This window comes from Artemia franciscana, chromosome 11, assembly GCF_032884065.1.
Source record: "Artemia franciscana chromosome 11, ASM3288406v1, whole genome shotgun sequence".
Lineage (NCBI taxonomy): Eukaryota > Metazoa > Arthropoda > Branchiopoda > Anostraca > Artemiidae > Artemia > Artemia franciscana.
In genome coordinates, this window is record NC_088873.1 from 39646793 (window position 1) to 39768688 (window position 121896).

The 121896-nt window shown below is 35.3% G+C and overlaps 2 protein-coding genes across 3 annotated transcripts in view; both read left to right on the forward strand.

Moving 5' to 3' along the window:
• Positions 1 to 12687, forward strand: part of LOC136032620 (proto-oncogene serine/threonine-protein kinase mos-like) — a 99778-nt gene extending 87091 nt beyond the window's left edge. Inside the window, exon 5 of the mRNA XM_065712893.1 lies at positions 12535 to 12687. Within this exon, the coding sequence (XP_065568965.1) occupies positions 12535 to 12687 (153 nt within the window). The remainder of the gene's footprint in view (positions 1 to 12534) is intronic.
• Positions 12688 to 61600: 48913 nt separating this feature from the next.
• LOC136033215 (uncharacterized) lies at positions 61601 to 119689 on the forward strand. 2 transcript variants are annotated; one of them, XM_065713923.1, is made up of 12 exons: positions 61606 to 61706; positions 66582 to 66634; positions 77055 to 77238; positions 78631 to 78833; positions 81946 to 82039; positions 83727 to 83848; positions 90821 to 90938; positions 95447 to 95566; positions 99633 to 99742; positions 105402 to 105629; positions 109029 to 109151; positions 119455 to 119689. In XM_065713923.1, the coding sequence occupies exons 1-12, from the start codon at positions 61623 to 61625 to the stop codon at positions 119549 to 119551; spliced, it is 1536 nt and encodes a 511-aa protein (XP_065569995.1). In that variant the 5' UTR covers positions 61606 to 61622; the 3' UTR covers positions 119552 to 119689. The 2 variants fall into 2 exon arrangements, with proteins under 2 accessions (XP_065569996.1, XP_065569995.1); XM_065713924.1 differs by lacking the exon at positions 66582 to 66634 and having other exon boundaries at positions 61601 to 61706.
• Positions 119690 to 121896: the final 2207 nt, after the last annotated feature.

The window sequence follows — 121896 nt, forward strand, 5'->3', positions numbered from 1 at the left end:
CGACGGCTATCACTTTAATATTAAATTGATGAATCCAGCCACTAACAAAGAAATGAATAAGAAATGCAGTGCAATGCATTATTATTCCTATAGACTAATTAATCGGCAGGATGAAGAAAATTATATTTTAGAATACCGTCAATTGTTTCACGTCAGTTGATATGTATGCTAAAATTGAATCAGAACGTTTGCTATATATCCGCCTGAATCAGACCAAGCTCCGCTCTGAACAATACATTCATTTGCGAGATGCAGTTGTAAATAACGGTAATACCACAAACGTTGGAAGATTAACAATTTTACCTTCGTCATATGCTGGCAGTCCCGTCATATGCATGAATATGCTCAAGATGCTATTGCGTGTGTTCGTCTCTATGGTCGTCCAGATTTATTTATTACATTTACATGTAATAAATCTTTGGACGAGATACAGCAGCTTTTACTTCAAGGACAATCAGCGGTTCATAGACATGACATTACGGCCCGTGTCTTCCGGCAAAAGTTGAAATCACTGATAAACTACATAGTAAAACTTGAAGTGTTTGGGTCAGTGCGATGCTGGATGTACTCAGTGGAATGGCAAAAACGAGGTTTGCCACACGCACATATATTAATCTGGCTATATAAAAAAATTACTTCGAACGAAATTGATGATGTGATTTTCGATGAAATACCTGATGAAAATGTCGATAAGGGGTTACATGATATTATTGTAAAAAATATGATACATGGACCTTGCGGTGCACTAAACAAAAATTCACCATGCATGGCCAAAGGAAGGTGCACAAAGCAATATCCTTGACTTTTAGTATCCAACACAATTACTGGCAATGATGGTTACCCGCAATATAGAAGAAGATCTACTGAAGATGGCGGTAAAACAGCAATAATAAAGAAGCGTAACGGTACCACCATCAAAGTAGATAACCAGTGGGTTGTTCCATATTCCCCGTTATTATAAAAAACATTTAATGCACACATAAACGTTGAATACTGTAACTCCGTAAAGGCAATCAAATACATATGTAAATACGTCAACAAAGGCAGTGACATGGCAGTTTTTGGCTTGTAGCCCGAAATCAAAGATATCGACGAAATCGTACAATATCAGGCTGGAAGATACATAAGCAGTAATGAAGCTGTTTGGCGAATTCTTTCATTTCCGATCCATGAACGTAGTCCAGGTGTTGTTCACTTAGCGGTACATTTACAGAATGGTCATCGTGTTTATTTCTCGGAAACCAACGTGCAACAAAGAGCCCTGAATCCACCGGATACAAAGTTAACCGCTTTCTTTTCGCTTGGCAAAAATGATTCTTTTGCAAAAAACTGCTGCATACTGAAGTGCCTTCGTATTACACGTGGAATACTAAAAATAACGTATTTGAACGTCGAAAACAGGGTAAGTCAGTCGATGGCCAACCTACCATCTTCAAAGATACCACGATAGGAAGACTCTAGACCGTTCGCCCCAATCAACATGAATGCTTCTTTCTACGCCTGCTTTTGGTGAATGAACCCGGTCCGACATCCTTTGAGTATTTGAGAACTGTAAACGGTACTATACATGACACTTACCGTAGTGCATGGCAAGCTCGGAATTTATTCGAGAATGACCAAAACTGGGATAACTGCATCAATGACGCGTGCGAAACGTCAACTGCAAGTCAAATTCGTGCATTGTTTGGCATCATTTTAACAACTTGCTCTCCATCAGCTCCTACAGAGCTATGGGAAAAATATGAGTCAAAAATGTCCGAAGATATACTCCATCGAAAACAGTTAGAGACGTCAGATATGACTTTTGATTTTACATCAGAAATTTATAACTACACTTTAGTTATTATAGAATATTTTTGCGTACGTATGGCAAACAAACCTCTTCAGGATTTGGGAATGCCTTCACCTAACCGTATCGCTGCTGTTTCGACATGTGTAGAATTGGATCGTGAACAAAGTTACAGTACGAGTGATCCATTGTCGTATTTACAAAATAACATTTCCAAGTTAACGTCGGAACAAAATGACATTTATGATACGATAATGCATTGTGTCAATAACAAGGTTGGAGAAATTTTCTTTTTGGATGCACCAGGAGGTACTGGTAAAACGTTTGTGATAAAACTGATTCTGGCATCAATTCGATCAAAAAATGATATAGCGTTGGCAATTGCGTCGTCCGGAATAGCCACAACATTGCTGCCTGGTGGAAGAACTGCTCAGTCCGCTTTGAAATTGCCTCTGAATTTGCATTCTACAGAAACTCCCACGTGCAATATTTCCAAATCATCTGGGATGGGTAAAGTATTGCAGCAATGCAAACTTATTATTTGGGATGAGTGCACAATGCCACACAAAAAATCGCTCGAGGCTCTGGGTCAATGCTTGAAAGATTTGCGAGGGAAGTCGAAACCCTTTAGCAGCACATTAATATTGCTTGCCGGAGATTTCAGGCAAACATTACCTGTAATACCGAGATCAACCCCTGCAGACGAAACGAATGCTTACCTGAAAAATTCTAATTTATGGGTACATGTAAAAACATTAAAATTAACTACAAATATGCGTGTCCGATTGCAAAACGATGACTCTGGTCAAACATTTTCAGATCAATTGCTGGCAATCGGAAACGGAAAGCTCCCAGTAGACTCAATTTCAGGACGTATACAACTAACTGCTGATTTCTCTAATTTACTGAAGTCCAAAAATGAATTGATTGAAAAAGTATTTCCGAATATTCTAAACAATTATAAAAATAATAAATGGCTAAGTGAAAGAGCGATTCTTGCACCCAAAAATATAGACGTCCACGAAATCAACAATATTGTTTTGACCAAGATTCGAGACCAGGCAGCCCTTTACAAGTCATTCGACATAATTTTGGAACCAAATGAAGCGGTTAATTATCCATCTGAATTTTTAAATTCCGTGGATCTTTCAGGGTTTCCACCACACGTGCTACAACTAAAAATAGGCGTACCAATAAGACTTTAAATAAATATCAACCCACCAAAGCTTTGCAATGGCACGCGACTTGCCGTAAAAAAAAAACAATGGAAAACCTAATAGAGGCCACAATCTCGACAGGGCCTTTTGAGGGTGAGGCTGTTCTTATTCCTCGCATTCCTATGATTCCAACGGATCGGCCTTTTCAATTTAAAAGATTGCAATTCCCAATTCGATTAGCATTTGTAATCACCATTAACAAAGCTCAAGGTCAATCATTAGAAAAATGTGGTATAGATCTTAATACTGATTTTTTTTTTCCAATGGACAATTGTACGTTGCATGTTCGAGGGTCGGTAAACCTGACAATCTATTTATATGCAGCGACAATTTTGAGAGCGAAGAATGTTGTATATTCGCAGTTTTACGTAGTTAATTTGTATTGTATCTATCTATCTATCTATCTATATAGAAACGAGTATTGTGAATGCATGTTTGTTTGTTTGTAAAAAGAGCGTTTGTATATGACGTCATTATTAGTAAATAAGGCTTTGTATATGCACAGACAATGGGAAAGCCAAGAATGTTGTATATTCGCAAGTTTTACGTAGTTTGAAACACATATATAAATCTATCTATATTCACAGGTGGGATACAGGGACACAACTACAATGGCGCGTAGCTAATATGGCGCGTAACGACTTACGCGCACGGGGGGCTTGGAGGGGGCGCGAAGCGCCCCACCAACTAGGTGTTGGAGCACCCCAACAGCTAGTATATATATATATATACATATATAATGATCTAAATAGGTTAGAAGTCTAAGGAAATTCGTTAAGAGCCTTGTTTTGGTTTTTGCAATCAACTTTATGTACTATGTTAATACATCATATGAGCATTTTCTTGTATGATGTAATGCATAGCATAAGTAAGATTGTTAAGTTTCCAACACATAAGTTATTTATATAAGATAACTAGCTGTTGGGATGGCGCTTCGCGCCATCCCAACACCTAGTTGGTGGGGGCGCTTCGCGCCCCCTCCCCAAGTCCCGCCGCGCGTAAGTCGTTACGCGCCATATTAGTTAACCGCCATTGTAGCTGTGTCCCTGTGTCCCACCTGTGAATATAGATAGATATATATATATATCTGTTTTTAACTATGTAAACTTGCGAATATACATCATTCTTCGCTGTTTCATTGTCTGTGCATATAAATGGATTGTCAGGTTTACCGACTCTTGAACATGCAACATATAATTGTCCATGGGAATAACAATCTGTATTCAGATCTATACCTCATGATTCTAATGATTGCCCTTGAGCTTTGTTGATGGTGATTGCTAATCGAACATTTCCTGTATCGCCGTCGTCATTTATATATCCCCCTGTGCCTCCCAGCGTCCCCGTTGTAGTTGTGTCCCTGTGACCCAGCCATCATTTATATTCCCTGTGTCCCGGTCGTCATTTGTGTCCCAGTGTCCCAGTCTGCAATTTCTCTTTGAGTGTCCCGGTCGTCATTTATATTCCCTATATCCTGGTCGTCATTTGTGTCCCGGTCTGTATATACATTCGTTTTTGAATTGGTCTTTTTTTTAATTTTTAGTTTTATACCTTTTTTTAGTATTTTTTAGCTATACCTCTTGATTCTAATGATTGCCATTGAGCTTTGATGATGGTGATTACTAATCGAACATTCCCCGTGTCTCCGTCGTCTTTTATATATCCCCTTGTGCCCCCCGGCGTCCCCGTTTTAGTTGTGTCCTGGCCGTCATTTATATTCCCTAAATTTTTTTGTTTTTCCCTTTTTTTTTCTTTTTTTTTACCTTTTTTTTTAGTTTTTTCAGTTTTTTTTAGTTTTTTTTGTAGTTTTTTTTTAGTTTTTGTATTTTTTTTTAGTTTTGTTTTTCTCCTTTATTTTTCAGTTTTTTTCCTTTTTTTATTTTTTCTCGGCACGCTTTCTTTTCTTACTTTCTCTATCAGCCGCAAGTTTTTTTTGGCATAGACTCTTTGAGCAGCTTTCTTGGCTGTTGCCATTGTAGGGTCTTCAGTCATTTTACAATTAAACATTTTTCCGTCCACGATCTTCTTACAATTAAAAATTTGTCTTTTGAGCAGCTTCCTCGGCTGTTGCCATTGTAGGTTCTTCAGTCATTTTACAATTAAACATTTTTTGTCCACGATCTTCTTACAATTAAAAATTTGTCTTTGAATGATTTTCTTAGACATGACGTCACTCGACACACAGACAACTTATTTCTATATATATAATAGCTGTTGGGGTGGCGCTTCGCGCCACCCCAACACCTAGTTGGTGGGGTACTTCGCACCCCCCCAAGCCCCCCGCGCGCGTAAGTCGTTACGCGCAATATTAGTTACGCACCATTGTAGTTGTGTCCCTGTGTCCCACCTGTGAATATAGATAGATCTATATGTGTTTCAAACTACGTAAAAATTGCAAATATACAATATTCTTGGCTTTCCCATTGTCTCTTCATATACAAAGCCGTATGTACTAATAATGACGTCATATGCAAACGCTATTTTTACAAACAAACAAACATGCATACACACAACTCGTTTTTATATAGATAGAAAGATAGATAGATACAAAGAAATTAACTGCGTAAAACTTGCGAAACATTCTTCGCTGTCCAATTGTCATCATGGGGAATCATGGGAATTGGAATCATGGGAATGCGAGGCATAAGAACAGCCTCACCCTCAAAAAGCCCTGTCAAGATTGTGGCCTCTATTAGGTTTTCCATTGTTTTTTTTACGGTAAGTCGCGTGCCATTGCAAAGCTTTGGTGGGTTGATATTTCTTAAAAGTATTATTAGTACGCCTATTTTTTAAATGTAGCACGTGTGGTGGAAACCCTGAAAGATCCACGGAATTTAAAAATTCAGATGGATAATTAACCGCTTCGTTTGGTTCCAAAACTGTGTCGACTGACTTGTAAAGGACTGCCTGGTCTCGAATCTTGGTCAAAACAATATTGTTGATTTCGTGGACGTCTTTATTTTTGGGTGCAAGAATCGCTCTTTCACTTAGCCATTTATTATTTTTATAACTTTTTAGAATATTCGGAAATAATTTTTCAATCAATTCATTTCTGGACGTCACTAAATTACAGAAATCAGCAGGTAGTTGTACATGTCCTGAAATTGAATCTACTGGGAGCTTTCCGTTTCCAATTGCCAGCAATTGATCTGAAAATGTTTGACCAGAGTCACCGTTTTGCAATCAGACACGCATATTTGTAGTTAATTTTAAGTTTTACGTGTGCCCATAAATTAGAATTTTTCAGGCAAGCATTCATTTCGTCGGCAGGAGTTTATCTAAGTATTATAGGTAATGTTTGCCTGAAATCTCCCGCAAGCAATATTAATATGCTGCCAAAGAGTTTTAACATCCCTCGCAAATCTTTCAAGTATTGATCCAGAGCCTTGAGTGATTTTTGTGTGCCATTCTGCACTCATCCCAAATAATAAGTTTGCATTGCTGCAATACTTTACCCATCCCAGATGATTTGGAAATATTGCACGTGGGAGTTTCTGTAGAATGCAAATTCAGAGGCAATTTCAAAGCAGAATGAGCAGTTCTTTCACCAGGCAGCAATGTTTCGGCTATTCCGGAAATGAAAGAACTCGCCAAACAGCTTCATTACTGCTTATGTATCTTCCAGCCTGATATTGTGCGATTTCGTCGAAATCTTTGATTTCGGGCTGCAAGCCAAAAACTGCCATGTCACTGCCTTTGTTGACGTATTTACATATGTATTTGATTGCCTTTACGGAGTTACAGTATTCAACGTTTATGTGTGCATTAAATGTTTTTGATAATAATGGGGAATATGGAACAACCCACTGGTTATCTACTTCGATGGTGGTGCCGTTACGCTTCTTTATTATTGCTGTTTTACCGCCTTCTTCAGTAGATCTTCTTCTATATTAAGGGTAACGATCATTGCCAGTAATTGTGTTGGATACTAAAAGTCTAGGATATTGCTTTTTGCACCTTCCTTTGGCCATGCATGGTGAATTTTCGTTCAGTGCACCGCAAGGTCCATGTATCATATTTTTTACAATAACATCATGTAACCCCTTATCGAAATTTTCATCAGGTATTTCAGTGAAAATCACATCATCAATTTCGTTCGAAGTAATTTTTTTATGTAGCCGGATTAGTATATGTGCGTGTGGCAAACCTCGTTTTTGCCTTTCCACTGAGTACATCCAGCAACGCACTGACCCAAACATTTCAAGTTTTACTATGTAGTTTATCAGTGATTTCAACTTTTGCCGGAAGACACGGGCCGTAATGTCGTGTCTATGAACCGCTGATTGTCCTTGAAGTAAAAGCTGCAGTATCTCGTCCCAAGATTGATTACATGTAAATGTAATAAATAAATATGGACGGCCATAGAGACGAACATACGCCATAGCATCTTAAGCATATTCATGCATATGACGGGGACTGCCAGCATACGACGAAGGTAAAATTGTTAATCTTCCAACGTTTTTGGTATTACCGTCATTGATAACTGCATCTCGCAAGTGAATGTATTGTTCAGAGCGGAGCTTGGTCTGATTCAGGCGGATATATAGCAAACGTTCTGATTCAATTTTAGCATACATATCAACGACGAATTGGTGAAACAATTCACGGCATTTTAAAATAAAATTTTCTTTATTCTACCGTATCATTAGTCTATAGGAATAATAATGCATTGCACTGCATTTCTTATTCATTTCTTTTTTAGTGGCTGGATTCATCAATTTAATATTAAAGTGATAGCCGTCGGCTCCATCCCAAAAAATATAGGATATTGTAGGGCATCCTAGCATCGATGAGTTTCAGCAATTGTTAACAACTGAGCGTTTCGCTTATGAAGAATAATATCTCGAGATAAAAACTGATCACCGACCATAGCGATTGCCACTTCGTCGATAGTTGGAGCATTGTATCTACGCACATGTTGGCCAGGAGGCGTTTTGTCAGCGGAAATAACAATTTTATGCGTATCAGTAGGCATCAAATCGATGGCTGTTTTGAACAGAGGCACTAAATTATTATTTTCGTGGAAAAGATGTTGCAATTGGGAAACGATTGTCCTTTCAACGTTGGGAGAAATTTCGCAACGTACATTCAATTCAGAATTTCTATCACTGATTAAGTACAATTGTATAAATTTATGATTTTCGTCTGAGAATGGCAGAAGGGACCCTGCTCTATGATAAATTTGCCCTTTTACTTTGAAAGTAGACATAAATTGATTTGGATTTTCGATTTGGGCTCTGAACGACGTCATTTGGAAACATGAGTTGTATTTTCTGATTTGTGACAAAAAACGCTTAGATTCTGACGTAGTTCCAGTATGGAAAGTCTTCAATGGCTCTAGTGGTGCAGCCAGTAGAGGAAGTTATATGATTCCTGAGGCGCAACACATTCCCATTGTTTCACCATTGAATTTCAAGGCCTTGCAATAGGGACAAATTTTAGACATTGTCCCGATTTGAACACATCTACTCAAGCTATAATCATCGACTGGGCTGTACCTGAATGCCAGACGATAACTTTCAGGTTACTCTGATTCCTTGGCACGCTTTCTTTTCTTACTTTCTCTATCAGCAGCAAGCCTGATTTCTTGCTGTTCTTGTGATTCCTCGGCACGCCTTCTTTTTTCACTTTCTCTTTTAGCAGCAAGTCTGGTTTCATGTGCTCTGGTAGTTCCTCGGCACGCCTTCTTTTTTCACTTTCTCTTTTAGCAGCAAGTCTGCTTTCGCGTAGCTCTGGTAGTTCCTCGGCACGCTTTCTGTTCTTTCTTTCTCTATCAGCCTCAAGCCTGTTTCCTTGCTGTTCTTTTGATTCCTCGGCGCACTTTCTTTTCTGACTTTCTCTATCAGCAGCAAGTTTTTTGGCATAGACTCTTTGAGCATCTTCCTTGGCTGTTGCCATTGTAAGTTCATCAGTCATTTTAAAGTTAGACATTAATAGATTTCTACGTGAATGCATGTCTTAAATATCTTTAATGACGTTACCGTCATAACAAAAATGACGACAACTAACTTCATGACGTCATTCAACACAAAAACATGACGTCACCTGACAGACACATCCACAGACAACTTATTTATATATATATCTATCTTCTATATATATAAAAATAAGTTGTCTGTGTGTGGATCTGTGGATGGATCAGGTGTATCCATCCACATATATATATATATATATATATATATATATATATATATATATATATATATATATATATATATATATATATATATATATATATATATATATATATAGATAGATAGATAGATAGATAGATAGATATAAATAGATAGATAGATTTCCCGGTGTCCCGGTCGTCATTTGTGTTCCGATGTCCCGGTATGTAATTTCGTCAGTCGATAAACATTACGTCAGTCGACACGCAAACATGACGTCGCTCGACACACACACACACACAGGCAAATAATTTTATATATATAGACTAGCTGTTGGTGTGGCGCTTCACACCACCCCAACACCTAGTTGGTGGGGGCGCTTCGCGCTCCCCTAGCCCTCCCACGTGCGTAAGTCTGTACGCGCCATTGTAGTTGTGTCCCTGTGTCCCACCTGTAAATATATATATATATATATATATATATATATATATATATATATATATATATATATATATATATATATATATATATATATATATATATATATATATATATATATATATATATATATATATATATATATATATATATATATATATATATATATATATATATATATATATATATATATATATATATATATATATATATATATATATATATATATATATATATATATATATATATATATATATATATATATATATATATATATATATATATATATATATATATAGTCTGTCTGTCTGTGGATCTGTGGATCAGGTGACGTCATGTTTCTGTGTCGGCTGACGTCATGAAATTAGTTGTCAGGTGACGTCATGTTTCTGTGTCGGCTGACGCCATGAAATTAGTTGTCGTCATTTTTGCTTTGACGGTGACGTCATTCAAGTTATATAAGACATATGTTCACGTAGAAATCTATTAATGTTTAAGTTTACAATGACTGATGAAGATGCTCAAAGAGTCTATGCCAAAAAACTTGCTGCTGATAGTTCCTCGGCACGCTTTCTTTTCTGACTTTCTCTATCAGCAGCAAGTTTTTTGGCATAGACTCTTTGAGCATCTTCATCAGTCATTGTAAACTTAAACATTAATAGATTTCTACGTGAACATATGTCTTATATAACTTGAATGACGTCACCGTCAAAGCAAAAATGACGGCAACTAATTTCATGACTTAATTTCAGAACTTAATTTCTGTGTTGACTGACGTCATGAAATTAGTTGTCGTCATTTTTGTTATGACGATGCTTAGTATATTGTAAAACACATTAATTTGGTTAATAATATACCATTTAAAACACCACAATGAACATGCTGGAGTAGTCAATCGGTGAGAGAGGGTGTCAGAACGGAGAATGAAGGTCCCAGGTTCAAATCCTGGTTAGGCTAAAAAAGGTAAAAATCTAAAAACTAAAAAAAAACTGAAAAAACTAAAAAAGCCAAAAACTACAAAAAAACTAAAAACTAATAAAAAACAAATTAAGAATAAAAATAAAAAAAAATAAAAAAGATGAAAAATAAAAAAAAAGTAAAAATAAAAAACGAAAAAAAACTAAAAAAGCTAAAAAAAAAAGGTAAAAACCAATAAAAAACTGAAAAGAAAAAAAGGAATAAAACTAAAAAAATTTTCATCTAAAAAACTAAAAAAAAAACTAAAAAAGGTGAAAACTAAAATAACTAAAAAGAAAAAAAACTAAAAAAAGGAAAAAACCTGAAAAATAAAGGAGAAAAAGAAAACTAAAAAAATATAAATAAAAATAAAAAAACTAAAAAGATAAAAACTTCAAAAAAAAGCACCAATTCAAAAACGAATGTATACCGGGATGACGACCGGGACACAGGGAATATAAATGACACAACTACAACGGGGACGCCGGGGGGCACAGGGGGATATAAATGACGACCGGGACACCGGGACACAAGGAATATAAATGACGCCCGGGACACTCAAAGAGAAATCAGAGACTAGGACACCGGGACACAAATGACGACCGGGACACAGGGAATGTGGGACATAGGGACACAACTACAATGGCGCGTAACTAATACGGCGCGTAACGACTTACGCGCGCGGAGGGGCTTGGGGGGGGGGCGAAGTGCCCCCCCCCCAATAGATATATATATAAAAATAAGTTGTCTGTCTGTCTGTGGATCAGGTGACGTCATGTTTCTGTGTTGACTGACGTCATGAAATTAGTTGTCGTCATTTTTGCTTTGACGGTGACGTCATTAACGGTATTTAAGACATTTGTTCACGGAAAAATGTTTAATTGTAAAATGACTGAAGAACCTACAATGGCAACAGCCGAGGAAGCTGCTCAAAGAGTTTATGCCAAAAAACTTGCTGCTGATAGAGAAAGTAAGAAAAGAAAGCTTTCCGAGGAATCGCAAAAACAGCAAGAAAACAGGCTTGCGGCTAAAGAACGCAAAACCGCGCAGTTAGATGAAAATCCACCTGGACAGCAAGAGTCAAAACATATCAAAACTGAAAATAATAGCGATGATGATTGGGTTTGGGATTTTGACTTGGATAAGGTCATCAATGCCTACCAGATTTAAGTTAAAAAAAACAAAGGTTCGTCGATATGTACTTCATAGTGACGCTGAAAAATAAAGAAGAAAAAGAAAACTGAAAAAAGGTAAAAAACTAAAAAAAAACTAAAAAGAAAAAAACACTCAAAGAGAAATTACAGACCGGGACACAAATGACGACCGAGACAGAGGGAATATAAGTGACGACCGGGAACCTCAAAGAAAATTACAGACTGGGACACCCGGACACAAATCACGACCGGGACACAGGGAATATAAATGACGACCGGGACACAGGGACACAACTACAACGGGAACGCCGGGGGCACAGGCGGGATATATAAATGACGACCGGGACACAGGGATTGTTCGAATAGAAATTACAGACCGGGACACCGGGACACAAATGACGACCGGGACACCGGGACACAGGGAATATAAATGACGACCGGGACACTCAAAGAGAAATTACAAACTGGGACACCGGGACACAAATGACGACCGGGACACAGGGAATATAAATGACGACCGGGACACAGGGACACATCATTAGAATAATGAGGTATAGATCTGAATACGGATGTTTTTCCCATGGACAATTATGTGTTGCATGTTCAAGAGTCAGTAAACCTGACAATCTATTTATATGCACAGACAATGGGACAGCGAAGAATGTTGTATATTCGCATGTTTTACGTAGTTAAAAACATATATTTATATCTATCTCTATTCACAGGTGGGACACAGGGACACAACTACAATGGCGCGTAACTAATATGGCGCGTAACGACTTACGCGCGAGGGGGGGCTTGGGGGGTCGCGAAGTACCCCACCAACTAGGACACACAAATAACTTATTTTTATATATTATATATAGATGTCCTTTGGAAGCCCCAAGAAACGAAAATTTGCAGTTGCAGTTACTTTAAATGATGAATCTTTTGAACCAGCACCTGATCCATCAAACGTGATAAGATATGAAAGTCCAACCTGGACCATCAATCGCAAAAACACCAATACGGGTAGCTAAAGCAAAGTTCATTGCTAAAGTGTCTGAAGTAATCAAAATTCTATAACGTGTAAAAAAGGAACATGAAGAGCAAAGAAACGGGTGGTTAGAAGATATGCAAAAACAACAATTAGAGTGTGTCAAAAATTAAAATGAATAGCAAAGACACAAACGGTTAGGAGACATGTGGCACCAAGAAAGTGAGGCACTCAAAAATGAAAATGAAGAGCAAAGACACGTGGTTAGAAGACATGCGACACCGAGCAAGTATGCGAGTTAAAAAGTGAAAATGAAGAGCAGAGTCACACGCAGTTTGAAGAAAAGTGGCGGCATGTCAAAAATGAAAATGAAGAGGAAAGGCACACGTGGTTAGAAGACATGTGGCACCGAGTATGCGATTGAGTTCAAAACGAAAAGGAAGAGCAAATATACACTCGGTTAGAAGAACAGAGGCGATGTGTCAAAAATCAAAATGAAGAGCAATGACACATGCGGTTAGATGACATGCGACACCAAACATGTGTGCGAGTCAATGAAAATCAACCTGAACAGCGAGAATCAAAAAGTGTCGAAATTGAAAATGATGGGGATGATGATTAGGCTTGGGATTTTGACATAGATAAGGTTATCAATGCCTACCATACCTTTGTTAAAAAAAGACAAAGGTTCGGTGTTATGTATTTCATAATGACAAGAGACAAGCCGAGGTAAATCAAACGGAACAAATTGAAAACGATAGCGATTAATATTTGGTTTTGGATCTTGACATGGATAAGGTCATCACCTTACCTTTGAAAATCAAAAACCATAACTAGATAAATCGTTGGAAGAAAACTAAGTTTTGTCCCACCCCCTTAACAATTAAAAGAAACAAAGGTTTGGTGATATGTTTTTCATAATGACAAAAGACAAGTAAACGCAAAAGAAGAAGTTTTTATCCCACCACCTGAACAATTAAAAGAGACAGAGGTGGTCATCAATAGTGTTAGAATTTGTAAAATTAGTCACGGTAAAATTGATGTTTTACGCATTTTACCGTAGTTTTACCGACCCCAGTAAAATTTTTATTTTATGTAACGTACGTATTTTACCTATTTTACCGGTATTTTTATGGCACTTGGTATTAACCGAGTGACACGTAGCAATCGCAAATTCTGTCGGTCTGTCTATCTGTCGGTCCTGATTTTGCTACTTTAGGCACTTCCAGGTAAGCTAAGACAATGAAATTTGGCAGGCGTATCAGGGATCGGACCAGATTTAATTAGAAATAGTCGATTTTCCCGATTTGACCATCTGGGGGGGGGCTGGTTAATTCGGAACAAATAAAAGCATTTTTAACTTACGAACGGTTGATCAGATCTTAATGAAATTTGATATTTGGCAGGATATCAAGTCTCAGAACTTTTATTTTGAATCCCGACCGGATATGGTGACATTGGGGGGCTGGAGGGTTGGGAGGAGGAAACCTAAAATCTTGGAAAACACTTAGAGGTGAGGGATCGGGATGAAACTTGGTGGGAAAAATAAGACCAAGTCCTAGATGCATGATTCACATAATCGAAAAATTAGAAAAAATGACGTATTTTTAACTTACGAGGAGTGATCGGTTCTTCATGAAACTTCATATTTAGAAGGACCTCGTAACTCAGATCTCTTATTATAAATTTCAACCGGGTCCAGCGTCATTGGGGGGGGGCGGAAATCTTAGGAAATACTTAAAGCGGAGGGATCAGGATGAAACTGGATGGGAAGAATAAAAACAAGTCTAAGATACGTGACTGGCATAACCAGACCGGGTCCGCTCTCTTTGGTTGAGTTGGGGGGGGGGGGAGGTAATTCGGAAAATTGAGGTATTTGTAACTTACGAACGGGTGATCAGGTCTTAATGAAATTTGACATTTAGAAATATCTTGTGCTTTAAAACTCTTACTTTAAATTCCGACCTGATCCTATGACATTGGGGGGAGTTGGAGGGGAAAAAAAGAATTCTTGGAAAACGTGAAAATTGGGGTATTTTTATCTTACGAATAGGTGATCGGATCTTAAAGAAACTTGATATATAGAAGGATATTATGTCTCAGATGCTCGATTTTCGACTAGAATTGGATACGGGGACACAGAGGGCTGGAGGAGGGAAACACAAATCTTGGAAAACGCTTAGAGTGGAGATATCGGGATGAAACTTGATGGACAAATAAGCACAAGTTCTAGATACGTGATTGACATAATTGGAACGGATCCGTTCTCTTTGGAGGAGCTGGGGGGTGTTAATTTGGGAAAATTAGAAACATTGAGGTATTTTTAACTTAAGAATGGGTGACTGGATCATAATGAAATTTGACATTTAGAAGGAATTCATGTCTCAGAGCCTTATTTCAAAGCCCGATCAGATCTGTTGACATTGGTGGGAGCTGGAGGGGGAAATCAGAAATCTTGGAAAACGCTTAGAGTGGAGGAATCGGGATGAAGCTTGGTGGATAGAATAAGCAAATGTTGTAGATACGTCATTGACGTAACCGTTCTGGATTCGCTCTTTTGGGGGAGTTGGGGAGGGGTTCAGTGCTTTGGTGAGTTTGGTGCTTCTGGACGTGCTAGGATGATGAAAATTGATAGGCGTGTCAAGGAGCTGCACAAATTGACTTGATAAAGTCGTTTTTCCAGATTCGACCATTTTGGGGGCTAAAGAGAGAGGAAAAATTCGAAAAAATAAGAAATTTATACTTACGAGTGGGAGATCGAATCTCAACGAATTTTAATATTTAGAAGGACCTCGTGACCCAGAGCTCTTATTTTAAATCCCGACTGGCATACGCCTCTGATTTTCCCTTTAAATCAATCTATGGATTCTTAGAATTTTGTTTGAGCTCATACTATATGAGCTCTTGGCTCTTCTGGCCTCGTCACAAGTGCCATATGAGCTCTTAGCTCTTGTTTATTCTACTAACTACTAACAACTACTAACTTAGCTCTTGTTTATTCTTACGACGCCTTGAAATTTTCAAGCTTCAAAACGTGCTATACTGTGAATGATCTCTCTTCAAAGGTATCGTGGGGGGGAGGGGCAGGTACCCCCGACCAATAATGTAGCAAAAAAATTGTTATGTACCCATATCCCTGACTATCCCAGATATGGACCCCTCTTGCCCCCCCCCCTCATAAAAATGCTGGAGATCCGCCCCTGTCTCTCTTCAAAAGGTATACAAAAACAGGATTGGGTATGACCTATTGATTTTCTGTGTGTATAGCTGTATAACGTCAGCTGTATTAAAAGGTCGTCTGTGTGACTTCAGTCTCCTGTTGTCAAAACAACAAAGTGTATTATAGGCTATAGCACAGGTGAGAAGAATTTTGAAATGGCAGAATATTAGTTAAAATAAAATTATATTAGTTCTGTGAGTTGTTAAAAACATAAAGAGCTACAAGCAGCATTGAAATATGACAAACACAAAATCCTCAGGGCCATATCCAGGACTTTTTGGGGAGGGGGTTACGCAAAACCTTCGGAAACGTATTATAAATGTGTTTTAACCATAGGGATAAACTAGACTGTTAATTAAAGTGATGAGACTCTAGATGAAGGGGTTCTATCTTTTTTAAGCCCAGGAAAACCAGAATCATTAAAGAATTTCATTAAAAGCTGAAACTGATGCTTAAAAAGAAATGCTCAACTGGTATTGTAACTACAGGGCAACTCTAAAACACCGATTTTACCATATTTTACCAATTTTGTCTTATTTTACCAATTTTACTTACTCTTACTTACTCTAATTCAGCAACGAAATATGGAGATACAATACCGTGAGCTACTTGAAGTGTAGTCCACAGTCTTCCATAAGGAAAAAATAAGCCAAGTTGACCCCATAGTTCCCATAGTACAAGTCCCATAGATCTGTATAAAATAATAAACAATAAAGACAACATTTTTGATAATAGCATAAAAATAAGCATCATAATAAGCCAAAAAAAGACAATAAGCAAGACGTTTAATTGGTTATTGATTGGTACCATTAATAAGTTACTCTATTGGGCTGATCACACTACAAAAATAAAACAAGAAAATACTCCACAATGAAGAAGGTAACAATTATGATACTAAAAACATAAATGTTATGGCTTCCTTATGTTACCTTTCGTAAAAAGAAGCTCAAACCAATGCTATTTAAAAGCTACAATATTATTTGTTGAAATTACATGATCAGGCAGCATGTTCCATGATTTAATAGAACGATTTACAAAAGTACCCTGTCCAACTTCCTTAAAACTCTTGGCTGCTACAATTTGAATGAGTTCTGACATTTGAGCGAATTATGTCCAAACTGAAATAAATCGAAACAAGATACCTTTAATTATTTGAAAAGTGTTAACCAAATATAATCTGTCCCCTTTTGAATTTCAGAGATAAATAAATAAATAAATACTTTTTACATTAATAATTGTACCCAATTATCGTCACAGGACAAAAAAATATAATACACAATAAAACCAAGGGTGTAGCTCCAGCATTTTTACTGGAGGGCAAGAGGTGTCTTCCTCCGGAGAGTCAAGGGGCATGGGCTATTTAAAACTTTTTTTCTGCAAATTATAGGGAGGGGGCAACTATCCCCCGTCTCCTCTGGAAACGACACCACTAAATACAATGAAATATCAAAACTTTACCCAGCATTCTCAAGGATTACATAATTTTAGTGCTTCAAAAATTGGAAAATAAAGATTTGTCTGATACCGTTTGAGGCTTTTGGGGGTTGGGGACAAAGAAATTGGTATGATGACTGAATTCACTTGTTTTGGCCCACTGTGACTGATTTTAATTCTCACTATTTCTTTGTGGCTCTTGAAATTCTAGTAAAAGTTTGCAATGCGAATAAGAGTTAAGGCATAACCGGATTGTTAGATGGTGGCACCCTTCAAATAGCTTCTGAAGTAGTCCTTATAGGAAATGTGATTCGCCTCAAGCATTATTTGGCATGCCCACTTCTAAGAATTTTATAGTTTTCTGTTTTGGATAACAGTCAGACTTAGATGCCAAACAGGATAAGCATATTCGGTTTATTACTGAACATACATACAGTATAGATTATGCATATTAGAAATTTGGATGTTAAAGCGAGTGAGGTTTGCAAATGATTTCAGGTAAAAAGAATGTTTTCGGAGAATAGACTGTATATGTGAACCCCATTTCAGACTGCATTTAAGAGTCACTCATAGGCTTTTTATTTCGCCTTTAGTCGTAAATTTGACTTGACTTGATTTATTGATAGAATAAAACAATACATGCACATATTCCGCACTGCCAAAGTAGCAGAGGCTATAAACAGTCAATACGGGAATTCAAAAAAGAAATATATCACTTCATAAGATTATTACGTCAAACAGGAAACATACCTAATCCGTAGAAAACTAAACAAAGATCTAAAAACTAAACAACTTTTTACCCTCCTCAATAATTTTTTTTAGTTGTTTTTGGGAACGATCTCAGCGAAATTAATCCGCTTTTATAAACTTGGGGAACGTATTCAACACTTCTACACCAACATCTCATAATGACATTGTACCTCTGTGGATGTGACTCGTCTATAAAATGAATAAATTATTGAGGTTGTTCGGTTTGAATGGTACTCTGTAGCTATTCGAAATGTATCAAGCTGTCTTAGTCCAAAAGGTCCTAATCAGGGCTGTTCCTAGGGTTGGTGGTGCCTGGGACAAAATTAATCATGGTACCCCTCCCGACTCAAACATAAGTACAAAAATATCCAGCCATGCCGCCCTCCCCCCATTAACGGCGCACGGGGGACTGCCAAACTTTAGTTCCCTTTACGCGACTTAGCTGATGTTTGTTTATACAACATTTGTCAACTTTCAAAAATAATAGCAAGATCCCTGATAAAATCTACTATGAGATAGGCTACTAGTCTGCTACTGTGCTCAATAAATGATTCGCTAAATGACATTTTCCCTGGGTATCTGAATTAAACCAATTAACTGGTATATCTAACTATTCCTATAATAGAGCTACATCTACTGGGAAGAAGATCCACCTATAAAACTTTACAGCATATGCAAACATTTTATTCTGCTGTGCTGGAATACCTAGAGCAAATCATCAATGAATAGATACAATAACACTAATGCCAAACAAATTCCCTGGGGGACTCACCTTAGGTCTCTAAAATCTTCAGATACTGCCTTGTCATCCCTAATATGGTAATCTGTAATCCAAGCCAGAGTTCTGCTTCAAATTCTATAATTTTGGCATTTGTTTCGACAGCTGAGATGTTGAAACTTTTTCAAATGCCTTACAAAAATTATGTAAACACAATCAAACTTTGACCTTAGTCTGTCCCTAAGTGTCTTGTTAATTATCTTAAAATAGATAATTCAATATAAAACCTTATGGGTATGGGCAAAACCAAAAAAATGACCAGAGTAATGTCATCTAGGTTGCAGCATTTAATATCCTCCTCTAATAAACATATTAAATTCTATGAGCAAACCTAATCTTTGGTGCGTGTGCTTGCTATTTTTTGTGTCTGCGACAGTTACTTGTCGTTGAAGACCATTTCTGAAATGATCCCTGAATAATGTTTCATAAGATGGGTAACACGTCTATGTTTTAGAAGGGCTTTGGGCACCAAGATAGTTTTTTTTTGTACATTAGGTTCTTTTTGGCCCTAAGACTTATAGATATCAATTTTAAACTGATTAGAGACAATGAGTTTTTACATGTTTCTGTATACAGTTTGCAGTGTGCATCATTTAAGGTCCTTGCCCCAGGGGCTGTGAAGGTTGTCATATCCGGAGGCAACTTTATTAGATCTTTTTGTTATTAGGACTAAAAGACTATCTCAATTTTGGTAAGATGTCTGAGAGGGATAGGGGGTGACGAAAAAGGCGCGGATTTGGGGCTGGTTGTCCTCCAATCACCTTCAAATCTTAGCAAGGACACCAGATCTTAAAGACACAGTGCTAGATTTACTTGGGTAGTGCTACAGCGCCGCCTCTGTAAAAAAAAAACAACACCTGTCTTAACCTAATTTTTTTTTTTCTTGTGTTTCTCTTGTTTTTGTATGGTTATCTGGAATTCGTATTTTATAGGGTCGTCGTTTGGGGGAGGGTAAGTTGCCCACCCCACCCCCAATAATGAGGAGGAAAACATATTATATATCCCATGGCCCTTGACTATCTGGATATGGACCCCTCTTGATCCGCCCCCCTTATAAAACGCTGGAGATTTACCCCTGGTATTTCAAATGGTGCTGGTAGCGGGCCTAAATATCGCTATGGTCGATCCTTGTGAAACTTGTCTTTTTAACGTTGTGTTGACCTAATTAAAGTGAAGGTATACTGAAATTTTGGTATTTCACGGAAATTTAAGGACGCTTTCTTCTGGTCGGTTTTGAAAGTCCTCTTTCATTGCTTGTTGCAATCTTATTGTTTTTTTATGTCCAGTAGTATCGACCGTTCATTATCCTCCTTTCTTAAAACCTCTACATAATGATTGTATTGATCCAAGAAGTCTTATTTTGTAAGCTTCATCATTATTTGATCTTAAATAATTTTATGTTCTTTCAATTGTATATTTTACTTTTTTCTGAGGTTGAAAAAAATTTTCTATAGAATCATATACTTATACTGAGCCGAACCATAAAATCATACGCTGAGCCCAGTTTCAATTGATATAATCATCAATCATAAAATAATATACTGAACCTAGTTTTAACTGATATAAAATCAGTTGAAACTGGACTCTGGTAATGGCTACTATTTCTGACTGAGCACTAATCAAAAATATTTGTTACTACACAGCATATTCAAAATACATTTCTTTGGTACCATGAGCCTTGGTTCCCTCTTAGCAGGTTGTAGTTTGTATAAAAAGCAATTGGCCTTTTTTTATGCTATGGGCAATAAGACAAATGGCCACCACCATGCCTCACTGGTCAGAGCACCACAAAGAAACAACAAAGTAATAGTGTGAATAAGTGACATTTAATATCATCAAAAAGTGATATATGTATCTTCCTTCCTGTACAGGCCATGTGGTGTTTGTAGGTTTTAGTTTCATATACTTATGATAAGTTGCAATTCTTCATATATAAATCTCATATTATTATTTTAAACCCGATCCGCGCATCCTGCATACGTTTGTTTTTGCTGATTTTTTTTTTTTTTTGTATCTAAGTTTGTAATATTTTCAAGTATCTTATGTATATCCTGGCCCTTTTTACTTCTGCACACTTATCTTTCCGCGTATTATAGTACGTTTAGTACTTCAAATTTAACTTAATGCAATATAAACGATTAATAGAAGCGGCCCAAGATTCCTGTGTTGAAGATATAGCAGAAATATAACATAAAAAATTGTGTTCAAGTAATGACGGAGATTTTTTGTCATGTGTCATTGAGCATAGGGATATGGTGAAGAAAGGAAGGTGTCAAAATTTCCTTAACAAGATGGCCACGATACTTTTAAGTGACTTTCATTACATGAAACGATTTGCTGCAGCATGTGTAGATGATATAAACAAGTTGAAGTGTGGTCGATTGGATCCTAAAGAGGTATGTTTACAAAGGGTATAAACATTCAGATTCAATAATGGGTTCTACTTCTATGACTATCCTTTTGTTCAAAGATAAAATATAGGAAAAATATTGAAAAAATTGCAAGACTCTATTGTGACAGATTAGTCTACAAGGTTTAAATCTGATCATTTTGAGTTAACATATGAGATTTTTTTTACCTTAGCCTATATTGTATCCGCTAAAAAACGATGTTGCAACAATGTATTAAAAAAGGTAAAAAATACGGTATTGGACTTCACAGACCCTAACGACGGTACTGATCTCAGTTTCTTGGCTCTTTACCCAGAAAGTGCAATGAAGGGGGGGGAGCTGGGGGCAGCATCCTGTGCTTTTGCAACATTCTTCCTGTTTACCTTCCCTAGACTTCTCTAGCTAACTATTTAGTTTTTTCGACTCTGGCTGAGCTTACTTTGTCACACCACTGGCCCCTGTTCCACACTAAATAACCAGTGACATCAGGACTCGAACCCCTGTCCTTGCGAATAAGAAATTTCAAGTCTAACGTGCTAACCGCTTGGTTAGCAACGATGTGCAAACGATATAGCTTGCAAACTTTCACAATCACAATAAATTTAATTTTCTTAATTTAATCTGTAATTTTCAGATTGTTTAAATTAAAAACAACCCTTTGTTTTTGCTATTTTTTCTTTTAATTAATAAAAAGAGGAAGGCAGAATCACGGTAGGTAGTCCTTGAGCTAGAGGTACTGAACGATTTTCATCCAGTCATAGCTGGTCTTTCCCCACCTTATACTGAAAAATTACCCTCCATAATTACCTTAAATATATATGATTACCCTTTGTGATCACCCTCTATATGTAAGTGTGGCTATTGAAAAAAAAACAACTTCAGTTTACTTTTCAAACTTATTTTTTTTAACAAAAATCAGAGAGAGCACGATGCTGAACCCAGTTATGGCAGCTACTAAAGAGTTGGCTTTAGCCATTAGGCTTGAATAAGACCAGTTGTCAACAAACGTCTCCAGTACTCTTACAACCGCATGGAAAGGCTCCCAAATAATAATAACATCATCATGCCTTTCAACCCAAAAGCGGTGTATCGCAAAAGCGATGGAGCTTTTATTTTTATGTATACGGGAGAACTGATGGTAAAGCATTAGATGATGACTCATCTATATACAGCGTTCATCATCAGCAGTAGCATCATCAGCAGAGTTTTACTGCTGATCAAGAACACTATATGTGTTTGAAATATCCAGTTAAAAATGATTTCCATGACTTTCGTCATGGAAAGGCAGTGTGGTCTTGGAAGTTATCTATGTCGAGTATATTGGGATAATGTGACCAAGGAGGTGTCTAAATATATTAACACCCATAAGAGACACGCAAATGTTATTAATCAACAAGATTTTCTTCATCAATGTAAGAAGAAAAGGATTTTGCCACCTTCAATAAAATTCAATCTACATTTAGGCACATTTAAAGGAAAAAAGTTCGAACGAGGTCCATATTTCAAGACCTAAAATCATCTGATTAAAGATAAAAGGAGAAAAACAGCTTTATTAGTGAAAGGGAGTTTTACTGCTGATCATGAATACTATATGTGTTCGAAATATCCAGTTAAAATTTTTTTATCTGTTCACTCTCGATTAAAAGGTTTCATCCCTATTTTGAACTGTTATACTTTCGTCATGGAAAGGCAGTGTGGTCTTCGAAGTTATCTACTTCCAAATATCGATATAGGATTTGATTTAAGTCCACTCTGGAGGCCTTCTCCATGCCAATGTTCAAGCAATGCAAAGCACAATGCATGTAAACAACAGGGGAATACTGCTTTCGCATCTCTGCTTGAGCGCCATTGTACAAACCAGACATGTTGCTACATCCATCAAAGCCAATTCCAACTAACTCTTTCATGTCTAGTCACTGCTTTAAGCTAGGTCTAATAATCTGCTTCGCAGAAACCTGCACCAGTAAAGTCATTCGCAGAGTCGATGCACAAAAATATTTCTTCTATTTGATGATTGTCATAGAAACGGACGACAATCGTAAGCTGTTATGTTGAAGCGACATCACTTACCTCATCGGCCAATATAAAAAATATTTTGCATATTTTGCTCTAGAATTTTCAATTCAAAAATTCTGTCCCGAATGACGTTGCTTACATTATCAACCATGTCATTCTAGACAAAAGGAGACGTATATTTTGTGTTTTTAGTATATCATTCGAAATGCTCTCGCAATCTTGTGTTTCTCCAATCCAACATCAATCGCAAAAACACATGTGAATACATTTCCGTTTTCAGCACTTTTTGTGACGAGGTAACCTTTTTCAGGATGACGATGACCCCTCATGGCCAGTTCATGAAAACTACAAAACAAATATCCTGGACAAGTTGGCAATTGTGCTCAATATGTCCAGAAAGTCTCGTTGTGGACAATCCTTCCCCTGGAAACTTCAGTCTTGCTGAAAAATACTGCTTATCGGCAAATCCCCCCCTGGTAGAAACTTGTGCCCAGAAAAATTCTCCCTTCTCCCATTGAAACTTTCCCGCACATTTTCTTCTGCAGAAAACTTCCACTGACAATTAATCCGTGGGAAATATTTCCCAGTATCCAAAATTGCGATGGTATTTTTCAGTTTAAAAGATTAGGTTAATTTTTATCCGATTAGGTGTTAATAGATAATTAATATTCAGGAAATGTTTACTTTATACATTTAACTGGAAGGAAATTTCAGGTATTTTTGTTCAGGGGTCAGCACAAAAAGTACTGAAACAGCCTTGGGGGGGGGGCAATTTATATCTAAAAGCTTCGTATGAGTGTGCTCAACAACTTCTTAAAGATTGCTGGTAATTGGATTAACAGCAGAACAATGCGTGCAGGACAGACCCACATACATACATTCGATTGCAAATACATAGATATAATGTGGATCTCCGGATGGGTCTTTGTAATTTTTTGTTGTTGTCTTTTGTTATTGTACATTCCCATAAAGGCTTTTAATGTTGAAAAAAAAGCATTATCACCATCTACCCCAAACATGCTTGAATCAGAAATATAAGAAGGAAAAAAATTGAATCTTTCAAACATGAGAGCATTAAAATACTTTGACCTGTATCTTATTTTGATTATTTTAAATTGGATTATTTACAAGATTTTAAGCAAAAATATTGTTTTATTTTGCTAGAATCCCATCAGAAGACATCCCGGACATACACAATAATGCATAGCTGCCGTGATGTTTTTACTTGTCGCACTAAACTTTTTTTTAAACCTAATAATATTGTTTGTCAGACGTGTTTTTGTTTTGTTTAATGTTATTTTGTATAGTGTTTGTGTTTTTCATATCTTGAATTTATAATTATTTACACAAACAGTTCTTTGTTCTGTTTTTTTTTTTCACTTCAAAATTTACATTTTTTCCCCGTTTTCAATAGTCGTGTTTCATTTCAATTATAATGGTTAGTTAGTTTGAGCTAAGGACTTGTGTGAGCTTTGCTAGTCAAATGTTAGTAGTATTATTTGTAGCTTGAATTGATAAGCATCAATCGCTTTTTTTCTGAGGGGGGGACTAGCAAAGTATTCTTCTTAATTTTCTTCATAGTTGGTGCTTTGTTGATTAGGTTCTTATATAGTTAAATTTATTTCATGTAAAGCATTGCATTTTATAGAAGAAAGGTGTCCAGCAAGGGAGTACGATCGAGTGTCTTTCAAAGCATGTCAGGGAGCTATCATCTGAATGCCATTTGCAGACTCTACGAATTGCAGAAATGCAAGCAGACGACTACCACTTAGATCGAGCTGTTTATTTTGCTTGTAGAGATAATAGGGAAAATTTTTGTCAACAAATTTTCGCAGGTACTGATTTTTTACTGATTGTTTATCTCTTATTTTTTTTATCTCTGATTTTATCTCTTATTTTTGTCTCTTTTTTTTATCTCTTATCTCTGATTTTTGTCCCCTTGAAAATTAGTATTTTGAAAATTGAAAGTATAGAATTTAAAAAAGTTAAAATCTGAAAATGAATAAAAGTGTAAAATCAGGATCTAGAAAAACCCTTATAAGTTTGATTCTTTAATGACTGTCCTTTTCGAGCCGGAACTTTGTGAATGAGAAACCTTTTCTTGAAAATTTTTCCGCTTTTTATATATAAAAAAATAGTTTTGTTTGGAGGGGGGACGTACAAAAAAAGTTTTAGAGGATACCTGAAATACCGATATACTTTTATCTTAAATATTTTTCAGTATTCTCACTAGGGAGGGTTGTAGAATAGTGAGAATGAATTTGGACATATAATGACATCCCTGTGAGTGGGGTGGGGATTTTAGACAGTTCTTATGCGAATATGATCACTGTGCTATATTTCCGTCATGTGTGACCAAACTAAGTTTTAAGAAACGGAAAATTTTCCCTCCTAAGACAGTTAAATCTTATACTTTTGACGATTTCGGCTATATAAATAATAGCTATCCTCACTCAAAAAAAAATTGACTTCCAGTCAAAAGTCAAGTGAGGAAAAGACGACATTGACGAATTAAATAGCTCAGCTGTATAATCTCAGCCATAGCCTTAGCTCAACTATGTAGTCTAGTCTTAGGTTGCCTCAACTATGGACTCAGCTGGAGCCTTAGCTTGACTAGTCAGATGACAAATATTTATGTTTGTATTGAAGAATTATTAATATCATATTGCATTACAGCTTCGAATGTTTTTCTAATAAACTTGGCTTTCGTTATTTAAGGAGATGGACGCGTTTACAGGTGCTTAATGAATAATAAAATGGACCCTACAATGAGTCAAGAGTGTCGGGAGCAACTTACAAGACTTCAAAAATTGATTAGCCTGGATTTCAAGGCTAGTAAAGGTTTAGTGAAATTTTGCAGTGATGATATTAAGAAGTATGACTGTGATATGGGAAATAATAAACAGAAGGCCGTTCAGTTGTCAAGGATTCTTGCTTGTCTTGAGAATGCCATACATAAAGGTGAGAATACAAAATTTATATTTTTATTGCTGCCAGAGTTATGATGAACAAAGAGAAAAGAAGAATAAAAAGAAAGTAATTATGTGGCTCATGTTTGGAACTGAAAAAAAATGGTACTGAAAAGCCAAAACTCCAAAAGAATTTTGATCGCTCGTGGACATGTAAAAATGTATGAGAATATAAAAAAAAAACAATTAGTTCTATTAAGGGGATTCGATACCTTAAAACTATTTTACGAGTCTCAGCGACGACTGACCGTCTAAAATTGTAACATCACCTCAGGGAACTCCTAGAGTATTTTTGGTTAAGTTTGATAGTGGATCTTGATGTATCAACAATTTGAAAATCAATCAATCAATTTGTTTTTTTATTTAAATTAGACCGGGAAAAGAATTACAGAGCCATAGACCCCCTCACAAAGGCTGTTTGACCTTTTAGAGTGGGACATTAAACATTACATTGAATATTAGCAACAATAATAGATAATAGCACACTTATATTAATTACATTAAGTTACAGCATATAAAAAAGTACAGTACAAAAAGTACTGCAGCATCTATCAACTTTTCGTAGACTTTAAACAAGCTTTCGATCTCATATAAAGATAAAGGTCTATAGCACATCCTTCTTCACTTTGACATCCCATCAAACTTGATCTCTCTGATTAAAGACATGTATGAAAAGTTCAAAAGCCGTGGCATGACTGAGGAAGGACTTGTCGAAAGTAGTGCTGACCCTCTGCTTTTAAACAAATCGACACCCACTACTCCTTTCTTCCTCTGATAATTTAAGTTGAACAGTGATTCCCTCAAGAAACAGGTGTTATTAAACTTCTTCGAGACGCAGGTGTTTGTTATGTCATAGGGAATGTTTTCTAAGACATGCAGGTGCATGTTACATAATAGGGAGAGTTTACTTTGGTTGTTACGTAATAGGGCGTAGTTGTTACATCATAGTTTTTTTTATTGCTACGTATTAGAAAATGTTAGAGTCCACTACTCAAGCGGGGAGTTTTATTAAGAAATTTTCTTCAAGACATTTCAAGACATTTTTTCTTCAAGACATTTTTCAAGACGTTTCAAGACATATTAAGACGTTTTAAGGCATTTTTTCCAAGACGTTTTTTAAGATATATTTAGTTCTTACATAATGGAGAATGTCTACCAGTGTTAAGGACGACGTATTCTAAAGTGACTTGTTTCTTCAGGGCCCGTGGGGGATCCCCGCTTGTAACTGAGGAAGACACAAACTTGGGTGTTACGCAATGACGATATACACGCGGTATGTTGCGTAATACTTTAATAGATTTCTTTCTCTTTCAAGGCGTTTTTCTCAGGGGGCCTTTATTAACTAAAGATTTTACGTCCACATTAGGATTTGAAAGGGATTCCCTCTCAATGGGACAGTGCCCTAGACACCTGGACTATGAACGACTTTTTATTATTTTGATTCAGCTAATATGCCCTACAAAATAGTCTATTGCACGTAAGAAAAATTCCCTGTTCGCGCTTACTAGAATGATTAAATGGTTCGCATATTTCCAACATTTTCTACATGAGAGCAACGGCGTCCCAATCCTATTGATTTTGTTCCATTAGATGCAGCTGCCTTTTACGTTCTATTAATGTTCTAACACGACCTAGTCAGGTTAAGTTATATAGCAGATGTTACCAAGCATTGGTTTTAGATATTTCCTTACGTCAATAATTACGTATTACGTATTTTCGTTCTCGTCGCTTTTCATTCATCTGAGTGTGCAAAGCGCGTGTTCATGAACAAAAAGAAGCTCGCCCGATCAAAAGTATTTATGTCTGAGTATTTAACGCCAAATTGTAAGCAACTGCTGAATCTGGCACGCGACAAATTTGGAGCTCGGAATGTTTGGACTGATGGTGGCCGTGTGCTAGCCCAACCGGAAAACAGTTCAGTCATCTTGAAAATTAGGTCACTGAATGACCTGATCAGTGACCAGAACTGACATGTTGAATCCATCCTCAGTTCTTTCGTTTATTTGGGGTTGGCTGCTTTGTTTCGCTAATCTCGTGTCAAAAACTTTTTGTTTGTTTCGTCATTAAGATATCAAAGAGTTCGCACTATTGAGCATACTAGAGTATTATCATGAATAGTATGACCGACAGGCTTTTAGACTTAGAAAGCAATCGGCTGTCTGTTGACCAATTATTATCCACCCCTATTGCAAATGATAGTTTAAGTGAAGGAATTAATACTCAAGCAATGTAAGCTAGTAATCTTTTGGATAGTCAGTTGCTGAAGAAATGGTCGGTCAAAGAAGATACTATTTTTGCATTCTGGAATTGCCAAGGCCTTAGGACTGCGTACCTTACACTGTGTAACATATTAAGTGATATGCAAGAAACACCGTTTGTAATAGGACTATGTGAGACGTTTGTATCGAATAGGGATAATTTTTCAGTGTGGGATTTCCAGTTTCCAGGATATGTTAGTGAAAGAAGAGAACGACAGGTTATGGAGCGAGGAGGTCTGGCTTTGTTGATAAAGGAAGGAGATTCGTATTGGGTAAGGGAGGATCTCTCACTTTGGCTTGAAGGAAGACTTGAGACTCTTTTTATTGAAATAGAAGATAAATCTGATAAAAATGTAGGTGTTGATTTAGTTTATAAGACACTGTCATTTAATGAGGAAGTTTTTATTGAGGAAATGGAGCATTTAATGGAGAAATTTAGTAATGATCATAAATATAAAGTAGTAATGGGGGATTTCAATATTGACCTCCTTAAAAGTACAAGCCACCGAGATTTTCTTAACTCTATGAATTCATCATTCCAGTACCCCCTGGAAACTATTCCTACACGAGTAACTGATAAGTCTGCGACTCTTATCGATAATATAATTGTGGATGGAAAGCTGCTTGAAAGTTCGTATGCTGATGTTCTACTCACGGATGGATCCGACCATCTTTTTCTTCTTAGTAAAATAAAAAAATCTTACAGGATTATAAATAATAGTGGTCAAATAAATAAAACATATTTTCGTGATTTAAGAAAAGATAATTAAAAAAAATTCGAGAGAGAAATGGATGGTGCAGATTTTACTCCAGTTTTTGAAGAAGATAACCCGTCGGTTGCGTATGATATTTTCAGCGTAGTAAGAGGTAGTACGAAATTCCCAAAGAAACCATGGATTACACAAGGCATTCTAAATTCTGTAAGTCGGAAAAATGAATTGTATAAAATATACCTAGGTGAACCATCTGTCATTAATTTTCAGCAGTTTAAAAATTACCGGAATACTTTAAACGGATTAAAACGGAAAGCTGAAAAAATGTATTTACAAAATGAATTTATGAAGCATAAATGTGATATGAAAGAAGCATGGAAAACAGTAAATTCACTCCTGGGTCAAAAGGGTTAAATAGAAGTTATTAATAAATTACAAACAGAGAGGGGGAATTTGACTACCCCAAATGATGTTGCGAATTATTTATGTGATTATTTTTCTAGTGAGGGAGCGAAACTTTGGGACGATGCTCGGAAAAGAATTAAGTGGCCTCCCAAAATAGTTCAATTGGAAATTCCAGTAGAAAACCAGCTGGTTTTTAATGCTTGTAGCATAAGTGAAGTGAGTACAATTATCAGTAGAATCCAATCAAACTCAAGTGGCGTAGACGGGATATCTCTTAAGATTGCTAAATCAGTTAAATCAGTTATAACACCAGTTGTATGTAATTTGATTAGTAGGTTTATGGAAAAAGGAATTTTCCCGGAAGTTTTGAAGGTGGCTAAAATAATACCATTGCACGAAGGAGGTAATAGAGACGACCCTTCAAACAAGAGACCCATTTCTATCCTCCCTTTTTTTCTCAAAAATATATGAAAAGGTCATAGGATCCAGGCTAACTGACTACGTTGAAAATAATACAATTCTTATAAATACTCAATTTGGTTTTAGAAAAAAAATGACCACAGAAATGGCAACCATTAAACTTCTTGACTGGGTAAATACGTCGTTTGAAGCGGGTCTGGTTCCAGCTGCCTCATTCCTAGATTTGAAAAAGGCTTTTGACACGATTGACAATAAACAGTTATTACTTTAGCTGGAAAAAATCGGTGTTACCGGAAAGAGTTTGTCTTGGTTTGAATCTTATTTAAGTGACCGAAAGCAGTTTGTGGTGAATGGGTGTTTTACTTCTGAAGCTAGTACAATTACTTACAGAGTACCCCAGGGCTCTGTACTAGGTCCTCTTTTATTTTTGATATTTATAGATCGGATTAAGTATTATTTGTCAGAGGCTGTTATAGTCCTTTTTTCAGACGATACTCTTTTACTTGTAGCTGCTCCATCAGTTGATCTACTTTTTGATAAAATGATAAGGGCAATGACCAAGTTTATTGAATGGGCAGATTTCAATCTTTTGACATTAAATTATAATAAAACTAACTACGTTCTAGTTTCTCGGATATCTAGTATTGAAACTAATTTAGAATTAATAATAAACGGAAATCAAATAAAGAGAGTAAAGGTAACAAAGTATTTAGGTTTAATGATTGATGAAAATCTATCATGTAAAACACATTCAAATATTATAGCTTCAAAGTTGTCCAGATCTCTGGGTGTGCTTCGCCGATTTAAAAACCTAGTATCCTATAACATACTTCAGTTACTTTATTTTGCTATTTTTTACCCGTATATTTGCTATGGTTGCTCTTTATGGGCTAGTAATTTTGTATCATGTTATAAAACAATCCAAAAATTCCAAAATAAAGCCTTTAAACTTTTATCACCTAAAACTTTATTTACTCATAATATTAATGAACTTCATACTAAGAATCATCTTTTTGATATTTCAAAAACAAGAGACTGCCAAGTTAGTATTTTCACATATAAATTTATTAATAATACACTTCCCTCTTCTTTCGAAAATTTTTTCTACATTAATTGTGATCTTCATAACTACGATACACGAGGGGCATCAAATCTGGTACACCCATTTAGAAATACGGCTAGAGCTTCTTTCGTGATTAGAAATTTTGCCCCCTCTGTATGGGATATAATTCCAATAAAAATAAGAAATTCGAGTCATTTGGCTTCCTTCAAGGCTGTTGTTAAGAGATTGTTCCTTGCAAAAGAATAGTATGGTAATGATGCAAAAGTATAGTAATAATGCGTGAATGTCATAAGTAGAATCTTTGTTTGTAGTAATATGTAGAGTAGAGATGACTGCCACCTGCTGCCAACAAGCCCCTCGGGGCTTTCTCAGCAGGTGTAGCAAAATGTTTTGTATACATGTTTTTGAAATAAATTAATCTAATCTAATCATAAACGTTCCATCCTGGATCAATAAATCTAAAGGATAAAACTTTTCTACATACAAATTTCATTAATAAAACAAATTTATAAGCATTATTAAAACACAGATAAAAGCAGTTAAAAGACAACAAACGATAAACAAAACATGAAAAAAACTTATAAAGGATGAAATATAAGCAGAAAGAACAATGAATTACAGAAGGGTAGAGGTCCTAGCAACCAATTCCAGAGGGGAGGATTGGTATTAGAGGTAAATTTAAGCCCTATTAAGAGCTATATCTGAGAGCTTTTACTGAAAACATTGCGTTTCTTTGAGCCAAGACTATGCACCTCCTCCGGCTGAAAAGCGCACATTTGAATAACATTTTCTCGTCAAATTTCACACAATCTCGTTGGAGGTCAATTTGAGCCACATTAAGATATTTTTTAGGGGTTTTAATGGAAATTCCTCGTTTCTTTGACTGAGCGTTAAGTTTCATTCCCTCTTCAGTCGAAAAAATTTCTTTTAACACCTTTTAGCTTAACTTCAAGCTGTAGCGTATGCTAGTCCAAACAGTTCACACCCCTGTGACAATATGTGGGTAGCCCACCCTATCAATAAATTCCTGAAGGGGAGTATTGCTATTAGAGATAAACTTAAACCATATTAAGAGTTATTTCTGAGGGACGAATCCCTAATTTCTTTGACTTGGTGTTAGGTTAGGTTAGATTTGTTAGATTTCAGTCACCCCACCACCAAAAATTTGTTTAACATCTCCACCTTAACTTTAAGCCTTAGAACTTGATAGTCAATGTAATTCACGCTACTGTGGCAATATATGGCTACCCCATGGCGCCCCAATGATGCATGTTATCATTCATAAGACAGTTTCAAGATATTTTCATAATAAAAACATAATTTAATTCCATTGATCCATGTTTTCGTAAGCCAACCTTCCGTGATACACTGAGTCAATTTACGCCACCGTGTCACACTATGGCTGGCCCCTTGGCACCCTCTTGTTACTCCTAAGACATTTTTCAGATATTTTCCTGATAAAAATCACGCATTTAATCTATTAATTCATGTTCTTTTGCAAGCCAACGCTCCATGATATACCATTTCAATTCACGCCACCGTGTCACACTACGAGTGGCCCAATGGCAACCGCTCATCATCCCTAAGACATTTTCCAAATATTTTCATGATAAAGATATAATTTAAATCCAGTTGTTCATCAGCCAACCCTCCGTGATGCACCACTTCAATTTATACCACCCTGTCACACTATGACCGGCCCCTGGCACCTCCTCATCTTTCCTAAGACATTTTCCAGATTTTTTCATGTTAAAAATAAAATTTTAAATCCATTGATTCATGTTTTAGCAACCAAACCCTCCGTGACACACTGTCAATTCACACCACCGTATCACACTATGACTGGCCTCATGGCACCCCCTCACCATTTCTAAGACATTTTCAGTATATTTTCCTGTTAAAAATCATATATTAAATCCATTTGTTCGTGTTTTTTACAAACCAACCCACCGTGTTATACCATGTCATTTCACGCCACCATGCCACACCATGACTGCCTCTTTGGCACCCTCTGGTATCCCCTGATCATTCCTAAGACGTTTCTAGATACTTTTTTTCAATAAGGTGATCACCCATTCTGCTTCTGATCGTCGGCTACAACGGTTTCACCTCCGATTCTGCTGGCTTCCACCCCAGTCAAACCGACTCCAGCTCCCACTATACCTCTCTGATCCTAACTCCAAATCTGGCTCTGGTTGCGTCAGCTCTAGACTACATTTCTGCCCTCGATTCCACCAATTCCGCTCCAAGTTCCGCTAATTCCCAGATTTTGTATGCGGCTGCCTCTGTGGTAATTTATGGCTGGTAAATGGTACCCCTCTGGCACATATTATCACGCCTGAGAGTTTTTCAGCCTTTTTCCCACAAAAACAGCTTTATAAACTAAAAATACCATTGTTTTTCATTTGAACAGCGGAGACTTACCATTTTATTGTTAGATCGCAATGTTTCAAGATAATTCCCTGTCTGTTGCACTCAATGGCTAGCAAATGGCATCCTCTGGTGTGCGTTATCATACCTAAAGTATATTCAGCCATTTTCCTGCAAATATATCCGTTTACACTAGAATTGATCTTTTAAACTTAATGAAAAACCCTCAATAACGTCTCTTCTGATGACTCGCGCCAATTGAGGTCAGCTTTGGCACAACGTACCACCCCTGTGACACTCTGGTGCAAGTCCTAAAAGTCACGAATCCTTATTACAAAATACAGAATACTTAATACAAAAGAAAAAAGGTAATTCTTACTTACAAAACAAAAACTACATCCTAAAAGATCACTAATTCTTCTTATAAAATATAAAATACCTCTTACAAAGCGAAAAATTTTTCTTACAAAACAAAATACGTACTAAGAAATCATACATTCTTCTTACAAAATAGAAAATACTTTTTACAAAACAAAGTTTGGGACTGTTTAGGATGTATTTTTTTAAAAGAATTTTTGGTTTTGTAAGAAGTATTTTGTATGATGTAACAATAAATTGTGATATCTTTGGATTTATTCTTGTTTAAAGAATTATTTTTTGCTTTTGTAAAAAGTATCATGTATGTTGTAAGAAGAATTTTGTATTTTGTAGAACAACCTGTGATTTTGTTATGTATTTTTGTTTTGTATGAATTATTTTTTGTTTTATAAGAAGTAATTTGTAAGAAAATTTTTTGATTTCTTAAGATGAATTTTTGTATGTTTTGTAAGAATTATTTTTTATTTTGTAAGAATTATTTTTCGTTTTGTAATAAGTATTTCGTGTTTTGTAATAAGAGTTTGTGATTTTTTAGAATTTGCGTCCAAGGGTTCATAGGAGTGGTATATTGTGTCAACGCTAGCCTCAATTGGCAGTAGTCGTCAGAAGAGACGCTATTGATGGTTTTCATTATATTTAAACGATCGAATATAATTTAAACGGATATTTTTACAGGAAAATGGTTGAAAATGCTTTAGGTGTGATAATGCACACGAGAGGGTGCCACATTCTAGCCATTGAGTGCCACGGGCTGGGAATCGCCGTTGAACATTGCAATCTAATAACAAAGTGGCAAGTTTCCGCTGTTCAAATAAAAAAAGGCCAATGGTCATTTTTAGTTCATAAAGTTATTTGAAAAAAGGTTGAAAACCCTTAGCTTTATAATTTGTTCCATTAATCATAAAAATATGATTTAATGGAATTAAATCATATTTTTAACATTAAAATATCTGGAAAATGTCTTAGGAATAATAATATTATCATCGGGGTGCACTGAAAGAGCCAAATATTACCACGGTGGTGTGAATTGCTTAGACTAACATGTTTTAAGTTTAAAGTTAAGGTGATGGTGTTAAATGAATTTTTCAACGGTGGGGTGACTGAAATCTAATACCCAGACAAAAAATGTGGGATTTTCATTAAGGCCGTGATTAAGTGAACTTGAAAACATCAAGCTTCAAAATTGAAGTGAGGTTAGCCTTCTTTCTTTTGATTCTCTAGAGACCGTTGGTTGTCAAAACTTCAAATAGCACTAATTATCAAGTCTTGTCAAAGGTTGTGATTGACAGCTTCCTTTGGTGAGATGTTTAAGCCGAGAAATAGTTATATATTTGGCTAGGTCAAAATAAAATTTTATTAGTTAAAGTAAAATAAAAATTTTAAATTCTAAGATTTAAATTTATTTAAAAATTCTTTAATTTTTTTAATTTTTTACTTAAAATTTAAGTAAAAATTAATTTTATTAGTTAAAGATATACGCAACTTACAAATTAGCTTACGTAAAGAAACTTCTGTATTCTCATATTTTTATTGCATATATGAGGGGGTTCACCCCCTCGTCAGTACCTCACTCTTCACGCTAAAGCTTAAATTTTGTCCCAATTTCTTAAGAATGACCCCTGAATAACAAAAGCCGTAGAATAAATAGTTGAAATTTCTAAAAATACTTTAACGTAAAGAGCGAGGTATTAGGAGGTGAGCCCCTCATATGCGTAATAATTTCTGTTCCTTTTAACAGAAATTATTATGGAATATTAACAGGAATTAATATTTACAAGAAAATAATAACAGGGATATTCTGTTCCTTTCAGTTGAAAAACTTTGCCATATTTATTTTTTCATTGTTTTTTTAAATAATGCTAGAAAATCCTGCGCTCCCTTCATGGAAATTTTCTTCCCCAATGACAAATTCCTCCGTGAAAATTTCCCCCAACATATCCCCCTCTTCTCAACCCCTGCCCCCAACCAAATGAAAACGCCCCAGAAAACGCCTGTACACTTCCCAATAACCAGTACTATATGTAAGCACTGGTCAGTGTTAGTAACCTGTAGCCCCTCCCACGGGGACTGTGGGGGAGTAGGTCATCCCAAACGGCATAGTTGTAAGGATTGTCGACTACGCTGAATAAAATGGCTATCTCAGAATTTTGATCCGATAACTTTGGGAAAATAATTAGCGTGCGACGGGGGCCTAGGCGCCCTCCGATTTTTTCGGTCACTTAAAAAGGGCACTAGAACTTTTCATTTCCGTTAGAATGAACCCTATCGCAATATTCTAGGACCACTGGGTCGATACGATCACCCCTGGAAAAAAAAAAAAAAAACAAATAAACACAAATCCGTGATCTGCCTTCTGACAAAAAATACAAAATTCCACATTTTTAAACAGTTCGTGGTAACGAACTGTAGTAAGGAGCGACTAGGCTCAATAGTAACGAAATTCTAAAAAAATGGAATTTTGATACCAATATTTATATCAAAAGAATGGCATTTTAATGCTGATTTTAAATATATCAGTTTTATCAAGAATAGTCTTACCCATCAAAAGTTACGAGCCTGAAAATATTTGCCTCATTTTAGAAAATAGTTGGAAACACCCCCTAAAAGTTATACGATCTTAACGGCAATCACACCATCAGATTCAGCGTAACAGAGAACCTTGTTGTAGAAGTTTCAAGCCCCAATCTATAAAAATGTGGAATTTCGCATTTTGTGCCAGAGGACAAATCACGGATGCGTGTTTATTTGTTGTTTTTTTTTTCCAGGGGCGATGGGAAATTGGAGGGCACCTAGGCTCCCTCCCACGTCATTTTTCCCCAAAGTTGCCTGATCAAAATTCTGAGATAGCCATTTTATTCATCATAGCCGAAAAACCCAATAACTATGTCTTTGGGGACGACTTGCTCACCCGCAGTCCCCGTGGGAGGGGCTGCAAGTTACAATCTTTGACCTGTGTGTACATATAGTAATGGCTACTAACAAGTGTACATACGTTTTCAGGGGGATTTTTTTGGTTTGAGGGGGGGATATTTGAGGGGAGAGGGTTACCGGGGAGGATTTTTCCATGAGGAACTTCTCATGGGGGAAGAGACTTTCAATGGAGGGGGTGCAGGATTTTCTAGCATTATTTAAAAAAAAAAAACAATGAAAAAATAAACATGAAAAGTTTTTTTTTTCTACTGAAAGTGAGAAGCAGCATTAAAACTTAAAACAAACAGAAATTATTACGCATGTGAGGGGTCTACCTCCTCTTAATACCTCGCTCTTTACGCTAAAGCATTTTTAGTGATTTCAACTATTTATTCTACGGCCTTTGTAATTCAGGGGTCATTCTTAAGGAATTGGGACAAAATTTAAGCTTTATTATCAAGAGCAAGGCATCAACGAGGAGTGAGCCCCCTCATATACGCAATAAAAATATACGAATATTGAAGTTCGCTACGTAATTTAATTCGTAAGTTACGTATATTCTTTACTTACGAAGACGTTAGTAAAAATAATAAGTAAATGATGCCTTTTTAAGTAATCAAAAATAGGAGGGCAACTAGGCCTCCTCCCTCGCTCCTTTTTTCTCAAAATCTTCCGATGAAAACTGTGAAAACGCCATTTAGCCTCAAAAAATTAATATGCAAATTTCGTTTTGATTATTTATATGTGGAGAGCCAAGATCAAACCGTGCTTTAATTCAAAGACGTCCAAAAATTTAAAAAAAAGTTTGTTTAAATGAAAGTAAGGAGCGACATTAAAACTTAAAACGAACAGAAATTACTCTGTATATGAAAGGGGCTTTTCTTCCTCAACACCCCGCTCTTTACGCTAAAGCTTGACTCTTTCTCTTAACTCTACATTTTAAAACAGTAAAAAACTTTAGCGTAAAAAGCGGGGCGTTGAAGAGAAAATGCCCATTTCATATACGGAGTAATTTCTGATCGTTTTAAGTTTTAATGTCGCTCCTTACTTTCACTTAAAAAAACTTTTTTTTTTTGTTTAATTCTAGATAGGAGCTTGAAACTACAGTAGGATTCTCTGATACGCTGAATCTAGTGGTGTAAATTTCGTTAAGGTTCTATGATTTTTACGGGTTGTTTCCTCCTCACCTGTGCTTCCAAACTTAAGTCTCTAGATCGTGCACGAAAAATGCAGGATCAAAAATCCATCGGCAATCCTTCAATTCGTCGCAATCCAAGTTTCTACCACCAGTCACGATCCGGTAGGGCAACGGGGAAGAAGCTACGGGGTTCTGCTCCGCCTCAAGGTTTGTCGCTTGACCTAAATCTCTTGACTTGTGTAGTTCTTCAGCGTACCGCATTATTAGGTATTTTGGATATCCACATCTACCAAGCTCCAAATACTTTTTACAAAGGCGCTGTCTATGTGTGGTAACACTTTTAAGAAGTATACCTCGCTTTGATTTAATTTCCCCCATGATTTCAGCTTTGTGTGCACAGCTTTACTGAAGGCTCCTGACTATTTCTCATTTCTAGGTTTCTTCATTGCATTGAAATAATTTATGAAAATTTCACACTCTATTAACAAGCACCTGATTATACCAGCTTGTCATTTTGGTCTCTTGGGGGTATTATCGGCGATCTGAAACGATTCTTTCTGGCAACCGACTTGTAAAAATTTCAGGTAGCTGAAAATATTCTAGGGGACTGTTAGAAAACAGGAAAATAAATCGAAAAATGGTTCCAATCATCTTACAGGTTATTGTCTTCTGCTCATGATAGTACCGATTTTGTTCTAAAAGCAATATCCTTTATCGAGTACACTTGCGAAAAAGACCTAGGCATTTTCTAAGATTTCTAAGCAATTAGAGAAAATAGAGCAAAATCCTTTCAAACATTTTGTAGCATCTTCAAGAAGCTATGGCCTGATATTAAAAGCGGCATCTTCCGCCAATGAATACTTGAGTACTTTTTAAAAATAAATTTTCAATTTAACATGGGATTTTCGAGTTCCATCAGTTCACTTAATCACGGCCTTAAGACTCCCGAAAATAACTCATAGTAAGGTTTAAATGTATCTCTAATAGCAACCGTCCTCCTCTTGAATTGGTTGCTAGGGTGGGCTAGCCACATATTGTCACGGTGGCGTGAATTGTTTGAACTAACATGATCTACAGCTTAAAGTTAAGCTGAGAGGTGTTAAAAGAACTTTTTTAGAAAGAGGAGGGAGTGAAATTTAAGGCCCAGTCAAAGAAACGAGGTATTTTCATTAAAAGCAATCAAAAATGTCTTAATGTGGCTTAAATTTACCTCTAACGAGATAATGTGAAATTTGATGAGAAAATATTCAAATATGCGCTTGTCAACGGGAGGGAGGTGCATAGTCTTGGCTCAAGGAAACGAGGCATCTTCATTAAAAGTTCTTAGAAATAGCTCTTAATAGGGCTTAAATCTTCCTCTAATATCAATCCTCCCCTCTGGAATTGTTTGCTGGGACCCCTACCCTTCTTTAATACATGATTTTTCTTGCTTATATTTTATTCTTCATAAATTTTTTCATTTTTTGGTGTTTTCGTTTGTTGTGTTAACTTTTTTTCTGTGTTTTAATAATAGATATAAATTTGCATTTATTAATAGAATTTTTATCTAGAAAAGTTTGTAATCTTTAGATTTATTAATCCAAGATGATACCTCAATACGTAATCATTTACGTAATGAAATATCTAAAGCCAATGCTACTTAACATCAGCTTTGTTACTTAACCTGTCTAGGTTGCGTTAGAATATTAATAGAATGTAACAGGCAACTATAAAAATCTAATATAGCAAAAATCAATAGGATTGGGACGCTTTTGCTCTCAAGTGGAAATGGCTGGAAACATTTGAATCATTTAGTCATTTTATTATGCTTGAACAGGGGATTCTCCTTGCGTGCAATAGGTTATCATGTAGAATGTATTACTTGATTCAAAATATTAAAAAAGCGCTCATAGTCCTGGTGTCTAGGTTGCAGTTCTATTTTCGAATCCTAATGTGTACATAAAATCTTTAGTTAGTCAAGGTTTCCGTAGAAAAATGCATTGAAAGAATAACAAATCTCATAAAGTATTATTTGACATCCCGCGTTTCCATCATCATTAAGTAACACCAACTTGTGTGTCCTCCTCAGTTACAAGCGGGGATCCCCCACAGACCCTGAAGAAACTTTTCACGTTAGGATGCGTCATTCTTAACACTGGTAAACTTTCCCCATTACGTAAGAACTAAAAAAATCTTGAAAAATGTCTTGGAAAGAAACGTCTCTACATGTCTGGAAACACGTCTTGACGAAACGGATTGCAGAAAAATGTTCTAAAAACATCTTGAAGTGTCTTGAAAAATATCTTGAAGAAAACATGTTTTGAAATGTCATCAAACGTCTTGAAAAACACCTTGAAAAAAAACTGTCTTTGAAAACTCCCTCACTTGATTTATGAACTCTAAGATTCCCTAGTACGTAACAATAAAAAAACTATGATGTAGCAACGAAACCCTAGTACGTAACAACCGAAGTAAACTCTCCCTATTAGGCAATCAGCACCTGCATCTCTTAGAAAGCATTCCCTATGACGTAACAAAAACTTGCATCTCGAAGAAGTATAATAACACCTGTGTCTTGAGGGAATCGTCGGTCAGCTTAAATCATTCAATAAAGAAAGGAGTAGTAGGTATAGGTTCATTTAAAAGCAGAGGGCTGTCACTGCTGTCGAGAGCTTCAAAACATCTACTGGAGTGCTACAAGGTTGCTTACTATCATAGAAGCTGTTCAATCTCTTCCTACATGCAGCCCTCTCACTCACAGACAACCCGTCTGGCGCCCTTGTCGGAGGAGTATTGATAGACAAACTAGCATATGTCGATGACATAGACTTAATAGCCGAGTCCCTTCAAGACCTTAAATCTCGGGCTAACAGCGCTCACTCGTCTACCTTCTTCGAGATGGCCATCAACACCTCAAAAACGAAAGCTATACACTGCTCACGCAAGCCCGATTCACAGGTAAATCTCTGCCTTCAGCTTGGCGGAGATGTTATTGAGTGGGTAGAATGCTGCATCTACCTAGGGAGCTTACTTACTTCTGATAACAACCAACTCAAAGACATCAAGAGACGCCTGACACTTGCGAACTCCAGTTTTAATGCCCTGATGCCCATCTGGAGGAATAAGAGTTTATCAACAATCCTCAAAACGAGACTTTTCTACTCCCTCATTATTCTGATTGCCATCTATACCTATGAGTCCCGGAGGCATAAAACAAACGATCAGTGTCACCTAGCTGCCTTTGAACCAAGTCTCCAATTCCAAGCTTTTCCATAATCTGAAAGTCAAACTAACAATACTGGATAAAATAAAACTACAGCAACTCAAATGCTCACTACGGCAAGGATATGCTCAACGCCTGGGTAGCACTCGTCTTCCAAAGATAGCCATCGATGGGTGAGTACATGGTTCTCACCCCAGGGGTCGCTTACGAAGAGCTGGAAAGAAACTTTTTCACCTATAACCTGCCACAACTCCTCGCCTGGCCGACAACAAAAGCACCTACAGGAGGTATATCAATCAACTGGTTAATGAAGAGGTCTCAGAACGACCTTAGAGGACGGACAGGACTTAAGTCAAGTTAGTCAAGTCAGTCATTAAGCATTAAATTAAGCACTAACTACATTAAATAATAGCACAAAAAACCAACAAGTTGAAAAGGGAAGATATAGGAAAAAAGAGAAGGGAGGAGAGAAGGCGGACGAGAGGCTAGTTTAAGTTAAAGAACCTACATAATCTCTTAATATTGTTGACCATGGCGCTGCCTATTAAACAATACAGGATTAAAAATACAACAAATATATAAGATAAATAAATATAATAGATATACAACACAATTTTACAACATAAATAGTATGCATCCTATGTCGGCAAGACTTTCAATCAAGGCGGGTATCATAACAGGATTTTCTCCCGAAGATTTTGAATTACTGTGGAGGGGACAACCCATTTCATATACGGAATAATTTCTGTTTGTTTTAAGTTTTAATGTCGCTCCTTACTTTCAGTTAAAAAAATAAGTTTTTCTTATGCAATTTCTGAACGTTTTTGAATTAATGCATGTTTGATTTTGGCTCACTACACATAAAGTACTAAAATAAAATTTGCATATTAATTCCTTTTTTGGCTAAATGGCTTTCTCTTAGTTTTGATCAGACGATTTTAAGAAATAAGGGGTGGGGGAGGAGGCCTAGCTGCTCTGCAATTTTTCGGTTACATAAAAAGGCAACTATAAATTTTAATTTTTAACGAATGTTTTTATTAGTAAAAAATATACGTAACTTAAGAATTAACTTACGTAACAAACTTTAATATTCTTAAATTTTCAGTGTGCATATGAGGGGGTTTGTACTCTCGTTAATACCTCTCTCTTTACACTAAATCGTAAGTTTTGTCCCAATTCTTTAAGAATGACCCTGAATCAGAAAGGCCGTAGAATACATAGTTGAAATTACTAAAATACTACAGTATAATGAGCGAGGTATTTATATCCTCCTAAATACCTCGCTCTTAATGCTAAAGTATTTTTAGATCCCCTCATATGCGTAATAATCTCTGTTCGTTTTAAGTTTCAATACTACTCCTTACTTTCAATTGAAAAAAACTTTTCCATGTTAATTTTTTCATTGTTTTTTATAGTAATTTTAGAAAATCCTGCGCTCTTTTCATTGAATTTCTGTTCCAACATGACACATTTCTCCAAGGAAAGATCCTCCCACATAGCCCCCTCTCCTCAACCCCACCCCCCAAAACCAAAAAAAAATTGAAAACGTCTGTACACTTCCCAATAACCATTATTATATGTAAACACTGGTCGAAGCTTGTAACTTGCATCCCCTCCCCCAGGGACTGTGGGTGAGTAAGTCGATCCCCAAAGACATAGTTCTTTTGGTTTTCGACTATGCGAAACCAAATGGCTATCTCAAAATTTTGATTAGTTGACTTCGGGAAAAAATGAGCGTGAGAGGGGGCCTAGGTGCCCTCCAAATTTTGGGTCACTTAAAAAGGGCACTAGAACTTTTCAATTCCGTTAAAATGAGCCATCTTTCGACATTCTAGGACCACTTGGTCGATACGATGATCCCTGGAAAAAAAAAATAAATACGCGCCTGTGATCTGTCTTCTGGCAAAAAATATGAAATTCCACATTGTTGTAGATATGAGCTTGATTTTTTCTTTTTTTTTTGGATGTAAGGTTCTCTGTTGCGCTGAATGCGATAGTGTGATTTTGATTAAGATTCTGTGACTTTTAGGGGGGTTTTCCCCATATTTTCTAAAATAAGGCAAATTTTCTCAGGCTCGTAACTTTTGATGACAAGGACTAAATTTGATGAAACTTATATATTTAAAATCAGCAGTAAACGCCAATTCTTTTGATGTATCTTTTAGCATCAAAATTCCATTTTTTAGAGTTTCGTTTACTATTGAGCCAGGTTCGTTACCACGAACTGTTTGAAAAAAAAGACAAACCAAAACTTCCCAGGCTAAAGGTTGATTTTCATCATTTTTTTTAAGATAGGTGACTGCAAGAGGACAGTTAGGAATTTTGGCAATGATACATTCAGAAGTAAGTTTTTGTGTGGTAAGTGGTAAGGTTGGAATTTGCATAAATTGGTATTTTGGCTTTAATTTGCCAAAAAATTTTGATCCGTGGGCATAAAATGGGATAAAATCCGCATTTGTGTGGCACAATCTTCGTAATGACATAAAAAATAAACTATAAATTTTAATTTTAGTTCAAACAAACCCACTCCCGATATTCTACGAGCACTTTTCAAAATAACAGGCCACGGAAGGAAAAAAAGGCACATACAATTTACGTTATTTCGTAAGATAGAGACTCTACACCTCTCGTTAAGAGTTTTGATAATGGATATATCTTTTTATTTATATTTGGAATTAGAGGAGTTTCGTGATCTTTTTTAAAATTCTAAAAAAAAACTTTTATCTAAAATTTATTGTTCAGTTGTCGATTGCAAATTTTTGTTCACAAGACAGTTTCTTAGAAATTTTTCTGTGCTTCTTATTTCAGTTACTATGGGTCGTCATTAGCTTTAAACTGCGTTCATAAGACTACTGTGATTGTGATACACAAGAAATTGAAGACGATGGGGAAGTTAAAGTTCGTATCAAATTTGACGCTGATATTCACTTTCATTTGAAAACAATTAATTTAATGCAAAAGAGTATTGATGATAATAACCAAATGTCACATAAATCTGTGCTTTTATAGTAAAATTACATAGTAAAAATATATGTTATAATATGATTTAAGTTATAGTGAGAAAGCAACTTATTCTATCTCCCCTCTTGTATCCCCCGCTAAAAAAGTGGCTAAACAATGTGTCAAAAGTCTAGTGCATATCTAGAAAGCTATTTTGGCATTGGTCGGTAATTGTTTTTCGGAGGAGGCCAAAATTGAAAAAAAAAATACCAAACCATGAAAGCTATATACAAAATGTAACTATATATAAAACTAATAACTGTACTAATAATACTAATAAACTATACTAGTTATACTAATAAACTATACTAATAACTATACTAATAACTAATAACTAATAACTATATATAAAACTAATAGCAATAATCAAACTGGCCAAGGCCGGAAGATCAACGTAACTATCGGTAGAGGGTATAGAATCCAAGCGAGTTACAATTATTACATTTGGATCAAATAAAACTAAAGAGAATATTATTATAAAATACTACGACTCAAATTATTAAGAGTGAGCCAACAGATTATATAGAAAACAAATCAATTTACGAAAATGTTAAATTTTCAGTTTTTTGGAGGATACATCCCCCTCATTTATGAATCCAATTAATCTAATGAAAAAGTTTATTTTGGAGGTAAATTATTGTGAAGGTAGAGGGGAAAGAATCCGATCGAGTTACAATTATTCCAGTTGCATCCCATAAAACTAAAGAGACTACATTACAAAATAGTGTGAATCGACACATTTCTGTTTTTTTTTTTTTTTTTTTTTTTGGTGGTTCCAAGCAATTTTACCAAGCAGGGTGAATTTTGTTTGCAATTCTTTTCGCTTACTAATGGCTTAAAGTTTCACACGGGAAGGCCAATAAGGTTTTGAAAAGACCGCGTTAGTTGCAGTATCGTCGATGAAAGGTCTTACCTATTGGAATTTTGACAAAACAACATTATACCTTAATTTTCAGTTTCTTTTTCTCTGGTTTCGGTGCTAAAAATACCATTCCTGTTATTAGAGGAAAATTTAAGCCATACCAATGTTTTTTTCTAAATTTAAGAAATGTGTTTGCAGATCTCTGAAACCTCATAAATTGGGATATAGCAAAGTTGTGACGCTGAAAGTATATTTCTAGCACTTTATTTAAGCAAAAAATCTATTTTGCAAGGTTTTCCTTTTAAAAAAGAAACATTTTTGAAGGTCGTCAAAGATTAGTGCCTTTTAGAGGGAGAAGGAGTGGAGGTAGGTACTTCAAAAGACCTCCTCTGGACATACTCTAGTCTTTTGATCCATCCCTGAGATGGATAGTATATCAGGAAATGCTTTTATTAGATCAATTTGGATGTTAATGGGACAAACGTTAGTTTTTTCAGCTTGTGCATCTTTCTATTATTTGCTTTGTTGAAGTTTCCGGGGTTATATCTTTCGGAATTTCAGGGATTAGAAGGTTTTTATTTTAAAAAAGAAACAATTTTTGAAGGTCATCGAAGATTAGTGCCCTTTATAGGGAGAAGGAATGGAGGTAGGTACTTCAAAACACCTTACCTGGACACACTCTAGTCCTTTGATCCATCCCTGAGATTTTCATTTTCCTAGCCTAATCAAGATAGCAAAAAACAGCCTGTCTAGAATTTTACCATTCAGAATCTAGGAGAAAATTTGCCCCCCCCCAAGATGTATACCCGATGAATATTCCCGAAGAAATGCCAAATTAAAAGTCTGTGTAAAGTTTATTGCCAACAACTTATAATTTACCCGGGACGTACTTAAGGACGGGCACCAAGGTGCCCTCCTCCTGATTCCACGTTTACCCACTTCTGGTCTTATAAGATAGGGAGAGAGATAAATTTTTGGTATGTCCCCTTCCTATCGGTGTTTATAACTACCAGCCTGCTAAATGGATTAAAACGGTATATTACCAGAGCTCCACCATGTGAAAATCACTTCAAAAAACGTCAACGTCATCGCTGTTTATTCTATATGAACAGTTGCAAGCAAAAAATTTTGCGAGAAGTTCCACTAAAGAGCTCAGTGTTACTTTTCTTGACCCTTCAACCATGACTAAAATTAATATGCCAATTTATACCCACGATAAACCTAACAAGCGAAGGTTAACGTTGGTAGCGGGCAGGCCTGTACAAGGCAATAAAGAAAACTGAAGTTTTTTAATTCATAATTAGAAGGGGACATAATTCATGATTTATAATTAATTTTCACATACATAATTCATAATGGAAAGGGGAGATGCTGTAGGCAGAATCATATTATCTATTCTTATTTCTTGTAAAACCGCTTTTATCTCCCAATAGTAGTTCCTGTTCATTTTAAGTTTGGCTTTTTCAATTACTTTATTTCTGCTCACTTAAGATTTTAATATGGATCTTTATTTTCAAAGGCAACTCGTTGCCTGTAGTAAATAGCCTTAAGGCTTCTATATATTTCTAATCATTTTTCCCAGAGACGCTTCACAGGAAGGACATGACGGAGTGATCTTTCGACTGAAGATTTAAAGTTCTAGTCACCTTCTTCAGAATTAAAACAAATCAGAGGACAGCTAGCCCCACATTCACACCCGTTTTTTACTACCCTTCCCCCAAAGAAATCTGATCAAAATTATGAGATAGCTATTTTGTTCAAAATGGAAAAAAGGCCAATAGCTCTGCTTCCAGGGTTGACATAATCCCCCAAAGGCCTTAGAGCAAACGTTGTAAGTTATGCAAGTTACTCATTGTTTAGGTATAAGGTTGTTTTGTTGGGAAAAGGGAGCATGTTTACGTATAAGGTTGTTTTGTTGGGAAAAGGGGGCATGTTTAGTTTCGGGTCTCAAAAAAGGCTCATTTTGGTGATACTTTCAAAAAAATTTGAGAGGGATGTAGAACAAATCAAGCCATACTATGTGCCATGACATTTGTCAAAAGAATGTACCAACGATATGTAAGGAACGGCTGAGTTTGTTGTTTATATTTTGAGCGTGGTGTTGAAGAATGACCTGAAGACAACCAGTCCATCTTTCTCTTTTTAGATGACTCCTCCCTTCAACAATGATTAAAATTTTGAAAAAGTTATTTTGTTCAAAATAGCCCAAAGACTCAATAACTATAGCTCCTGGAAAACAATGCCCATCACAGCCCGCGGAGCAAGGACTGCAAATTCTGCAATTTACCCATGGTTCACATGTGGAATTTATTACTGGGAAATGGAGATTTCTGGTTCTGGGTGTGTCCAATAAGGCTTAGATTTATAAATTCGTAACTCTGGGCAATCTTGAGGGGTATGTTCAATTAAATCAGAATACACTATATGCATTTAGGCTATCGAAAAGGCGAAAGTGCTATATCTAGGACTAAGGGTACAAACTTCATACTTTCAGGGCTACTATTTCAACTTATACTACAACCACCACTGAGACTGGTGATGCGACTGCATATGACTGAGAGTACAATTACAAGCGACTGCGACCATTTGCAATTGTGACTACTTGAGAATTTGACTACAACTACTTGCGACTATGTGTAACTACTTTCAGGAACTTCTGAAGGGGATATCGACGATAATCAAAACACACTACGTGCATACTAGTTGTCAAATGGACACATCAGCAATATCTCAAGAATGGCTGGGTGTGTTAAGTTGAAACTTTCAGGGTATGCTGAGAAGGGTTTTAAAGGGTAATTGGGTAGTAAACAGCCCTATTTTCCTTTCTTTTACATCCTCTTGCCAACGCTGATCAAAATTCTGAAACGCCATTTTGTTCAAAATAGTCAAGAGGGTTAACAACTATGGTTCCGGAGAAGCCCTGTCTCCCACAACAACGTGGGCAGCGGTTGTAAATTATGCAATGTGCCCATTGTTAACATATATGATTTTATCATTGGCAAAAGGGAAGTATTTAAAACTGAGTTTTTCTAGAAAGGCTGAACATTCCCTGGAACTTCAAGGAATGTTGAAAGAACCCTAAAGTAGACTAAGAAATATTATGTGAGTCCAGACTATCAAAAGACGTACCTGCCATATCTTTGGAAAAACTACGGGTATAAATTCAAAAATTTCAGGGTCACTACTGTGCTATTACTGCGACTAGTTCCAACTTTGACTGCGACAATATTTGACTGTGAAAGTGACAGCTCGTGCCTACGACCATTTCTACTTACTGCTTCCAGGAAATATTGAGGGAGGTGTTGAATAGAATCAAAACCCGCTATGCTCATGAAATTTCTGAGAAACGACTTAGAGTATTCAGTTATAATTTCTAGCGCATGTTGAGTTGGGTGTTGGAAAGTATCTGGAGGAAAAAAAGCTCGCCCTTTTTAGACACCCGTCTGAGCACTGTCCCAAATTCTGAAATAGGCATTGTGTTCAGAATTTTAAAAATTCTAATTGCTCTCTCCAGGGCTTACCCCTCCATTGAAAAGTGTCCCAGACGGAAAAAGTCCTGTGGAAGGTTTCTCTCGTGTAGAATTCTCTCATCTACAATTTCCCTCTGACTTTTCGATCCTCACTGAAAATGGCCCGGACAATTTTCCCGGGAAAATGTCCTGCAAATAATTCCTCCTGGAAATTTTCAGATTGGCCAGCTTTTATTTAAAAAGAGACTTGTTTTATACTTGCTTTCTGATTATTTTCTAGTCATGCTGTATATTCCTCCCTCCAAGGAAAATTTTTCTCCCGCAAATCTCAGTAGTGTCCCCTTTAGGTCTTTGAACCGTGCCAAAGGAGTATACTATTGAAACTACTAGCCCCTCAAGACGCTATTACGCGCACCTGGGTCTTACGGAATACTATAATGCTCCTATAACGATATACTTCAACTGTACGTTACGTATAAGGGTTTACTTATGCGAATGATTTGAAACTGTATACTACATCTATACGCTGCGTAATAGGGCTTGTTAACTATGTGCGTTTATTGGAGATTTATTGGGGGTGGTGAAATCTTACTTGAATTGGTAAATTTATTGGGAATGACGTCATCTCGTGTGACTTGTAATAGGTCAAGGCCCCGAGGGGGATCGCCGCTTGTAACTAACCACAGCACATATGTGGGAGGCTATGTCATGACAGCGCAAACGTGAAATTTTACGTAATGACGGCACACATGTCAGTCTTACGTAATGGCGGTGCAAACGCGAGATGTTACGAAACTGCAGTGCACACAGGGGATGTAGTGTCATGGTAGTGCAGAAGTGGGTATTACGTTATGGTGCTACACATAAGGATATCACATAATACCTTAAGAGATTTTACTTTGGGATTTCATTTTTCTTTCAAGTATTTTTTTCTTTGAAAGGTATTTGTTTAGTTTTCATTTTCCTTCAAGAAGTTTTTTCAAGGAACCTTTAAAATCTAAGGATTTTTGTCCACATTAGGATTCAAAGAGACTCATTCACAACGGAAATGGAGTGCTAGACAGCTGAATTATGAAAGCCTCACTAATAATATTATTTTGGAAATACTTTCTGCGTAATAAACTATTCCAACGCACCCAGAACTCCTTCTCCCGCTCTCTAGAATGATTAAATGGCTCGAGTGTTTTCTCATGTCTGCAATAATTAACAAGCAGGGGAGAAAATCAATTACTAGAAATTTGTTACATTTGATGTGCACCTGCTTGTGAAGTAATGCTTTAGAGGGAATTATGAGATAATATTGGGGCTTGTTCTTAGCGCATTATTTAGCAATAGAGTTTTTTACACTATGGGAACTTGAATGTGCTATCAGAGCTAAAATAAAACCGAGAGTATTATTATGGCTACAATATGGTACAGTTTTATATATGATTAAAACTCTTTCTTTTCTTCTTCACTGCACATAATGTACACTTATTCTACATGCAATCTTGAAATGGCATACCGATGTACGTAGGCTACAAGTTGCTTAAATTACAATAATGAAACATAAGGAAGATTCATCATTGAACGAGAAATCTAAAGAATGAAGGCTCTTTTGCACATATGTCTTTTATTAATAAAAAAAACATTATACAATCATGAAATCACCGAAAAGGAAACTATAACTTAACAAGCAAAAACAAAACGTGAAAAAACCTAACATAGGATAAAATGTAAGCAAAAACAAGCATGAATTTCAAAAAGGTTGGGGCAATAGCAACCCATTCTAGGAAGAGAGGGAGGGTGGAGGTTTGATATTAGAGGTAGATTCACGCCGTATTGAAAGATATTCATGAGAGCTTTTAATGGGAATGCCCAAGGAGTAAATTATTAGAGATAAATTTAAGCTATATTAAGAGACATTTCTGAGAGTTTTTAATGAAATTACTTCGTTTCTTTGAGCCAAGACTATTCATTCCTGCTTGACAAGCGCACATTTGAATACCATTTTCTCTTCGTATTCCACAAAATTTCGTAGGAGGTAAATTTAAGCCATATTAAGAGATATTTTTGAATACCTTTATTGAAAATACCTTCTCTCTTTGACTGAGCGTTAGATTTCAGTCCCCCCCCCCTCCGTCAGAAAAATATTTCAAAATCTCTGGTTTTGAGGCCCCTTTGTTAGAGGCCCTGGCCTCTAACAAGTCACTCCAGACAATGTCATTCTCGAGAAATCTACCAAATCACGTAATATTACATCATTCCCAGTAAATCTATCAAGTCATGCAAGATTCCATCATCCCTCCACATAAGTGAACAATCCCTATTACGTAAAAAGCACCTGCAATCATTTGCATAAGTAAACACACCCCTATCACGAAACAACCAAAATTAAACAAACTTTTATTACGTAATCAAAAGTAAAAGTATTACCTTATTACTCAACCAAAAGTAACATTCCCTATTATATAACACATGAGGCAAACAAGCCATATTATGTAAGTTAAATAAAAAACAATTTTTTTAACTGAAAGTAAGGAGCGACACTAAAACTTAAAAGGGACAGAAATTATTCCGTATATGAAAGGGGTTTTCCCCTCCTCGACGCCTTGCTCTTTACGCTAAAGTTTGACTCTTTCTCTCAACTCTACTTTTTAAAACAGTAAAAAAAAATTGCGTAAAGAGTGGGGCGTTGAGGAGGGAACGGGGATACTACTAATTTCCGCCACAATGGAAGTTTTTCCCGCGAAAATTTCCTTCTCTCGCGGAAAAATCCCCCATGGAGAATATCTGCCGCAGAAAATTCCTCCCCAATAAAATTCCTACCCTGCAGAAAATTTGCCTCTGGCAATGCCCGTTTTATGTAGAAAATTCCCCACCGCCCCGAAGAACGTGTTTATTTATCTTAATAACAAATACTTTGTTTAAACAGTAGGTAAATTTCATAGCTTACAGCACTTTCCCTAGAGACTGTGGGGGTCATTTCGTCCCCAGAGGCATAGTTATTTGACCTTTCAACCATGCTGAACAAAATGGCATCCATGATATCTCTTCTGGCGAAAATACAAAATTCCACAACTTTGTAAATCAGAGCTTGAATCCCCTACCCTAAGATTCACTGATATGCTGAATCTGTTGGTACGACTTCCAGTGATATTGCGTAATTATTATGGGTGTTTCTCTTCTTTTTTGAAAATCATCTGTATTTTTCCAGACTCTTAGCTTTTCATTGGTCACATTGAATTTGATGGATTTTCTATAGGCTGCTTGAAATCAAATAGTTCGTGGTAACCAACTGTTTTATGTAAGTAAAGAGCGGCCAGACTCAATAATAATTGTAAATTATTTTAGAGCTTAAAACCTAAAAAATCTTGAGAACTTTTGCAGTAAGCGGCAAAATCATTCAACACAGCTATTGTAAAGGAAACTGCAAAAAATATTCTGCATCTATTTCATAAGCATTGTGATGGACAGGAGTCGGTCTGTCAATGGAAAATATGGTCATGTTCCTTAATCCTGTCGCTCTGGTGCGTTCACATAAGACGACGGCATAGTATACAAAAAATTTGAATTTAAATCTCATTAATGATAGATTTTTCATAACTAATTATGAATCATTGTTTTTAAGTTCTAAGGGTTAATTATCTATATTATTCTCTGGGTCTTGGTATGCTGAAGTAAGGCACAGGACATCTCGTGTATTCTATGACTCTTAGACTTATTCAATCATCTCGATTCTGTTCCGGATACTGATATTTTTGGGGAGCATTTGATTTAACACAGTCTTGGATTTTGTATGCATCTCAAATGAAAAAGTGTATCTAGGCACTGCCCCGAGGGAAAAAGTGATTTTATCCTCCATTTCTCCTACTCTGAATCTGAACAGTGTTTTACTTCACAAAAAGTCCTTTGGAGATGATCCTGGTTCGTCGATGATGGACTGGGATATCTAGCTTTAAAGAGAGTCAAAATCTTTAATTTTACTTTTGGAACAGAACTAACAATAGGAAACTAACAAGTCTTTATGACTTTTCGGAAGTAAATTAAATAAAAAAAACAAGTTTTTTCAACTGAAAGTAAGGAGCAACATTAAAACTTAAGACGAACAGAATTTATTACGTATATGAAGAGTATAGCCCCCTCCTTAACACCTTGCTCTTTACGCTGAAGTCTTCTATTACTTCTATTAAAGCTTCTTATTGTTTTATTCCAACGAACCTATTGTTCAGGAGTCGTTCTTAAGAAGCTGGTACAAAATTCTAACTTTAGTGTAAAGAGTGAGTGTTGAGGTGGGGTTGATCCCCTTCATATGTGTAATAATTTCTGTTCGTTTTAAGGTTTAATGTTTCCCCTAATTTTCAGTTGAAAAACTTGTTTTTATTTCTGATCGTTTCTTGAATAATGCCAGGAAATCTAGCCCCATTTCCACGGGGATATCCCCCTCCCAACGGAAATATCCTGTAGACAATTCGATACCTGTGAAAATTTACTCCAAACAATCAACTCCACGCGTAAAATTGAGACGGGAAAGAGAAAGCAAAATATTTAAAGGAATTTTGTGTCGGAATTTGGGCAAAGTCCCCTAGTGCATAAATTCCCCTGACAAGTTCATGTCCTGGAAACTTCCCTTCCCGTAGAAAATTCCCCCGTCGAAAAACCCCTAACAGCAAATTCGTCCCCATCCCACCCGAAAATGTATGCATACTTCTCAATAACAAATGCGTAAACAATGGTTAAATTTAATAACTTAAAAAGCTTTCCATGGGGTTGTTGGGGGTGGGGGTTATGAATCCAAAGGCATAGTTGTTGGGTCTTTAAACGAAGATGAACAAAATGGCTCTCTCAAAATTTTGGTCTGACGATTTTGGGGGAAAGGGCGGGGGAGGAAGCCTAGTTGCCCTCTAATATTTTTGATCACTTAGAAAGGGTGCTAGAACTTTGAGCCTGCTCACGACATTCTAGGACCACTAGATCAATTCCATCATACCAATCGATACAAAAAAAAACACAAATAAACACGCATCTGTGATCTTTCTTCTGGCAAGAAATACAAAGTTTCACATTTTTGCAGACAGGAGGTTTAAACCTCTACGAAAGGGTTTCCTGGTACGCTGAATCTGATGGTGTGATTTTCATTTAAAAATGTTGGCTTTTAGGGGAGGTTTCCCCCTCTTTTTCAAAATCAGGCTAATTTTATCAGGTTTGAAGCCTCTAATGATAAAACTTAACTTAATGAAACTATTGTATTTGAAAATAGGATAATAAGCCAATTCTTTTTATATATCTATTGGTATCAAAATTCCGTTTTTTAGAGTTTCGGTTACTATTGAGCCGGGTTGATCCTTACTTAAAGTTCATTACCACGAATTGTTTGATAGAGTTCTTTGATCTCTCTGGTTTTTTTGACGTTTTGGATTCTATATTGTTGTTGTTCTTCTAGAACTCTTTTCTATTATTAATTATTTTTTTTTTTTAGTTTTAACTCATTACGTGCATGTGATTCTTGTAGATTTTAAAATTTTTCACCTAAGGTGTTATTTTGCTGTTTTTTTTTCTGCTTGTGATTGTCCTCTATGAAAAAGTACTGTGTTATTAAATTATAAACTTATAATGGTGATTCTTGGAATGATATTGGCTATCAAAATTTATTACTTTAAGGTTTATTGTTCAACTTGCAAGTGAAAAACAAGGAGTGATTGTTAATAGCGACTTTTATAGAGATGTTATACAATATACAGAAGAAAACAAACTTCAAGATTGGCTTGTTACTATGACTTCAAGGCTTGTTACTATGACTTCATTCAAATAATATACCTAGTGAAGTTCTCAAAGAAAGTAGGAAACTAAAATATGAAGTCTATGCTGCTTTAACATAACTCCTAAAAACTTCGACATTACCAGCACCACAGAATATACGCTTCCTAATCAGCTTTTAAAAAAAGGAAAGTAGAATAAAAGTGCCTTTTGAAAAAGCACTCCAAGCAGCTGTGGTACATCTGTTTGAAGCTAAAGTATTTTATGATGCAAGGGATATCATATTGAATGGGATGATTGTGCTGGGATGATTTATAATTATAAATAACGCAAAAGGAATCAAAGAGTTCTACTCTAAAACCTTTTTCTTAAAGTAGCCTGATACGCAGGTTCTAGGTCTGAAGTACCATCATTCAGCTGCTTGTTATTCCTAATCAGGAGTCTATCCATTCTTGTTTGCAACCACTTTGTGTTTCAACAGATGACAAGATACTGGTCTTGGTAGACCCGCAAGGGACTTAATCAGCTGAAGATAGAAATACAATTAGCAAATAGTGATTTTAACGAGAGCTTGCGGCTACTAGAAAATCACTAAAAAGGAAAGTTTTGGAAATGAAGTCTGAAACTATGTATAGCGGGGAATCTTACTGCAAGGAAAATGTTGGAACTGAGTCGGAAGCGAGCTATAAAACTGTAGATTAAATTGTTTTTGAAGCCTTTGCATACACCTTGCATGGGTTACGTACCCAGTGGGGTACATGTACCCTTGGTTAGGAACCACTGCACTAGACCATTCCTGAGATACTACTGGTATGTTCTTTTGATAACCTGCTTATAGAGTGTGTTTTTGTTTAATTCAACATATCCCTGGACATTCTCCAGCAAATTTCAAATCCAGACTCTTAGCCTCAGTAGCATTAATTGTAGCAACAATAGTAATGGTAGCAGAATTAGCAGCGGCAGCAGTAATAGTAGTAGAATGCAATCAGTGCTCCCTGAAACTTCCCTTAATATCTATAGCCTCAGTAAAAGAAAATTAATCATATCAGGCATCATAGTAGCTATAGTTGCAACACAAGCATAGTGCCTTTGGTTAGTTCAACATCATTCCAACATACCTTTGGTCAATTCATCATTCACCCATCATTTCCTTAAAGTTCCAACTTAATACCCTGGGCCATTCTTGTGTTTCCTTCTTTTGAGGAGATGTGTACACATAACATGGTTTGATTTAGTTCAAAACTCCTCTCAACATTCTCTAAAAGCTTCACTATAGCTTTTAGAGAAGCTTAAAGCTGGACTTTCCCAAGAACAAATGCTAAAAATAAACAATGGGGAAAAAGTTAAACTTACAGCCCTTGCTCTGATGGCTGTGGGATGTACATGGGGATTTAATTTTGTTTCGTCTGATTCAGACAATACTTATTTAATTTTCATGTTTTTTTAGCAGCCCTTCCACCAAAAATTTCTGAGATTTTACTGTTACATCCTTTTGGCAGTCTACAAGCTCATAGTTCATTGTGATTTAGCTCATCCCCAAAACACTCCTTGACAGACTCACTTTAATATCCTTATCTTCACTATTAGCAATAGTACTTGAAATAGTATGCACATAGTACCATTAGTATTTTCACCGTGCCCCTCAACCCATACTGAAAGCTTCGACTTAATACCATAAACTGTTCCTTAAGCATTACTTATGTGTTTTCTTTACAACCTTGTGTTATGCAACACAAGCAAACTTGTGTTGTGTTGTCAACCTTGGGCTTCTTGCTATTTTGGAAAGTTGGCGTAATTTTGTATCTCTTAAAAATATCCTAGTATTCTTGTCATACTCTCTTGTTTTCCTGTTTCTGTTATACCAATAATCTCATTATAATCAAAATTTTCCACCTGCATGATTTTTTACAAAATACATTCTGGATTTACTCAGTACTAAATTATTTATAATAAGGTTAGGTTAGGTTAAAAAGTGCTTAAATCTGAATTTGCGGTAGAACCGATCATTATGTTCGTCAAGAGCATAAAAAAGGCGTCGAGTGTTACATTCACTTTATACAAAAGCTAGTTATATAGTTTGCTATAAATTTACCGTAGCATGCCCTTGCTGCAGGACACGGTGCCATATTGTATAAGCCCCATGCTTATGCATTAGGGAATGCCCGGGCTTTGGAGCACCATAGCTGGAAAAATTTAGGATTTGTAAATGGCAGGGTAGTATAACTTTAAATATATTGTTAGTAAGAGTAAACCTATGCACACAAACACAAGAGTCAATGTCAATTCTCACAAACATATACTACCAGGCTGTTCCAAACGAAAGACTGTCTCAAAATAGTTGTATGAAGTTGTTTTTAAAAGGAACATTCTGTTATGACTGTAACTGACTATAGCGACATTGGGTGCTACTGGAATAAGGTGAGGACAGGGGTATCCATAGGGGGGGGATTGTTACACCCCACCCACCCCAAGAAGGTCTGTTGGTAAAAAATCTGGTAAAATTTGATAAATTCACCGGAACTTGATAATTTCTTAGGAATCTACGAGATTATTTCTCAAGGAATCTACTGGAATTTCGCTTAGGTAAAGCCTCAACCAAGTTCGGCAAAACTTTGAAAAATTGCGGTAAAATCCTTAAAAATTCCATTAAAATTCTGAAGCTGCATCCCCCCCCCCCCAATCAGGAAGGTGTCAGGACACTCCTGGGTGGGGATGCTACTGAGTACTATTGCATAAGTAGCAGAGTTTGAGGCACATCAAAGTAAAGTACTCTAAACTATTGCATTATCAAGACATGCATGTTTTTCATAAAATTACTATTCAACTACGTAGGCTATAAAGTTTTCATTTGGTTTACAAGGGCATCTCAGAGTTCTTGTAATAGGCCAACTTTTAATTTTCTTGTTTAACCAGGCTTTTTGTAGTATAGCTTCTCACAGTGCTGTTATGTTGTTACTAACAGCTGATTAGCTAATTAAAGGTCCTTGCAAACACCTGAGTAGGTATTCTGGGTCTCATTTTACATTTAGCCCAGAACTGTATTGTTCAAAAAAGGATAATACCATGGATAATACTATAGATATACTCGAGGTAAATAATGACTGAAACTTTGAGTACCCCTAAGATTAATATTGGAAATAGACCATGAAGAAAATCTATTAAAATGGACCCCTGGATGGAGGGATCCCTCCTATACATCAGAACTGAATAGTTTTGTTTGGTGTAGGTTGGAAAAAGAAGAAGTTTGTTGAAAATGTGCATTAAATTTACATAGTGCTGCAGTAGTGGCTAGAGCTCTTCCCCACTCACCAAACCAAACAAATGATAAGAGCCATCATTCCTATAATGACAATCCGACCTGCTTCCTTAATTCCATAAACATACTTTTAATACCAGAAGCCCAAATTGAATGTCAGATTCTAAACCTGCCAACACAACCCCATTGATATTTATACTCACCATGATTCAGTATTTTTTATGTGCATTGTGCTCCCACAAGTTTTAGCAGCAAATCTTGCTGTTGACGTGTAAACCAGTTATTTGAATTTCGCTAGAAGTTAATGGTCCTTAAAAAAGGCTTAAAATAGCCAAAGTGTCGGATAATTTGTATAAGTGGGGCTTTGTTTTGCATTATTCCAATAGTTTAAATGTTGGAACTTAAACAGTGAACTGTGCAAGGTGTGCTCTAAGGAAAGTACTTCATTTCTGTTCTTCCATGATTTGTAGCTACTTAAAACTAATTTTTATGAAGAAGAAGGAAAAAAAATTCGATGTTCCAGAAATGTTTTTAGTAATGTGCATCACTGTAGTGATTTCAGAAATTCATTAACAACAACCCACAAATTTTAAACCCTTGCGTTAGTGACAAAAATATGTGACCTACAAAGTCAGAGCACAACGTTTCTTTTCATTACCAGTATACTACACTTTTGCAGGTATAAATGAGCGTGCTGTCAATATCGCTCAAAGAATTTGGAAATGAGCCTGGAAAACTGTTCAAGATTATCATTGGAAATACCAAAAAGTCAGTGGCATGGATCATTTTTGGCGAGCTTATTATGAAAGAAGATTCTGCTGTGAAACTTGTCGATTCAAAGAATTACTTTTGTAAAGTTTGTTTTCAGCAAGTAGACAAGGAGAAGGTTCTGAAGTGTCTTTACAAGGGACTAGCCAGATACAAGAGGGGAGTTAGCGTTGGAAATCTCTTAACCCACCTAAAGGCTGTCCACGAATCTGACGCAGAAGTTCAGAGATTGCTCAAGGTTGCAGACAAAGAAAGTGGTACAAACAAAGGGAAATCTGACATTTCCAAGTCATTTCGGGACACTCCCAGATCAAATGCAAGCATGAGCAAAGAAGCAAAATTTATCCTTGGACACGACATTGCACTTCTTTGTAGTGTTGACTGTTTACCATTTGGAGCTGTGAATGAGACAGGATTTGGAGATTTCTGTGTGAATCATGATATAGTAGCTAATGCAGGTGACCTACCCAGTGACAGAAACATTGCAACAAATTGTCTACAGGACGTTTACACTTCATGTTTCACGGTCATTAAGGAGCTGCTCGCTAAAGAATCTTAACTCGTGAAAGACACAGCTGCTGTTGCTCTTGATATTTGGACTGACTCATGCCGGCACCTTAGTAACCAGTGCCACCGCCTCATATATCTGAATGATGAGCTCGAAATGCGAAATATGACTCTTACTACCTCGTGCTTCATGACTGATCGCCATACCGTCGAAAATATCCGGAAAGACTACCGTGCTACTTTGAAGCTTTTTGACATCGCAAGAAAAAACTTGACAATGGTACATGACAGAGGATCAAATGTTGTGAAAGCTTTCCACCTGGACCGTTTAGACTCCAAGTCTCGAGACTGTATTGCTCATGGACTCCATAACCTCATCACAGTTGATGAAATATATCAGGTATATTAGGTTGGAGAGGTGGTAAAAAAGGCAAGATTGGTTGTCAAGGCTATCACATACAAAGGTGCAGATCTTACAAAGAAGATTGACTTTGATCGTTCAGAACACTTTTTTTTACTTGAAACATTTAGTGATTTGGATGAGGCTCTCTACGCTGATGCTCAGTTGCCCATTGTACAGGTCACTGATGAGCTGCCTCCCATGTTACCTAGTCATGAGCAGTACAAATCACTCAAACGGGTGATTGCCCACACGGTGGAACACCACTTTCAGCTTGATCCAGAGCATTCTTCAACACAAAGGTCCTTTGTCAAGTGTTCTGTGCAAAATAGGGAAACCAGAGCTTGTTCCAGACGACGACGAAGTGGAACTTATGACTGATCTTTGTTGTTTGTTGTCAAAATTCGCAATGACAATGGAGGCCATAGAAAGAGAGTCTCTTCCGACCTAAATGTTGCACTACTCTGCCGTGGGATGCCGAAAGCTCACCTGCAAGAGGAAACAGGAGACAGCACCTCCATTTTGATTTTGAAAGAAAAATGAGAAACCAGATCAATTTCCGTTTCCCAAGGGATGATCTTATGGTGACAGCAGGGCTTTTAGATTTCGAGATCTTCAAGATCACAGAGATTGACGACCATCTTCTACAGGAAAAAAATAACAAAAAGAGAGTTTTTGTTTAAAATGGTGAAAACCGCTCTGTCGGAGACGGACATCAGTTTCTTTATAATGAGTAGTGGTGGACGTGCTAGCGTTGCGCGGGTTCTTTCTGACGAAGAACCTGAGGAAGAAGAATTTTTGTACGCTCTTGAGTCAACCAATGCAGCCACTAAATCCCCAACCCCAATACTTCGTAATGAAAATTTGTCTAAAAAGAGAAAGCTTCTTGATCAGATCAGTCAAGAAGATGAAACGGAGCAGGACGAGAATGATGATGTGATTCGGCGTCGGGTAGAGTAAATTTCAATTTGTTGTTTTCAAAACGTTACTGCCTACTTGATTTCTGTGTTCAGATCAATACATCAAAGAGTATGCAGTAAAATGAACTGTAGGTCAGTAATACAGTAAGGAACATTGCAGGGAATCAAATAAAAATCGAACTTTTCAAAATCAATAATTCAATTACATATCTATTTTTAGGCTACAGACTTTGTTAAGGGTAAATTTTAGTATGTCCTTGTATTTTTTTTTTCATTGGTGGAGTTGAAAGAATTGTAAAAAAAAAGAATAATTAAGAAAATTAAGTGTGGAATAAAAGACGTTTCAGTCAAAGACAGATAGTTACTGCACAGAGGTGAAGATATGATTTATTATTGTGCAGCTCAACAAAGTTTTGACTCTTGGCCAAAACTTTTTCCGAAGCTTGCATGTGAGGAGGCGTTTGGTGTTGATTTTAAAATTTTCTTGCTTGTTAAAAAGGCATAAAAAAGGCCTTTTGTTAAAAAGGCATAAAAGAGTATGTTTCACAGTCCTTTAAAGGAACAAGAAAATCTTACTAAGTTTCGAGACGTCTAAAAGCTTGTTGAAAATTAAATGATATGAGAATTGTATTTTAGGTAGATTTGTACCTGAGCTTGGCAGCTGAAGCCAGAAGAGCCAAGAATCCTGACCTGGTGGAGACACTCAATCCGACAATATCGTTCTGGAAAAGGTATCGTGCTCAGCTACCATGGATTGCAGCTTTAGCCCGAAAAGTTTTATCGTTGCCGGCGACAAGTGCAGCAGCAGAAAGTTTTCAGTGGTGCAGGGTTTATAGTCACTGCCAAACTTTTGAATTTTGCTCCACATTGCGTGAACAAGCTCATTTTTATGCGTGATAATTACAAGGTAGTCAAAGCTTTCAAAGGAATATGAGTGCTTTTGCACTCAGCTACAATGGATCTTTTTTTCATTTCTTTGTTATTATTATATACATTCAGTATTAAAGGGTATTTGGTATTTGAACACGGATTCCAAACTCTCAATCTTATGAGTAGTCCTATACTAATATTTTCTAGTCTACCGCTTGCTGAGTTAAGCGTAAATCGCACGATCTAGAAACCTCCGCTAGTTTTTGCAAAGTCATGTCGTAGGGCGAATATTGTAGATCTAAGTAGCCTATGTATAAACACTATCTAAACACTCGGACAAGATATTATATAACTAGATAACGATGAATGAAAGAAAATTCAGGCCTTATAAGTATTTTGAAAAACGCTAAGAATTTCTTTAAACACAGTATTAAAAATTCCAAAGAAAATTAAAAAAGTTACTGAAAAATGCCTTAAAAATCGCAAAAACGCCGAAAAACCAGTATATTTATTATACTTAGGTATATTTCATTAGGATTCAGCATCAGAGAAACATATCAGATGAAAACTAAGTAGGGGCTATGTCATATAATTACCAAGGCTCCTTTAAAAAAATATTGGATTGTGTTGTGTAGAATTTGTAATTCTGACCAGACAGTCTTACTTTCCCGACAATTGCTAGGTTTTATAGCATAAATATTAGACATTTTAGGGATTTCAAGTTTCTCGTCTTCAGACTCGTCTTCAGAAAAGAAAGGAAGAACTAAAAAGCGGCATGGAACAACTTCGGAATTGTATGAACAATTTCTTAACGAAGCATCTATCTATAGAAGTGAAATCAGTTAATGCATATTGTGAGGTACTTTGAAATTTTTAGTGGTTTTTGAAAATAAGCTCCTTGCAGTATATTTCTCAACCCATGTATAAGCAAGGCTAAAGATAACATGTTGTAATTTGCCGAGTTTCTAAACTCGTATAAAATATGGCTAAGCTGCTGGCAAAATTTTACATGGAAGGTCTTTTGCTACCTTGGAGCTTAAACAATTTATGAGAATGAATAACTTATCAGGAATGAATACAGAACCAAAATTTTGCTGAGGTGTTTTCAACATTCTGTTTCTTGGCTACTTCTTTTCTCTTTCTGAGGCTCAGAGGATTGCATATGCATAGAAGGCTGCTTCTAGGTTTTATGGGGGAAAATGTGCTTTTTCTCCAATTTGCTTTGATTTTACCCTCAGCTGCCTTTCATTGACTGTAGGATTTAGAAACACAGATCCACTAATTTGAGTAGGATTTGAAGTTGTATGCCTTTAATTTTTCCATAGGCCTGTTTGATATGTTTTCCAAACTTCAAAGCATTTCAGTCAGGATTAAACAAGGTTATGAGATTTGAAACACAGTTTTTGTACCTCATTGACAGTCAATATGTCTAATGGCTATTGTTCAGAAAGGAACAGGTCAACAAATGAAATTAGTAGGCCTAGTCTAGGTAAATATTTTGCTAGGTAAATATTTGTGTATGTTAAGGAGTGTTTTTCCAGTAGAATTGTTGGTAAGAAATTTTCTGGGGGAATTTGCAGCAAGGATAGAATTGTCAAGGGTAAATTCATGGGGTGAGCAAAATTTTAAATAGAAGGAGAATGGATTTCCTGGGATTATTTTGTAAACCATGAGAAAATAAACAAACAAACATTCCTGAAACATAAGGAGCATTTAATTAGTATCATAACCTTTTTTTGAAAGTACTGAAAAAGTTCTCTTTAAAGTATTGAAGAAGGGGACACTTTCAGTTCATTTTAATGGTGCTTCTTACTTTCAGCAGAAAAAAATTATCTTTTTTATTTAATAACAAAGAAGATTGATACCATCACAAGATTAAAAAAAGATTAGAAGTTGCCTGAGGATGTCCAGGATCATGCTACTAAGATGGTTAGCAGCCTGAATAAATTTCCATACAAAGAAAGACTACATCATTTGAAGCTGTCAACACTGACATACCAAAGAAAAAGGGGTGACATTCTTTTTAACCAAAAAAAATCCTTTCTATAAACACCCTTCTAGTCTCTTTCCACAGCCCTTGCATTCTGGTACAAGAGAACATTCAATGAAGCTCCCCGTGCAGCATTCCATGGGTAGACATAGAAGTCATTTCTTCAGCCAAAGAGTCATTAGTCTGTGGAATCAATTGTCTGAGGAAACAGTTTCTGCAACTTCAACTAACACTTTCAAGGATATTTGGAAGGATATTGTGTCTCAGAGTTGTTATTTTAAATCTCAACTGGATGTGGTGAGTTGGGGGGAGTTGGGAGGGGGAAACCTAAAACTTGGGAAACACTTAGAGTGTAGGGATTGGGATGAAACTTGGTGAGAAAAATAAGCACTAGTCCTCAATACATGATTGACATAACCTGAACGGATCTGCTCTCTTTGGGGTAGTTGTGGGGGGGGGGGGGTGTTGTTAATTCTGAAAAATTCAAAAAAATTAGGTATTGCTGACTTACAAATGGGTGTTCAGATCTCAAAGAAATTTAATATATAGAGGGATATCGTGTCTCAGAGCTCTTATTTTAAATCCCAAACATATCTGGTGACGTTGGGGAGGGGGGGGGGGTGGGAGGGGGAAACCTAAGATATTGGAAAACACTTAGAGTGGAGGGATTGGGATGAAACTTGGTGGGGAAAATAAGCACAAGTCCTAGATACATGATTGACATAACCAGAACGGATCCAATCTCTTTGGAGTAGTTGGGGTGGAGGGTAATTCTGAAAAATAAGAAAAAATGAGGTATTTTTAACTTACAATTGGGTGATTGGATCTCAATTAAATTTGATATTTAGAAGGATGTTGTGTCTCAGAGCTCTTATTTTAAATCCCAAACAGATCTGGTGACATTGGGGGGGGGGGAAACCTAAAACTTGGAGAACACTTAGAGAGGAGGGATAAGGATGAAACTTGGTGGAAAAAATAAACAGAAGTCTTAGATACATGATTGACATAACCAGAACGGATCTGCTCTCTTTGGAGTAGTTGAGGGGGTTAATTATGAAAAATTTGAAAAAATGAGGTATTTTTAACTTACAAATTGGTGATTGGATCTAAAAGAAATTTGATATTTGTAAGGATATTGTGTTTCAGAGCTCTTATTCTAAATCCCAAACCGATCTGGTGACATGGGGGGGGGGTTAGGAGGGGGAAACCTTAAACTTGGAAAACACTTAGAGTGGAGGGATCAGGATGAAACTTGGTGGGGAAAATCAGCCCAAGTCCTAGATACATGATTGGCATAACTGGAACGGATCCGCTCTCTTTGGGATAGTTGGAGGGGGGGTTAATTTTGAAAAATTAGAAAAAATGAGGTATTTTTAACTTACGAATGGGTTCTCAGATTTAAATGAAATTTGATATTTAGAAGAATATTGTGTCTTAGAGCTCTAATTTCAAATACCGACTGGACCTGGTGACATGGGGGGAGTTGGGAGGGGGAAACCTAAAATTTGGAAAACACTTAAAATGGAGGGTTCAGGATAAGACTTGGTGGGAAAAATAAGCACAAGTCCTAGATACCTGATTGACATAACCGGAATGGATCCGCTCTCTTTTAGGTAGTTTGGGGGGGGGGGGGGTAATTCTAAAAAAATAGATAAAAAATAGGGTATTTTTAACTTAGGGTAGGTGATAGGATCTCAATGAAATTTGATATTTAGAAGGATATCGTGTCTCCAAGCTCTTGGTTTAAGTCCTGACTGGATCTGGTGACATTGGGGGGGGGAGTTTGGGGTGGAGGAACCTAATATCATGGAAAACAATTATATTGGGGGGATTGGGATGAAACTTGGTGGGGAAAATAAGCAGAAGTTTTAGGTACGTGATATACGTGATTGGAACGGATTTGCTATATTTGGGGGGGGGGCTAATTCTGAAAAATAGAAAAAATGATGTATTTTCAACTTAAGAAGGAGTGATTGGATCTTCATGAAACTTCATATTTAGAAGGACCTCGTGACTCAGATCTCTTATCTTAAATCTCAACCTGATCCTGCGTAATTGGGGGGGGGGGCAGTTTAGGGGAACCGGAAATCTTACAAAATACTTAAAGTGGTGAGATCAGGATGAAACTGGATGGGAAGAATAAAAACCTGTCTAAGACACGTGAATGACATAATTGGACCGGATCTTCTCTCTTTGTTGGAGTTGGGGGGGGGTAATTTTGAAAATTGAGGTATTTATCACTTACGAAAGGGTGACCAGATCTTAATGAAATTTGATATTTAGAAGGGTTTTGCACTTTAAAGCTTCAATTTTAAATTCTGACCAGAACATGTGACATTGGGGGAGTTGGAGGGGGAAACTGGAATTCTTGTAAAACATGAAAATCGGGGTATTTTTATTTTACGAATAGGTGATCAGATCTTATGGGAACTTGATTTTTTAGAAAGAATTCATGTCTCAGAGCTCTTATTTCAAATCCTGACCAGATCTTTTGACATTGAGGGGAGTTGGAGGGGGAAATCTTGGAAAACACTTTGAGTGGAGGAATTGGGATGAAGCTTGGTGGATAGACTAAGCAAATGTCCTTGATATGTGATTGACGGAATCGTACTGGATTCGCTCTCTTTGGGGAAGTTGGGGGGCGGGGTTCAGTGATTTGGCGAGTTTGGTGCTTCTGGACATGCTAGGACAATGAAAATTGGTAGGCGTGTCAGGGAGCTGCAAAAATTGACTTGATAAAGTTGTTTTCCCAGATTCAACTATCTGGGGGGCTAAAGGGTGAGAAAAAATTAGGTATTTATAACATACAAGTGGGTGATCGGATCTGAATGAATTTTGATATTTAGAAGGACATCATGACTCAGAGCTCTTATTTTAAATCCTGACCGGCGTTAAGCCTCTTATTTTTCTTTTAAATCAATCTATTGATTCATAGAATTTTGCTAGAGCTCATACCATATGATCTCTTGGCTCTTAGTTCATCTTGCCTCTTCGCAAGTGCCTCATGAGCTCTTAGCTCTTGTCTACTCTCTGTCTTAGTCTTGCATTAATTTCTCATATGAATATCCCATCTAAAATAAAATATTCTCTCTGTCTTTTTTTTAGTTTTAACACAATTCCTACCTTAAAAAGGAGGAAAAAAACCTACTCAGTCCTTCATTTCATATAGTTTTATATTTTATTAAAATTCAGTATTTTTTAGCAAACATTGTCTATTTTTTTGCATTTTAACAAGTAGTATGTAATATATTATTTTAAACCAAGTCTTGTGCTCTTCTGATTTTTTTTTTTTTTTGCAGAATGATAAGTCACAAGTATCAAATGAATAAAAAGAAGTGTCTCATTTTTTTTTCTAATTTACTAGCTTAGACGTAGCTTAAATTTTTACTTCTTTCCGTGTTCCATCCGTTCATTGACACACTGGTTAGCCATTTGCTCATTGGGTTTTCAGAAAACATTAATGTACTGCACCATTTTTTCTCTGTCCAATGGCAGTTTCAAAAGTTAATAATTTCTAGTCATAGATGGTAATCCATCAATTCAATGTAACTGCAGTTTTTCATTGAATCTAAAAAGCTTTGTGTTTAATCACATTTTTGATAGTTAAGGGTATGTCATTTACATATACACAAGATAAAACAATCTATCCTGATATAATTAATCCTGAGTAGGAGGGGTGTAATTTTGAAAAAAAAATTGTTTGACCAGTGTTAAATTTTGCTTTTCAATTGTCTTTATTTTTAGGCTATCTTAATAGATGTTACTGATACAGAAATTGTAGTTACATTTGAAGATCTGTAAGTATTGCTTTCAGTATTTAGTTTATTAGGTTATATTAGGAGATTTTTAGTTCACAAATATCTCCCTAGGAGATATTAGTTAGTTTTATCTAACTTTAGTTTAGATATTTTTAACTATATATCTCCTTAGGAGACATGTAGTTTTCTACGAGATATTTATGTTATATTTAGGTTATTACAGTAAATTAGGTTTGTTTGGAGATTGAATCAATATTATGGCACTTGGTATTTACCAAGTGACATATAGCAATTACAATTTCTGTTGGTCTGTCTGTCCTGGTTTTGCTAGTTTTGGCACTTCCAGATAAGCTAGGATGATGAAATTTAGCCAGCGTATCAGGGACCAGACCAGATCAAATTAGAAATAGTCCTTAATTTGGTAAAATTTGAAAACATAAGATATTTTTAACTTATAAACGGGTGATCAGATCTTAATGGAATTTAATATTTAGAAGGAGCTAGTCTTTTGGAGCTCCCGACTAGATCTGATGACATTGGGGGGGCTGGAGGGGGAAACAGCAAATCTTGGGAAAACGCTTAGAGTGTAGACATTGGAATGAAACTTGGTGGGAAGAATAAGAACATGTCCCAGATACATAATTGACATAACCAAACTGGATCCGCTCTTTTTGGGGGAGTTGGAGGGATTTGCTCGTTTGGGCACTTCCAGATAAGCTTGGACAATGAAAGCTGACAGGCATATCAGGGACCATACTAGATTAAATTAAAAATAGTTTCTTCACTGTTTCAACAATGGGGGAGGGGAGCAAGTGAACAAGATAGCTGAGAAGAATTTTATTTGCCAATAAAACAAATGATTGTTCTTCTTAAGTATGACTTGTGGTCTAGGGGTATGATTCTTGCTTAGGGTGTGAGAGGTTCCAGGTTCGAATCCTGGACCGTCGCAGTTTATACATGAAGAAGATCCGAAACTATATATATGACCAATATAGCAATGACTGAAAGTTGGTAGGCATATTAGGGACCTGACCAAATTAAATTAGAAATTGTTGCTTCCCCGATTTGACCATCTGGGGGGGGGGGGATTGGAAAGACAGTTAATTCAGAAAAAATAGAAAAAAATGAGGTATTTTTAACTTACAAATGGTTTATCAGATCTTAATGAAATTTGATATTTAGAAGGACCTCGTGTCTTGGAGCTCTTATTTTAAATCCCGACCATATCTGGTGACATTGGGGGGAGTTGGAGCAGGAAACCGTAAATCTTGGAAAAGAGTGGAAAGATTGTAATGAATAATTTTTTAGACCACACTGCTTTTCCATTTACAAAAAACTACACTTTAGCTAACAAAAATAAGAATACTCCGTATTTTTATTTTGTTAGCTAAAGTGTACTTTATATTTTATTTTGTTTACTGCTTTATCAAAATTAAACCCGTTTTTTCTTCAATTATTTTTTCGTAGATCGTAATGAACCTTGGAAGGAAGAAGCTTATGGCTCTTATGACCTCAGCAAGAGTGCTATATGACCTCTTGGCTCTTATTCTGATTAAATAAAAAACTAGTTTTTTTAACTGAAAGTAAGGAGCAACATTAAAACTAAAAACAAACAGAAATTACTCCGTATATAAATGGGGCTGTTCTCTTCTCAATGCCCCACTCTTCACGCTAAAGTTTGACTCTTTCTGTCAATTCTACTTTATTAAACAGTAAAAAAAAAAACTTTAGCGTAAAGAGCAGGGCGTTGAGAAGGGAACAGCTCCTTTCATATACAGAGTGATTTCTGTTTGTTTTAAGTTCTTATGTCGCTCCTTACTTTCAGTTAAAAAAAACTTGCTTTTTTTATTTAATTCCTGAAAGTTTTTGAATTAATGCATGTTTGATTCTGGCTCTCCACACATAAATTATTAAAATGAAATTTGAATATTAATTCTTTTTTGGCTAAGTGGCTTTCTCTTTGTATTGATCAGACGATATTGAGAAAAAAGGGGTGGGGGAGGAGGCCTAGTTGCCCTCCAATTTTTTGGTTACTTGAAAAAGCAACTAGAACTTTTAATTTTTAATGAACGTTTTTATTATTAAAAAAATATACATAACTTTAGAATTAACTTACATAACGAACTTCTATATTCGTATATTTTTATTATGCATATGAGGGAGTTTGTCCCCTCGTTAATATCTCGCTCTTTAGACTAAAGCTTACATTTTGTCCCAATGCTTTAAGAATGACCCCTAAATCAGAAAGGCCATAAAATAAATAGTTGAAATTACTAAAAATACTTTAGCGTAAAGAGCGAAGTATTATGCTACAATGCTACTCTGCAACTCTTCAACTATGCTAAAGTTGAAAAAACTTTTTCATATTTATTTTTTCATTGTTTTTTTTTTAAATAATAATAGAAAATCATGCACCCCCTTCATTGAATTTCTCTTCCCCCATTATTCCTCCAAGGAAAGATCCTCCCACATAGCCCCCTCCCTTCACCCTGACCCCCACCAAACTAAAAAAATTCCCCTGAAAACGTCTGTACACTTCCCAATAACCATTACTGTATGTAAATACTGGTCAAAGTTTGTAATTTTCAGCCCCTCCTCCGGGTACTGTGGGGGAGTAAATTATCCCCAAAGACATAGTTATTATGGTTTTCGACTATGCTGAATAAAATGGCTATCTCAAAATTTTGATCCGTTGACTTTGGTAAAAAAATGAGCATGGGAGGGGGCCTAGGTGCCATCCAATTTTTTGGGTGACGCAAAAAGGGCACTAGAACCTTTCATTTCCGTTAGAATGAGCCCTCTTTTGACATTCTAGGACCACTTGGTCAATACAATGACCCCTGAAAAATAAAATTAAACGCGCACTTGTGATTGGTGTTTTGGCATATATGCGAAGTTCCACATTTTTGTAGATAGGAGCTTAAAACTATTACAATAGGGTTCTCTGATACGCTGAATGTGATGGTGTCATTTTCGTTAAGATTCTATGACTAGTAGGAGTTTTTCTCCCTATTTTCCAAAATAAGGCAAAATTTCTTTGGCTCGTAACTTTTGATAAGTAAGACTAAATTTGATGAAACTTATATATTTAAAATCAGCATACAAATCCAATTCTTTTGATGTATCTCTTAGTATTTAAATTCCGTTTTTTAGAGTTTTGTTTACTATTGAGCTGTGTCGCTCCTTACTACAGTTTAATACCACAAACTGTTTGATTTTTGAATCATTTTCACTGTGAAATTCAGCATTTTGTATAAAATGTCAGCATTATGTTGTCTCTTTCATTCAAATAAATTTATTACTCGAACTTTCCACAGCTGAGTAGTCAATTATCCAGTATTACTTGATTTACTGCCTTCAAATGAAATGGGTCAGTTGAAAATACGTAAATGATTGCTTGATAGTGCTTACTTTTACCTTAAAGTAATTTGGCATTTGGGGAATCACCCTGTCTTGTCCATTATAAACTTGATTAGAATTGATTGGGTGGTTCTGACATAACTTGTATAGCTTAATTAAGAAATCCAAGTAAATGACAGAAAACCAACATCTATTTATCCAAAATCTTGGGTCTATTGGCTTATTATTTGGCTTACAACTATTTGGCTTATTATTAGTTAATGAGGGAGATACAAAGGGGAAGTGGATGCTTAGGCAAGTGGCTTCTTCAGCTTTGACCTATCCAATGTAAAAATCGTGTGTACATGCCTGGCTGTAGTTATTGATTTTGTATTTATATCAGAACAAATTCAAAGCGTGTTCAAAAAGTGTGCTTCAATCCGGCTTTCTAGGACTAATGAGAGGAGATTTGAGATTGCAGGGGCCCATTCTGCAGATGAACAATGACAGATTGCCTATAATTGTCCTTCTCAGCCAATCATCTAAGACTAAACAGAAAGCGAGTTGTCTGCAGTTGGGGTGGGAGGATGTCATACAGAAAGATTTTAGGGAATGGGCACGTTCTGGGAGGGTTTATAGAGGGAGTTTTTGAATAGGTTAGGATGGAGGAGTGTGCGTAGCTGTGTTGGCCTCAAGTGGCTCGGTTATGTGGTGAGTTGTTAGTAGTAGTATACAAATTGGCAAGACTTGGTTGATGCAAAATTTATTGTTTTTTGTCTTTTCTTCTAAAATGACTTACTAACAACTGAGGTGAGTTGTTAGTAGTAATAGTGGTAGTTTCTAATTAGCCATGAGCCACACATATTGCATGTGCAGGAAGTGCCTTTGATAAGTTGAGAAACATTTGAAGAGGTGTCACATTTTCTTTGAAGCTGAAATTGAGGCTCTTTAAGAATAATGTCCTTTCATTGCTATTGTATTGTTCTGAAAGCTGGGTGGTGACCGAACAGCTAGAGAAAAGAATCCAAAGCTCTGAAATTGTCTTCAACAGAATATCAAAATTGACTGGATGGACAAAATTACCAACTCATTCTTCAGAGAGAAAACTAAGCAACCACTCGTTATTGATAAAATCATCAGCAATCAGTGGTAATTTTGGGGAAACATGGTTAGAATGGGCAGTAATTGCCTGCCTGATGATGTTTGGTGTTGGACTCCTCCAGGAGTTTGATGGCGCAGATGAAAGGAGGCTGCACTTGGATGATGCCTAGAAAAAGAGGCAGTGCTCTCAAGAACTTATCATGATGATCTTTGGCCGAAGATGCTGAAGAGGTCATCATAGAGAGGCATTGTTGCCAACCGGTGTGGGAAGGCCTAAGTCTAATTGAATAAATAATTAGGCATAATGCATCATGTACATTGCTGTATACACATCTTAGACATTAGATTATTGGGTCTCAGAGAGTTATGAGTAATAACTTTATTTGGCCATAAAGAAAGGCATAGTTTACAAAATGCTGAATTACGCAGTGCAATCAATTCAGTAATAGGAAAATTTACTCCATTTTGGGTACAATCCTGATCCTTTGAAAACTACAATTTCCATGATTCCAATTCATCACTAGTTATAATATTTTAAATGCTTGAGTAGAATATGCTTTTGGGTCATTCTATATAAAATCAGCCATGGTATGATGCCGATAGTCTTAGATTTTGATGTGATAGTGTAGTTTTATACCTTTCCTGAACATATGCAACCATGAATGTTTTTTGCATAGCTTTTTGGTTTTATAGGAATTCAAAATTTTGACTTTTTATATCATGGAAGAGAAATACTACAGCTTGGTTTACTTATAAAATCTTTTCACAAAATATTCCTTGTTAACTCAAAAATTACTTTTCATATTGATAAATGAGGAATACAAAAAAAAAAAAAAAAAAAAATAATCACCCAAAGAAGTTGGAACAAATTGTACTAATTATGGAACTTGGTATTAACCAAGTGAAATATAGCAATCGCAAATTCTGTTGGTCTGTTGGTCCCAGTTTTGGTACTTTAGGCACTTCCAGGTAAGCTAGGAGGATGAAATTTGGCAGGCGTATCAGGGACCGGACCAGATTAAGTTAGAAGTATTCTTTTTCCCAATTTGACCATCTGGGGGGAGTGGGGGGCCCGTTAATTCGGAGGTAATAGAAAAAATTAAGTATTTTTAACTTACAAACGGTTGATTAGATCTCAATGAAATTTGATATTTGAAAGGATATCTTGTCTCAGAGCTGTTATTTCAAATCCCGACCGGATCTGGTGACATTGGGGTTGGAGTTGGGAAGGGGAAACCGAAAATTTTGGAAAACACTTAGAGATCGGGATGAAACTTGGTGGGAAAAATAAGCACAAGTTCTAGACACATGATTGACATATCCGGAACGGATCCGCTCACTTTGGGGTAGTTTTTAATTCTGAAAAGTTAGAAAAATGAGGTATTTTCAACTTAGGAAGAAGTGATCAAATCTCAATGAAATTTGATATCTAGAAGGATATCGTGTCTCAAAGCTCTTATTTTAAATCACGATCGGATCTGGTGACATTGGGGGGGGAACCTAAAATCATAGAAAACGCTTAGATTGGAGGGATTGGGATGAAACTTGGTGGGAAAAATAAGCAGAATTCTTAGATACGTTATTTGCATTATTGGAACGGATCCGCTCTATTGGGTGGGGGGGGGTTGTTTTAATTCTGAAAAATTAGAAAAAATGACGTATTTTTAACTTACGAAGGAGTGATCGATTCTTCATAAAACTTCATATTTAGAAGGACCTCGTAACTCACATCTCTTATTTTAAATCTAAACCGAATCCAGCGTCATTGGGGGGGGGGGGGATGAGAATAATAAAAACCTGTCCAAGATATGTGACTGACATAACCAGACCGGATCTGCTCTCTTTGGTGGAGTTAGGGGGGGTAATTTGGAAAAATGAGGTATTTGTAACTTACGAAAGGGTGACCAGATTTCAATCAAATTGATATTTAGAAGGATCTTGTTCTTTAAAGCTCTGATTTTAAATTCCGACCAGATCCTCTGACATTAGCGGAAGTTGGAGGGGGAAACCGGTATTCTTGGAAAACGTGAAAATTGGGGTATTTTTATCTTATGAACAGGTGATTGGTTCTTAATTAAATTTGATATTTAGAAGGAATTCATGTCTCAGACCTCTTACTTCAAATCCCGACCAGATCTTTTGACATCGGGGGGAGCTGGAGAGGGAAATCTTGGAAAACACTTGGTGTAGAGTAACCGGGATGAAGCTTGGTGTATAGAATAAGCAAATGTCCTTGATACGTGATTTGCTCTCTTTGGGGGTGTTGGGGGGAGGGGTCCAGTGATTTGGCGAGTTTGGTGCTTCTGGACTTACAAGGACGATGAAAACTAGTAGGTGTGTCAGGGAGCTGCACTAATTGACTTGATAAATTCGTTTTCCCATATTTGACAATCTGAGGGGCTAAAGGGAGAGGAAAAATTAGAAAAAATGAGATATTTATCACTTACGAGTGGGTGATCAGATCTTAATGAATTTTGATATTTAGAAGGTCATTGTGACTCAGAGCTCATGTTTTAAATCCTGACCGGCATTAAGCTTCTGATTTTCCTTTTAAATCAATCTATTGACTCTTAGAATTTTGTTAGAGCTCATACCATATGAGCTCTTGGCTCTTAGCTCTTCTTGTCTCGTCACAAGTGCCATATGAGCTCTTAGCTCTTGTTTTTTTATGTCAATGTTTGAGTTTTAGGCTCATATTCTTTGCTAGTCTGTTCTAGATTATGGAACAATAAACTAAGTGGGGGCCTTATCTAGGCTTATTTATGCTATATTTTTCCTTTATTGGGTCTTTCTGCTTGATTGGCTTGGTTCACAATTCAGACTTCAGCGTTTTTAAAAAACTTCCAGTATTGTTGTATGCTTCAAAATTTAAGCCTTATATAGAACAAAAGCAAGGGAAAAGAGTATGGGTAACTTAAAGAGTAAAAGCTGTTACTAGTGTCTATAAAACAAAATAAACTATCTAGGCCATCTAGCATTTGGCAACACTTAGTATTTTTTCAAGCTTTGTAATTATTCTTCTGTAAGGGGTTGAGATCAGATACTTGTTGCCACCCTAATTGTTTCCAATTACACTAGTTAAATTAATTATTCTCATTATTACACTAAAAAAAAAAAAAAAACAAGTGTAGCCCAACGCTAGATGATGCTGATAGTCTTTTTCTCATCACCTGTGCCAATTTTCACTCATATAAGTTACTCATTCTCTTTGAGCAAGGGGTAAAAGGGATCTCTAAAGTTTTTATATCGGAGGAATAAAGAGATAATCTTCTTGAGATGTAGAGATTTATTTTGATGTACAACCTTTCAGAATGGAGTATCACAAGGTGCATAAAACCTTAGGCCTATAGGTAATATCTAAGTTTTTTCATGAGAAAGTGAAGGAATCATTTGCCTCTTTACCACCACTCCAATTAAGCACTGTAAATCATGTAATACAAATAACATAATCATGATATAGATGATACAATATAAATATTTTCCAATTATGTTCTCAAGATTAATGTATTTTTGGAAAGCTTTATGTGACTAAATTATAAATTTTAAGATTTTCATGGCTGGCAGGCAGACAGGAAAAACCTTAAGTCAGGCGAATTATATTGAGCATAGCATATACTAAATTCAGACTGAGTTCAGGGACATGGTATATAAAATGTTTATTTAGTCATAAAAGTAAGTAATTTAATTGAAGGAAGTTGCAAGATTTGAATGATTGCATTTCACCAATTGTCTCTTATGCTTTATGAAAAATAATTTGCATATTTTCCACTTTGTAATTTTTACAAAACTCGTTCTACAAAATTTGACTAACTTTTCTGTAAAGCATTTTAATTGTAACATCCCCCAATGAGAGCCATCAACAACTAAGCTAGATCCTAGGTTAAAATAGTTTTTGGTGGTTCCTTGACAAGACCCATTTAGCAATGCCACAAAAGCTACTTCCCTTGTCATCATTGGTATATGTATTAGTGACTTGTACCTTTCAGGCTTGAGCCCCTGTGTAATTGCTTAAAGCTAAATAGTTTTTATTCAAATTATATGGTCCCAGCTATATTTACAATGAGGAAAATTGAGGCCATTGCCCAAGGACACTATAATTTAGGATGTCATATGCGGGCAAATCTTTTGCTAATTAGAATTTTCAGAAACAGTTGATCACTGCAATTCAGATTGATACACACTTTTTTCACTTTGAAGTGATCTTTTTTTTTTTTTTTTTAATGATTGATTAGTATTGAATAAATTTCTTATGTCATTTTAATGCTTAGAGTTGTTTTTATTAACTATAAACCTTTTGGTAAGAAATTATAAATTAGAGTGCAAAAAAAAATCCGACCTATGAGTGATACAAAGTCAAATCTGGCTCTTAATGTGATATTTATTAACTCTAAAGCTCCTAGTGACCATGGTTAGTGCACAAACTGAAAATATAAACAACAAAATTGGCGATTATTTTCAGATGAAAAAAAAGCAAAATTTTTTTTTTTTTCAATGTTCCTTTTCAATGTTCCTCAATGATCTCATTCAATGTTCCTTTTCTCAAGAAAAATGTCTTAACTTTAATTTAACATCAATCTGTTCCTTCTTTTCAAACCAATCTGGAAAACTTTTCTCCTGTCATTCAACTTCTTACAAAGTTCCAAAGTACAAAAAAATAAATTATTATTGCCTTCTCACATACAGCACAAAATAAAAATCTGATTTGACCAGCTTCTTCCCAAATATTTCATTATATATCTAACCGGTAAGTGTAGAATGGTAAGTGTTAAAAGCTTTGGTAAAGAATTTTAGTAAAAATATACACTGGTGCCACCTAGTTGCTCAGTGATGCGGCTATACCTATATATTGAACACACTATGTTTATTCACTACAATAACTTTAAGATTAGTTGCAATTGAGTGCTTGGTACTGAAACCAATTTATTGTCGTTAAGATACGTAGAGACGGTGTTGCTAAGTATTCTCTCTTAGACTTAGAGAGCTACTGTCATTATGCCACCATTGTGGATGGGAATAGTTTGTATATCTTGCCGATCGTGAGGTATTTTTAATGCTGCATTACTAATGCTTTATGGACTTCTTTCAGAGTCCTAAGCAAACATTGTCATGTCTTATTGCTTTGCTGGAATTCAATTTCGTAACCATGTCTCGTCTTCTTCAGAAAAACAGCAGTTGGAGTAAAAAAAAAAAAGAAGTCTATTTTCGGCTTCATAAAAAAGTCGCTGGTCTATTTGCATCAAATATTCTTATTCTTCTTTCCAATTATAGTTATAATTAACGGGACTGAAGGAGGTTTCAGGTTAAAGTCAATGATGCTAAACTATATCATTCCGCCTTAATAAACCAATAATCTACCGGAATAATATTGTTTCTTCATTTCCTGGTAGCTTGATGTTAAGTAGTTCACTTGTGTGAGGCTTTATTTTTACCCTTGCTAAAGTGTGGATGTTAAGTAGTTCACTTGTGTGAGGCTTTATTTTTACCCTTGCTAAAGTGTTTCTTGTTTTATTTGCTGACTTGGCAATACTGTTGCAGCTAAAGATAAAGTGTTGTGAATTCATAGGGTCTCAACATTGGGTTCAAATATCGTTTATTGGATAGCATTTGTCTTTGGTTGATGTATTCAGGCAAGTCGCGTAATATCTGTAGGAGCGAGTACCACAAGGGAGGGGAATCTAGTGCATCATCTCTTTTCAGATAATAATTTTTTCATTAATGAAGAGCTCAGCTATAATGCCTTACTTTTTTTTTTACATTAGCCCATTCCCTTTTTTCTACTCCATCTTAACAGGGAGGTATTTTAATTTTCATCTGGTTTTTATTTTGTCCATTATGTTTCCTTGAGGAATACCCTCTTCAATTTCATTAGTAATGAAGATAGATGATCTTGGTTAGTGCTTCCTTATAGCTGTGCTAAAACTTGGCTTATTCCTTATCTTCTGTTTTTACCTTGAACTGTAACTTTGATGGATTCATTGCTCTAGTATGTGTATTCTTAAATTTTTACTCTTCTCATCAGGTTGGCTGTAATGGGCGGGCAAAAGGATTTCGAAACAAAGAATTATCCATTCGCAGAGGCGCGCCTACCTCCTCTCGAAGGCCCCACTGTTAATGTGCCTTCATATGCTAAAGGACAGGAAATAGAAGTTAAATGTAGGAGTGATTACCCAGAGCCAATTGAATGGTGTCGTGCTACCATTGAGGTAAGTTGGTTAATATATAGATTATTTTTTTTTTTTTTTAATTTATCCCCTTCAATCCCCTTTGGGTGTGGTTGGCTAACCAAGTTACAAGGTGCCCCACTTGACTGGAAAGGAGTTGCATTAAATAATAAATATCCAAGCAATTTTTGATGTGTTTTTACTTAAATGTTAAGGTGCACTTATTTTTATTTTTAATTATTTATTTTTGACTTTAACTTAATGTTGACTTTTCTTTGCAATGAATTATGTCTGACGTGAAGGTCAAGTTCTTTCGATATGATATATATATATATATATATATATATATATATATATATATATATATATATATATATATATATATATATATATATATATATATATATATATATATATATATATATATATATATATATATATATATATATATATATATTTATAGATGTTTTTTTTTTATGCGTGAATATCCTAAGATAAAAATTTACCTGAATGTTTATGAATATATTGCCTGAATGCCTGAATATATTACCTGAATATATATATATATATATATATATATATATATATATATATATATATATATATATATATATATATATATATATATATATATATATATATATATTATATATATATATATATATGCTAGTACTTTTTTGACGTAAAATTCAAATTCGGCAACCCTGCTGTGATATAAATTTTTAAATAAAATTTGAGAATTTTGAGGGGTATCTTGAACTAAATCAAAAGACACTAGGTGCCTCCAGTTTGTAAAAAAATAGATGTTCAAAATTTTAAGAACAGCTGAGGGTATTAAGTTGAAAGTTTCAGGAGATGTTAAGGGGTATTTTTTTTAAAGTGGTTAGAAGGCTACAAGTTTCTCTTTCATGCCCTCTTTACCTGCCTTCTTTCCAAAGAATTTCGATTAGAATTTTGATTTAGCCATATTGTTAAAAATAGTCTAAAGGTCAAATAGTTTCATTATGCCTTCAAATAAGTACACCATTAGTTCTAAGGAAGGGAAGTTAGTTTTTTCTAGGAGCTCGTCAAAGCTGAAGCTATAAACGAAATTTACAGCGGAAAATCTGCTTTAGTGGAAACCAAGCCCTATTTGGACCCGCCCAAGTCTATGTAACACGTCTATAGGACATGCTGTCCAACCGTGTAGTTGGCTTACTTCTTTTTCTTAAAATTGGGAATGCATATTATTTTTTATATTTAAGCTTGTGCTTAAATCTTACGTCTTTTAATATTTGTAAAATAAAACTGTAGTTGGCTAACTTTGTATGTCATAGCAGAATTGGAAGTGCATATTATTGTTTATATTTAAGTTTATGCTAAAAACTTCTATCTTTTAATTTTTGCGGAATAGAATTACATATGTTTGTAAATATCTCCCTTTTTTATTTGCAGGAGATCATGATCAATGGTCAATACGTTTCTGTGAAACACTTAGATAAGTATGAAGCTATTGAACTGGAATCTGGCTTTGTAGCTATAAGTCATACCCAAATTGTACCTGTGAGTGAAATCCGTGTACCAAATCCCAACCCCTCTTTAACAAGGGAAGATTATTATAAGTTTCAAATTCCAGTCCCCGTGGACTCGAGAGATTTGTAAGTATTTTTTATTACTATCCTTATTTTTTCTCATAACAGTAGTAAATGATCAATATTCTGCAAGGTGGTGTAACCCAAAAAGGGCTTGGATGTCTATGCATTCTATAGCCTACCAACCATATTTGCACAAATTCTAATTATTATTGAAAGAGAAAGTGCCCTTCAAGAAGGAATAATAAATGATGAAAATTTTTCAAAATTTTAAATGTATTTTTCATGGCGAAATTTATGATGAAGACTGACAAAACGAAGAATTATACGTTAATTAAAATCAAACAAGCCTGATTTTCAAGAAGTGAAAAAAAAAAAACTGATTATCAGCCTAAAGCCATAAATATATCCAAAAATCATACGGGCTATGTATGGTGTTCAAAAAAAAAAGAAAAAGAAAACGAAGAAAAAATCAAAGTGGAAGAAAAAGACGAAGCAAGTATATATATAAAAGAAAAAAACTCTAATTTTTGAAGTAAAATGTAGTAAATGGAACAATACTTCAAAGGTTAATCTATCTTTTATATATAGTTTTTTTCATTCCCTTGTTTTTGACCAGTGAGGTAGTCTAAATTAAAGCCTTTCCTGAAATATCTACTTTTGTTTTTTTATTTTTCTTATTTGATTCTTTTTCTTTTTTTTCGAACATCAGGTATATCAAGTGTGGTCTCAGGATGTAGATATGGTGATGAGTTCTTAAAGATTATGAAATGTAATTATACAAACAAGAAATAATTCACTTTGTTTTTATTTTGACTGACAGGACTATTGAATTTATGTTCTAACCTCGTGATTCCCAACGTGGAGTGCTGGCCCTACCGGTGGGTCATGGTAATATTTTGGTGGGTCATAGACAGGACCTTCGCCCTTTGGCCTACAATACTTTAGTCTTAATTAAAAAAAGAAAAAAATGTCCTGTGTGGTGGCAAAAAATGTTTAAGTGCAATTAAAGAGCAAAAATGATATATGATAGTATTACAATACGTCATACATTGCATAAAAAATGTTATATTCAGAAAATATTTTTGATTAGATTCAAAATTAATGGCCTTCGTTCATTTGAATACAACTAAAATATATCATGAGGGGGGTATCTGGATTTTTGAAATCTCTAGGTGGAGCAAGGTCTAAAATCGGGTGGGAACCACTGCTCTAACCTTGCTGCCTTCTTTCAAAAACAGTGGACATATGGAAGAAAGTACAAATGTAGCATAGTTTATTTTAATGTATCTAAAAGTAAATCGTGGAATATCTTCTTCGAATCACAATATGATAAAAGTTTAATAGCTTTATGATGAACTGTCGTTGTGTAAAAAGTGATATAGAAAGTCTAATGACCTCACCATAAGTATGTTTATTGATATTGTGTCGAAATTATTTTGGTTTCTTAGTCAGTATCAGAAGCATAGAGGTTTTGTTCTATGTAACTGTACAAAATTCCCCTGGATACAAAAATCCTGCATATAAAATTGTTGCGGGAGCTACACTAAGTTATATGTCCACTCTTCTTAAGTCTATTTATCACTTTTAAGTATAAATACACGGATCTTAAATATTTTTACTAAGATTGTGTGAAAATTATTTTTGTTATTTCGAGATTATCAGAAGCAAAATCTTTTGTTCCATGTAACTGTGAAATTTCTCAAAAAGTTAAGCTTTCCATCATTTAATATTTAACCTTTTTAACGATCTAAGCTTAAATCAGTTTTATCTGACGTGTGATGGCAATAAACAGACTGAATTTCACTATTTGTGTTGTGTGAGCAACATAGTGTTGCAGCAATTGGATTTGCAAATAAAATCTTTGCAGGAGCAACAATTCGATCTGTTTTCTTTGCCATCAATTTTTTTAACTGTGTAGTTATCAACTCATCGTAATTTTTTAAGTGGTGTGTCCTTAGAAGAATTTATTTCTTCAAGAAAAATGATGACATGTTCCTAAAGACGGTCTTGAAATACCCTATTTTCGCTGAAAAAGTTTTATTTTCTGTTTTCGGACAGTCCATTAAAGTTTTACTCTTTCAAAGTTTTTTTTACTGTATACACTAGCCAATGATTTCTTGCTCTGTGTCTAAAGACTAAACTTAACATGTGAAACGATGGAAAAGATATAAGTTTTAAAAATACGAAAAAAGTATATTCTTTAGCCTAAACATTTTCCATGCTCAATATATACAAAGGAACCTCGATGTATCGGATCTCACGAGTGAAAAAAAAAAAAAATTTATATCGAGGATTTCGATATATATCAAGTTGTTTTTTCACAGACTTCAATAAATAGCGTCGATAAATCGTGAGAACTAAAATCTACTTTCTATGTTATTTTATACGTCCCAGGAGACGTAAAGAAACAAAGACACATCAAGCAATAAATATTTATGTTATAATTAAGACAATCATTTAAATCCTTTCAATAACTTTTAACAAAACATAAATATATCTCTTCTTTAATTAATCTTTTAATAATTCTTTAAACATTATTTTAAAAAAAGTTTTAAAATGGTTTTCTACCTGTTTATGTGACTTGATGCCATTATCTGATAGAGGTAGAATGAATTAGTAGGTCGTTGATAAATGGATTGTTCTGAAGAAATTTCTTCAATATGCAAAACTTTTTATTCATAAGTTTTATATCTAGAGGTGAATTGAAAGGTGTAAAACCATCAGATTTTGTCATAATAGGGTTTTGCCGCAATTACCTCAATATTTAGAGGTGAAAATAACATTGCAGTTAAGGCCACATCTAAAAGGGAGCGCGCTACCGAGTTCGAATCCCTCTTCCTCTCGTTTAAACCCATCTGACCTGTAAAAAAAATAAACAAAAATGGATACAAACAAATTTTGTAAGCTTTGTAAAGATCTTTTTTGTAAATTCCCCCACATAAATTAAATCCTGGATACGTCCTTGAGTGTAGAGATTTGGTAAATTAGAGGGGAAATGAAAAACCTTAATATATTGAGATATCTTTTTATGGAGGTTCCGTTGCACTATGAAATTTGTAGTAACTTTATGCTTATAAATGTTTCAAGCTCAATAATTTTGAAATCTAACTTAAAACTGTTGAAATTAAACGCCTGGCTATTAACTTCACTGTAGTCACTTCATTTATCTTTTCAGCTTAAGGAAAAATGGTGTACAAAAGGAATTTCAACGTTGTATCGCTGCTGCCATCTGTGCATTTGTTCCAGAAAGGGAATCTCTTGTTTGTATAGTAAGTTTTAAACAAATACATCGACCGCCAGAGACACACCCGTTTAGAAGTTAAACATTCTAAAAAAAAAAAAAATACAACATTTATGTTGCTGTCAACCAACAAAAAGATAGATGAAGGAATAAAAGAAAATAGTGTGGCTCAACCTCACCCAATGTGAGGTTTGAAAAAAAACCTAAAAAGTCTCACAATTATCTTATCTCATTTTTAATGAGGGGGGGGGCTTCATGGCGATGCTTCCGTGTCCATACTCAGCCATGAGGCCCAACCACCTCTAATTAAGCGTCGAATGAAGGAATTGAACCAAGTGAGAGAGATACCTTGAAAAAAATCTTGAATAATATTAACATCGTTATAAATAATCAAGACAACAAAGGTATAGAAAAACTAAGAGTTTATTAGCAAAGAAGAAAATTTCATTTAATTACTTTAAGTTATTTCATTATAATTGAAAACCAGCATTTATTATTCACAATTTCAGGAATAAAAGATCAAAGCTTGTTCTTGTAATGGCTACAAGTGAAATTTCATAATTATTAAAGAAAAGCAAGCGGCTTAACTAATATGGTAAGGCTGACACTTTATTTTCTTTAAAAGTACTTGTCATAAACACTGACGATATAATCAATCAATTGTGTAAGAATGACTATTTTTTTATTTTTTTTTTGTCTTCCTTTTTTTTTAAAATCGACTATGCCTAGCTTTAATGAAACGCGTTTTCATTAGCGTGAATAATTAATGTGCACCTGTTTTTTTTTTTTTTTTTTTTTTTTTTTTTTTTTTTTTTTTTTTTTTTTTTTTTTTTTTTTTTTTGCAATTCAGCAAAAGCTCTTTTCTTTATTCCTCGCTTATTTTTTGTATCTTTTTCTTGCTCATTCATATAATTGACTTTTTATTGCTTTTGGAGTGTTTATGTCTGAAAATAGGGGCTTTGTTTTCTTTAAAAGTACTTGTCATAAACACCTGACGATGTAATTAATCAGTAACTGTGTATGAATGACTATTTTTTTGGTGTCTTAGGTTTTTTTTTTAAATCAACTATGTCTAGCTTTAATGAAACAAACTATCATTAGAACGAACAATTAATCTGCATCTGCATCATTTTTTTCTTCTTTTTTTTATTTAGCAAAGGCTCTTGTCTGTATTCATGCCCTGCTTATTTTTTGCACATGTTTTACGGTCCTTTATGCAACTAATTTTTGTTGCTTTTTGGCGTATTTAATCCTAACATCAGATTATTTTTTCCTCTAATATATTTTGTCTTTATATATGCATTAATATATTTTATTCATTATATATGCTGACGATATGATTGATAAACTATTATATATACGTATAATATTGAGCGGCTTTATTTTTACGTACCTTAAATATTGAAGATGATTGTTGGTTTTGTTCAGTTACTTAGTCTTTATTGCATTCAATTACTCTTTTGATTTACTTTTTGCCCAGCACAGCTGCACACGCTCCTCCGTCGCCTTAATCTATTCTGATGAGTGTTTACTTAAATAAAAACAAAAAAGAATTTTTCTTTTTTCTCATACCTACTTCATCGTTTGCACATTGCTTCTCTCCATATTTATTTCTATGCAAAAGATATTTATAAATTTATTACAGATATAATACATGTAGACGAGATATATTTATATACAATATAAGATTGTTTAAGTGTTTGCTTATTTTTTAGTCGCGAGCCGTTTGGTCTAAGAAAATTGCTGACAAGTTGTCAAGTTACTATTTCAGAAGTATATCTCAAAAGGATTCAAGATTTAAGGAAACAGAAATGGAAAAAATTCGCTCAACAGCCTTGTAAGAACTTTATAATCCTTGTTTTATGTTCCTTTCTCTTTATGATTATTGGGGCATCGTAAGATTTTTATTTTATTTCCTACTTTTTTTTAGGCAGTCATTTTTTAAGTGGGTGGGTCCATAGAGGTTAGGAAAATGAAACTTTCAGGGATGAATCTCCAGACTAAAGTATGTCCCGGGAAGGTGTTTTGAACCAACTACCTTCACTCCTTCTCTTTCTTGAGGGCCCTGACCTTTGATGACCTTCAAAAATATGTGTGTTATAAAAGTGAAACCTTGCAAGATAGATCTTCTGCTTAATTGAAGTACAACAAAATTGTTTACAGCTTCATAATTTTGCTCAATTACATTTTATAAGGTTTTAAAGATATGCAAATACATTTCATAAATTTTGAAAAACTAAAGGCAGAGAAAAGGCAACTGGTAACTGAAAATTAAGGTAAAATGTTGTTTTGTCAAAATTTTAATAGTTATAGACCTGTCATTTAGGCAAATTTCAGGGCCCTATAGAGGAAGAAGGAGTGGAGGTGGGTTCTTTAAAATACCTTCTCGGGACATACTTTAACCTGTAGACCCATCCTTGAAAGTTTCATTTTCCTAACCTAAACCCTTTCCGAGACAACAAATCCTTTTATTTGAACCCTTTCTGCTACAATGCCTTATATAGCTTGGTTATATTGGAAAACTTCAACAATTTAAAAAAAAGATCAACAGAAGAAAAGGGCAAAAGTGCAATGCTATTGTAGTTTTCGTGTGGTTTAGTAATTTAGAAATAAGCTAAAGAGATGTGGATGCATTTTAGTTCATTTATTACGCTAAAGCAATTCCTTTGGTTTTCTAAATTTGCCCTTTTGTCCCACCACGTCTGCTTTTCGCGGACTAAATGCCATGTTCAAAATCAAATACACTTTTATTTAGTTTGATGCCTCATTTACAATTCATTAATTTTTATTATTATTTTGTGCCACCTAAATTGTCCCCCTCTCTTCCTGGTGTCTCTTCTTGTGCTAATAATATAGTGTGGACAATATTCTACAAGATTTTTGGATCAACTGCCAGGTCCTGGTTTTGCTACTCTAGGCAATGCCAGGTAAGCTAGGGCGATGAAATTTGGCAGGCGTATCAGGGACCGGACCTGATTAAATTGGAAATAGTCTTTTTCCCGATTTGACATCTGGGGGGGAGTGGGGGCCCGTTAATTCGGTTAAGATAGAAAAAATGAAGTATTTTTAACTTACGAACGGTTGATCAGATCTTAATGAAATTTGATGTTTGGAAGGATATCATGTCTCAAAGCTGTTGATTTAAATCCCGACTGGATCTGGTGACATTGGGGGGAGGAGGGGGAAACCCAAGATCTTGGAAAGCACTTAGAGTGGAGGGATCGGGATGAAACTTAGAGGGAAAAATAAGCCCAAGTCCTAGGGGAGACCGGGGCTATTCCGGACGTTTTTCAGATTTTCGGTTGTGTCATTTTCCGTACTGGACCGATCACTGTGTTTATACTTCCTTTAGGAAGGTAAACTATTTGGCAATCCACACCAACAACCTCATTATCCTATCTACAACCACATTTTCAGAAATGAGATTTTCCCAAGTTTGGTCATGCTGTCCGAAAATGCCCCGCCATGGGGCATTTTCGGACACCCCCGGGGCATGATCGGACATGCCCCACCTCTCAAAGAAAAGTACTGCACAAGTGTTAACAAACTTCGTATATTTGTGTAAAAGTAAGAAAAGTAATTAAAAGTACTGGTACTTAACCATCACTTTATATTAAAGGCTGAGAAATCACGTGAAAACACATGTCCAGCAATGGATCTTGCTGTCCCACCTGAGGAACTAGGATCTGGTAAGACTAGGACAGTATCCTTTTTGTCGACCGTTGCTTTGTCCTCAATCTCTGGGAATACGAACTTTGGGCCAATCTTTCTCAAAAACTTGACGTCAGCAACATCATTATCGATGGACTCGACTAGCCCAACGTAATACACACACGAGGACTTGCTTTTTCCTAATTCAAACTTGACGAGAACGAACTTTCCGATTTGGATGGGAGAAACTGGTCTGTCGCTCGCCACAACACACAACATCATCCTCTCCCAAATCAAGTGACATGTCCGACTCATCATCACAAATGTCATCTGGCAGTTCGGGTTCTGATGAACTGGTCTCCGAAACTGAAAGCCTGATGAAAGCTGATGGTTTTCGCTTATTTCCCACCTTGGTCTGTCGACGACCGACCATTTTCTTGGTTTTAGTGATTTTCTTTTGTGGCGTTTTTTTCTTGGCTTTCTTCGCTTCTCTGTTGTGCTTTTCTTTTTCCAGCTGTTCTTTTTCAGGGGTATCTGTCAGTATGCGGGTTTTTCCTATTTTTCTTCCATTCGAAGGATTTCTTTTTGTTGGGTCAATCCTTGGGTGCGGCCTTACAGACTCGGGGGTGATAGGAGCTGTCCCGGATGTACCAGGAGCGGGACCTTCAGGTTCAGAGTCCTGGATAACTTCACCGTGATCTGCTGCCTCTGTAGTAGAGTTAGTAGTTGCAGCTAGTGGAACGTCAGTAACGAGAGCAGGGAGAAAATCTGATTCGCCAAAAGTATGACGATTGAATGGGAAAATACCGGGCCTTTGAAACCCAGCAACAATGTTGCTGGGGCAGAACTTATCTAGGAACGGTTGTCGGGATAGCTCGGCTACTTCATGGATCGATATTCTGCCACCTGGATGTGCTATAAGCCATTCGTTGAAACTATTACGTAGCCCGTTTTTAAAAGGTCCATAAACACTGATATCAAGGGGTTGCAGTTTATGTGAACAGTGTGGGGGGAACGTCAGCACAACAATTCCGTTTTCTCTGCAAAAGTGAACAATTTCAACGGAGATATGGCTGCCGTGGTTATCCATCAAAAGCAAGTGAGGATCTTCCTTCGTCGATTTTGTTTCACTTTGAAAATGCTTGATAGAGAGGAGGAAATTGTCATCCGTCATCCAGCCGCTTTTGTTAGACAGACCTAAACTTCCAGGTGGGCCCAGGTTATACATCCGGCAATTCACATGAACTCTAGGGAAGACAAAACCAGGAGGGATAACCCGTCCGGCTGCATTGATGAAAGCTAGCATAGTCGTGTTCTCTCCCTGCTCTGCTGAAGCAATTTGTGAGACTTGCTTAGCCCCCTTCCTGGCTACAACCTTGGGGGGATCCAAAACAGTAGGGATACCTGTTTCATCACAGTTCCAGATTTTGCTAGGTGGAAACTTATGCCTGCTGTAAACTTCTGCTAGGTTGTCATAGAACTTGCTGACCACTGGAGCATTAAACCCGGAAGCACGTGCTTGACTAGTATTTTCTGGAGACCGGATTGATAGCTCATTTCCTCTCTTCATAAACGAAGAGAACCAGTCTAGGCCTGCCCTTCCCTTTTCCGTCCACGTTAAGGGCATCTTCACATTAAGCTTTACTGCAAACTCATAGGCAAGCTTACGAGTTGAAAGCCCTGTCAGCCCATGATTCATCAGCGATGCTGCTTTTAAATATTCGGTGAGTTGCTTTTCTTGCTCTCTAGTAAAAACTTGCCAAAATCCACGTCTCTCAGATGGCAGGACCTTAGCCGGAGATTTATCAGTTTCCAGAATATCGGGCTGGGCATCCAGTTCAGCACGGTATCGTCTAAGGGCATCATTAACTGTTGACTTTTTGAGTCCAAAGTTCTCCGCAGCTGCTCTGATAGAGCTACCATCTTTGAAGATCGAAGCGACTTCTCTTTGTAACGTTGCTAGATCAGGGGGTGGTTTGTCTCGTTTTCGCTGATACGTTCGTACCATTTTCTGAAAAGAAATAAAGTATTAGAACTGATAAGAATAATAGTGAAACTATCAAATTATCAAATATATTTTATTTTTTATGTTATTCCCCCCTCTCCCTCTATAAAGTCCTGCCAGTCGTTCTTCCAAGAATTATCTAACTGCATTGATGTTAGGATTTTGATGTTAGTCAGAATTTTAGCTTTAAGAACAACTGCACAGGGGCGATTAGATTAGAATGCAAAGTATTTTTAACGTTATCTCAAGAATAGAAGAGCTTTATTATGTGCATTAAATTTTTACTTCATTAAATACAGATAACTTGTGTTTAATTTAATATCAGAATAGCTTACAGTCTATCTTTTTCCACTATTAAATAATAGTGAAATTTCTTTTAGGTTTAAAAAATTACGAACTTTCAAATTTAGGTACACCTTAACATTTTAAAACAATTCTAAAAACAAATCCTAAATAGCACAATTCCACCTCCATGAATAGATGGATCTAAAACTAGCGAAATAGATGGATCTAATGGATACGTTCGTACCATTTTCTGAAAAGAAATAAAGTATTAGAACTGATAAGAATAATAGTGAAACTTGTGCAGGTCTGTGCAGCTTTATTTCAAACTCTGGCAAGAGTTTTAACACTTCACTTTGAACTTCACATGATGGGGGCATTTTCGGACAGGCAAGAAATAATGTCCGTACATGCCCCGTAATCTGTGTCCGGAAATTCCCCACAGTGACCTTTAATAAAAAGATGGCTGCCAAAAAAAAAATATGAAATTATATACATTACTTTATAATTAGAAAGTAGCCAATAGATCACTCTCTTACCTGCCGAAACTGCTTTCCCCTAAAGCTTGCAGAACGCCTGAAAATTGACAAGGAACATTCAGCTAGAAATTTAAATTTACCTCCAAATTTGCATCTGACCCTCTCAAAGGAACATTTATTACTGAATTCTAGTCAGAATTTGATCGAACGTGCGTTACATGCTCGCCATCTACTGACATTTTTGTCAAATTTTTGTATCGATATCTGAACGAGCAATATCGTTTGTCCGATCATGCCCCCGTCCGAAAAAGCCCCTGTCTCCCTTACATACATGTTTTACATAACCGGAACGGATCCGCTCTCTTTAGGGTAGTTGGGGGGGGGGGTTAATTCTGAAAAGTAGAAAAAATGAGGTATTTTTAACTTACGAGCGGTTGTTCGGATCTCAATGAAATTTGATATTTAGAAGGATTTTGTGCTTTAAAGCTCTAATTTTAAATTCTGGCCAGATGTTGTAACATTGGGGGGAGTTGGAGGGGAAAACCGGAGTTCTTGGAAAACGTGAAAATTTGGGTATTTTTATTTTACGAATGGGTGATCAGATCTTAATGAAAATTAGAAAAAAATGGGGTATTTATAACTTGCGAGTGGGTGATGGGATCTTAATGAATTTTGATATTTAGAAAGGTCATCGTGACTCAGCGCTCTTATTTTAAATCCTGACCGGCATTAAGCCTCTGATTTTCCTTTTAAATCAATATATTGATTCTTAGAATCTTGCTAGAGCTCATACCACATGAGCTCCTGGCTCTTTGCTCTTCTTGCCTTGTCACAAGTGCCATATGAGCTCCTAGCTCTTGTTGAAGATGAAAATTGATACTCTTTCTTCTTGAAAGTGAAATTTATTTACTTCATTCTCCAATAGGAGGGTTCTTTTTTCTTCTTTTTTGCATTCATTGTTTCTTGTGATCGCGCCATGAAGAATGTGAAACATTGGAGGTATCAAATTTGACTAGAAAGTAGTAAAATCAAAAATAGTTGTATTCCGAGTCGGAAAAACAATAAATATCGTTTGCTCTTTAAAGCCTCCAGTTCAGTTCTTAGACTTTTGTTATGGCTCCGAAAGATCTATAGTCCTTCAGATTATTAAGGAGGATAGGTGCACACATGGGGGAGATCCCATCCTCTCCGTGGAGTCACTTTGACAAGATCTCTAACCTTTTAGTAGATGATTAGAATCCCCGTCTACAGGAAAAATTCAGCATCCTACCCCCCAAATATATATATATATATATATATATATATATATATATATATATATATATATATATATATATATATATATATATATATATATATATATATATATATTACCCTCAAAAAGTATATAATGCAAATATTATGATTATTCAATATCTAATAATATCCCAAGATTTTAGGGGAGGCAAGGCACTGAGCCCCTACCTGATGTCAACTTCAAGCAGTAAAAAAAGGCTCGTTGGAAAGTTAAGCAATACTGCCATAAATCTTGCGATTTTAGATATCGAGAAACACATCCTTTTCTTAAGAGCAACTTATAAATCCAAGTCTGTCATAAATTGTTGTAAAGAAATTACTCTTCGTCAGTACAATATGCTCATAAGAAAAAACAAGACGGAAAAAATACTTGCAAATCGGAAGAGATGCCTCGAACAGTCAAGTTTTCTTGTAGAAACCCTGAAAGCAACAAAAAAGCAAGCAAAATCCTAGTTAAAGAAGCTCTGTGGTGCAACTAAGGTTACCAAAAATGGCAGACAATACATAGGATTGTGCAACTTTCTTACTCCATTTTGACCTGAACCGATCTCTCCCTATGTCAAAAGTACTTTTCTTCCTTATGGGATTGTTTTTCTTTTTAATTGTTTTCCATATGTAAGTGAATTGCGGTATCTGCTCTATCTGAATGGGTTGTTTTTCCAAAGTTTATTTTAAATAATATTTCGATTACAGATGTACTGAGGAATTTTATATTCGAGTAAAATCCAATGATAAAAAAATTTGGCGGCGATTAGTAAAGGCTGGGGAAATTCAAGGGATTACTTATGTACGTGGTAACGTGAGACGTTTTGATACATTTCACCAGATGAATATCATGATCTCCGGTGAGGTAAGTCTTTTTTTTTTTTTTTTTTCATTGTAGCCTACCTCCAAAAGTAAAATGAGTGAAGTAGTTTTGAAATTGTGCAAATTTCAAGATGCTCATGAAATCTGCTAGGTTGCAAATACTGTTCCACAAGGGTGTATCCAGTTTTTTTTTTGGGGGGGGGGCACAAATAAACTATAAAAGACGTATCAAGGATTTGTTTATGCGCATTTTTGTTACGTTTTTACGAGTTGGAAACTTTTTTTGCAGGAGATGGGATTCGAGACCGTTTTATACTTCTGTGAGTTATACTTCTGGAAGATCAAGCAAACCCACGAAGAGGCCGGCAGAGGAGACTAGTGAGCAAGTTGAGAAAAAATTGAAAGTGGTAAGTGAGGCATAATTTCAATAATCAGAACAGGAAAGTCTAAAAATCAAATGGCTAGACAGCATTAGTTAAGGGTGTATCTAGGACTAACTCTTAGTCAAGTATTTCATTTGCACAAAACTCAAAAAAAAAGTTTAGAACTAGTAATAATATAGAAGAGAAGCACGCGTAAGTGATTCCTATGTGCAACCTCCAACCTCTTATGTTCATCCAGGATTTTGTTGGGGGAGAGGTTTTTTTGAGTGGATGTTGTACGCAAAAAAACTTCAAAAAATGGATTATATTCATTTTTGCAACGATTTTACGAGTCGGACAACAATGTCGAGGGGCTTCGAACTCAGTATCCCCCCTGGATACGGTCTTGGCATTAGTGATCTGTTTTAAGAATTTTTAAGGTGTGCAAACGATGCCCTTTGTTTTGTTTGAAGAGATAAATCTTTTGCGCTTTCGTGGCGAATATTTCAAATTTAAAAGTAAGGATATTAGACATCAAATTTCATAGATAGATTTTGGTGGTAAATTTTTAAATTTTCATGCAAGTAAACCCTTGTTTAACTCAGCCCTCAAACCTCGTTCAACTCAACACCTATTCAAATCATTCCCATTCAGCTACTATAGCTTAAGTATGGTTAGGTTACATTTAAATTTATTCATGGCCAATTTGAATGAGTATTGTATCAAAATTGGAGAGAAATTAGACCCAGTTAATTTGAGTTTCATGGGGGTTGAGAAACCGCTACTACTACTATTAACAATTCACTGCAGCGCCAAGGCGCCTGAGGCTAACACAACTGCGCACGCTCCTCTTCTCTCAGATCTATTTAAAGCCTCCCTCTTCACACCCTCTCAGGAACTACCCATTGCCCTTAAATCTTTCCTTCTGACAACCTAATATCCCATTTAGGGACGACCTGCTTTTCGTTTGGCTCTAGACTGTTTGCTGACAAGGAAAATTTTTGGCAATCTGTCATCCTTCATCTGCAGAACGTGCCCTAGCCATCTTAACCTTTCTCTCATTATAGCACACAAATTTTTGGTGGTGAAGCAATGGTTATGGTGAAGTATTCGAGTACCCCTGGCTCTCTTCCAGAATAAAGGAGAATTGAGAATTTATTCCTTTGTTTGTCCAATTTGCATTTATGCAGATAAAGTCGTTATTGCACTATTTGACAGGTGCAGATGGATAAATAATGCGACTGGAGAAGGGGATAGTCTTCCTCTGAGACTATAAAAATGAAAATTTCTGTTTGGGGGGTGGGGGTACAAGAAAACTAAAAAACGCATAAAAATTTATTTTGATGTATTTTTGCTACGTTTTTTTTTATTCAGACAAACATTTTAGGTGGGACGGGGGTTCAACCCCTCCCCCCTCCTATATACGGCCTTGAAACCCTACCTTATTTTGTCTAAAGGCAGAGGAATTGAGCTGAGTTGTTTTTTTTTAAAGGGGAGTAATTTGGGGTGGGGCGAGATGACTTCGAAATTTTTGTTGGGAGGAGGGAAACTCCAGTCGCCATGAAGAATGTGGGGTACATTTTTTTTATTTATATTTCTTTTTTGCCCGTCTTCTAACTGGCTTCGTTGCTAGTTTAATGTAAGTGCAGTATAAAGTACGTAATAAAAACGTCTTTATAATCGTTTTTATTGCAGTTCTTTAATTCAAAATCCTTCTAAGGATCGAAATCTGTTCAATAAAACATATGCTTGACCTTTTGCAAAAAGTTCCTTACCCAGATAGATAACTGCTTGATTGACTTTGCATCCTTGCATTTTGTGCACTGAACATATCCAACAGAAGATTAATGGAGGTTGTCTTTTCTAAACGGTTCCATAGTTAAATTAAGTCATTAATGAGCTTTATATTTTTTCTTTTTTTAATGAAATGTTTTGTTTTTTATTTTTTAAATAACATTTTTATTAATGGCACTTGGTATTAACCAAGTGACATATAGCAATTGCAAATTCTGTTGGTCTGTTGGTCCCGGTTTTGCTACTTTAGGCACTTCCAGGTAAGCTAGGACGACGAAATTTGGCAGGCGTATAAGGGACCGAACCAGATTAAATTAGAAACAGTCTTTTTCCCGATTTGACCATCTGGGGGGGGGGAGGAGGGGGGGGTTCGTTAATTCGAAAAAAATTGAAGTATTTTAAGCTTACGAACGGTTGATCAGATCTTAATGAAACTTGATGTTTGGAAGAATATCGTGTCTCAGAGCTGTCATTTTAAATCCCTACTGGATCTGGTGACATTCAGGGGGGTATTAGGGGGAAACCTAAAATCTTGGAAAACACGTAGAGTGGAGGGATCGGGATGAAACTTAGTAGGGAAAATAAGCACAAGTCCTAGATACATAATTGACATAATCGGAACGGGTCTGCTCTCTTTGGGGTAGTTAAGGGGGGGGGTGTAATTCTGAAAAATTAGAATTAATGCGGTATTTATAACTTACGAACGGGTAATCGGATCTCAATGAAATTTGATATTTAGAAGGATATAGTTTCTCAGAATTCTTTCTTTAAATCCCTACCGGATCTGGTACATTGGGGAGGGGAAAACCTAAAACTTGGAAAACTCTTAGAGTGGAGGGCTCGGGATGAAACTTGGTGGGGAAAAGAAGCACAAGTTCTAGATACATGATTGAAATAACCGGAACGGATCCGCTCTCTTTGTGATAGTTGGGGGGGGGGATGATTCTGAAAAATCAGAAAAATTGAAGTATTTGTAACTTACGAACGGGTGATCGGATCTCAAAGAAATTTGATATTTAGAAGGATATCTTGTCTCAGAGCTATTATTTTAAATCCCGACCGGATCTGGTCACATATGGGGGAGTTGGGAAGGGGAAACCTAAAACTTCGAAAATACTTAGAGTGGAGGGATCGGAATGAAACTTGGTGGGAAAAATAAAAACCTGTCTAAGATATGTGACTGACATAACCGGACCGGATATGCTCTCTTTGGTGGAGTTGAGGAGGGGGGCAATTTTGAAAATTGGGGTATTTGTAACTTACGAAAGGGTGACCAGATCTTAATGAAATTTGATATTTAAAAGGATCTTGTGCTTTAAAAGCTCTAATTTTAAATTCCGACCGCAAGGAACTGATCTAATAAGGTGGGGTCAAAATATTGGTTTAAAACTTTTTCTGGTTGTTTACTTAAACTACCTCTTTTTTTATTATTGTACCTATAAGCTGCAGTAACTGTGGCCCAACTTTTCGATTATACTTGTTGCCCATCATTAATAAAAAATCAGCTCTCGGAGAATTAGTGGATCCTAAAACTTCTTCCAGACTTGTATCAATCTTAAACTTAAAATAAAAACTTTTTTGCGTACTGACCAATTGTGTACAAAGCGGAGATACAGATCTCCTGTTCCTCTGCCTTTGGCCAGGAGTGCAATATGTGGTAGTGGCAAATTATCCTACCCTCCGGTGGTTTTCCCCAGGTACCCCTTTATAGATGGGTTGACTCTGGCCGAGCTTACTGAGTCACACCGCTAACCCCCGTTCCAGACCAAATAACCAGCGGCACCAGGAATCAAACTCCTGTCCTCACTGACAAGGGATATCCAGTCTAGCGCACTAACCACTTGGCCAGGATGACTCATAGGTGCTACATGCCGACCTTTCTGCTAAAAAGCTGGTGCAGTAGGAACAGGAGGAGTCCTCCTTGCACAAATATGGTTCAAACAAACCACACCATACCTACTTTTGTGCTAAAAATCTGGCCATGAAAATGAGGACGCTAGAGTTACCATTGGTCCAGCTTGGCTTACCAATTACATTTTTTAAATTGCTTTCGTGCTTCTGGTTCAACCAAGGCTCAACAAGTCTATCTTCTATTTTAAAAATGGCAGTAAGCTGAGTAGGATGCCAGAGGGTGGCATTACCACTTTATTTCTCTAGTATTGCAGATGAAAAATAATTGCTAGTTTCCGATCTAAACTGGGTTTTATCAGGGTAAAATAATTTGCTAAAAAATTTTGTGTTTAGAGGGGGGGACTAAGTGCAGTTCTACCAAAGCCGTTTTAACACCAACTCAAGACTTTGTTCGATTTCGTACTGAATCAATTAGGGTATAATTTGTTTTTCATCGAGTCATGACTGGTTTGTTTTAGCACTGAGTCATTAAATAGCTGTGATATAGCTAATTTATGCTCTTACTCACGACTTCATTCAGCTCCGTCCGCGGCAAAAAATGTAGTGTGAACAAGTTGCTACATAGTTTGTTTTTGCACCGAGTCAGGTCATAGCTCCTTTTTTTTATGTGTCTCTGTGTGTGTTTTTTTTTTAGGCCTAGATATCAAGCTTCTGCACATTGTCCCATAATTTTCATTTGTTTTTGGTGGGGGTATTCCTCTATCTCTTTTTGTATTCATACATGGTGTGTTGGTTTTGGGTTTGTGTGTTGGTAGTTTTTTTGTTGTTGTTTTTTTTCATCTAAAAATATCTATGGAGAAAATATGTGGTACTTTATAAACAGTATTAACTGAACATTATTTTTTTAGGAACAACTCATGAAAACCATTTCAAATTTTGACAGATTTTTAAAAGAAACTTCAAAACTTGTAGAAAATTTTGATCCCGCTGATAAATCTATTGATGTTATTGAAGAAACTACTGAAAAGGTAAGAGCTGCAAAAATAGAGTGCTTTTGCTTCTTTTTATCACTTGTTGAGTTTACCTATTTAGCTGTTTCCAGTAACGAGGGTCTGTATACCAACGAATGCTGTTCTAAGAAGCTGACTTTTTTGTAAACATTGTCCATAAGGAAAAGTACATTGGGTTTTATTTCCGTCTTAAAGGTTTCTGTCTTAAAGCTTGAGCATTCGATAAGTCAAACTTTCATTGGACTCCTTGTGAAGGAGGTGCTGAAGCTTGAATTCAGGAGATATACTACTACTACTACTACTACTACTAACAACTTACCCCAGCACCAAGTCGCCTGAGGCCAACACAGCTACGCACGCTTCTCCTCTATCAAATTTCTATTCAAAGCCTCCGAGTTATATTCATAACTCGGCAGATTTGGTTAAAAAACTTAGCAACACAAGTATTTCAGAAAACACAATAGTTAGTAGTTTCGACATTGTTTCCATGTATACAAATATAGATGTAACTATTTCAGAGGAATTATTAAAAATAAAATAGAAGAAAATTACCACTTGATCGAGACTTCAGCGACAGGAATTGATTGTGAAGTTTTAATGACTCTTGTTAAAATTTGTAATAAGTTTTCTATGTATTTTCAATTTCGCGATTCTTTTTATCAGCAAAAAATGGGTTACCCATGGGGGCACCTTGAGAATTGGGTATTGAATTCTATTTTTCTAAAACATGTCTATTGGGGTCGTTATATGGATGACGTAATTTCACTTAGGAATTATGGGGAAGCTGAACTTCGGGGCTTGTTAGATCATCTTAACACTTATGACCGAAATTTGCAGTTCACCCTTGAAGTTGAAATTGAAAATAAACTACCGTTTTTAGATGTATTAATTATTCGTAATGCTGATGAACTGGATTTTACTATATATCGAAAGCCAACACAAAACAATAGATATCTTCACTTTAATTCAAATCACCCCCACAAGTTAAAAGAGCAGTTGTAACTTCCCTCATTGATCGTGCCCTAAATATTTGCTCCAATTCATATATAAATGCAGAAATAAATTTTATGAGAAATATTCTTTTTGGTAATGGATACCCCATTCCTTTTGTTAATAAAATAATTAGCCGTAGAATAAAAAAACATTCTTGTAAAATCGAAGAAGATACTTCACAATCTGAGGCTACTGATAAGCCCTCAAAAATTGTCTATATTCCGTATATCCCAAAGATTACAACAAAATTAAAAATTATTTGCAGAAAAAATAATCTGTACGTAGTTTTTACTAATAATTTTAAAATCATCAATTTCTTAAATTCGGGTAAAGATAAGACCCCAGTTACTCGCCAAAGAGAGGTCTATCAAATACCTGTGATTGCGGAAAATACTATGTCGGCAGGACCCATCAGAATCTAGACAAAAGGATACAACAGCATAAAAATGACATAGACAAGGTCTTAATTTCAATTATTTCTTAATTTCATTTCACTCATTAGTAATGCTTTGGAAATAAAACAGGTGGTTCGAGAATCAATTGAAATTAACCTCAAAATAAATAAAAATATTTCTTTGAACAGGGACGTGGGGGAATACTCACTAAATTCTTTATACTCATACTTAATTAAAAATGATCTAACAAAATATTTTACTAAACCAATTTATAATAGTACTGAACCAACTACGAAAAGGCCTTTGAGACAGGCTGCTAAACAAGCAAGATTAACTTTAAGAAATTGCATCTGATGAATTTATTCTCTTTAGTTTGAATGAGTTTATATTTCTTCATTTCATTCTTTTCGTCAGTCCTGGTTGAACTTTGCTGAAGTAAGGATTCTAGGGCTATTTTTTTTAAAATGTTTTAATAAGTGTTTTTAACTATTCAGTTTTAATTCTCACAATATGATGTTAGTTCTTATATATATATATATATATATATATATATATATATATATATATATATATATATATATATATATATATATATATATATATATACGTGCCCTAGCCTTCTCAATCTTTCATTCGTTGTCGCCCTAGAAAGTGAGATTGAACCATACTTTTCGCACAGCCTACTGTTTGAAACACTGTCAGTCTGGGTTCCCAGAACAATCAGTAGGCAATTTTCCGGAAAAATATCTTTCAAATTTTCGTCCGCTTTTCAGTGTCCATGATTCAGAACCATTTTTGACCACTGTCATCACTGTAGCTTCCAATGTTCTAATATTGGTTTGCAGACTTATCTTCCTATTCTTCCAAACTTTTTTTTAATTGTAAAGAAACGCCCTAACCCTTGGCTTTTCTTCTTTTAACATCTTCACTGCTCCCATCGTCTTTACTAATAATGCTACCAAGGTAAGTGAAGCTGTCCACCTGATCAATCTTTTAGTTACCCAACCTTTTCATTTTCACTTTTTCCTAGCCTTTCCGACTTAGTCTTCTTAACATTAATTTTCAAGCTAACCTAGCACCCTGAACTTGCAACACCCCTAAAAGTTCATTAATTTTGCTCACACGTTCGTCGAGGCTGCTTAAATCATCAGCATGTAAAGGGGATAGAACACAACTCTGCTTAACTCCTGATTTAATACGGAACCAACTGCTAGCCTCATTTTCTAAATTAATCGCAGCAGTGGTATTCTTATACAACGCACTAATCACTTTAATGTATTTGTCTGGTATACCATACCTTCGCTAAAGCTCTTCAATCAACAGAATTGAATCCTTGCTCATAATCTATAAAACTAAGGACCAAAGATGTTTGATAACTCAGGCACCTCGCAATTATTAACCAAGATTGAAAATTGGTCAATAAATCCTCTACCTTTTCTAAAGCTGCTCTGTTTTTCTCTTATAATTTTGTCTACAATATCTCTCAGTATAAAAGTATTTTATTTCTTAATAATCTGCTACCTACAGAGACCAGGCTAATGCCTCGATAATTACCACACTCATTCTTTTCACCTTCTTTATCCAGTGGTTAAATAAGGGTTTCCCTAAAATTGCTACATACTTCCCCTTTTTCAAAAATCATATTCATAATCTTATTTATAACCTCAGAGCCACCGTATTTGAGAAACTCATATACCATATTATCAGCACCTGGATCCTTATTATTTTTAAATCCTTTTAGTTCTGTCGCTAATTCTTCCTCACAAAACAAATCTTCCTTCACATCCAAGGTATAACAAACTTTTTGTTTTCTTCTGTATCTTTTCCTGCAACTGTGTCTTGGTTTAGCACATTCTCAAATGCTCTGCCCATTTCTCTTTAACTCTTTTCTTATCACTAATTGTGACCCCTATCCTATCTTTAACTGGGACAAATGTGGATTGACTGCTAATTCTCAATTTATTAACATGCCAGGATAATATTTTACTATTATAACGTCTAGCTGCATCTTCCACATCCTCGGCAATTTATCCATGGCTTCCAATTCACATCTCCTTAGTTCATATTTAAATGCTTTCTCCCCTTTCTTTGCATTCCTTTTGCTTTCATATGATCTATCACTCAGATAATTCTTGTACAAGGCCCTTTTCCTTTCTATTAAACAGAAAAGTTTTTCACCAATATTCCTAGCGGCGCTCCTAACTTTCTTCCTTAAAACACCATCGGCAACTTCACAAATTGTTTTCATACAATAATTCCACCTTTCTTATACATCCATAGTTTTTAAAATCTCTAGTTTAGTATTCAACTGTTCCTGGAAAGTTTCTCTCAAATTCTCATCCTGGAGTCTACCAACATCATAACTTCCTGAGAGGTAGTTACCCTTCTGACATTTCAGCCTTAAAATTAACCCTAGACACTATTAGATGGTGATTTTTATTTCTAGCATTAATAACAAGAGATATGGAATTTAGGATATGGATAAAATGGTTGAAGTTCTAGGAGATGTAGCTTAGAGGATATAACTGTAAGATACGACTACTTGACTGCCTAAACTAGTCCCAGATAAAAGTAGGAGTGGGCACATAAAGGAGTAAAGAGAGTTTTAAGGTAACTTTTTGAAAATTATATTGAAATTAAGTATACTGTGCAATGATGTAGAGTATGTACTAATTTAAACATTTCTTGTTTTATAGGGTACGACATTCCAGATTTCCCATGCAAATCGGTTACCTCAAGTGACCATTAATGAGGCTACATTACGTCATGTGACAATTGATGGGGCTAATGTAGGATATCGATATTCGTAAGTAGACTATTATTTCTATACGTATTTATATATATGATGTGTTAAAGGTAAGTATTCTTTTTGAAAAAAGACACTGTTTTCCTTCTTCGGTAATTAGGACAAATAAGCACTTGAGCAAGGGCTTGGAACCCACAATTTATTTTATGTTATGCATATTAAGGTATTTAATTCCTCTTGCACAAAACTAATAAATTCTGCTAGGAAGTGCTGATCAAACTTTTTAAAAGTTTCCAGTACTCATAGGTAGATTTTTCTAGCCTACTAAATGGCCAATGGATCTACTACTACTAGGTTAAAAAAAACAATCAATTAGAAAAAAAAATACGGGATCTTACTAATCCCATTTAAATCAATAGGTTTCGATTTCAGTTACAAAATTGTATTCCACGCGGCGTCAACAGAAATAGGTATAGCTTGGTGCTTAGATAGACTCTTCGGAGTGACATTTGATTACAACTTTGTTAATGATCAAAAGAATGTGTAAAATTATCATTTCTGTTGCGTAAAAATAGAAGTAAAAAGGACAACCTACATAGACTCAATAATCAAACTACCCAAATTATTGCTAGCATCTTATCTAAATTTTACTATAAATTGTTATAAATTGATAAATGTTTATAACATTTATCAATCAACTTTACCGCGAGAAAAATTTAAACCTTTATAGCACAACCGTAGAATCACCACACGTAATTTTTTTTTTCAAATGAATACACAAACATAAATTGGGAAGTGATTAATATCATTCTCATGTAACCGGGTTAAACAGAGTTTGGAGAATTAACTAGAGTTAGAGTAGCGTGCAGACATAAAACTCTGCTGGTTATAATTATATATGTATACTAAAATAAATAAATAAGAAGAATTCCCAGAAATAACCTGTACCTAATACTCGAGATACAATTAATACAACATCAGGGTTAAAAAAAAGAGCATATGTTTTATTTCTATAAGAATTATTGTTCTCTGGTTTTTATTTACCTCTAAACGAATTTCATAGAAATTTATATCTTGTGATAAGTACAATGTAAACGGTCACAAATTAAATACAAAAAGTTTTTTCAACTGAAAGTAAGGAACATCATTAAAACTTAAAAATAATAGAAACTATTACGTATATCAGGGGGGTTGCTACCTCCTTCATAATTTGCTTTTTAAGCCAAAGTAAGACTCCATGTCCCAATTCCGATCGACTTCTAACTCCCTAACCCCCTAACTCCCCCAAGGAGAGCGGATCCTGTCCGGTTACATCAATCATGTATGTACGACATTTGCTTATTCTATCCATCAAGTTTCATTCCGATCTCTCGACTCTAAGCGTTTTCCAATATTTCCAGTCCCCCCAACTCCTCCCAATGACACTGGATCCGGTCGTGATTCAAAATAAGGTGTCTGAGTTACGAGGTCCTTCTAAATATCAAATTTCATTAAGATCCTATCACTCATTCGTAAGTTAAAAATGCCTCATTTTTTCTAACTTTTCCAAATTAACCCCCCCCCCCCCAACTCCCCAAAGAGAGCGGATCCATTCCGGTTATGTCAATCACGCATCTAGGACTTACAATGTTTCTGTTCTTTAAAAATCTTTTGAGATACTGCTGGTAGATCCATCAGTCTAAAAACTTCTTCAAGTTGAAACTGGCCCATCCCAGATGAAATTGCTGCCCACACTGCTTTTGTGTTTAAATTTTCAGCTAGTTTTTTTTCTACCATTTTGGGAATGTACAATTTATCCCCTTTTTCATCACTTGTACACAGTTGCTGACTAATTTGAACCTTTACTTGTGGGGGTTCTGATTCATTTGTTAAAATAAATTTTTCCCTACACTATGTTCCAGTGCATTCATAGTGAATACGAAGAGTGAGGCCAACCCTTGTCGTTCTTTGAATTTTTGGTCGTCCAGGATATCCTTTTTCGCAGCTAAAAAAAAAATATAAGAAGACTAAACCTCTAGTACCGCTAAACCGCTCAAACTTTTTTTTTCTGTGGAGGGGATAATCTATGCAGGGTAATAGATCCTCAGAGGTGTCAAAATTAGACGCCATTGAATGTAAGATGAAACTTCAAATTACAGACTACAGAAAAATTAGTTAAATACAGGAAATATAACACTAAAATAGCAAGCGTGCAAGAATGGACACCCTGAGCTTCTGAGTGTAGTAGGAGAAGCAAAGAGAGGGGGGCTGTAACTGGAGACGTTTAAAGATCGGAGGGAGATGACAAAAAGGTGAAGCATCGTGACTTGTGTTGTGTCAGATATATCTTTTTCTAAGTGTACTAGTCTGTGTATGCATTACAAAACTACAAATGTGAGAGTTTGAAAGACAAATTTCGGAACAATTCAAAACGTATAGGCTATAGAAACCCCCTCCCTGACACACACACACACACACACACACACACACACACACACACACAAAATAAGGAGAAAACACTGGAAAATTTCTCATGTAAGGGTATTAGGTCAGAGATATTGACCAAAGCGAGTCGAGTGTAGATAGATAAAAAAAAAGGTTTCGAAGCCCCAGTTTGCCAACTAAGAATCTTTTATTCGTAAGTGGTAGAATATATATGTTACTAAAAACCACGAATTTCCAATATTTTTGTTTTGTCCCTCAGAGAAGGCTAACTGTCTAGGAACTTGGAAATAACTTACTAATGGTCATTTATCTTGAGGAGATTGGTAGCAAAATGAAAAACGTTGACTATGTAATTGTCATTAAGTAGTTGTTTAAATCCTTCATCTTCACTAAGTTTTCCTGGTCCTTCAATGACCTTTAAACCATGAAAAGATACTTCTTGTTGCACGGCTATAATCTGATCTAGTTTTTGCCGACCATCACTGTCTAGTTGACCATATAGTCCTCCTTTTACTGACATGTCAGTTTTGGGAATATTTTCCCTTTTATTATATCTGCAAAACAAAATAAAAATTGCCTAAAGAACTATCAAATTGATCTAAATTGATTTCAAAAATAATTTAGTAGGCCTGTCATTGGCACGCTCAGAGGTTTTTCGAATTAATCACGCACATGACCAATAGAGTAAGTATATCAGAATATGCTTTCGGGTGAAAAACATCTTTCTATGTACGACTTTTCTAACTCCTGAAGTAAGTAACCTTAATTTGGAACCAAGTCCCTGACATAAAAGATTTTCTTGTTCAAAATGTCCGAATGTACAAAAAAAAGTTATTATAATTTGCTATCGTTGCTAATTTAGTATCTAACTGTCCAACTAAGAAACTCAAATAAGTCGGCTTATGGGGCTTGTACCCATCCCCTACCGTCTTAGTGAAATCTTAAATTGAATACATATAATCCTCTACGGAGCAGAATTTCCGGCATGATTTGCAAACGAATTTTCTGATATGAATGTTATGTTACAGATAATTTACTAGGTGTAATTGTACGCAGGACGTTTTCAGGGGAAAATTTATGGGGAATTTACTTTAATAGGGGTTTTAATAGGGAGGGGGCTCAAAGGAAGCCCCCCCCCCTCGTAGAGAGAGGTTTCCAGAAAGAGGTGGCACATTTCTTAACATTATTTGGGAAAATGGTAAAATTCTAGTTAATTGACTTCTTGGTATCTCAGAAAGGGTTTAGGTTAGGAAAACGAAACTTTCAGGGATGATTCTACAGACTAAAGTATGTCCCGGGAAGGAATTTTAAAGTAACTACCTCCACTCCTTCTTCCTCTAGAGGGCCTTGACCTTTGATAACCTTTAAAAATATGTGCGGTATAAGAGTGAAACCTTGCAAAATTGATCGTCTGCGTAATTGTAGTACAATAAAATTGTTTTCAGCTTCATAACTTTGCTCATTTCTATTTTATAAGGTTTTGAAGATATACAAATACATTTCCTAAATTTAAAAAAAAAAAACATTGATATGGCTCAAAATTTTACTCAAATAACAGGAATTGTATTTTCAGAACTAAAGGCAGAGAAAAAGCAACTAGTAACAGAAAATTAAGGTAAAATGTTGTTTTGTCAAAATTTCAATAGGTATAGGACCTGTCCTGTAGGCAAATTTCAGGGCCCTCTAGAGGGAGAAGGAGTGGAGGTGGGTACTTTAAAATACCTTCCCAGGACATAATTTAGCCTGTAGACCCATTCCTGAAAGTTTCATTTTCCAAACCTAAACCCTTTCCGAGTTAGCAAGAAGTCAATTAACTAGAATTTTACCGGAAAAATGACAAGAGATTATTTTTTTTTAAAATTAGTTTTTAAACTGAAAATAAGGAGCAATATTAAAATTTAAGATGAACAAAAATTAGTCCTTAATATAATCCTTGTTTTAGGCTTGCTCCTCAAGTAAAGTTTAACTTTTTGTCTCAATTTTTGAAAACGTATCCTAAAACATAGGGGATGTTTATTCTAATAGGACGTTTTTTTTTTTACTAAAAATCATTAGCATGAACAGCAAGGAATTATTCTTATCGTTTTATGTCCTTCCCTTTCAGTGAAAAACCTTAATTCCTAAATCCTTTTTTATTTAATTCCTAATTGGATTGACCTTCAACAAGATAGACTAAATAATACAATTACTACGTTCATAACTGTAAAAAATATATAGAAGGAAATCAACTTACCTTCGGAACTGTCCCAGCTTTCTTCTTTTATTCAGTGCTGCTGCTTTCGTGTTACCCATTATCTTTTAAAAGCTCTTAACAATAGTGGACACGGCCGAAAAAGAAACACAAAAGTCATTCTGCATACACCCAATCGTATTTGTTCTCTCCCCAAAACCACCCTCTGCATTGAATCTCCTGACGATAAACTGGATTTCAGCACCTGTCTGCCCTCTGAGATAATTTGAATATTCTTGATTTTCTGTTTCTTATAGAACTTGAAACTGCTTTTTTAATGGCAAATTTAAGCAATATAACAATTTTAAGTTTTTAGCGTATGTCGATAAAAACATTCACGAACGGTCGGATAAGTTAGTATTTCAAACACTGATTGTGATACAATAAGAATTAATTGTGTGTTTCGAAAGCGCATCCTGCCAAGTGGCTGATCTCTTGGCTAATCTTTCTATCAGCTAATACGGTTCATGCACGGTTTACATATATACAGTAATGAAAACTCTTATCCATCCTTTGAATGGTGCCTATGTGGCAATACAAATATTTCCATTAAAATTCAATCGAACCTCTGCAATCAATACTCTATTCGATATTTCTGGTTCTGATCACTTTCCTCTATAGCCCTAATACTGCTGTGACTCATCTTCAAAACAAAATTGCTTGACTGTATACTATATCTTCGCTGTGGTTTTATATATCTGCTGGTGTTGGTTATTTCAAAACAGCTTTTTCTCCACGTTAATCAGAAATCCTGTAGAGTGTGAACTATGGTGACTTATTTATCTTTTAAATGTCAATAAAGAGGTCCGTCCTGCTGAAAATCACCGACACATCTTAAAAGTTAGTACTTCAGTTGAATGTTTAATTTTGCATTTTATACTGTCGTCTTCTTTTCTCTCATATTGCTAAAACAATAATTTTGAAATATAATTTTGCCAAAAAAAAAAAAAAAAAAAAACAAAAAACAGTGCATCCAATTATGAATACTATTTGGCCCAAAAAAATAGGAGTATTCTTTTTAAGTTTTTTCATTGCTTATTTAAGACCCATAAACTTATGTTCTAGGAGTTATATAAAACGGGACGGCTTTAACAGCAAGGGTGTTCAGTTGGTATATCAGCATTTCAAACGTCGCGGGCATGAAGTGAGTGTTGTCCTCGTCGAAACGTGGAGAAGACGACTCAAGGTGGATCCTTCAATGCAAAAGATTTCTGACGACGGTGCTTTTGTTTATACACCGGTTATACCGGAACCCGGAAACCGAAACCGAAAGCTGGTTTTGTATGATGATCTGTAAGTTTAATAATAAAAAAAAACGTGCCGAAGTTCAGGCTGATAATTTGGCTAATTTACGTCGCCTGGGCTAATGGTGATTTACTCTGGTCTATATCATCAGCTATATCAAACACATTTGAGATGGCGTTGTAGAGTCCCTTTATTACTTCCATAAAATTTGCTTGTTTTGCTACACTTCTGATATCGATTCATCGTAAAAGTTCACTTTGAGAATCGTACACAAATTGTGTATAAGTCTGTTTAAGTCTGCAGCCTAAGACTGCACTCTTCAGTACCTTGTTCAATAGATAAAAATCATAGACGGTAAATACTGCAGAAACTTTGTGTAATACTCTGAAATATTTATTTTTCTGAATAAAATAAGACTGTCATTCAGTTGAAGGGAAATAAATGCATATATATTAAAAAAAAAAAAAAAAAGGAAAAATAGTTAATATGCAATGCTGGCAATTACAAAGCCAAAATAGTATCACAATTAGCAACTAAAATAAAAATAAAAGCTGCAAAGAAAGAATAAAAATAAACTGAATGTGCTTCTTGTGTAGAGTATGCTTTTTCAAAAACAGCTTCTTTATAATTATAAATAACGCAAAAGGAAACAAAGACTTCTACTCTAAAACCGTTTTCTTAAATTAGTCCGATGGTCCTTATTTTAAATAAGTCTTCATTTTTCGGGTTCATATCTGAAGGTCTGTTGACGTCCCTAAAACTTCTTAAGACTGTACAAGTGCAAGATGGCCTCAAACAAATTGGACTGATATTATGTCTTTAGAATTCCCGTAGACCTAGTCGTCATAAAAGGTAGTAACCCTTTTGGTTTGTTGCTAAAGTTGATCCTGGGAATTAAAATCTGTTCCGGGTAGTTTAAGGTAGCGGAGTTGGAAATCCGTTGAAATCAATAGAGTTGTAATTTAACAAACCTGTGGTTTGAAGTATGTATTGGTAGGATATTAGCCCTGGTCAACCCTATTGCTCCCGCTCAGCTTCATGGCCTTTTACTCTCATAGTCTTTTTGTCCTTTTTTTCTTTTAATCGTATCTTATAAATTATTTTAGAGCTCAAAACTTCAAAATTGTCGAGAACTTTTGCATTTTTGCATCATAGTCTTTTTGTCCTTTTTTTCTTTTAATCGTATCTTATAAATTATTTTAGAGCTCAAAACTTCAAAATTGTCGAGAACTTTTGCATTGAGCGGCAAAATCATTCAACTCACTTATTCAACAGAGTTATTGTAAAAGAAGCTGCAAAAAATATTCTGCGTCTATTTTATTAGCATTGAGATACACAGGGGTCGATCTGTCAATGGAAAATATGGTCATGTTCCTTAAACTTGTCGCCCTGGTGTGTTCAAATAAGACGCTGGTCTAGTGCACAGAAAATGTGAAATCATACCTCATTAATACAATGAATCATTGCTTTTAAGTTCTAATGGTTAATTGTCTGTATTATATGATGTGGGTCTTGGTATGCTGAGGTAAGGAACAGGCCGTTTCATGTATTCTATTACCCTTGGACTTGTTTAACCGTCTCAGTTCTGGTCCGAATACTGGTATTTTTGAGGAGCATTTGAACTAACACAATCTGGGAGTTATTATGCATCTCAAATGATAAAGTGTATCTAGACACTGTCCCGAGGGAAAAAGTGATTTTTTCCTCCATTTCTCCTATTCTGAATGTGAAAAGTGTTTTCCTTCACAAAAAGCGCTTTGGAGTTAATCCCTTGTTCGTAGGCATTTCTAGGCTGCTGCCTATATGGTGATAGAGCACTTGTTGGATCCAGTCTTTTTCATATATAAATATTGCCCAAATAAGTCTGTGGTATGTGGGGGCACCTAGGCCGCTGTCTATACCGCAAAAGGGCCCTTGTTGGAGTTGACCTTAACCAGACATTGTGATAAGAGCAACTAAAACATCGTCAATTGAAATTTCGTAGGGAAATACTGCCATAGAAAATAAGCTAAGGGATATAACCCAGAGGCATGAATTGAAAATCTGACTGTCCCAACATGCTGGGTATATGTACATACAGGAAATTTAAAGATACAAATTGGGGATCTTTAAATCTAGCTTTGAGTAGAGTCAAAATCTGTAATTTTACTTATGGAACGGAACTAACAATAGAAAACTAACAAGTCTTAAGGTTTTTCCTGAAATAAATTAAATTAAAAACAAGTTTTTTTTCAACTGAAATTAAGAAGCAACATTAAAACTTAAAACGAACAGAATTCATTATGTATATGAAGGGTAACCCCCCCCCTCCTCCACACGTCGCTCTTTACGCTGAAGTTTTCTTTTACTTTTAGTAAAGCTTCTTGTTGTTCTAGTCAAACGAACCTTGCCTTTCAGAAGTCGTTCTCAAAAAGCTGGTACAAAATTTCAACTTTAGCGTAAAGAGCGAGTGTGGAGGTGGGGTTAATCCCCTTCATATATGTTATAATTTCTATTCGTTTTAGGTTTTGATGTTGCTTCTAACTTTCAGGTATAAAAACTTCATTTTTTTTTTTCTGATGTTGTTCTTTTTTATATATATAATGCCAGGTAATCTGGTCCAACCTATACAGGGAAATCCCCCTCCCTATGGAAATATCCTCTAGACAATTCAAACCGGTAAAAATTCACCCCGGACAATTAACCTTAACAACCCCACGCGTAAAATTAAGACGGAAAAGAGAAAGGAATTGAGACGGAAAAGGAAGGGAAGGAAACTTACCTTTCCAAGGGAAATTTTCCTGTTGAAAAACCCCCTGCAGAAAATTCGTCTTCATCCAACCCGAAAATGTGTACATATTTCCCAGTAACAAATAGTATGCGTAAACAATAGATAATTCTTTTAACTTAAAGACCTTTCTCTGTACCTGTGTGGGGGGGGGTCATGTATCCAAAGGCATAGTTATTGGGCTTTTAAACTAAGAGGAATAAAATAGTTGTCTCAATTTTCATCGGACGATTTTGGGAAAAAAGGACGGGGGGAGGGAGCCTACTTGCCCTCCAATCTGATTGGTCACTTAAAAGGGCACTAGAACTTTTAATTTCCGTTTTTTAGAGTTTCAGTTACTATTGAGCCGGGTTGCTCCTTCCTCAAAGTTCATTATCATGAATTGTTTGATATTTTTTTGATCTCTCTGGTTTTTTGACGCTTTGAATTCTGTATTGTTGTTTTTTAGAACTCATTTCTGTTATTGATTGTTTTTTTTTATTTGTTTCTTTTATTGTTACTGAGTTTTAACTCATTACGTGCTTGTGATTCTTGTGGCTTTTAAAAATTTTCACCTGAGCCATTGTTTTGTTTTTTCTGCTTGTGATTGACCTTTATGAAAAAGTACTGTCTTATTTAATTATAAACTTACAATGGTGATTCTTGGAAAGATATTGAATGTCAAAATTTATTACTTTAAGGTTTACTGTTCAACTTGCAAGTGAAAAACAAGGAGTCATTGTTTCTGGCGACTTTTATAGAGATATTAAACGAATTGTAAAAGAAAATAATAATCAAGATTGGCTTGTTACTCTCAATTCAAGGTAACTATTAAATCATTTGAATAATATACCTAGTGTAGTTCTCAAAGAAAGTAGAAAACTAAAATGTGAGGTCTGTATTGATTTAACATGGCTCCTAAAAAGTTCGAAATTACCAGCACCACAGAATATACGCTGGCTAATCAGCTTTAAAAAAAAGTAAAGTGGAATAAAAGTGCCTTTTGAAGAAGCACTTCAAGCAGCAGTGGTACATCTCTTTGGAGCTCAAGTATTTTATGATGTAAGGGATATCATGTTGAATGGGATGGTTGTGCTAGTACTACTATTAGTGCTCTTACTCCAAATACTAAAAGTTACTACTACCAATAATAAAATTGCGTCACATAAGATACGAGAAGTATTCAACGAAAAGTAAAGAACGCTTTCAAGCCATAAATCTCAATATTTTGTCATATTTGATGTTTTGCTCATCGCTACTAAGCTTCAGTAAAGAAAGTCCCATTTAATTATATTTATTATAAACAATAAGGTTATTTGTTCAAATATTTAATGTGTAGTTAATAAATAAACACTTATAATTAGTATCTGGCTGTGTTTTTGTATTCTAACTTGGCCTACGTGAGTGTGGATGTCCCCTTGATAAATTGGATAATTCATGTTCCTTTTGTTTTAAACTATGCTTTTTGCTGTAATTTTGAAAAAACCTTGTTTTTTTTTCGCTTTAAGATAAACGTTAACATTAAAGATAAAGGAAAATTAAAATATTGTGCACGTGTTTGTATTATGTCATACCACGTGAAATTACTATAGTTGATAGAATCAGTTTTTTCGGGAAATTCTTAAATTTCACGTGACGTCAAATACCACATTCTGAGGCAACGTTCTTGTCTTGTGCCTTCAATGTATCCTCTTTCCCTGGCCACATGGTATAGAAGGGGCAGTCATAGAGACCTATAAGGAGATTCGAATTGGAAACTAAGAGTTTTTTCTCGTTGAAAATAGTTGTAAGGCAATCCCCCCCTCATGACCCTTGTAACCCCCCGTAATGTCGAATCAAAATTCTGAGATACTGATTTTGTTCAGAATAGTTGATTGTTCAAATAAATGTATCTCTGGAGAGTACACAACCTCTTGACAAGTGGCCCCCATAGCTCCTGTAACAAGACCTTTAAGCTATACATTGCCCATTGTTTACAAATAAGTTTTATTGTGAAAAAGGAGGGGGAGGAGGAGGATATAAAGTCGGAAATTTTACTTTTTATGCATTACCTTTTCTCTTTTTCCTTGAATATAATTAATGCTTGATATTTTTTTAATGTATGTTATTCAGTTATTTTAAGCCTATTTTAAATCAATGCTTTTTTCGAATTTTGAAGTGTTTCTTTAGTGTCATTTATGTATTTTATATGCTCCTCAATTTTGAGGAAAACAAATAGATATTTGTTTGTGGGTGTCTGATTGGCTCTAAACTTTCAAAGATTGTTTTTTGGGTCAAGATCACCCCGCGCTTTGCTGGGAGGGGTGTTAGACCCCAGGGTACTTTCCATCTGATAAGGTTCAAACTAACAGTCGTAGGTTTTTGGGTCAATAAAAATCAAAAAAAAAGAAAGAATTTTAGTTGGAATTAGAGGTTCCTGTAAAAAGGGGCCAAATTTTTTTTCACTTGAAAATTATATCCGTAAGTACTTAGGCTAAGGGGAAGCTAATGCAGAAGGAAAAGTTAAAAAAAAATAACATTTCACCCGTAAACAGGATCTGACTAAGGTCCAAATTTTTTAAGCAGCTTGATGTTTTAAACAGTAGCTCCCTAGGCCAAAGTAGCCCAGATCAAACAATTCGTTTGGGGGTATGCCCATCCCCCCCCCCCCCAAAAAAAAAAATGTGAAGGTATTCTTTGGTCAGCTTAGAACCTATCACCTCAAGTCAATGGGTCATGAGGCTTTATTCGGCTCACTCAAATTTGTCTTCATAAAAAAATAAAAATAAAAAAGAATAATTAGTTGGGGTACGGGCTCTTGGAGTATGGAACTAAAAAATTATCCAAACACTTTTTTTGATTGGCTTATAACTTTAAAGAAGCTTTGTCTTGGCTAAGGGACTTAAGATTTTGTAAAGAGGGGGAAGGATGTTAGGGGGGCTTAAAATAAGTACAAAGACCTGTTACACGTGATGATTTTCAAACTTAAAGAACTAAGTCCCATACCCACCCACTCCTAATTTCAATAAAAAAAATTTCATAACTGTGCTAATGTGCGGCTTATCAAACATTTTGAATGAATATAACTCCCAAATTTAAATTATAATCCAACGTTTTACTTAAATGTTAATATCCTAGTTATTGCCCTTTTCTTATTTATTTTATTTAATAATTTTATTGGTTTATTCCCCTATATAGACACACTGAACATGCTTTACAAATATCCCTCCAATTACCTTGTATAAAACTGTGGTGATTGAAAAACAAACATAAATAAATTTAAATCAAACAAATACAACGTAGAAACAATAGGGAAAGTTTTTCAAGACAATGGAAATTATTTATGTAGATATTTCGGCCCTATGTCCAAGGGCCGTCTTCAGCACAATACAATACTATATATATATATAAAAGAACTTACATCAAATTGTGAGAATTAAAACTGAATATAAAAACACTTATTAAAACATTTTTTTTTATAAAATATAGCCCTAGCATCCTTACTTCAGCGAAGTTCAACCAGGACTGGCGAAAAGAATGAAATGAAGAAACATAAACTCATTCAAACTAAAGAGAAATAAAATGATTAGATGCAATTCCTTAAAGCTAATCTTGCTTGTTTAGCAGCCTGTCTCAAAGGAACCCCAGGAAATCGAAACACTAGAAAAAGGTCCAAAATTTTCTTTTCCACCGAAACAGGTTCCTGTGGCAGATATAGTTTCCTCTCTAGAGTCCGCTTTGCATAAACACTATCCTTCTGTCTCTAACCCGGATGAAGTTAGATCTGGTCTAATAAATATCCTCTATAATAGCCAAAAAAAGTTTAAGCCTCCTACCGATTCCACACCGGAAAATTTGCATGACATGAAAATACTATCTAATCTTCGAAAAGATCCTTCTATTATAATAACTAAAGCAGACAAAAGCAATTCACTTGTTGTCATGAATACAACAGACTATGACAACAAAATTTTTTCGCATTTAAATGACACAATTACATATCAAACAATAACTCATGATCCTACTGATCAGTTCACTAATAATATTATAAATGAATTAAAGCAGCTAAAACAAAATGGTAAAATCACCCCACAACTATACAATAAATTTTTTCCCCGTGGTAGTTTCTGTCCTAAACTGTACGGTTTACCAAAAATACATAAACAGGGCATTCCCTTAAGACCTATTGTAGCTTGTACTAAAGCCCCCGCTGCCAATATTGGAAAATGGCTTTGTACAGCTTTCAAACCTTTATTGTATTCTCAAAATTCCTATATTCATAACTCGGCAGATTTGATTAAAAAACTTAGCAACACAAGTATTTCAGAAAACACAATAGTTAGTAGTTTCGACATTGTTTCCATGTATACAAATATAGATGTAACTTTTTCAGAGGAATTATTAAAAAACAAAATAGAAGAAAATTACCACTTGATCGAGACTTCAGCGACAGGAATTGATTGTGAAGTTTTAATGACTCTTGTTAAAATTTGTAATAAGTTTTCTATGTATTTTCAATTTCGCGATTCTTTTTATCAGCAAAAAAATGGATTACCCATGGGGGCACCTTTATCCGGGCTACTAGCAAATATTTACGTCGAGAATCTTGAGAATTGGGCATTGAATTCTTATTTCCTAAAACATGTATATTGGGGTCGTTATATGGATGACGTAATTTCACTTTGGAATTATGGGGAAGCTGAACTTCGGGGCTTCTTAGATCATCTTAACACTTATGACCGAAATTTGCAGTTCACCCTTGAAGTTGAAATTGAAAATAAACTACCGTTTTTAGATGTATTAATTATTCGTAATGCTGATGACCTGGATTTTACTATATATCGAAAGCCAACACAAAACAATAGATATCTTCACTTTAATTCAAATCACCCCCCACAAGTTAAAACAGCAGTTGTAATTTCCCTCATTGATCGTGCCCTAAATATTTGCTCCCATTCATATATAAATGCAGAAATAAATTTTATCAGAGATATTCTTTTTGGTAATGGATACCCCATTCCTTTTGTAAATAAAATAATTAGCCGTAGAATAAAAAGACACTCTTGTAAAATCGAAGAAGATACTTCACAATGTGAGGCTATTGATAAGCCCTCAAATATTGTCTATCTTCCGTATATCCCAAAGATTACAACAAAATTAAAAAATATTTGCACAAAAAATAATCTGTACGTAGTTTTTACTAATAATTTTAAAATCATCAATTTCTTAAATTCGGGTAAAGATAAGACCCCAGTTAGTCGCCAAAGAGGAGTCTATCAAATACACTGTGATTGCGGAAAATACTATGTCGGCAGGACCCATCAGAATCTAGACAAAAGGTTACAACAGCGCAAAAATGACATAGACAAGGCCTTAATTTCAAATAGTTCCAACAACTCCTTTGATTCTGCTCTAGGTTGGCATATATTTAATAATCCGTCCCACATGATACTTTTTGAAAACTCTTCACTCATTAGTAATGATTTGGGAATAAAACAGGTGGTTCGAGAATCAATTGAAATTAATCTCAAAATAAATAAAAATATTTCTTTGAACAGGGACTTGGGGGAATACTCACTAAATTCTTTATACTCAAATTTAATTAAAAATGATCTAACAAAATATTTTACTAAACCAATTTATAATATTACTGAACCAACTACGAAAAGGCCTTTGAGACAGGCTGCTAAACAAGCAAGATTAGCTTTAAGGAATTGCATCTAATCATTTTATTTTTCTTTAGTTTGAATGAGTTTATGTTTCTTCATTTCATTCTTTTCGCCAGTCCTGGTTGAACTTCGCTGAAGTAAGGATGCTAGGGCTATATTTTATAAAAAAAAATGTTTTAATAAGTGTTTTTATATTCAGTTTTAATTCTCACAATTTGATGTAAGTTCTTTTATATATATATATAGTATTGTATTGTGCTGAAGACGGCCCTTGGACATAGGGCCGAAATATCTACATAAATAATTTCCATTGTCTTGAAAAACTTTCCCTATTGTTTCTACGTTGTATTTGTTTGTTATGGAAAGGCAGTGTGGTCTTCGTCGCTATTTTCATAAATTTAAATAAACAGGCTCCCAAAAGGATCTTCAAAAGAAGGCATAACCGAATAGAAATTGAATAGAACATCAAACAGTTCGTGGTAACAAACTGTAGTAAGAAGAGATCCGGCTCAATAGTAAACGAAACTCTAAAAAAACAGAATTTTGATACTAAAAGATACATCAAAAGAATTGGATTTTTATGCTGATTTTAAATATATACGTTTCATCAAATTTATTCATTGTCATCAAAAGTTACGAGCCCCTGCTCTTTACGCTAAAGTTTTTAAGTGTAAGTTTTAAATTTTAAAACTTTAAAGTTTTATAAAGTAGAATTGAGAGAAAGAGTCAAACTTTAGTGTAAAGAGTGGGGCGTTGAGAAGGGAACAGCCCATTTCATGCACGGAGTAATTTCTGCTCGTTTTAAGTTTTAATGTCTGCACCTTACTTTCAGTAAAAAAAAAAACTAGTTTTTTTTAATCAAATATAAAGATAAAAGATGCCGCTATGCATTAATAGATGAATGCTTAAAACAACATAAATTGAAATTGTTAAATAACTCAATCTTAAAACAAACAGAAACTAAGAAATTACCAAAACACGAGTAGATACCCCCCTCCGCCCTCTAGAGCAGGGCTTCTTAAACTTTTTTATATAGCGACCCTCTTCAAGCTTAGAAAATTTTAAACGACCCCCTCCTCCATATAATGAAACATATATTAACCGTAGATGTAGATGTAATATCGCACTATTTTACAATATAAATAAAATAAGGATTAAAGAATACATACCTATTCATTTCACATATATATAATTGGAAACGTTGATGGGATATCGGTAGTAATAAAACACAATAAATGGAATGACATAAAACTATATATATTCAATAGAAAAAATAAACTCTTGTAGCAATTTTTTTTATAAGAAAACATTAAACGACATCTATATATTCAATAGAAAAAATAAATTTTGTAACAAATTTTTAATAAAAACATATTATTAACATCAAACCATATTAATGTGACGGATGTGATTTTTTATTTTTACAAAAATAATTAAATCTAGACTCAATTTGAGTTAGTGCAGATCGTAATAAATTTTCGACGTTTATTAAAGTTGAACGGTATTTTGATTTTATGTAAGTTAATGTGGAAAAGGCTGATTCACATAAATATGTTGTACAAAATGGCAGTAATTTGTCCATTGCCATTTCCGATAGTAGGGGATATTCTGATTTGATTCCTATCCAAAATTTATGCACAAGCACTTGAGAAAATATGAGTCGCAAGGTAGTATCACTTGTTAATTCGGCAAATTCTTGTGCTTTTAAGTTGAAAAAATTAATTTCTTCCATTTCAATTGAAAATGGATTGCAAATCTATTATTGTGTATTTATATCATTGGGAAAACACCTATGCATGTAAACTTCCATATCCTTCAAATGATTAACTATAATTTTTGTAATAAGAGCATCTTTTTTTTAAATATTGTTACTAATTATATACTCGTCAGTAAATGGAAACATTTCGAGCGATCCACTTTCCACTCTGTTCTTCCGTATAAGAATTTTTTTTTAAACAAAGGCCTCAAGTTTATTTTTTAACATAAACATATTAACGCAGACTCCCTGCATTGATAAATTCATGTCATTGAATTTTATCAAAAATATCTGCCAAATAGCATAGCTTGAGAAGCCATAAATTATCGTGAAAATAATCGGCCAAATTAGAATTTTGCTCTGTTAAAAATATAAGAACTTCATCTTTTAAAGTTAATAATCGTTTCAAACTTTGACCTCTTGATAGCCGCTTAACTTCAGCATGTAGCAATGAACTCGTATAATCCTAATCCATATCAGTGCACAAATTTTTAAACAATCAACTATCAAGTGCTCGACTTTTAATAAAGTTAATGACTTTGACTGCGTCAAAAAACACTGTGTTTAATTCTGGTGCAATTTTTTTTAACAACAAGTGCCTCTTGGTGAATAATACAATGTGTAAATGTAACATGATCATTTCCAGCTTTAACAAATGCTGTAAAACCAAAATCTTGTCCGGTCATTGCTGCAGCACCGTCCGTGCACACACCAACACAATTTTTCCAATTTAATCCTTCTTTTTCAAAAAACTCATTTACTTTTATATATATATATCTTTTCCACGAGTATGACCTTCCAGAGGACGACAAGACAGTATATCTTCATGAATGCTTCCCTCATAAATATATCTTACAAATTTTAATTTTTTATTTAAGAATTAACGACGCTTCTTGACTACTAAGGTCCTTGCGTCGGCCCTGCAGTGTATTTCTACAGCGTGATTCGATCTCTGGGTTCCGTATTACCAAGCTAAGGTCAAATCCACTGCGCCACCACAGGACAAAATCTAATTGTCCAGTGACGCCCAGCAAAAAACTTCCCACACTGAGAATTTTTGAAATGTCTGTCGACTCGTCCAGTTGTTTTGCAAACTTTGAGCTGTCTTTAAGCCACATAAGAGGGTGTTGAAATTGATCATTGCTAATGTCTGAAATTCTTTTGGACACAGTGTCATTTGATAATGGAATTTTACTAATTTCTGCAGCATACTGTTTTCTATGAACAATTTCAGACATTCTTATAGCTGCAGGTAGTAAAAGTTGCTCTCCAATAGTAGAAGGCTTTTTCGTTTTGCTATCAAATACGAAACTTCATACGCTGCGAATATATATAATTATCATTCAAAGTAACATACCTCTCCAAAATGTTCTTTTCTTTATTTGGTGTTTGCAAAAGACGCTCAAAATATTCTATTGGCTTTTTTGATAACGTTGCATGTTAAGTATTCAAATGTCGTTGCAGTTTTGACGGTTTCATGCTTTCTGCAGCCAAAACTTCTTTGCAAATTAAGCACACTGGCTGTTCTTCATTGTTGTGAGAAGAGCATGTGAAGCCATACTGCAAATATGATTCGTCATATTTTCTGTTTTTTTCTTTTTTGCTAGAAGTCGGATTTGAAGCACTGCAACTTGGTTGTGACGGCGTGGCAGACTTATTACTTGGAATTTTAATTAGCCATTTATCCATGATGGTTAAATAATAATAAATAATTAAACAAAATGTAGTTGAACTTGAACGTAATAATTAAAAACACCAACTGAAAATTACACAGTAAATACACACATGTCACTACGAAGACAAAGCTGAGTCCAAACTAAAGTACAAACAGTATGCGCAAGCTGTAAGGCGACGTGGCGTCTGGGTACTTATAATCACTGAGTTATCTTGCAAACACTGACGCCGGCGGCCAAACATCAATGTCGAAGGTTCAGCTGAAAATCGAGGAGTGTGTTTTTATTTATTATTTTAAATGCTACTTCCATATTTTCATTTATAGGCCCTACATAACAGTTTTGCATTGCCACTTAAAAAAAAAAAATTATAATAAAACTACAATAGTATTTTGTATGATTTTTAGTTGTATTTATGTTTCTACGTAGTGTGTATACTAATTCTAAAATTTATTTATAATGATTGAAAAGTATTAGATCTTTGCGACCTCTTTTAGTAGTCTCGCGACCCCCCTGGGGGTCGCGACCCACAGTTTAAGAAGCCCTGCTCAAGAGTGTTGTTTGTGCTTCACTTAAAGCTAGAAACTTCGAAGATAGTTTATTTTTTTAAAATTCAAGCTCATTTACTTTTCATACTAATTCTTTTTAATTCTTTTTTTTCTTCTTTTTTTTAAAAAAATTGTTAGCCTTTATTTATTTATATTCTGGTATTACGGAGTAATTGAGTGAGAGTGTTTTGTCCTTCTTTAGTTTCCGTTTTTTTTAGTTTCTGTTTTTTTGTTTTGTTTTTTCTTATTAAATTAGGTTGAGAATCAGAGGATTCCAGCCGTCTAACATCAGGCTCATTGAGCCTTCCCCAGGGCGGTTGTGTGTATTTATAGTTTTTGCAATTAGTAGTTAATAAAGATAGTTCTAATCGAAAAGCTAATTTACCTGCATGACAATGATACAGCGGAAAAGAAAAATTTACTGAAGGTGCGTACAAAATGAGCTATAGTCGAAAAGAGGTACTCTTTAAAAAAAAAATAAATAAATAAATAATTGCATAAAAGGGGAAGAAAAAATAAATTATAATAAAAATATTGAACATAGAAAAAAAATGAGACACCAAGTTCCACTGAAATTCCAAATCAAATATTAACCTTAATATAGACAAACCTTTTTTTTTCTTTTATAATTTTATCTTTGAAGAGCAAATACCAATGAGACTTCCAGGAAGTCACACAGTTTTATTCTAGAAAATCACTCTGTTTTCATTAAGTTTTCTGATTTAATCTTTATTATTTGCGTGATTTTTTTTTTGTGTTGATGTTTTGACAAATTAGAACCACACACTTAAAAAATACTATCGTTTCTAGTAAAATTCAAATAACCGAGAGGGGGGAGGGGGTAGCCCCGCATTTATTTACTGTAGCTCTCATTTTTAAACCTTGATTTACCTTATGATATTTTTGGATGTTTTGACAGATAAAATTCATGCGATTCGAATTATGAATCTTTTTTTGTGAGGTGTAAGTCCTGCTTTGATCTTTAAAAAGGTTCAGAAGATCGATAGTTCTACTCTTAACTGTAGTATTTTCTGTTCATTTTAAGTCTGATTTGGTTTTTAATTCTAATATCTGTTTGTTTTATTATGCATGATTTAATCCATAGCAGTGTCTATTTTCTTTATGTTTGATCTGAGTATACATTTAATTTCTTTTCGCTTTTGTTTCCGTTTATTCATTCATAATAATGTCTGTTTGATTTAAGTTTGAAATATTGATTGGCTTCATATCTCATTTTGTGTTTGAATAAGACTCTTAAATTTGCTGTATTTGGAAGATGTTTGTTAAAACTGGTCAGGACAAATAAAGATATTCACTTGTTAAAGTAGTAGTGAAACTTTTCTTTTTCACAGCTCAACTAAATTAGTATTTAAAAAAATGAACCCTGAGAAAAAAATTTAACTCGGCCTTCTCTTTGTATTTTTTTTTTTTTTTTTCGTAGATAAGGATCTGCTTAAAGATTACTTTTTTCTAAGGAAGATTTTATTTTCTATCCTTTTCAGACTTTTGGTACCTACTTTTACAACCGATGATGTGTCGTTCGATCCTTTGCCATATGGACCAGCAGGACCACCGCTTCAAAGTATCCTCAGGAAGTAAATAATACCATTGACCAACAATGATAATAAAACTGGCGACTTAAAAGTTGATTATAGTTTTTTTTTTATAGCCTTATCTGTTTTATAGTTGATTTTCTTTGCTGTGAATGAATACAGGTGTTTTTGGCAGATTATTAAATTGGATTTTTTTTTTTTTCCCTTTTTTTTACTTCAACAGCCATGGTAATTGTAAAAATCTTAAATTGAAGGACATAGGTTTTGAAGAAGATAAGAAAACTGCAAAATAACTTTTGTGTTCTTATTTTGATTTACGACCTCGCTTCATATACGGTGTTTTTTACCTTCAAGTCATGGTACAACAGTAATTCTTTGCTGCATTTTCTATGTTTTCTTACTGGCGAGAAGAATATTTACCATAGATTAGATGAAAGAAAAAATTCAGACCATCCTGGTAGCACTGTTGATGCTAGAAAATTGAGTGTCATTTGCCTTAGAGCATCGAGGCCATAAATCTCAATTTGACAACAGAAATAAATCGCCGAATGCCTCAAGGATTAGCACAGGGTAGTAAAGTGTGCCATTTGCCCATTGTTTAAATGCAGGGTTTATCATTGTAAAAAGTGGTGTGTTCGAAAAAGCTAAAAGGATCAAGGTGAAACTTTGGGAAATGTTCAGAGGGCTACTGAAGTAAATCAAAAGGCACATTGTATATCTAGGCTAGCAAAAGGGGGAATCCATAATATCCTAAGAATGGTTCAGGATTGTAACTATATATTCTCATATTTCCCATTTATGCTCTTTTATTTGTTCCCACAAAGTAGATCCTCGTGGGAGCTTAGGCGTATTAAAATTATGCTATTGGGCAAACTTGAAAAACCAGATATCATCGGCTCGGAACCAAACGAACCAGCGAACACGTTTGCTTATGAAAATTGTGAACTTTAATAGGTTATTCAGAGACTTAGGATCTGGTGGTATGCATTTGTTGTACGTAGTTTTGCAAAAGTGTATGGCAAACGTTAGCCTTTTGTATTATGTGGTTTGTTCAAAGCAGTTGTGGGTCACCAGGATATTTCGTCTAAAAAAATACTATTTTATTTGCTTAACCTGCATTTCAATTTGGACAGATGTTTCTAATTACCTCTATCAGGGACTTGGATAGTTACTAGAATAAAAACACGTTTGCTTATGAAAACTGTAAACTTTAATGGGGTATTCAGAGGCTTAAGATCTGGGTGGTATACATATGTTGTACGTAGTGTATGGCAAACGCTATCCTGTTGTGTCATCTGGTGTGTTCAAAACATTTTTGAGTCTTTAGGATAATTTGTGTACGAAAAATGCTATTTGATTTAGCTTAACCTGCATTTTATCCTTGACAGATGTTTCTGATTACCTGTATCAGAGACTGTTAGACCAAGTTCTCGACTTGAAAACAGATGGTTGTGTAATGTTAATATTGTAATCATTTCATCTTATCAAACAGTCGTGGTAACAAAATGTAAGTAAGGAGAAACTCAGGCCAATAGTAAACAAAACTTTAAAAAAAGGAATTCTGATAACAATTAATGTGTCAAAAGATTGGCTTTTGTGCTGGTTCCAAATGTACAGAATTCATCAAGTCTAAAATGTTGCCCATTAAAAGTTACTAGCCTGAGAAAATTAGTCTGATTTGCAGAAAATGAGGAAACACTCCGAAAAGTGTAGAAAATTACACCATCAGATTCAGCAAATCAGTGAACCTGTAGAGGTTTTAAGCTCTTATCTACAAAAACGTGAAACTTTGCAATTTTTTTATTTTTTCAGAAGAAAGATCACGGATGTGTGTTAAATTGTTTTTTGTTTTTTTTATCGTCAAGAATCAACAAAAAAATAAGCTAAGACGCATGGTACCAAGCAGATTAAGAAGGTGGTGATTTACTCTAGTTTTACTTTCTTTTTTTTAATATCCAGGGTAATTTGTCATCAACGCTTAATGAAGTTCATTCAAAGTAGCAAATTGTAATTGCTTATGATGGGAACTTATTCGAGCGACTGAATTGAGTTTAAGTAACTTCATAAAGAAAAAGTATGTGTTTTAAACCAAGAGTAAAAAATTTCATGGCTGACAAAAATAGATATTTGAGATGATTTTTTTCAAGTTTGTCTAATGTGAAAAAACGATCAAATTTGAAATAGAATTATATTTATGGTAAACAAAGACCATTTATTTGCCAAATCTTTTACTTACCTTACATTTTATGACATTTGCTCATCCGCTACAAGAAAAATTAATGTTAAATCCGCCTAAAAAGGTCTTTTAAGCCGACGGGTGTTCCAGGGCGAAAATAAAATTGCTTTGTGGCATTTAAATTTAGATTTAATGACTAATTTAAAATTTTGACA

Coding starts and splice junctions, on each gene's coding strand:
- LOC136033215 (XM_065713923.1), top strand. CDS start 61,623: ATGGAACAACTTCGGAATTGTATGAACAATTTCTTAACGAAGCATCTA. Junction 83,849..90,820: donor AAAATTCGCTCAACAGCCTT/GTAAGAACTTTA, acceptor CTTTTTTTGCAG/GAGATGGGATTCGAGACCGT. Junction 105,630..109,028: donor CTGGTTTTGTATGATGATCT/GTAAGTTTAATA, acceptor TATTACTTTAAG/GTTTACTGTTCAACTTGCAA.